The sequence below is a fragment of the Diadema antillarum genome, unplaced genomic scaffold (assembly GCF_040938485.1).
Source record: "Diadema antillarum isolate AM-2024a unplaced genomic scaffold, OU_Dant_1.0 seq00001076_RagTag, whole genome shotgun sequence".
NCBI lineage: Eukaryota > Metazoa > Echinodermata > Echinoidea > Diadematoida > Diadematidae > Diadema > Diadema antillarum.
The window spans coordinates 590,764-719,465 of record NW_027271899.1 but is presented as its reverse complement, the minus strand read 5'-3'; the positions used below and the strand labels follow the sequence as shown (position 1 = coordinate 719,465).

At 39.4% G+C, this 128,702-nt stretch overlaps 2 protein-coding genes across 2 annotated transcripts; one reads left to right on the top strand and one right to left on the bottom strand.

Annotated features, from left to right (window-relative positions):
• Positions 1-7,445: 7,445 nt before the first annotated feature.
• Positions 7,446-21,367, bottom strand: LOC139743372 (V-type proton ATPase 16 kDa proteolipid subunit c-like). Its single transcript, XM_071653855.1, has 3 exons — positions 21,138-21,367; positions 8,502-8,694; positions 7,446-7,913 (listed from the first exon to the last, which is right to left on the bottom strand). The coding sequence occupies exons 1-3, from the start codon at positions 21,202-21,204 to the stop codon at positions 7,709-7,711; spliced, it is 465 nt and encodes a 154-aa protein (XP_071509956.1). The 5' UTR covers positions 21,205-21,367; the 3' UTR covers positions 7,446-7,708.
• Positions 21,368-41,145: 19,778 nt separating this feature from the next.
• On the top strand, positions 41,146-127,851 carry LOC139743396 (periodic tryptophan protein 2 homolog). The gene is made up of 18 exons (XM_071653882.1): positions 41,146-41,273; positions 44,044-44,156; positions 46,037-46,131; positions 47,585-47,684; positions 50,525-50,671; positions 51,613-51,748; positions 52,716-52,948; positions 53,407-53,550; positions 54,295-54,502; positions 55,407-55,555; positions 58,528-58,675; positions 59,502-59,652; positions 60,550-60,730; positions 66,600-66,747; positions 81,346-81,457; positions 83,347-83,565; positions 92,927-93,158; positions 127,602-127,851. The coding sequence occupies exons 1-18, from the start codon at positions 41,256-41,258 to the stop codon at positions 127,849-127,851; spliced, it is 2,784 nt and encodes a 927-aa protein (XP_071509983.1). The 5' UTR covers positions 41,146-41,255.
• Positions 127,852-128,702: the final 851 nt, after the last annotated feature.

The following is a 128,702-nucleotide window of genomic DNA, read 5'->3' as shown; positions in this document are numbered from 1 at the left end:
TAGTCTCTGGTGAGTTGATGAGAGAAAGAGATAGATAGATAGAAAGATAGAAAGAAAGAAAGAAAGAAAAATGAAAGAAAGATAGATAGATACTATGTAGATAGATAGATAGATAGATAGATAGGTAGATAGGTAGATAGACAGATACATTAAGAATTTCTAAGAATAATGCAATCAATGGAAGACTGAAAGAATAAATAACGGCCCGGACAGACGTGCATCATGGAATGGTAAAATTCAACCTTCCTCTTAAAATTGTCCTGGACAATTCAAGTGTCTCTTCATAATTATGTCCCTTGTAAGAGAATTGAAGAAGAAGACATCTTTTCGGTCATTTTGTGATCGAGCAGTTGCGTTAATTTTGCTGATACTGTAAAATTGATAAATCACCCTTTTTTTTTTTGGTCTTTTGGACACAATTTAATGATTACATAAATTTGTATTCAAACGAAAGGAAAACGTGTTTGAAAGACGTCTGTAGCCTATAGATAAAATCACAGGGTCACCAAGTTGCCCTACTTTGGAATGTCTTAAAACTTGGCAATGTCTTAAAAAATGAAAATTCTTGAGAGTGCCAGTCCCACCATGCTTCGATATACCATGAAACTTAATTCCTTTATGGCACAATATGGTTGAAATTTTCGTTATCTGACTGGTCGGCTAACACAAAAATTGCATCCCAAATATCACAATGCTGTACGGATATTTACCAGCGTGATTTATGTCCATTTGTTATTGATGTTGTATGGTCTTATGGATCTGCCATGTTGATCATGGACCAAAGAATGGTTGCGTTTTCGCCTTAAAGTACGGAATCTGCTTGCTCCTTTGACAAGTCCGCGGAAATATTTCAAGTGGGGAGAGAGCTCTCCAGTCTCGGGGCATGCAATACACGATACCAATCCTTACCGAGACTCCGTGGTCTTGCGCAATCTAAAGAACATTCGCTTAGGGAAGTGGTTTCACAATTACCAATTCGAGACAGCTTCTAACGCACTTCTCGATTCGTGGTTGAGTTCATGTGGGGACGATACGATTTTAATTGGTTGGCATGCGTGTTTTGGGGTTTTCGTTTTTTGTTATTGAAAGGCTGTTGTAAAGTCTTCCTCAACAATTTGAAACCACAAGAAGACATCCAATCGCTCATCTTTTCTTTCTCGTGGTTAAGGAGTGTCATAGGTCAGTAATACACGTTATGATACGATTGGAAATGCAAAATTCTTGACTACTTTTCTCTGTCCTTTTTAGGCCAGTTTTATGCACAGATAGGAAATACTACTATTTGTTCTAAGACGATGCAGATGATCACTAGTAGGGGCAAGCATGGTGTCACCGGACACCATGGTATTACCGGACACGCACATTTTTGCGTACTAATGACATTCTGTACGCGCGAGACTTCGTAGATTAGCCTCACAGAACTTTGTGTGGACCGAAATCGCAAAAAACGCCACATAAAAATGTAAAAACACGAAAAAATTCACATTTTACCTCAAATTTATAGTTGAGTGACCCGCACCTCGCTTATAGTTAATATTTATGCATGTTTGAATCACATTTCGCGACTGAAATTCTATGAAATCCCACTCACATACAGGAAAAATGCTGAAGATTCTATTAGAACCAAAAGTTCACTGATCAATATCGGAAAAATTGTAGCTATCGTCCTCAAACGCGAACGATGCGGAATAGTTGTGCGCAAGGGGCACGCGCAACTCATCACCCGCGCGTGCAGCTCCCATAGACAAAGCACGTATACTCTAACCAGTTGTCGATTTCTCACAAGGTTTTATTGCGTGAACTGTTCGAAATGGTCAAGACAGAAATTTTACTGTAAAATACGAAATTTGAGCTTCATTTGCAGATTTTTTTTTGTGTGTCATCCGCTCGGTGAGAATGTGTACGGTGATTTGTGGGATGAATTGTGATTCTGGTGCAAGGATTAGGTGCGAAAGACCTCGATTATTCGATTACGAAAATAGCGTCCGGTAATACAATGCGATTTTGCACGGCGCAAAAAACCACTATTTTTAGAGGGGTATGTTTGAAGCATATTTTCTAAAAACTGGAACGAAGAAATGACGTAAGTTGGCTGAATTCGTAATTTCCATGAGTCTGTGAATAAGTGGTGTTGTTTTTAGCCGAAATTTCATTCTATGAGTACGGAATTCAAAGCCACAAAGAAAAGCGTCCGGTAATAGGATGTTCCACCCTATATGAATCACAGGAATGGAAGCAGAAAGCTCTTGTGATATAAGCCAAAGGCTTATATTATAAGATTTCGAGCCCGGTGCGAGAGGTACTTATTATGTTTAAGCTGTGTGACGAGGCGTTGTCGATTTCCCACTCGCATTTTTGGAACGTTTTGTTTCTAGCGGGGAAAAAAAAATCAGGTTGGGTTGTTATCAACTTACGCACAATAAGATACTCATTCGAACATGTAAAGTGAAATTCCACATCGTGTTGGGTCAGTGGACCTTAAATAAACTAAACAAGACAAATGCAATGGTAGGGACTTCCTGAAATTGGACTTGAAATAAGAATGTTACGTAATATGCAGGTTGCAAATGTTTTCATCCAAAATTGGTCACAACTACAAACGCAAAAGTTCAATAGGCGATGTTATCATCCCAAACTAAATTATCACGGAAATCATGATTTTGATGGATTATATTGACGACTGCAACCCCCCCCCCCCCCCCAATCCATGTCATTGTTGCAAGGCTTTTGTGCTATTGTAGAAATTTGATGAAAAAAAATATAGGTCTGATATTTATGAAATTTGCGTCTTAAAAGAAATTTAGAAAAGATAACTTGTTAGCAGTTTTATCTCAAGGAGCTTTCTCTCCCACGTATCGTCTGGAAGGCTCATCATGGGGTGCGTGAGCATCTACGCCATGCACCATTGCCGCCGACAACATGCAGGGAGACGGCGGTCCACCCCTCTGGTGTCGAGGAGCGCAGGGGCGCGCTATCAACAAATCTTTCTAGACACCTCTCTCAGTGACCCAATGAGGATTTTTGTTTGGTTTTGTTTCAATTGTAAGTACATATGTTTTACAACTTTGCAATTCTGCTATCAATTTCACTCTTTGATTTTATTTCAATGTCAATATGATTTTATGTCAACTCACACTGTCTGTCTTCGGACTTTTACATTGTATGATAAAAACCTGATTGATTGCTTGATTGCTTGATCGATTGATTGATTGGGTTTTGTCTTGTCTTGTTTTTCTCATTGGTTTCCTACATCCACACAGTGCCCCTACTATCTTCTTGGACATACTACTTGTAGTACGTGTATCGCCTTCCTCGGGAGAGAATATTCAATCACAGTGGTTGAGAATGAATCAACTCACAACTCGGTCGTCTAAGTCTCCGCCGATGGAGTTTCGCTTTCAAGCGGAAATCGTAACTTAAGCTCGACCAACTGCGTAGAGAAATGATGTAAGCAAAATGTTTTCCAAAGTACCGTATATCAACTGACTCAAAGTGGTTAAGTTGAACCACGTCAGATTACTGGAAGTGCCGACTTCGGCTTTGATATTCGGCGTCGTCGCTATTCTATGGTGTGACGGCTTAAAAATAAAAATAGGGCAATGTTCAGTCATTGTGACATTGAAAATTTTCATGTTTGCTTAGCAAGGTCACTTAAATATTGCCACTGAAGGAGAGTATGTGTATGGTATGGATAAACAGGGAGGGGGAGCACACTTACAGCCCCCCCCCCCAACACACACAAGCACAACTGCACATGAGCACACAAACACACACACACAAACACACACCCACACACACCCACATAGAGCATTTAAAAAAAACTATATAGAGTACATAGCAGGAGCTCCATCTCCAGATGTCAATAAGATTGCAGGTTATGGCTGAACATAACTAAAACCAACTGAATCAATAAATGAAATCTGTATACATGGAATCCGTATATCTGTGAGAATCAGTAACATCAACACAGTGATAACACATTTTTTTTAATCCCTTATATAGAAAAGGACAGATGATAGCTCGTATGATAACCTCTTCTACTCGTCTCGTTATTACCGTCTTTATTATCCCCCTTGTTGTCATTCATAACCATCAACAATCAACAAGTTTATGTGTGCCAAGATTTTACTCTGATTATCTAAGTGTAGCCCAATCATATCTTCTTTACTTGAATGGAATAAGCTAGATAATTCAATCAGATCAGCTTCTTCCATATATTCATTTAAAAGATTGTTTAAACAAAGTTTTATTTTTAAGTAACACATACAAATCTATCCTGTGATATTTAATCATTCCTGCACATAATGGCAATTTAGTTGATATTTCGGCATTTTGGTGAACTCATGTTGTGGCATATCAATGTATAATTTATGTTACTTTGCAATGTACAGTACTGTATATGAATTATATTTAATGTTTTCTTCTGTATACAGGTTTATCATTCAGGGACCCCATGGAAGACCACTACTTATTGATGAATGGGCTACCCTGACAAAAGATCAGAAATAAATAAATAAAATACAGTGTACATAAAATCATCCTTGTCATCACCACCATCTTGCTTAACTGCACATCAATATCATCATCACAACTACCGTCACTATCATCTTCAAAACCATGAACCCCGACTGACAAGTACACAAGGAAAAAAACAGAGGAAAAGCAAATGCATTTTCATGTATATATAACATTCATTAGTACATTCATTCCATAGTGATATATATAATTTTTTTATGTTTGCAACATACATCTTGAACTTTGACTTGGGGTCACAAAATGAGGGATTTCTTTTTGGTTGTTTTCTTTTTATGTTTGCCTATATGTCCTACTTAGGCAAATGCAACACTCAAGCTAGAAAACACTTTATCTAGATTCATTCTCAAATATCATCCTACATAGGTCTATGAGAAGTTAACAATATCTCCTCTACCAACTCAACTCTTTTGCACATTTCATACATAGTGGCTCACTTGTCCATACTTTGCACATGAATAAAAACCATAATACACATTATAACCATACAACATAAGAAAACTACATACACAATGGAATGATTTTTCTTTTCTAATCAACGTTCTGCATGTTGACATGATATTTCCATTACCCAAGAAATCATACCATACATTAGCCCACAAATTAAGGAAAATAATACAAGTTCATGTACCAAAGATTCAAACTATGCAATGCCAAAGCAAATCGTATACATTACTCATCTGATCATGCATGACGAAGGGAAAATGTTTCAAATGCCAGGCTCTATGAGACTCGCAGCAGTTCACTGATAGCCTACACAGACTCCAGTATGGCTAGGATTAAAAATGTTTGATATATGCCGAGGTTGTGCCACGTCCATAGAAAGCATTTGCCCCGTAACACCTGTGATCCCGGCCTTTATCTGCATTCTCTTTCAGAGGGTGCAAAGGGTACCTAAGAATCCACGTGTCTGTGTATTATTATGCTTTGGCAGTGTAATCACTATGCAATCTTACATGGTGTACATTTACATATGCAGAGTGTCCACGCAAGCAGATAATTTTCCCAGCTTAAATTAAAAAGTCGAGCAACTCTGCTTCCCCTAACGAAAAATTGCATGCCCCTTTTTCGTCAAACATCTATACCGGTGAAACTAATGTCTGATCAGTCCAGGTACCTGGCACAGTGCTGGACACCTCAGACATACTCTCTTTCAAGGTTGATGTTTTTTGTGTGTTCATGAATTAGATGGGTACTGAAAAGCTTACACTGCCACAGCGGAGGTGGCTAAGAATTAACAATATCAAGCAGAAATCAATGATTAATTATATGGGTGACTACTTGAAGTATTGGCATATTTGGGTCTCACACTAAAATAAGTTGCCATACATCATATAGGTTTCAATCGTTTTTATTTCTTTGTTATATTTCTAAAAATTGGGGACAGTTGTGAATAATTATGAAAAGATAATGAAGCGCACAAGTAGAGAACATGTGTATCATAATTCCAACTTCCTAACTACAAAAAAGAAGAAGAAGAAAGGATCGATAATACAAACTGATGTATAATACAAGCCATCCCAAGCTGGGGGCGGGAAGGGATGCATATGATAACGTATGATACAGAAATAATCAAGCTCCAAAATCTCTCATACTCATAATATACATGATGGACGCTGCGAACAACAGTCGAGAAGTAAGTGGATCAGGCATTTATCATTCAAGGAGTACTGTGAAACACACAGGATTTACACACAAATATATATATATATATATATATATATTTTTTTTTTTTTTTTTTTTTGGCAGGGGGTCGTACATGATTTTGTCATCATAGTAACACATCCTATGTAAACTACTAAAAATGCAAATGAAATGGGCTTTGTTCCCCTTCAATATTCTCTGATGAGTATATACATTCCATTTCTATAAATGAAAAGGAAAAATTGTGAAGCCTGTTTTTCCATCTTATTCATGCGGACACAAACATCTCCTGGAATTCCATTTTCACTTCTTTTTAGAGCAAACTGCTCTTCCCTTGCCATGCAGAGTTGGTTAAATGATAATACAGAGCGGCACACTACTACAGGAAATCACCCACGCAATCACAAATACCATCAGAGCGACTTTTTGCTACCCAATATACAGACAAACTTGAATTCAAAGATACATAGGAAATATATAGCCTTTGATGAGAACCAAACAATACAGGTGGTAGAAAATCCCCTTAATATGCATGCACACTCTAACTGAGGGTTGACTAATCAAGGGGGGGGGGGGGGGGGTGAGAATGCCCATTTGACGTTGTGGGAACCACGTTCATTGCGTGAGCCACACATTTAGCAACTAACAATTTAGTATTGACCATTTTTTTTTTCCTTCACTAACTGTGGAAAGCTAGGATGGGCGACAAATCAACAGAAGACAAAAGAATATGGGCTTGTCTTCAGTTGGGTAAAGTACAAGCTACAGGTACGAATCAAGCAGTTATTTATTGAAAGTGAGAGCACTTTTTGTCTGGCATGTACACCAACTTAATACCAACGCTGTCCAAGCTCTGCAGCACTATCCACCACCAAATACATTGCTCACAACTTTCGCCATGTAAAATATCGATCTATAAAAACAAAAACAAAACAAAAAACAAACTAACATAGGGATAACAGAACAACATTACATCCACAAATATAACTGGATTCAAAACCAATAGTACCTATGACTCACTACTCTTTTCGAAAAGAGCTTGCATTATACACTACAGATGCTCGGATCTGCTGTCAAGATATTAATCACCAAGCCAGACAGGAGAAATGTTAAATGATTTATTGTTGTTGTTGTTTTCTTGTGAGAGATAAAAGAGAGAGAGTAAGAGAGAAAGAGAAAGCCACTGACAAGAACTTGGTCATGTCCTACTCCAAACGATGGCACAAATTCTTTTCTCTCCTGTAAAATGAGGATCACTTGCTCCCGACACAGGTCGTGCCATCTCTCCAAGCTTGTGGAGGATCCATCAGGCACCCGCCCCCTAGAGCAGGGGTCAGGGGTCAGCCGGCATTCTAGTCTAGTACGTAGATCTGTGGTTGTTTGGCAGGAAGAAAAGTCTCAGGAGGGGTGGTACATAGGATCGTAATTTACTTCGCTAAGCTGTTGTTTTGCTCTTTCATTTCGAATTCTGACCTGGACAGACAAGATTTTTTTTATTCTTTTCCCATACATACTCTACACCCCTTAATGCCTACTTGGTTGACAACACCAGGGCCACGATGAGACCGTATAGACCTAGAACTTCTGCAAAGATAAGGATGACGATCATTCCCACGAAAAGCCTTGGTTGTTGCGCCATCCCTCTAACGCCCGCGTCTCCGACAATACCGATTGCAAACCCTGCCGCCATTCCACTCAGTCCGACACTGAGACCTGCACCCAAATGCATGAAGCTCCTGGGAGTAGGAAGAGAGGAGGGGGAGGTGTGAGAAAAGAGTGTATGGGGATGATTGGCTTACTGCTTTAATATACAGTGAAAACATCAACAGAATTACAGTGTGATCATACCAGACGGGTCTGGCACCATTATCAGTGTGGTTTATACATCCAATTGAATGACAAGTTATGTGCACTTAATGCTTACATCTAGGCACACAGCAAGTCACGTTCGGCAGAAATACAGCTTCTCCAAATTAATGATTCTTACCACTGAGTTGCTTTTATTGCAACTGATTTGACAAATTACCCTTCACTGATGTAAATTAACACTGATTATTGTACACACTCAGTTGGGGTTTGAACCCCAAACCTCCTGATTGCTAGACAGGCATCATATCCATTAGACTACTGAGCTTTCGCCCAATAGCCAGTGATAGTTCTGATCTCTAATAGCAGCGGGTACTGAGTGCTTTACGTCATTGAAAAGCAAATCATCAATCAGTTGCAATAAACATAAGATTTTGTTTTTAACAGCGTGATTGCAAGCACAAATGAAAGCATCAACAGCATTCTTTCACAGCACACAGCCATATTCGGTCACGTACTTGTATAGTGTGTACGTAGTGCCTTCCGTGGGGATTCCATTGGCGATAACAGCAGCAACGACCAGTCCGTAGATGCCGACGATACCAGCCATGACAACGGGGATGATGGACTTCATGATGAGTTCCGGCCTCATGATGCTCATGGCGGCCACACCCGTGCCACTCTTGGCGGTGCCATAGGCTGCACCCAGGGCTGGTGGAAGAGAAAGGGAAAAAAGTCAAAAGCACATGCAATGAACCACTATATACAGGTCTTTGTCCTCTAAATACCCTCAAGCCATCACAATTTCATGTAAAATTACTTACAATGAAAATTGGTTTGGCAGCAAATACCACACTCGTAAAAAAATAATAATAATGAAACAAGACATAAGATCAAAGCAGGGAAGAATGTTTAAAATGCTTTTGTGACATTTCTGACATAGACAGAGACATGACGAATGTCCATGTGTAGTAGGTCCATGCTGTACAATGTAACTCTCTATGACGTACATGTATGGCATATATTTGAGTAGTGATCATCAAAAGTTAAGAGCGACACATTTTTTTTCCCCTTCACATTTCGGTCTGAAGTTGGCAATCAATTCTATCCAGTCTCTTGATATTCTGTTATTCTTTCTGATATTGTTTTGTGAACAATTTTCCAAGCTTTTCATAGAATGTCAAGTTTTATAATGTGACAATTCTTTAAATTTCTGAAACAATATTTCATTGAATTATTATTTTTAAATAATACGTGTATAACATTTCTAAAGAGATATTCTGATCTGATTATGAATTTTTATTCCACAATTATACCACTGGCAAGCCCGGGCAAAGCGCAAGGCAGCTTTGAAAAATCTATTTGTAAACTAAAATGCGCAGAAGATAATAACTGTCTGAAATCAAGGAAAATGCATGTGCAGCTGTGGTATGTATTGGCATATCATTGTCTCAGTCTAAACAGGCGCATCAGCCAAATAAGACCAGAATTAGGGAGACAATTCTTTTGTCAGTGACGATGCATGATTATGCAATCATAATTTTCGAGACATCTGTATGTACTCATTGCTGCACAAAATCAGTTAGTGGCAGGTCTCATACTTAAAAGTTGTTGGTTTCATTGAGAGTCCATTTGTTAGTAGGTCTGTGGTTGCAGTACACTAGCATTTAAAATGAGGAAAGACATGTCCAACACTATATACAAGTAACATCTGCAGATTTACTTTTGTGATACACATGCCTGCCTATTAAAATTAACTATTAACTTACTATGAACCTAATCAAATAGAATTGTAATTAGTGATAAGCAATGCACAGCAGTGTTCAGAGTACACCAAACTGTACTTGTGAATTTCAAAGGTCGGGGTCGTGCCGTCAGGTGATGATGTATTAAAACGAACACGCATCAGGCATCACACACATACTGACATACAATGACACACAGCTGGTTGACTGCTGTAGTGCACTTTGAACCTGCAGTTTTCAACACCTGTATGTTGCTTACTAGTACTTTGAACCCTCACAAATGTGAATACAATGAGCATATTGTGAATTAAACAAAGATGCACCTGAATACCATTTTAGAGGATTGGATATGAACCAGTTTTAGTAATCACCCTTTTTTTTCTCTTTTTTTCTTTTTGGATTTGTTTGACAAAAACACACCTTGACACACAAATCAGAGTTGAATGGGGACTTGCTACTATTCAGTGTTGTCCAGATGACACTGCATATCAAAGGTTATTTTGTATTATTTAGCATACTGTATGAGCTGTTATTTTCTTGTGGGTTTAATTTGTGCAATTTTCATGAATCACTGTTGGACCAAAAATTGAGCAACAACCAAAAATGTCTTATACTGACAGGCATCAGTGCACTTTAGCGTTGGTGTCAAAATCGTTAAAGCAGCATCTTATAAAAATGTCCGCTAGTGGTCTCCTTATTTGCAAAAATATGTGGATGCAAAAATAACAGCTTTTTTAAACAGCACATCATATGCCCTACAGCATATTTGAAGTCTACAGAGTGAACATTGAATACTGTAGACAGTTCCACATCACTGTATCAAATATTCTGTCATATTTCTGTTAACAAGAAAACTTTGTTACAAGCTTTTCAGTACACCTATTTCTACAAAATACCAATCTAAAACATCAAAATCCAGTTTATTCTTTACCTGGTAGCTGTTAATATTTGGACAAGAAAACATTTGGCCATTAGGACACAGCTTTGTTTTAAAAGGAATATATTTGAATGTTCATTTGAAAAAAAAAATGCAGTGTTAGGCATCTCCATGGATCTATTTGTAGTACAAGTTCAGTACATGTACTGTGCAAAATGACATACACTGTAGTACATGTACATATACTGTGTACAGTGTATTCAGCCCCATTATATCTGCCTGGGTACAGTACATACACGTACCTTTAAAAGCTGTGCAGGAGACAGTTGTTTTATAATACTGCTGTATGTTAAACAATTTAAACTGGAATATATTTTTGAATTGTATCACCACAGAGCTATGTTTTTGTGATTTTTACCCCCCCCCCCCCCCCCCCCCCCCATCACTAAAATGTACAATGTCTAGCCCTAAGGTATTGTCTTTCATCAAACTGATACAAGTTGAACTGTAAGTTTGATTTCAGCTTTCCTTACAACATCTGTAGACAGTCACAGACTTACTACATGTATTACGTATGAACAGAATCCATTGTATGATCAATTTTAACTGTTGATGTAACAGGCCCCAACTCCAAGCTAGCCAGTGTATCTTTTTTTATACTCATCACTTACCCCCCCCCCCCCCAACCTGCATGTTTTAAAATTATTCAATGTGCTTGACATACAAATCCCATCTGCTTGCGGTATGTACAGAAGCTGCATTGTATGTGCAGGACAAGCCCATACCCACTATACACAATGTACCCATTCGCAAATATCCTAACCCTATTACACTGCCATATGTACATTTAGGTTTTGTACTGTCATGACTTACAATTGTCCATGTACTTTTGTGCCCACATAACCAGTAAAATTCACATCCATAGTGATAGCAAAGCATAATTTTTCATAAGCCTACATCTGTGACAGTAAGTACATTTAAACATTGCTACAAGTGTACATGTGTGTCTTGACATATGGGGGGGGGGGGGGGGGTAAAGTGATTATGATAATTCGCCGCTTCAGTCACTTCTTTACCAAGCTGGACGATCAATAGTAATCGGCCAGACCCCTGCCAGTGCAGCGACACACAGGGTTCTCCCTGCATTCTGTGCACACAGCATACAATGGTGCACACACAGCTTGGCAAAGCCTGCATATCTAATAGACCACGGCGCACCACACTACACTGAGCACGCGTACACTAACCACCCCAATGCACCTGTACAGTGCACAGTGATCCATGCAATATGCAGTGTACCCTACATTCAATCTACAAGCATGCATAGCTTTACCACCCATTTAATTGTCTCCATTTACTAAACCAAGACTCAGTTGGGTGAGAAGAGCTGAATACATATTCATGTACTAAAATTCACATGGCCTTCATTTTCATCCACCTAAGGTGTACGTACATCTTCTGATCTAGCGGTGTGCATATTTGTAAATGTATGCATTTGAACAGATCATCACCTCTGCTTTCCTACATCGTACATGTACGGAATGTGTGTGTGTGTGTGTGTGTGTGTGTGTGTGCATTGTTTTGTGCATGTCAATTCATTTTTATACATGTTTATGCTCTAATTGCACTAGTAACTTGTCCTTATCCTCAACTTAATATGAAAGGCAAGAGGATATTGAATGTAGAAACGAACAAGGTTCAAAGGCATACACATACATTGTACATATGATGTACAATGTATATGTATCAAATATAAAGATGATGATGATGATGATGATGATCCACAGCATATGTAGACACAGTATCTGTTTTAGAAAGCTCTTGATAAAGGTTTGGAAATCATCACTATGTGTAGACATCTTTGTAACAAGGGATCTCTTAAAACTATCAAAAAAAAAAAGGACACAGCATAAAACTTTTGGGTTGCTGAAGAGAGTGCAGAATTTTGGCTCGAGAACACATGGAAAGAGTATCAAAGCTCCTCTACACAACTCAACACTTTTTCACTCTAGTTTAATAGCAAAATGCATTTTGTGCCAGCTCTAGTATGATGTCACAATGGAGAAGATGTTAACCACAGTCAAATGCATAGCATCTGAACTTACTTAACAACTCTGGAACCTACTCTGTATACCTGTAGTCAGGAAATACCTCTAGGCTTTTTGAGAGCGTTCAAGATGATACAGCAGTTGATAATCTAACCACTGAATTTACATAATACTACAAGTACATGTACTTGTAAGTAGTGAACCAGGGTGACCCACTCACTGGCAGAGATAGTGACAATGACATGCAATCTCATTGAATTGACAAACTCTATTCAGGAACTGCTTTTCTTCTGGGAATATCATACAAAGGATCGCTTCAGAATTCAGAAAGAAAGAAAAAATCTGTGTTGTGCTTTCTCCTCCCTCTGTGAATGCCAGCTCTTTAAAAAAAATGTGTGCACACATGTAACCTCTGCAGTGAAATATTACTTGTTTCAAAGAACTTAAAATGAGATGCAAATCTATGAATCATATGAACCAAAATTACTTCTAGTTCTGTGATGGGAATAAGCTACATTGTAGTATAGAGGGTAAATGAAATGATTTAAATTTGGAGGAAGTCCTGCTGTGCATGAACTGTACAGCAGTATATCAAATCTCAGTCGCAAATCATTTATATGATCTCTGGTGTATCTATTACAACTTTAAGCAATGGCTAATTAACAAATGAGTCAAAAGATTCTAAATTTGGATGCTACATGCAGGTCCCCATGGCTTTGGAACTGGAACTACACACGTACGGCACATTTGTACATATGTACCTGGGCATGTGATACTGCACAGATGTATTATATGTCAATAGGCGAAAGGCCACAAAATTACCACACAAAAAAAAAGAGCAACTTCAATCTTAACAAATCAATTTCCATTCCTATAAAAAAATGGGGGGGGGGGGCAGGGGGTATTTGGTCAAAAACAGATAAAATTTTTCTGATTCTTTGACCACTGGTATTTGTAATTTCCTTTTTGATTACCGGTATATTCTGAGAGGAAACAGAAGGCTTGTTAATTATGGCTAGTGCTAGTAGACTACTTACAGTTACAAGACTGTTCTTTGCATCAGGAACAAATCTGAGTTTATTACAAATGTACAATATTGTTATACACTCATCTGTGAAAAAGGTCAACATGGGTACGAGGTTGCATCCCCATTCAGAAATGTGATGACCTAGCTTAAATTAGATGACCTTTAACATTTCCAGTTAAAACAATGCATTTGGTTCTGGGGGATGCAATGTGTGATTCCTGGAGTGCTTAGACTCGTCATCGTTTCCCTTGGACTGAATAACATTTCCTGCAACTGCTTCCATTCTGACTAGGCAGCAGGATACTGCTTGGGAAATGATTAAATCCTGCACTGATATAAAGTGGCCAGTCAGTAACTGCACAATGTGTGAGCGTATGCAATCACACTTTTAGCCTGCCGATCACACATTGACAAATTTCATTAAGCACTTCTTCTAACATGTGCTACTGCAAAGTGCAAATACTATTTGTAAATGGTACCAGGTACACCAGTAACTAATACATTATTTTCTGGCATCCATGCTGACAGAATGCCATCATAATCAGTCTCCCTGTTGTTCAACTACTGCTATTAGTTACAATGGTCCTTGTTATTGAGTCTAGGAAAGAGAAGGCAACAGACGTATACAATATTGTACTTTCACTTATACACATGTACATTAGTACAAGAGCATGGTGTACAATGTATGAGTACATGTAGGTAAATAGATACTATTGGCACTTAGTACAAGAGCATGGTGTACGAGTACATGTAGGTAAATAGATACTATTGGCACTTGTATCAGTAACATTCGTCTGTTGAGAATGAGAAGGGCTTTAAGTCTTCTCGAACACTATGGGTTTTGTGGTCACTTAACGCCCTTATCATTCTCAACCGACGTTATACTGTAGATGGTCAAATATTGCTAGCACTGTACTGCATCCTCATCTGGGCAAGTCCAAGATAACACGCGCGTTACGTATGGGACATTCAGAGACTTTTATGACCTGAAAAATAGTGTTAATGGCTTTTAATCATATTAAACTTTATCATGGTGATTGATATCTAGGAGAAGTATAATCATGCAAAAAATGGAGAAAAATGACCTTCACAATTATATTCTAGAAAAGAAAATATGTGCCGTTACGTATGGGACCAGAAAATTTTTGTTTTTTTGAACATTTTTTTCAACCTCAAAACTCTCTGAAAGTATTTCATTCTACAACTTGTAACTCACTGTGATGAAAGTCACAACATTCAAGATTATCACAGGTAAGTTTCGTGTCATTAGGCAAAAAGCTCTAATTACAGGTTCTAATTAAAGACAGACATGACGTGTTTCGTATGGGACAGTTACGTATGGGACAGTTTGTCCCCCATTCATTTAGTGTGTGAAGAACCATGTTTATGGGTATTTTGCATAATTATTGAAGTAAAATCAGTTGAAACTACTCAAATACTGATCCAGATTGTCAAGGAAACAATATTCCCCAAATATTCACCATCCTAATCATATTCAATCATATTTTTATATTTTTACGACCAACCTGAGTATGCATGCCCTTTGTCCCCCATTCATTTAGTGTGTGGAGAGACATGTTTATGGGTATTTTGCAAAATAATTTTGCAAAATACCCATAAACAAATTTTTGCATAATTATTGAAATGGAATCAGTTGAAACTACTCAAATACTGATCCAGATTGACAAGGGAACAATATTTCCCAAATATTTACCATCATAATCATATTTAATCATATTCTATATTTTTATGACCAACCTAAGTATGTATTCCCTATTTTTATCAGGATACAGTTACTACTGAAAAATTGAATAGTTTAAAGTGTTTACTTCCATTGATGAAGGGCAGTTTGCCATTTCGTTTCAATAAAAAACAACTTGACACAAGAAATATTAATTTTTATAAATTTATACCTGCTGCGTGGAACCCCAGTGATCAAGTAGATATATGATGTTTGTCTAGCAGTCAGGTCATTGATACGAGTCACACCTCGGGATGTATACCCATGAATTTTGTTGTGGCTATTATTGAAACCTGAATAAGGACAATTTGTGTATCCTTGCAATTAAAAAAAAAAATCACTTTACTTTATATTTACTTTAAATATCTATATCACAACCATTTCAAATTTGCTCTTCATCACTAAACTTTGAATTCCTCTAGTCTTAGGATTGTATGCTCTTTAGTAATTCATATAATTGGTTTCCAATCATCTCATTGAATGTTGAAAACTGAATCCCCATTTCTACAAAAAACTATACCATCCCTTTAATGCTGATTTTTCATTGTGTATTTTGCCATTTTCCCCTCCCTCTTTCTGAAAATTGTTCAGTCAAGTACATGTATTGTTTAAAGTGTCTATAACTCAAAAAATAGCTACAATGTTGGGATGCTTTCTTCAGGATGATTGACCATTTGTGTACTGAGAGACCTTCCCAGCTAGCTACATGCATTCACATGCATTATGTATGAGGATGTCCCATACGTAACGCATTTGTCCCATACGTAACATTATTTCAATGCCTAATGAAAAATATTCCTTTTACTGTTTTTTCTTTTTTCTATGTTATTTGATTTCTCTAAACAATAAATTAGAACTTTCCAAAAGGGCATTAATATAACCTTAGCAATTTCAGAAAAAACCTAAAAAAATGACCTCAATTTGTTACGTATGGGACATCTCATGATAGGACACGAGCTAATTTGAATAATCATTTGCATAATCCCTAAATTTTCATTACAAGTTAAACTATTTGATGAACTTCTTATGTCCACATATTAATCAAATATCATTTGCTTTCCTTTGAATTAATATGAATTTTTATAAATGTCCCATACGTAACGCTGTGTTTCACATTTATGCAAATGAAGCTCTTGAAAATTGCATAAATTTACGTAATATAATTTTTTCCTCCATGGAAATCAAAACTTCAACTCATAAGCTTCAAAATGATACCAAACATGTCAATATTGAGCAAAGATGAAATTTTGCCTTCTGAGGGGACCTTATCTTGGACTTGCCCATCTATGAAACTTTGACAGTCTCAAGCTGAGGGATAATTGATTTTGAATAATTTTTACTTCAAGCCTTCAAATGCAAGAAATAATACAAGTACATGCTAGCAATTGATACTGCAATTATGATAATGTTATCAAATCACTTGTCACAGAGCCTACAATGCATTGTATGCTTGACAGTAGCTGCGGTGAATAAGCTTCATCAAATTCTACCGGTATCTTGTTGACTACACATGAATAAACTTACAAGGGTTGCTGGTACTGGTAGACTGACAACAGTATAATTGGATGTGTGTGTACAGTACTGTACACATACACTGTAATACTGTTATCTACATGTATTGTACTGCAATCAACCTTTACTATCCTGTGTTGGCTTTGTTGTTGTAGTCACTGTTTTTCTGTCTTGAGAGAAGATAGAATTGCACAATGTAGGTTGTTGAGAGTACACATGCCTACCTATTTTCTTGATGAATCAGGTACAGTACATTGCAGGCTACAGTACCTTAGCCTTGTTTTAAACTGAACATGTACAATATACATGTACGTACATTGCACCTACAGTATGCATGTACATGTACACTGTATGAATTCCCACAAAAAAAACAAACAAACAAACAAACAAACAAACTTCTACTTTCATTCAGAAGTGTGATACATTAGATGAGAATAGCACATTGTCATAGAAATTGTAGTAGCAAGTGTTAAACAAGGCATGCGAACTTTCCTACTGACATACAATGTAACTACAATATGTCTGCTATACATGTAAGTATGCCACTATCTGTGAAGTCTCTCTGTATCCTAGGATTGTACATTGCACTACCCAATTGTAGAGTATAGTAAAACATGACTAAAGCGTATCATATTATTCATTCCTGAACCTTACTTTTGACAGTATGATTTATCAATGGAATGTGATGTATCATTCCTCATAAAAGTAGACTTTTGCTTCTTGATGGAATTGGTGGTACAGGTGGTCAAAGTACATGTACATGTTAATGGTCTCAAGACTCAAGGTCTTGGCAGTTCCACTCAAAGGGCTACATGAAATCTATCTCTCTGTCGTAAGCCTTTACACTATGAACAGTTGATAAAAAATGGCAAGGGTGCACAGTGGCTTTTGCCCTTTGGTTCTATTTCAGTAACTTGAAATTTACAGAGTCAATCATGAGATCATGGCATCACATTTAGTCACATGAGGCTGTCATAGATAAGCTGGTCAAATGAAGAAACATGAAATCCATGAAATAATGTACTCGAGGTAGAAGGAGAAGCAATATGCAGCTCCCAAAAACTCACAATGCAGATTACTACAGGAGCTACATGTGTACATAACAATTACTGAGTGTTTGGGGGCATGTATGCATCTTACACTGTCAATATTGTTTGGTACAATATTTTCCCTTACATTTTTTCCACTGCCCATAGAGTGTCAGATATGGATCTTAAGAGTGGTCACTGTGTTCTTTCTTCAACACTGTTGATGCAGTGCACATTTTTCTTTTTTCCCTACAAAAGAATGGCAAACACATTGTGCAGTATCACTGGAGAGAGTGATGGCTGCTTGTCTGAAAAAAAAAAACAATGTAAAAAAAAAAGCGCCATACATGACGATGCAGTTGTTTGCATTCTGTTCTTGAATTTGCCACCTATTTGCATCTTCAAGTCATGGGTAATTAGAAATTTGCTTGAAATGTGCAATTGGTAGAAAGACTACGTACATTTAAAGACAGTGTAGCAGACTTCCAGATGCAATTATGTACCTATGCATGTAGATGAGAGTACAGCTGTACAATGTAAGCTCCCTCTGTACAAATAGAAAATTGTAATGCCTTAATTTCTTTTATTACAAACACAGCATCTGCAGTAAATCATCAAAACTGACGCCTACTGTAGTTTAAATATTAATATTGATTTTTGAATGCAGCTACATTGTACATGTGATGACATAAATGGTATCTTGGGGTACCAAATAAAAATCAGCCATTTTGTTGAATTATTATTTTTTTTTTAAAGGTTGTACCCTGGGTTGCCAAAAAATGGAAAATATTTTGGTGCTGGAGCTAGCGCACGCTATATCCACTGCACTGCACTGCACTGAAGCAGATGCTATTGCTAGCACAGCGTACCATGGCCATGCATGCATACATTGTAGTATAACATGCAGTGCATGGGAATGACTTTGCACACGCACACACAATGCATGCATTTCTCTGCGGCTGTCCTCGAGTGGATGTGAGGTGGCGCTACACAACGTGGTACCCCGGGGTAACACGTGATGCATCATGTACATGTACCTACAATGAAATGTCTACACTGGTAATCATGGGTGGCTTTCTGTTTCACATTTCTACTTAAAGAAATTACATGTTGGACTGAGGAAAAATCTAGTCATAGCTTTGCAAGGTTACACTAACAGTAGATAAATTCTAGGCCACGCGGTGTGGCTCATCATACACAAACTGTGATAAAGAGCAAGTGTGAAAGCCGACTAGAATTCAACCACCTGCCAGAATCCATCCACTTATCATTAAACACAGGCCAGTATATCAAAAGCAAATTCAAAACCTCCATATCCATGCTGATGCAATGACTAAATGTACAGACTACAGGGGTTGAATGCAAGTGCCGACTTGCCAGAATTTGGCTACCAATGGGCATCGCAACATCCCTGATACATATGTACAAACTTGCAGCAACAGGGTACATTTGTATGCTGCGGCGCATTTTCAGCCGCCCTGTACACGCATTGAACATGCATATAGCGCTCGTTCGAATTCGGTCTGGGGCTGATGGATTCTGGTCAGTTTAATAGTAACGATATATTCTTGGATTTTCTGAAATTCTATGATGTATTTAAAAAAGACAACATTAATAAAAATAGTTTAATAGCTATATATGGAACCTATAGACCCTACAATACATTCAACATAAAAAACCTGCAACATTGTTAAGACCTCCCAAGCCAAAATCAACCATAAAGCACTGGTTTCTAGTTCTACATGCAGCTGGCGGTCGAATCTTGGACGGCGCTGGATGGTCGAATTACAATTGTATGGGCAGCTCGCTAAATACTGTATATGATTTTGGTAGGGGTCATAACCATTAAACTTTTGCCCTTAACTCCGGGATTGCCATGATTTTTATATGAATCATTTTAGAGATTTAAACTTTTCGTTGAATAACTATTGCAGAAAAGCTTTAAAGTGGCAAGATTCTGGTTAGCTTACTCTATTGGATTCAGCATATCCTAAACTACTCGCATGCCACACGCTGGCTCGAGTATCGAAGCAGACGCTGTCGCGCTGAGATACGAGGACATATGTGATTCTAACAATGTTTTCATCAACTTATCGTCGGAAATGTTTACCAGCGCTCTAATAGGAGATGGAGACCAACTTCTTCTTTCATATGATACCAAATTCATTAAGATTTGTTGGCGGCTTGCCATGGGGAAAAGACGATAAAGGCAAATTCCGGCTCAAAATCTCATGTCAAAATCGGCACTACGGTCTACGCGCATTTCCATTGCGCCCTATGGGAGTTGCGTGTTATGAGATAGGGCACACATTCGCGGTAAGGTTGGCAGCGCATGATCCGACACCCTACTCTAGCTCATGTTTACATACCAGTGGCGTATGAGGGGGGCGCACCGGTCACTGCACTGTGCCCTCTCTTTATTTTTCCTTAAAACAAACGAAAATAAAAAGTAAAAACAAGCACCCCCCTTTAATTTTGTAAAGGCGCCTCCCCTTTAGGGTAGAATTCCTAGATCCGCCCCTGCACCCTCAGCAATTTTTGATCATTTAGACAACTTGGGAATCTAATATCTGCCATTCTATTTCTGGATTGGGGATCTAGACTCTAGTAGATCAAATCCGCCATTCTATTCTAGATTCACACTGGGCGCCTTCACACGACCCTACTATGTACTAACACGTTAGACCTGCCTAAAGAGTAAGATTAATTCATACTCACTCAACCCATTCATTGCATTCAATAGACGATCCAGCTACTATCTAACGTTAGAAAAGGGACAAAAAATGATCCTCCAGTCCCATATTATGAGTCAAACGTAGTTTAGAATAGAACCATACTCTTGATCTTGCTTTGGTAATATCTGCAGAATTAGCATCATACACTCATGTCATAGCTCAAGTTTCAGTGACAGGTATGCCGTATACGTTACTAATTAGCTTTGCGTTAAACTCTTATATGCAACAAAATAAAATATTCTAATAGTAAAAATCACGACCATGCCGCTGCGCGCCATGCCAACTGCGCTGGGTGCATGGTAAAGCTGACTTAGCGTAGAGCGCAACGCTAGTAAAACACCGCCACAGCACAGTTGGTTAGTAGTAAGGCAGTGGTGAGCGCAGCGGTGCCAGGGCACCGTACCCGTGCACAATGCGAGCACTATGACGGCGAACACTTACCACTGAATATCATTGCTGATGAGGCGCCCATGACACCGAAGAAAGGCGTGTAAGCTGGATCAGTCATTGTTGGTTTATAAGTTACTACAAAATACACAAAAATACAAATGGAAACTCTATAAAATGCCAACAGGCGAACTAGATCCAGTTAAATCTCGGCGTAATGTGGACAATCGTCACTTCGTTGGGTGTCTTATAATCGCAATATGGCTCTAGCGCTGGAAAGGCCGCATAGGTTGAGTCACATTACCTCTATCATGTGACATAAGCTCGCAGGCGCAAGGAAAGGTTGCGAGCTCCGATTGGACAAAATCCAACGATTACTGCCAATACTGAAAATTAGGCCAATGAGAGACGCAGGTACTGACAAAGTCTTACCACGTACAGATCAGAGGGAGGAGGGTCAGCTTAGTTGTGATTTTACGTACAATTACATCATGGATGGGACAGCTCCATCTACTAGTATTAGTAATACGAAAACAACAAGGAAAAACAAGCAAGTCATAACAATAAATCATTGTGTAAAATTAAGTGCACTGAGACGAACAAACATATTGGACTAATGACTTGGCTTGTCCTCGATCATGTGTATAGGTAATAGGGGCATATCAACACCGATAGCTAGCTACTAAATAATCTCGTAACATCAAATAAAGTAATCAACAATTATGACGAGGTAGTAGAAACGTACACATCCACTTATTTTCACCATGACATTATTATAGACATTTGTACCAAAAGGAACTTAAAGGCATTTAAATTGAAAAAAAGAGAATATCACAGCGTGCACGATTAAGCGGTAATTAAGTTAACAGTATCCGACAGACATTATATTAAATTTGGAGTAAATTTTGACAGAAAGTTCGATTCTACCCGTCATTGACCGTCATGTGGACACTCAGGTGCTGTATCGTACTACAGCAATCCGTAAGATTGGCATTATTAATCGTAGGATTTATTCAACTGTTACAGTTTAGTAAGTAAATTTTAAGACCGACATTAGAATACTGTTCTCCTGTGTGGCATCCATATTGGGAGAAGAATGCTGTAAAAGTAGAAAAAGTGCAGCGTCGAGCTACCAGACTGACAAGAATCTTCAGCCTATTGAAGGAGGCAGACTTAACCAAACGAAGAAGAAGAAGAAGAAGAAGAAGAAAAAGAAGAAGAAGTAGAAGAAGACCGATACGTCCACTCCGACTTCTGAGTTGTCATACTCGGATAAAAGCACAATTGTCTTCACTTGTATGCCTATGTTTAATAAACGTATGGTCTTACACTTTTTGATGAAAATTGATAACTAGGTCCTATTCGAACTTTGGACTTTGGAGGAGGTATATGTTTGCCCCTCCCCCCAGTATTCTGGGGGGGGGGGGGGGGGGCAAATACTAGCTAGTGCCCACCACTATCGACGAACCTGCATTTTTAGAATTAAAATGAAAACCTTGGGGGGGGGGGGGGGGGTGGGCGGTGGAGGGAGTCTGAGGTTGCCCGGAGGAGAGAGAAGATCCGAAGAAACAGAAGGCAGTCTAGTGCGATATGATTATAACCAGTGCATATTATGAGAAAAGATATTGGAAAGAAGTTTCAGCAGTTATACCCTATGAACTTCAATACAGGGATATATTCTATATACCCATGGCACCGCGCCGGTCCCACGTCCAAACACTTCATCGTGGCTCATAAAGCTTTTAGAAACCTTATAGGGCCTACAGAACAGAGCCTTTACGTCAAATGGCGTCGCCGAATTTCATTTTTTTTTTGGGGGGGGGGGGGTTTAGACGCGGGTGCGTACAGCAGGTCTATCTGAGCGACTCTGAATGAAAAGGTTTCCTTTTCAGATTTGTTTGTTTGACGTTAGTGTTGTTGTTATTCTTCCCATCTCTCTCTCCATCTCTCTCTCTCTCTCTCTCTCTCCTCTCGCTTTTGTTTGTTTTGTTTTGTTCTTTAAAGAGATGTACAGTTTTGGTTATTAAAGATGGAGGTTTAGATAATTAGAAACCACTTATAAAACATTGCAGAGCATACAATTCTAAGAGGTATTCAAAGTTTATTTAATGAAAATCAAGCTTGAAGTGACTGAGATTTCCAAAAACAGAGTACAGGTGGGTTCCACCTTTTATTACAACTTTTTTTGTTTTTGTTTCTGGATATCTCAGCTACTTCAAAAACTAATTTTCATCAAATTATAAGCTGTGAATTCCTCTTTTTAATAGAATTATACGCTCTTTAATATTTCATAAGAGGCTTATCTCACAAAAAAAAAAAGTTGGAAACCTGTAGGACCCATCTCAACCAAAACTATACAATGTGCGGGGTTGGAGAGCGGCACTGGGTAAAAACGTAAATGATTGTGCCATCTCTGAAAAAACAACAGCCCCCAATCAAAACATGCACCTTAACATGCAGTTAAGGGGACTATCATCTACAGAGACATTCAAATCCAAACTTAAAACTTGTACGTATCTGTTCCTCTCACACTGAGGACTGTAATTGATGTATGTCATTAATGTTCGGAACAATATATTGTATTTTTAATTGGTATATGTCGTATTCTTTATTTGGTATATATTTGTTTTTTTATTTGCCATTTTCTTCTTTGTTGACATGTTTGAACATGTATATGCATGTATATCTTTTCATTTATTTTGTGAAGCGCCATGAGCACTGAAAAGTGGACCTGTGCGCTATACAAGTAGAGACTATTATTATTGTTATCATTATTAATATTATTATTATTATTATCATTATCATATTATTATTATTATTACTATTATTATTATTGATTACAATATGATGCTTTACAATTTCACAAACTTCACAAGTTCACATCAAAAATATACTGATGCAGGAACGAATCTATAAACTTTTTGCTAAGGATGCATGGGGGTTGACCCATATGACGATGGGTCAGGGGAAAAATAATGTCTTCACATTATTTTGCTGCCACTTCTCTCTAAAAATGGGGGGACAAGCAAAAAACAAACAAACAAACAAACAAACAAGGGGGGGTCAAACCTCTAAATCCCAAAGCAATGGGGAAAAGGAGTGAAGGGGGTATAGTTTAAGCCGCCTATCCTAGTACCCCCCCCCCCTCCCACACACACACAAATGCACCATATAGATCCGACGCTGTCATGTTTATTTTAAGCCTATATCAATACTATTATAATTTGGTTTAAAATTCATGCACCTGTTCGGTTTGAACTGACCATGGCTTGACCGTGCGAGCAGTAAGGAAAATGCAATAAAAAAAATCTAAGGATCTAAAGTCAATTTTCTGGCAGGGAAAAAAACCCACCAAAACAAAACAAAACAAAACAAAATATGAAGATAATTATTTTGGCAGCTCGCTAATCCAATACATTAAAAAAAAGTTGTTGCAAATATGGTGGAAGGTTTCAGTAAATACTTCTGATATCTTTTTTAGTCTATAATTATGAAGAAAATTATGAAAATTTCTTGTATGCTTAAGAATGGGATTGTTTAATTAGTAAATAAACCAAGATATCCAATATATTCGGTGACTCTATCCGCTGTATAATGTGATGTAGACATGTACAGTACACTATTCTCTGGCCACTTTTTTTTTCTCTCTTTTGTCATCATACTGGTCTTTAATGCTGGAATGCTGATATTACAACACTAGAACAGTTTGATAACAAAATGACTCACCTCAATTCTTTTTTGTTTTGTCTTGTTTGTTTTGTTTTTATTGAAACCAAAATCCTTCATATAAAAACATCAAGACTCTATTATACTGCTTATATAATACCAATACAATATAGTGTACTAAAAAGAAAAAGAATAATACTAATAAGTGTATCTCTCCATATCTTACCAAAATTACAGCAGTATTATGTACAAAACACACGAGTTTCCCTAACAGTTTAAAACTAAACACACCTCAGCTATCAATGTCCTATAAGCTAGACCATTTCTTGAAATACAGTGGGAGCTTATTGTACTTTTTCTGCAATCTTATACACTCAACTGACCTTTTGGAATTAACAAATGCAAGAAATGCTTGATAATTCAATTCTGTTTGCTGATTACATCTAATCACGTGACATTTGAAACACAAAAACAAAAGGTTTATGCGCACATAGTGTTCACTATCATTATTAATACCAAACTAAATAAAATCATCACAATGATGCTTTATTGGTAGTTCGTATATACATAGCACTGCATGAAGAGTTTTTCCCACAGGTGTGATAGCATTTCACAATCAAGGAACAAGAGTCATTTTTGCAAAAAGTACAAGATGATTCCCTTCTATCAATCTTTGTTATACAGAAAGGAGTTTAAACCAATTGCATTATGAAAAAGTTTAGTAGAATGATTTAATTTGCGTTTCTATAGTACCCTACATTTAAAGTTACGCTTTTGTATGGTTGACCCGACCAATATATCTCAATAATGTTTAAACTTAACCACTCTTCCCATTTGGTGTTAGTCCCGAGGGAATTTTCTTTTTTTATATACAGTTTGACTCTTGAATTTTGAACAATACAAACACAAATTATTTAGGTCTTTTGATTACTCAATTTGGAGATAATTTGTTGGAAAATATCAGCCGTTAATCTCTTGATTCTGGAGTGTTAGACTAATCTGAATAAATTACATTCATTAATTCTTCGCTTCCTCAATCTGAAAGAAATATAAAATTCTAACACTGTGTGATCCTGGGAATGAGATGGAAATTCCCCCCCCCCCATTTTTTCAATTACTTACCTTAAAGGGTTAGAACACATGCTTGCTTACACTTTGATAAGAGGCACCCCCTCCCAGATTACATAACCCCTCCCTATTAGAGAATGGAAGAGTCTAAGGAGTTTGGGTGAGGAGAGGCAGTGGCAGGAAGTGACAGCAGCCTTTGTGCCATTCCATGCATAGATGCTGCTACCACAACCAACGACTTGTTTCTCCTCATTCTTTCATCATTCTAGGTAAGTCTCTTCTCATTCTGATTTCATATATTTGTAATGTTATTGCAATAAGGAATGTTATTCATTTAACATTGAAATGTGTATTCTTGGGAATACACTGATATAATTACGTTCATTTCAAGGATAAGATTTACTTTGAGAGAACACTTCAGTCAGAAAGCATTGTATGGCATAGTAACTGTGTGAGTATATATATTATTGAGTTTGAGTGTTGCTACTATGCTAATTCTGATTTACCAGTGATGAATGAATATGTATCTGGTGGTGGTTTGTTGCACATGATGAGATATACATTCTGAGTGTGTAATTTGTATATGATTTGTACATGGTTTTTGAGGATGTCTAGTTTGTAGTTAATGTATATAGAGACCTAGAAGCAAGTTTTGGATGTGAATGTACATTGCACCCTGCAATACAGGTGTACACACATGGTTTATACCATGGGGCACTGGCTTGAGAACTGGTCCTTTGTTTCATGCCTAGATGCAGCATTTAGAGTACCAGTACATTTATCACTCTGCCCATGGATGGGGTCTAGGCTTTTGTTCTGTGAGAGAGGCTGAATGGATGCAGTCACTGACTAGGCAAGGATTAAGAGTTTTATGGTCAGTGGATGGGACTGCCAACCTGTGTAGCTAGTCTGAATTATTCAGACCCGCTACAAGTGAGGAAATATTTAACTACTATGCCTGTATGTAATTTGTATGTAATTTGTGTCTTTATCTGTAAGGATCTTCAGGCACGTTATGTAGATACAAGTGTATGTTATTGATGTTAATTCACAGAAGCATATAGGAGTAAGTTTTGTTAGTAGGGATACATTGATAGAAAGAAAGACTAGAGTGTATATATATATATAGCTGTGTGGTCTGTGTTATAGACTATCAAGGGGACAGGAAATGCTGTATGTTAGTACAGTCTCCAGCGAGATGTTGTCCCTCCAGCTCACAAAGAGCAAACTTACAGGTAGGAGGATAAGGGAAGTTTAATGTATACATGAAGGCAAGGGCCATGGTGCTCTTTGTTAAGAAAGGAGTTTATAGACTTCCTCCCTCAGTTTATGTTTGCTGACTCTGTTAGTGAGTGAGTTGTAGAAATTTATCTGAAGAAAGAGTATCAAGCAGAAAAGTTAGTTATTCCCAATGTTCCCTTTATGGGAAAAACGTTAGATGAAGTAGTTAGGAGAAATATTTGTTAATGGTTGTGGAATAAATATAATTGTTGAATCATAGTTTAGCTTTATACTTTAGTATGAAGACTCATACTAAAGGGTTAATGTTATTGGGAATTATTATATGAGAAGACTGTTTGATTAGGCAAACTCTACAATTAATATTTAGAATTATCTCACTCATGTAAGGAAAAGGCCAGATGGGTTCATACACTTCAAACTGATAAGAATTGACATTATTCGGAAGAAAGATTTGAACAGATGTGAGACTTGTATTGTAATGAGAATTCAGCACAGGCGGGAATCACTAGTTATTTGTATAAAGAAGATATTAGAATATGTTATGAATATATATCATTGATGAAAAGGGAAGGAGAATGAAATCAGATAATAGTTTGTTAGAATTACAGTTGTTGACATTCAGATATTATACTGATTATTGATTACGAGTATCAGTAAGCTCATGTATTAAGTGGAAACACTGTTTATGACAGATTTGGATACAGTTACATCGAGCTCGTGTGAATTTATGTGTTAAACTGAGAACTGATTATTATTGTTTTGTTACACATTGATTGCTCTGCAGTGTTTGTCAATACTTAATTGTCTGATTGTGACTTTTTATGAGAGCAATAAATGTGCCATTCCATGCATAGATGCTGCTACCACAACCAACGACTTGTTTCTCCTCATTCTTTCATCATTCTAGCCCCTATACCCTTTTAGGGGTGTTACATTTTCTGGAGGCACTGCCCGGATGATGCATCTACAGGTAATGTCTGCCGCTGAGCAGCTTTGCTAGCCAATGTGTCATCCAACCTAACGAACCGGACGACGACCTGGTTGCATCCACCACAAAGAGGCAGGAACCTTGCTACCACCCAGTCTACAGAGCATCGAGAAGGATGGCTGAGCAGATGGGGGAGCTGATGGCCGATGTGCTCGGAAGGCTTAAGGCGAGCACGGAGGAGGAGCTCATGGAAGTGGCCCGGGTTCTGCAGAGACCAGAGGCGGATGTGACCAGGGCGAAGGCCAAGGGACGTGCGGGGCTTCTCCGGCTACTCCAGCGCTACCTGAGCAGCGAGGAGGTGGAGGAGCAAGATGACGAAGGTAAGGCATTGTGGGATAGGGCAAAGGAGGTATTGGTTAGGAAGGTAGATAGGGAGGATACCAACCACAAATTGGAATCACCCCCAGCTAGCCAATCAGGGGAGACCATGGCACCTCAGCAGCCCAAAGTGGAGGACTCTCAACGCCCCCTTCAAGTTAGCAGCCTGTCCCTACGCCGGGATTTTCGCATCATGGGACAGATTGGTGAGCCCCAGCAGAAGGATCGTCTGTCATTCTCGAGCCTTGCTCGGCAAATTGACAGTGGGCTTAGAAAAGGATTTTCAGAGGAAGAGGTGACGGAGCAGGTGATCAGAGCAATATGTCCAGGGCTCAGGATTCGGAGCTACCTGGAAGGACGGTCGGGACTAGATCTGCCAACCTTGAGGAAAATCCTTCGTGCCCACTACCGTGAGAAAGACGCGACGGCTCTGTTCCAAGAGTTGTCTACTGCTGCTCAGAGTCCAAAGGAAGCGGAACATGATTTTATTCTCAGAGCCATGGACTTAAAACAAAAGATTTTGTTTGCGTGTAAGGAAGCAGGATCGGGAGTACGGTATGGGGAGGAGCAGGTCCAGCAGATGTTTCTCCATGCAGTCTCCACTGGCCTACAGAGTGATGTCATCCGTCAGGAGTTGAAGCCGTTCCTGATTAATAATGGCTCGGATGAGGGACTTCTGGAAGCCTTGACTGTGGCAGTAGGACATGAGACAGAGAGGCGGCAGAAACTGATGGCAGGGAAGCCCCATCGCACCAGCTCCATCCACGAGGTTTCAGCATCGCAAGAGAAACTTGACAAAAAAGAGAGTCATCAGCCCAAGGGAAAGCCTGAAAAACCAAACCTGCCTGACTGGGACCAGATGCAGGCAGCCATCCGTTCCATTGTTCAGAACGAGATCCAGACCTTTGCAACCCACCAGCCTCCTTCTAATAGGCGCAAAACTAGACGGGGTTGCAATATATGCCATGAAGCTGGCCGTGGAGATAGCTGCTCCCACTGTTTCAAATGTGGCAGCAGTGACCATTTTGCGAGGGGCTGCCGCAACCAGGGAAACGGCAGCAGGGCGCTCCAAAGGGACATGGAGCGCCCAAATCAGTCTCGTCCCGAACGTCAGTGAAGCCGCCACCAATTTCAGGAAACCGACAGAAAGTAGCCAGTTTGGTGGGGGAGAAATGCACCATATCGTGCCATATCAAAGGGGTGAAGACAGAGGTGTTGTGGGATACGGGAGCACAAGTCTCTGTTCTCCCAAAGAGATGGCTACAGAGGCACCATCCACAGGAGGGGATACGACAAATCTCTGAATTATTCCCTGACGGATCACTGCACTTGACGGCAGCCAACAACACAGCAATACCATACCTGGGATATGTGGAATTCCCCGTCTGTCTGGATAGAGCAGAGGAGACTGAAATTTTGGTCCCATTTTTAGTCACGAATTCGAGGGAAGACCATCTCATCCTAGGGTACAATGTGATTGCTGAAGTAGTTGCAGACTCGACTCAAGATGTTGGTATCTTCATGGCTGAAATCCTCCCTAATTATCCCAAGCCTACAATTACAGCTGTCATTGACTTGATAACCACGCCAGATGTCACTCCTGCCAGACCAGTCAAATCAGGAAGGAAAGTGCAATGCATACCTCCAGGCACATCAGTCATCACTTGCAGGATACATGCTGGGGGTTTGCAAGGTACCACCGCCCTGCTTGAACCAGCCCTTCCTCCATCGCTACTGGATGTCTTGGAAATCCAACCGGCCATCGTGGCAATTGGAAAAGGCAAGCACTGCAAAATGGAGGTTGTGGTGACGAATGAAACCTCATCAAAGATTTTTCTTCCCAAACAAACAGTGGTTGCTTCACTAGAACCCATTGGAGATATCCAGCGGATCCCTCAAGATGATCATGTGACCACTAGTGAAGTCAAGGCAACTGTCTCCACCAATGACTGGCTCTCCAGCTTCAAGCTCGATCATCTCCGTCCATCCCAAAGGTCAATGGTATTAGATATGCTCCGAGAAGAAAAGGCGGCATTTTCCATGGGAGATGAAGATATTGGCCAGATAGGAGACCTCCATATGAAGATAAATTTGTCTGATGATGTACCAGTGCAGAAGAATTACATGGCAATTCCACGTCCCCTCCTGCAAGAAGTGAAAGAGTACATCAACGATTTGCTGAGAAAGGACTGGATCCGAAAGTCTACCTCTCCCTACTCCTCTCCAGTCGTCTGTGTCAGGAAGCGTGATGGGTCACTACGTTTGTGCATCGATTATCGGGCACTTAATGCCAAAACGATTCCTGACAGACAGCCGATTCCAAGAATCCAAGATGTGCTAGACAGCCTTGGTGGAAACCAGTGGTTCTCGACACTAGACCAAGGGAAGGCTTACCACCAGGGTTTCGTCAGTGAAGACTGTAAGCACATGACAGCATTTGTGACACCATGGGGCCTGTATGAGTGGAACAGGATTCCATTTGGGCTCACGAATGCCCCAGCTGTGTTCCAACGCTGCATGGAGGATTGCTTGGAGGGTCTGAGTGGAGACATTTGCCATGTCTATCTCGATGATGTGCTGGTGTACAGTGAGACATTCGAAGACCATGTCCACCACCTAAAACAAGTACTGAAACGTGTCCAGGAAAAGGGGATCAAACTGAAACCCTCGAAATGCAGATTCTTTGAGAGAGAGGTCAAGTATCTTGGACGGATAGTTTCAGCAGACGGACACCGATCAGACCCGGCCGATGTGGAAGCAGTTGAGGCACTCCGAGAGAAAACACCCAAGACAGTTGGTGAGTTGAGACGGGTGCTTGGGCTTATAGGTTACTATCGAAAGTACATCCCAAATTTCTCAAAGAAAGCTGGGCCCCTCTACAGCCTACTATCACCAACTTCAGACTGCAAGACATCCCCAAAGCGAACCACAAAGAAAAATGAACACATCCTGCCTTCGAAACATCCCATTGAATGGAAACAGAACCACCAGGACATCTTGAACCATCTGATAGATAGTCTACTTGAGGCTCCTGTCATGGCGTTTCCTGATTTCAAGAAGCCATTTGTACTACACACCGATGCTTCAAATGATGGACTGGGTGCGGTACTCTACCAGAAGCAAGAGGGAAAGTTGAGAGTGATTGCTTATGCTTCAAGAACCCTCACCCCTGCCGAGAAACGATACCATCTCCACTCTGGTAAGCTAGAGTTTTTAGCTCTGAAATGGGCCATCTGTGACCGTTTTAGGGATTACCTGTACTACTCCCCTCCATTCACAGTCTTCACTGACAACAACCCCCTAACCTATGTCCTCACTTCAGCAAAGTTGAATGCCACAGGTCATCGCTGGGTTGGAGAGCTGGCAGATTTCTCATTCAACATCAAGTACAGACCAGGCCGAGCCAATGCAGATGCAGATACGCTGTCCAGGATGCCGCTAGAAGCTGGTGACATTGATGAGTTTACTGAAGAAATCTCCCCATCCACCATCAGTGCTGTGTGCCAAGCTGTAGAGGCAGACCAGTTCCAGGTTACCAGTTGGATAAATGCTGTGACGGCATCTGACAGTGATGACGGTATAGATACTGAGGTGTCCTCATCCTGCCAGTTGAGAAAGGAAGACATTAAGAGAGCACAGGAGGAGGAACCGTCCATCTCATATGTACTGAAGGTTGTCCGCGATGGAAAACTCCCTAACCGGCCGGAGAGACGACAGCTGTCGAGGAAAACATCGCAACTACTACGTGAATGGAAGAAGTTAGAGGTAGATGGGGAAGGAATCCTCCGACGCAAGACCAGCTCCTACTATCAAGTTGTGCTTCCTGCAAAGTATAGACAGCTGGTGTATAAGGAACTGCATGACAACATGGGACATCTCGGCCCAGAGAAAGTCCTTCATCTTGCGCGAGAGAGATTCTACTGGCCAAACATGGAGGGTGACTTGACCAAGTACATCACACAGCAATGCTCATGTCTGAAACAGAAGAAACCCCAGAGACAAATAAGAGCAACTCTTGTTCCCATTGAAACTACACAGCCTTTTGAACTGGTTTCAATCGACTTTGTCCATCTAGAACGTAGTAAAGGGGGATATGAGTACATATTGGTGGTGGTCGATCACTTCACCCGCTTTGCCCAAGCCTACCCGACAAGAAACAAAAGTGGAAAGACGGCAGCCGACATCATCTTCAATAACTACTGTCTCAAGTACGGATTTCCGAAAAGACTTCACCATGACCAGGGCAGGGAGTTCGAAAATCACCTGTTCCATCGTCTGCAAGAACTTTCTGGAATCTCTCATTCCCGCACTACACCCTACCACCCACAAGGTAATGGTCAAGTTGAGAGATTTAACCGTACACTGCTAGCAATGCTGCGTACTCTGGGAGAGGAACAGAAGAGTAGCTGGAGTGACTATGTTGGTAAGGTTGTGAATGCCTACAATTGTACGAGAAACGAGACGACAGGATTCTCCCCTTTCTACCTACTATTTGGCAGACACCCTCGCCTTCCTATTGACCTTGCTCTCGGACTAGACCACGGCCATCACACAGAGACCTCTAGCAGAAAGGAGTATGTGTCCCGATGGAAAGAGCAGATGGAGCAAGCTTATGACATTGCTGCCAGGAATGCAGGCAAGACCGCACATCAGAGGAAACTGCGGTATGACAAAAAGGCAAACTCCATTGTTTTGTCAGCTGGAGACCGTGTTCTTGTCAGAAACATGCAACGCTCTGAGGGCCCATCCAAACTGCGAGCTTACTGGGAAGACCAGGTCTATGTGGTAGTGAAACAAAGAGGTGACTTGCCGGTGTATGAACTCCAAGCAGAAAATGGTGGTGGAAAGACAAGAGTGCTGCATCGAAATCTCCTGCTGCCGTGTGACCTCCTCCCAAGACAGCCATTTCCGACTGAAACAGTGGGTAGTAGTAATAACCCCACGCAGATACAGACCCGACGTGAAAAGAAGAAGACAGAACGAAATGACAGAACGATGGGTGAACAAGTTGAAAATTTCGCTGAACAAGTTCAGGACAGTGATGAGAGTGACGAAGAGATGGACGCTATTTTTGAAATCCCTGAAAGCAACGTAAGTTCTCAGACAAATGATGCTGAAGACGCTGCTCAGGAAAATGACATAGCTCCAGAAACCACCATCGCTCCTGAACCAACAGATCTTCCCAACGACATGCCCATGACCGTTCCCCGAGAAGAAGATGAGAGGCCAGTGAACCCATCACCCGAAGGCACAGGAATTTCAAGGACCAACAGGACTGAGGTGACAAATGAAATGCCTTGCCCACGAACAAGACGTCCTCCATCTCGCCTCACATACGACCAACTTGGGAATCCATCCCTTGTGCCCCAGCATGGAAATGTGATGTCAGTCCACCACACCCCTGACATCAACAATCCTGCCCCATTTAATTTCTCACCTTTTCAATCCGTACCTCCAATGCCTTTCCCCATGCCTTTCCACCCTATCCCAGGGCCCGCTCCTTTAACCACTCCATCTCACATCCCGTTTCACTCTCACTACCAAGCGTTTCAGCCACCAGGTGATAATGCTGATGGACAGACTCAACCAGTGCATCCTTGGCCGTTCATGATGGGACCACCGTATCCAGTAGGACAACCCCTGTGGCCGCCGATCAACGATGGACGCTGGGCGTGGCCGCCGACCAGCACAGTGCAGCAGCAAGTCCCTCTGCAGAACTGATGTGAAGGTTTCATGAACTGTAAAGACTAAGTTAGTTTGAAAGTCTACAGTGACAATAATGGTATCTCACTGAGTTTAATTTCATTTAAGATCAACGATGAACATATTGGCATAGGTTTTGATTTTGGAGTGACTTGTCGAAAAAGAAATCACAGCGCTGTGTAAAAGGAAAGTGGGTGAAAAATAGAGAGTGCAGATACTCTACAAGAATGCAAAGATACTCGCAATTGAGTAAATGCATTATATGTTTTGCCGACATTCATTTGACGGACATCACTTATAAGAAATGCCAGTATATTATCCTTAACATCAACTGATGCTCACCGTCACAATTTAAAGTCAGTTGACTGCAGATGACAACATTAATGGAAAGTGCACACCGTTGATGTTCGTTTTCGTTCAAATTGTGGGAGCAATAATGGATAAAGCTGATCACATGAAATATAAACATGGGTAGTTGGTGTATGCCAAGATGGAACATTGTTCTCTGCACTGTTGTTTTGTAAATAGATTGCTTAAGTGATTGAATGTCGAGGACGACATTTTTTCTGGTGGGGAAGAGTGTGATCCTGGGAATGAGATGGAAATTCCCCCCCCCCCCATTTTTTCAATTACTTACCTTAAAGGGTTAGAACACATGCTTGCTTACACTTTGATAAGAGGCACCCCCTCCCAGATTACATAACCCCTCCCTATTAGAGAATGGAAGAGTCTAAGGAGTTTGGGTGAGGAGAGGCAGTGGCAGGAAGTGACAGCAGCCTTTGTGCCATTCCATGCATAGATGCTGCTACCACAACCAACGACTTGTTTCTCCTCATTCTTTCATCATTCTAGGTAAGTCTCTTCTCATTCTGATTTCATATATTTGTAATGTTATTGCAATAAGGAATGTTATTCATTTAACATTGAAATGTGTATTCTTGGGAATACACTGATATAATTACGTTCATTTCAAGGATAAGATTTACTTTGAGAGAACACTTCAGTCAGAAAGCATTGTATGGCATAGTAACTGTGTGAGTATATATATTATTGAGTTTGAGTGTTGCTACTATGCTAATTCTGATTTACCAGTGATGAATGAATATGTATCTGGTGGTGGTTTGTTGCACATGATGAGATATACATTCTGAGTGTGTAATTTGTATATGATTTGTACATGGTTTTTGAGGATGTCTAGTTTGTAGTTAATGTATATAGAGACCTAGAAGCAAGTTTTGGATGTGAATGTACATTGCACCCTGCAATACAGGTGTACACACATGGTTTATACCATGGGGCACTGGCTTGAGAACTGGTCCTTTGTTTCATGCCTAGATGCAGCATTTAGAGTACCAGTACATTTATCACTCTGCCCATGGATGGGGTCTAGGCTTTTGTTCTGTGAGAGAGGCTGAATGGATGCAGTCACTGACTAGGCAAGGATTAAGAGTTTTATGGTCAGTGGATGGGACTGCCAACCTGTGTAGCTAGTCTGAATTATTCAGACCCGCTACAAGTGAGGAAATATTTAACTACTATGCCTGTATGTAATTTGTATGTAATTTGTGTCTTTATCTGTAAGGATCTTCAGGCACGTTATGTAGATACAAGTGTATGTTATTGATGTTAATTCACAGAAGCATATAGGAGTAAGTTTTGTTAGTAGGGATACATTGATAGAAAGAAAGACTAGAGTGTATATATATATATAGCTGTGTGGTCTGTGTTATAGACTATCAAGGGGACAGGAAATGCTGTATGTTAGTACAGTCTCCAGCGAGATGTTGTCCCTCCAGCTCACAAAGAGCAAACTTACAGGTAGGAGGATAAGGGAAGTTTAATGTATACATGAAGGCAAGGGCCATGGTGCTCTTTGTTAAGAAAGGAGTTTATAGACTTCCTCCCTCAGTTTATGTTTGCTGACTCTGTTAGTGAGTGAGTTGTAGAAATTTATCTGAAGAAAGAGTATCAAGCAGAAAAGTTAGTTATTCCCAATGTTCCCTTTATGGGAAAAACGTTAGATGAAGTAGTTAGGAGAAATATTTGTTAATGGTTGTGGAATAAATATAATTGTTGAATCATAGTTTAGCTTTATACTTTAGTATGAAGACTCATACTAAAGGGTTAATGTTATTGGGAATTATTATATGAGAAGACTGTTTGATTAGGCAAACTCTACAATTAATATTTAGAATTATCTCACTCATGTAAGGAAAAGGCCAGATGGGTTCATACACTTCAAACTGATAAGAATTGACATTATTCGGAAGAAAGATTTGAACAGATGTGAGACTTGTATTGTAATGAGAATTCAGCACAGGCGGGAATCACTAGTTATTTGTATAAAGAAGATATTAGAATATGTTATGAATATATATCATTGATGAAAAGGGAAGGAGAATGAAATCAGATAATAGTTTGTTAGAATTACAGTTGTTGACATTCAGATATTATACTGATTATTGATTACGAGTATCAGTAAGCTCATGTATTAAGTGGAAACACTGTTTATGACAGATTTGGATACAGTTACATCGAGCTCGTGTGAATTTATGTGTTAAACTGAGAACTGATTATTATTGTTTTGTTACACATTGATTGCTCTGCAGTGTTTGTCAATACTTAATTGTCTGATTGTGACTTTTTATGAGAGCAATAAATGTGCCATTCCATGCATAGATGCTGCTACCACAACCAACGACTTGTTTCTCCTCATTCTTTCATCATTCTAGCCCCTATACCCTTTTAGGGGTGTTACAACTGTATCTCCAAATGTCTTCACATTAGGTCTATTCACATCTCTATAAAACTGAGAAATTAAAAAAAAAATCTTGCCAATAGAGTAGATAATGAAAGAATGGTCTGTGTTTTAACCTACTAGTTACTTTTTTTTAGTTCCAGTAGATATATATATTCTTTCAAATGATAATTTTCAGATTTCATATCCTTTAACACAGCATGATAGGCCTACGTGTATTCATACCAAACTTTGAAAGTGTTTCAATCAACTGGTGACAATTTTTCAGTTTGTTCAACACACATTGAGGTGCTTCTGATTTCCATAAAGCCAAATGATCTTCATTAAAAAAAAATCAGCACTTGTTCAAGAATAACATTCATTGAAAAAAAAAGTGTTTAACCAACACCATGGGCTTTTGAGTAGGAAATGGGTCAATCATTTTCAGACCACCTTTTTCATGAATATGATTACACTATAACACTTCTTTTGACTCGTTCATAACCATTATTCCAAATCAACTGTTCAAAGCAACAAGCTATTCAATACTCTTTTTAAAAAGTTTGTTTGTGTGTTGATATACATATATGTTTGAGAAGTCTTTGCGATGATAAGTCTTGAGCAAAGACTAACCTGCCAGCTGAAGCTGGATGTAACATGATATGCCCCATGTGCAAAGGACACACTGGAAGAACCAGTTGAATAAAGGCACTCACACAGTTCACATCAACTCTACAATGTCTCCTCATTACTAAGAATCCTCCTTCCCAATTAAAGGCATATAAATGCCAAGACATGGTGTCAGAGTGGTTCAACTGTCCAAGTCATGGTGTCAGTCAACTGTCTACATCATTCTGAAGTACAGAAGGGACTAGGACAAGGAATAATCCACGCAAGAAACAGGCTAGACCGTTTCATTTGAAAGAGTGGAGGATGCATGGAGCTATGTGTACATTAGCATGCAGTACAGTAGCCAAGCAGCAGTGTGTTGAGATGTACTAGCCCAGCATGTGTGTGTGTGTGTATGACATACTCGTACCTGAATGTGCATGACTGTATTGTGTGTCCAATGACCTGCATCAGCACTGTGGCAGCTAGGAACAGAAGTTCTAGAGACAGCGAGAAAGAACAACTTGAAACTCAACCGAGAAAAATGTGAGTTCCGTGTCAACAAGCTGACATTCATCGGAGATGTCATCAGTGATCAAGGAGTTCAGCCTGACCCCAAGAAAGTGGCAGCCATACAGAACATGGAAAGACCACAGTGCAAGCAGGATGTCCAGAGATTCCTCGGCATGATCAACTACCAAGGAAAGTTCATCGCTGACTTGTCAACCAAATCAGAGCCCCTCAGGAGCCTTTTAGAGAAAAGGAATGAGTGGGTGTGGACCGATGCACAGGAACATGCATGGCAAGAGCTGAAAAAAGCCTTGACAACAGAGCCAGTGCTGCATTTCTACGACTGTGCAAAACCAACCAAGCTGTCAGCTGATGCATCAAAGAATGGGCTCGGAGCAGTGTTGCTTCAGAAGCATGACCAAGATTGGGTCCCCATAGCGTATGCATCTAGAGCCATGACTGATGCAGAGACAAGATACGCGCAGATCGAGAAAGAACTGCTAGCTATCACGTACTCATGTGAAAGATTTCACCAGTACATATATGGACGACAGGTTGAGGTAGAGACGGATCACAAGCCGCTAATACCCCTGTTCGTCAAGCCCCTGTGTGACTGTCCCCTGCGCATCCAGCGACTCCTAATCAGAGTTCAAAGGTATGACTTGAAAGTGTCATACACACCAGGGAAGTACATGTACACAGCGGATACCCTCTCCAGAGCAGTCGACCCAGAGTCAAAACCAGATGTCATGAGAGAGGAAGACATCAAAGTCTATGTAGATGCTGTCGTGATGAACATGCCAGTCACGTCAAACAAACGAAGCCAGTTTGTAGATGAGACAAAGAAAGACACAGCACTACAAGAACTCTTAGCTGTCATCAGAGATGGATGGCCAGAGAGAAAACAACAGTGTCCAGTCTCAGTCAGAGAATACTGGAACATCAGAAGTGAACTGTCAGAGGCACAAGGCATCATCTTCAAAGGAAGTAAGATTGTTGTACCAGCTACAATGAGACGTGAGATGCTGCAAAAGATCCACGAAGGGCATTTGGGAATTGAAAAGTGCAAGAGACGTGCAAGAGATGTCCTGTACTGGCCCCGGATCAACCACGATGTAGCAGAAATGGTGCAAAACTGCAATGCCTGCCTCACGTACCAGCCAAAACAGCAGAAAGAGAGCCTTCAACCTCACATGGTACCCGATAGACCATGGCAAAAGGTGGCCGCAGATCTGCTTACGCTGGACAACAAGGAGTACCTGGTGATTGTGGATTATTTTTCACAGTACATAGAACTGTGTTCACTGTCGACCACAACAAGTAGAGCAGTGATCAACAGTATGAAAGCTGTATTCGCCCGCCACGGAACTCCGTGTGAACTCATCACAGACAATGGACCACAGTTCTCAAGTCGTGAGTTCCAACAATTCACAGCAGAATGGGACTTTCGCCATACGACCACAAGTCCATATCACCCGCAGTCGAACGGACAAGCAGAGAATGCCGTCAAGATTGTAAAAAACTTGATGCGGAAGTCCAAGCACAGCGGACAAGAAGTCCTTCGAGCTCTACAGGTCTACAGGAGCTCACCACTAGAATGTGGAAAATCGCCAGCAGAACTGCTCTTCAACAGGCGAATCAGAACAAATCTGCCTATAGCCGAAAAACTACTTGACCCCCAGCACATCAATGCTCGCTCGGTGAAGGAAAGGAAAGAAGGGCAGAAACAGAAGCAAAAGGAGCATTTCGACAAACATGCTCGTGACCTACCCCACCTGAAAGTAGGAGATCATGTCAAACTCCAAGACATGAATACTGGCAGATGGTCACAAGGTGGTGTCATCAAGAAAACACTACCACATCGGTCGTACCTGGTCCAGACAGAGACTGGCGAGATTCGTCGCAGAAATAGGCGTCATCTTCGACCTGATCCTAGACGAGGCCAAGACGAGCGACAACCAGCGCAGAGGTACGATGACGACGACGACAACGTCAACGCCCCGATGGTAGACGAGACTACACGAAACGCGACGTCTGTGAAATCTACCCGAAGTGGACGCATCGTGAAGCCTCCCATCCGCTTAGATTTGTAAATAGTGAAACTAGAGAGGAAGAACTTTTCGCGAATTATTAAGACCGCTCGAGAAGAACTTTTCGCAAATTTGTTAGAGTTAATAGTTGAAACATGATGGACTCTAATGATAATGTAAAGACAGGATTTAGTTAAAATACGCGAAAGATTAAATACGCGCACTAAGAAGCAGTGAAACCCGGTTGTCGCATATGAACTCTAAACATTGAACTCAAAGAACTCAGTTATGAAACTACAGCAAAGATTTTGGATGTTTGAAACGCACATGCATGAAAGTCAAAAGAGTTAAAGTAAACTCTGAGAGGTTGTCATGTGTATGTAAATAGTCGATAACAATGTTATCTCCTTTTAAAGAAAGGGAGATGTGTTGATATACATATATGTTTGAGAAGTCTTTGCGATGATAAGTCTTGAGCAAAGACTAACCTGCCAGCTGAAGCTGGATGTAACATGATATGCCCCATGTGCAAAGGACACACTGGAAGAACCAGTTGAATAAAGGCACTCACACAGTTCACATCAACTCTACAATGTCTCCTCATTACTAAGAATCCTCCTTCCCAATTAAAGGCATATAAATGCCAAGACAGTTTGTTTGGGTTTTTTTAAAAATATCAGTAGGTCTACACAAAGGTGTAAATAAGAACAAGTGCTTTGGTAACAATAACGCTTTGATAACAGCTATTTTCCCTATCAATGAAAGTCTTTTTCGTCTCAGAGTTTATTCAAAATTCGGAGTTTGTTCAATCTTTCAATTGGAGGGAAGTTCAATTCATATAGAACGGACTTACATGTAGGCAAAAGTTACCCCTAGTAGAATTTAAAAGTCTTATTTTCCAATTTACACCCTTAATTGTCTTTCAGTGGGGTCAAAGGGCTATTCTTAAATTGCCTATACTAATAGCCTCGATTTTGATAAAAATGATTTTACAACCAGCAGTATGCGAACTGCCGTCGCAAGCATGCTGCGCTTGTAGTACAGAATGTAGAAGTCTATAGCAATAATGTACTGGTAGAAGCCTAGCTACAGTACTAGTATATCACCTACACACACGTACACACAGTACACGTGAGGTTTATAAACACATAACACATGCTACCATGTGGTCTATGTCCCACCTGTACATCTGTGTGTATGACAAGTTTGCGAAACCCGAAGACCTTATCTATTCTCCTCGTCGATGAAAGTGGAACATCTGTCATACCTTGGGAGGGACAGAATATTAAAAGAATCACAATATGAAATTTTCGTATAAGGTGAGTAACGAACTAGGGGTTCCAGTGCTGTGGTATGTACACCAAACGGGACATTACATTCGTGTTTCACGGTAGCATTGTAGTCCCACGTGCTCATTATTTTGTTGTTTTTACAACGGTCCGTTATGCGATGTTAATTTTACTTGTTAAATCTTGTTAGTTGTTGCAATAATACCAATCGCAGCTCCTTGGAAGCTACATCTGATAAAAATTAAAGTTATTCGTGATAAACGTTAGTAAAATTATTACCAGTTTGTTACCATGGGTTTCTACAGGGCAACCGCATGGCCACAACCGGCTCTGTCTGACTCGACTGGGCAGTGACAGTGAGAGACTTGTGTTGACCATTGTGAGTTATAAAGCAAGGAGGTTCTAGAGAATGGAGTCACGACCGCGATTAATCATCTTATTTCCTTTGCTAGATGTTTGAAACTGCCGCTCAAAAATATTTGAAGCATGTGGCAAACTGGATCTGCCGCTCAGATAGGAAGACAATTGACTTTTGTCTCATTGCATAATCACCAGCCACTTTCAAAGGAAGATATGTCTTTGTGATGGTAATTACTTTTCGCTATCCCTTCTTACAAAAAGGTAGGTGGTACAGACACGATGATGTGCGAATAGAAATTGAGCAAAAAATGCTGAAATAAAGATGAAAATTACTCGACTGGGCATACCCGGGCAATAATCTGATATATCTATCAATAAAGAATTATACTTGAAGATTATTCCATATTAGTTTCATTTGTGGAAATTAAGCGGAAAAGTGATAAAAGCAGCTTTCCAGGATGGTACAGTTTTAAACATTTGCACATGATACAGCTCTGACTTACACTTCTGCGCAAATTTCTGGACGGAATTGACTTTTGTTTTACATGCTTTATCATTACGTTAAATTTAATTTCATTTAATAAATAAATAAGCAAAATATGGCCAACATTATGATAACGTTCAAAATGAATCTTCAGATTGCTCAGCAAGACGGCGGCTTGGAAGTTGGACTATCGATCATCAAAGGCACAAGTGCACCTGTGGAATCTTTTGTACATCAATAGAAATCTGACAACTGAATAATTGCAGCCAGTTGGAACTCCAATGTATTAAACCTCCTTGGTTTAAGTGTGTGGGCTTCACAATCAAGCATTTTTGTTTAGTCTAGAGAGTAGAGAGTCTCTGGACTATCGAAGACCACACTAGATATCTAGATCAATTCACCTGGAATGTAGACAGAGAGGCAACTTAACTATCACTATATTAGTATAGGCATGTGCACTGTGCAATATTCTTACATTTTCTCTATAAATGTTTAATATTGTTAATGTTAGTGTATCCCTGGTAAATGAGGGGATACCCTACCATCAGTTATTGACATTTGACCGAAAGATCGGTCTGTAAATTATCTTATTCTTGTCATCGGGGATATGTTCCTCGGAGACTACATGTAGGTCTCCTCCAGACAGACAGATTTTTCTGTCTACCCTATTCATCTAATGTTATGTAGTAATCTAGGTCATCTTGAAATACTTTTCCTTTTCATCACGCATCCATGTCATCCTGGTGATTTTAATTAGGAAAGTAAACCTACATTTGCATTGATGCCAAGTTTCTCAACTGGCTGGGAGTGAGAAACTGCAATTTAGCAAAACAACTGAAGGGAGGCAGTGTTGAAATGGATGCTCCCCCCCCCCCATTGAACTTTTTCATATTTCAGTTAGAAATATTAATGTGCAATTTGGTGCACACTACTGTATATTTGAAGAGACAAGTTTAGTGGCATAATTTTCTCTATTTTTTTATAGAAGATGGTCCTACAAGACATCATTTTGAGCATTTTTGTCTAAATTCTGGTCAAAGGTAAATGAGTCTAGAAATCTAAGTAAAATGTATCTATGACTGACATTGCTTAGTATAGTACAGATAGATGGCAAGTATAGTACAGATAGATGGCAGAATTTTTAGACCTCTTTCAGTTTTTGGATTATTCATTTAAAAAATAAAAACCTATTTGGATGTGTGGAAAGGAAGATCAACACTGTAGCTGTAAGATACAGCCATATAAAATCCTTCTCTAGCCAACAAAAAGAATGATGAAAAATATTACATGACTCAGTTAAGCATACAAGCAGGCTTATATCCAAGCGATGTTTATTGTTGATCTACCTGCCACTTTTTTTCCTTTTTTCTTCATCTTCCTGGGAGGTGTGAGGAAATGATGAGTATGAGATGGATAACTGGGGAGTGAGGCTCATGCCATAGGCGTGAGACTTGGTAGGTCTGCATTTGACATAATTGATGTTGAAAATGACAGTCTGATGCTGTATTCAAGTATCCTAGCACTGAGATATTGCAAACCACTGTTAAAATGATTCCTCCGTAGAGAAAAAGTACCACTAATGTTAAAGACCTTGTCTGTAGTGGCCACTTTTTATGTCTCCCTAGGATGGCTGCTATACACAGGTTTGTCTAATATGTATATATATTTAATTATAATGGTTTGATGCCTTATTGTCTATAACAACATATCAGTTACAGGGTTGGATCCAGGAATTCTGTAAAGGGGAGGCGCCTTTACAAAATTTAGGGGGGCGCATGTGCCCCCCCCCCATTTTTTTCTTTTTATTTCTTTTGTTTTAGCAAAAAATAAAGAGGGAGCGTGCGCCTGATGCGCCCCCCTCTGGATCCGCCACTGAGTTAACTAAAACTTGTGTAACCATATCCAGATTTATTGTTGAGTATACATTTGTCATTCCTTCACAAATGGAACTTGCAGTTTTCAAACCTGTTGGGGTCTGTCTACCGGCGAGGGAACCTGACTTTTACCAATGACGGAGACAGTGTCATCAGTCCTGTTGGCAACCGAGTGACAAGATTTGACCTGAAGAAGTAAGTGCGTTGAAAGGAAAACATCAAACTTGTGTAAACGCAACTGCAACAACTGTATAAGCCATCATTTTTGCATACAAAATTCCACGTATGTTGACAGGTGAGGGGGTCACAGACATTTTTATGAGATGTTGTTTTTCGTGAATTGGCACCTGCACAAGGCTATCTTAAGTGCACTATCACCCTTGTGCATGGCGACATTTCTGCGTGGTGTTAATTTCGCGGTCCAACAATGATTTGCGAAATTGTGAAATTTAAACTCTCGCGAAAATAACAGCTTATACAGTACTACATGGCCTACTTATTCTAGTCATGTGCATTATTAAAAATGCATTTCACTTGTGTGAACGCTGCTTTTGGTTATCATCATCTTTCTTTCTAAGCCATCTGGAGCAATGTTTATCTTTAAATTGACAAAGTAACAGTATCATATGATGCATGATCCAAATCACTGTTGAGTTTGATTTTGTACACCTGGTTCCAAGCATGTACTCATGGGAATTAATGGAGAAACAGTGGAAAGCAATGACTTACTATAAAAACTTGAAAATAAGCATGGTCTACTTAGTTTGTAGAGAGAGTGGAACTCACTCGTTAAGTAAGCGAGTTTTTGGGGTTTGGCCCTCCGGTTATAGTAGGATACTCTACAATGCTCATTCCTACTTCAACATTAGATTTTTATCTCCTGTCAATTGTTCAAACTTGTAATTTCCAAACAATAACAACAACAAAAACTAAGATAATGCTCATGTCTGGTGTGCTGTAAACTCGGTACATTTCATAGTTTTATTGTTGAAAATTTGCCAGTTGACTGATCAGATCCAGTTGACTGATCAGATATAATTGCAAAATTAACAACTTGCAAAAATATTGCCTGTCATGACACAAATTCCTTGTATATTGCTGTGCATCATATGTTTCACTTCCAGGATTGGAAAAGGACTGAATCTTCTTTCTCATTCCATCGGACCATGTATGAGGATTTTGATCATGAATTCAGCCACTCACAAAATTGTTTTACAGTCCCAATTCCCATACACAGGAAATTATGCAGTAGGCTTTAATTTGTTCAAACATACCTGATAGTAGACCATGTTTATTCATCTGTGTGACTTTTAAAGAGGGTTGTATTTTTGTAAAACAACTTGTACGTTTAGTTTCTATATCACTGTGTGATGTTAGTTGCTTATGTACATTTGTATGATAATTATACCTAGTGATAACAGTTGTTGTGATTAGAATAAGCAGTATTAAAAAGCTTGGACATCAGTTGAAAGTTTGGATTCAGGAAAAGTGTACAGTTTAGATTATAGCCATATGAAATGGCATCATCTGCATACTGCATATGTGTTGCAATGGTCATTGCAGTTCTTATACCATGGTATTACTCTTGCATTTGAGACCGTATTTGTTTTATTATGTGCAGAAGTTTCTCATATGTCACATTTTGTGAAGAAAAATGTAAGTGGCCGATAGATACTCAGCTTATGATAATAATGGTCATTCCATTTGTCAAGAGCTCTGAAGTGGACAGAGGTATTTCTTTCATAGAAATCAAACAATACTCTATGTTAGTCAGTTAGTGCACATAAGGAAGTGTGCATTTGAGGTAATGTGCACAAAGTAGTTTCATGCAATTACCCATCTTACAGTCAGTAAAGGAATAATGCAAATTCAGCTTCCCATTTAATCTAATCAGGTGATTTCAATAGATTCTTTACCATTTCTACAATTCTACTCAGATTTTGATGTTAATTCTAAATATGCATCACTTTTTAGAATTGTAGATACCTGTAACTTCATCAGGATGGAATTCTCTTTGAGTAACACTGGTTAATTTTTCTGAGGATTATTTTGTAATTTTGTTTTCTTCTGCTCAGCAACAAGTCCGAAACATTCGACATAGAGTTGAAGCGGAACATCGCCTGTGTGGCCCTCTCACCAGATGGACATACAGCTGTTCTTGTGGATACAGGTTTGTTCATCTTGATTATCTGCTGTATTGTTATTATTATTATTATCATCATTATTATTATTATTACTACTATTATTATTATTATTATCATTATTATTATTATTATTATTATCATTATTATTATTATTATTATTGTTATTATTGTCTCTGTTGTCACAAGATATCTCATTAATTATATAATAATAGTCAAATAACAATAATGATAACAATAATAATAATTATTATTATTATTATCATCATCATCATCATCATCATCATCATCGTCATTATTGTTTATTTATTTATTCATTTATTTGGCTTTCAATCTCAAATATTAAAATTACATAATACAAAGTCAGGACATACAATGAGGAGTTACGGATGTACAAGGTTAGGCAGCTCGGGTCTGGAAAGAGCCACCTAAATGACTTGGGCTCTCAGGCCATCTTCCCCAACCCATCTGGTGCACCCGAGACAGTACCGCTACATTAATATCACAGTTTACATAAAAGTCATTACCCAATATGGAAAAAAATACAAATTTCATTAAGAGGCACAATAAGAAATAAAAAAATCTAAACAACTGTTTCATTATAATTATCAAATCAACATAATTTTGTGAAACTTTCAATCTTTAGAAAGAAAAGTCTTTAGAAATGTTTTTTTTTATAGAAGTATAGGATTCCACGCTCTTGCTTCTATATATATATATATATATATATATATATATATATATATATATATATATTTATATATATTAATATTCAAGCCTATGTCCTCAATAGAGACATAAGTTTAGCTTAAAATGCAAGTTGATCATTCTTACTACAGAGTCCCACACATTTCACTTGTTTAGAAAGCTTAGAAAATGCAAAGAACATTTCAAAGTGATGGAAAAATTTGAAATTTTGTTCCAGTTTTACTGTAACTTCAAGGCTTTTGGTGTATTGTGATTACCGGTACAATATGTGTTTGTACTAACGCTGCCATACTATCTGTGTGCACTGAATATTGCTTCAATGACTGCACGTGATGTTTGACCCGTAAAGTCCCAGAAGCCACACTTGTGTGGTTTGGTGCTTTTTATTTTGATCTCTGCTACTCATTGTAAGCCTTTCTTCAGGGAGAGAGTGAAAGCTCCTCTTTTGTTCAAGGCCTTTTTAGCTCATGCGTGAGTGCTTGTTTCGGTGACAGAATTTCAAAAGCCATTTGCCATTAGACTTTGAATGATCCTTTCTTAGTTCAAAAGATTACTGTTCCTAATTCTCTTGCAAATGAGCTAATTTTTGTAAACCTTTTTTTTTTAATCATTTGCAGATTTTAATGTGTTTAGCCTGTTCCTTGTAATATTTCTCCAAATGAAGGTATCTTGTGAAATTTGCAGGTGATGGGATGACACTTTCTACAGCAGAATTCTCGCGTGATTCAGTGAATGAATGTCTATCCTTGATCATGTTCATATTTCATTTCACAGAAGGAGAAGCCCTCTTGTGTAGCCTTATTAGCAAGTCCGTCCTGCATCATTTCAACTTCAATGGACGAGTGGAGAGCGTCAAATACAGCCCCAATGGAAAGTGAGTCCCTTTTGAATGTAACCTTCGTGGGGGGGGGGGGGGCAGTTCCCTAAGGGGTTACCCTAAATACAAACATTACATATAAGACAGTTCATCCACTGTTTGAGTAATAATGCATTTCTGTAAGTTAGATTGCTTCAGTATTCACTTTTTTTGATGAAATTATTCTGCAATTTTCATGGGAGTTTGCATAGGTATGCTGGCATTTAGCATAATGTTTAGTGTGTATGTATGCGTGATGTATGTGTGTACAAAAATGGAAGTCAGTATTAGTTGTGCATCAAAAAGAACTGGAGAGGAACCTGTGGCAACTTTGATGGTACCAATACAAATCCACAGTAAAGTGAGCTGAGGTGTGTTAAACAAAGTTTTTGAGCTGTACTTCCTTTATGAAACCGGATTTCAGGTTCCGTGCAATTTAACTCTTTGCTTAAAAAACCTTAGACCACCAGATTGATTCTGCAGATGCTGAATACAAATTAGTTTGCAGTACAGGTAGCTTTGACCCTTTTTGTCTTGCTTTACCCTTGTAATTTTAATGTCAGTGGCCTTTTCTCTGTTTGTTTGTTTGTTTGTTTTCATGCAGACCCAACTTTCTAAGTCTAAAGTCACAATCTACCACGTATAGAAGTATTTAATATAAGATTCTGAAATTCAAAAGTTTCATCAGTGTTTAGATAGTTTGAATCTTTGCTACCTTAAAGGTATTTTTCTGATTTGGCCTTTATAGAGTGGCTAATCAGATTCACGAACATGTCAAACACACAGGTTAACACAGATCCTTGTCAAATATTCTTTGTGCTGTGGAAAGCAGGTATGAGTGCAAAGAAACAATAACTTACTCCAGCCTCAACCAGGTCTATAAAGGACCAAATCCTTGAATTCACTTTTAGTAAAAAAAAAGAAATAAAAAAAAATATCATGAAGCTCAAATTTATGTTGTTTGTTTGCTGTTGTTGTGTTTGTTTGTTGTTGTGGTGTTTGTTTTACTGTTTTTGTTTTTTGGGGGGGAGGGTGGGGGGGGGGGACAATATTCAAGTGCATCTGTATTTATACTATAGTTTACAATGCAGGGACACAAAAGTTGGTATTGTACTTGAATATGCACTAGAACTCGCACACAAAAAAGGTGTTCATGTCATATTGGCAAAAATACCTGCTGCCCAGCCTGTGCAAGGTGATTAGGCATTTGGTTCAGTTTCCACGATTACCAGTACCTCTCATACCACTACCATCGTCACTTGCAGTGTTACAAGCTGTAGTACAGCATTCCGTCATGCAGGAAACGTGATGAGAATCATGACAGGATGCATGGAGGGGTCAGCTCCGTTCCTCGCGCTTGCAAAGGCCGAGGGAGGAAGCGCTCTCTTCCTCCCGCACTGATTTCATTTTGTTGTGTGGTGTGTGTTTTTGTTTCCTTAACATAAAATTGATTACCGTACTTTAAGGGTGATGCACTGTTCAATGTTGTTCTTGTTGTTTGTGGCCCTGTATTGAATGTATATTTGTATGTGTTTGTGGCAAAGGGAAATGTGTGGTTAGGGTAACAGTGACAGCTCATTGAGTGGGAGGAATGCTATGACTGGAAATACAGATATGAATAGTGATATGTTGCCGCTTGTCTTCATGGAAGCAAAGTGAGGAAGCTGAGTCTATGTGACTCATGGATCAATGGAAGTTGAACAAGTTTATTGATGTACAGAAGTTCAAATGTAATATTTGGTGGGGGAATGCTTGCAGTTGATTGAGTGATCATTAGCGCTTGTAGCTAGTGCCCTTCTCTGTACTGTGTAAATGAGTTCAGCCTCTGGTGATACAGAACCTTGAATTACTGCCTAGCAAACCCTATCCAATAACCCATGGCAAATGAATATGTCTCATATTAGGAAGCAACATATGAAATTGATATACATATTGATCAATTAGTTGATCAACCCATCCTTACATATCTGCAATGCCAATGGTGAGATGTAATTACAAGATGATAGTGTTCTTTTGGTTTTGCTTTGTGTCAGAAAAGAGAAAGATCACTGATATAGGGTGACGGTTAGTAATCTCACTATCGGGCTCTTGTGCTAGTGTGACTTTGAGCAGCACACAAAGTCACATCGTCAGAACCTTTTACATACTGCTGTATATTATTTTGGTGATCTGTCAGACACAATGCAGTTATATGAACCAGAAATGGAGAAAAAGCATGTCCCAATCTTGTAGCAGTGAATGAAAGGAAATAAAAAGATGATATAATTTCTCTGAGTTGTATGTCAATTGTTTCAGTTGAAATACAGGGAGTAATCTGCCATGGAAAAAAAAACTCCTTCCTTTCTAGATTCTCTTTTTTTATTCCAGATTATTCACTTTTGCGAGATCGTGCTACAAAATCTGATAAGGATCACTCTTGCAAAAACTACTTCCCTTTCTTAAAATGTTGTTGGCTACTGTTTTTGTACATATGTGATATAAATGATTTTAGTACCCCCTCCCCGAAAAAAATTTGCTTCAATGTTTGTCTATTACGAAGCATCAGTATATGCAGGGTTCCACATTTGTGGTGGTCTGTTGGCCAGGGGCCACTAAAAAGTGATGTCGGGCCACCAAATTTCCAAAAAGGTCATCTTTTGGTGGCCTAATTGGGCAACCATTAAGATTCAGAATAGATTGTTATATTAATTCCTTTAAACTTGGGCCACCAAAATTTCAAATTGAAAGCATTTTAGTGGCCCAAACAGGCCACCACAGAAAAAACATTAGTGGTTAGTGTCAAACCCTGGTGTATGTATGCATTTCTCACTTAACCTTGAACTTTCAACAATAAGCATGATCTTGTCTTGTGTACGCAGGAGAATTGCCGCCACCAAGAAGGATGTGATCCTTGTCTACGATGCGCCATCTAGTGGCAGCAGAGAGTTTAACCCCCTGAGGCTCAACCGGACACTTAAAGGAGCATATGACAAGACCACCTGTATTGACTGGACATCAGATTCAGAGTAGGGTTTTGTTTTGTTTTTCTAATAGAATTTGATTTAGTTGAATGACGTGCTAACATATTGTCAAGCTGACACTAAGATTTAGATGAGTATGAATTCCTCAAAGCAGGATAAAGTGTTGATGTCACGAATAGTTTTATCATCTGATTGAAGAATTTTATGGACAGTGAATCTACTGTAAAGATAGTCACCTGATTTGGAAGTAGAACAACATGGAAGTAGTTGAGACTGTGTGGAACAAAATTGATGAATTAGAGCAGGAAATGAGTAAAAGATCTGTGTATAATCAGACCAAAATGTATTCAAGAAAAGTATGACCGTAATGAATATGAGTGTCATCGTCTGATATTTCATGCTAATAAGCCATTTCAATTACAGCAAATAGATGGGTTTCCTGAATAATAGCCCTCTTGCTTGAAGTCCACTTTAGGCTAAGAGTGACCAGAGCTGTAATTCTCATGACTGTGCATTTTTATATTGATTTCTCTCCTGGAAGGTGTGTAATGAAAATGTTGTTTGAATGTTTATGTGTCTCTATAAGGAGGCATGGGGGGGGGGGGGCATTTTCTGTTGAGAAAGAATGATACAAGTCACATGACAATTAAATGGCAGTTGACAGGTCTTAGTGTTCTCACTCTATGACCAATTTTGCTTGAACTTCTTTTCTTTCCAGTGTTTTTAAGTGCTCTCTCTTCAAACCGCAAGTCCGTCTTTAGTGTAGTTTGTTTCATTAGATTTTGTCAGTCTATGACAGGATGTGATGTGATATGAGAGCTAGGTGATGTACATCTTATGTGAGAGATACCTGTAGGGAGTAGTACTGAAATGCTCAAAAAGAAACAAACAAACAAAAAAATGTGCATGAGAGATTGTTGACCTAGGAGCAAAGACTGGCATGATTTTTGCATGCTTATGCTTCTTTTGTACCCATCCTACTTCAGAGTCCTTGCCGTGGGATCAAAGGATATGAGTACACGCGTTTATGCTGTGACGGACAAAGACCAGCTAGTCATCTACGGCCTGGGTGGCCATCAGGACAAGATTGTTGCGTGTTTCTTTGAGGAAAACTCACTGGATGTATCCTTTCAAGCCAATGACCACATTCAAAAATTGTCATATGGGAGACTGCAGCATTTGTCCTCCCCAGAGCATACTGTAAAAGTGGATATTTTCCAGCTACTAATTTTTCATGCTCGGCGGGGTAAGAAGAGTTTCACATGTTTTTGATCCTGCGGAATCAAGAAAAATACTACTGGAACATATGGCAAGCAAAAATATTCGCATGCTTTTATTTTCGTGCTAGTTTCTGGTTGCGCAAAATGCATGAAAATTTCAACACCGTTAAAATTTCCACTTTTACAGTACACATTTTTTTTTTATACAGGCTTGAGCTGTCTTCTTTTGGCGTGCAATGTACTCTGAGCCAAGAATGTGAACTCTTGAACAGCTTTTTGGTCGTTGTCTTCGATAATATGGTGTCCAACAGTTATCATACCACACTGTCTGCATACTGGGTAGAGCATGGACTACCATCAGATACACACAATTTAAGAGTTTAAAAGGCAGTAATTGTGTGATTGAAGCATCATGGTTTCTGTGGTTAAACAAATCTCAGTATTTTTATCAGACAAACGACTGTGATTCAAAACAAACACTGCCTTTCTTGTCACTCTGTGCAGGAATGTTAAGCAAAAAATTAGAAATGCATGACATAAAAGAAAAAAATCAGTCCACACAAGTTTTCAAAATTACTGTTTGTAACCTTTACAGGAGGAACTCCAGTATTATGTGTAAAGGTGTTGATGTCATGGCCAGCTTATGATCGATCTCTGTTTCCCTCAAAGAAAGATCCTTGTGTTACATCTTATTCTCTTACTTCTAAATGAGACTACACTGAGAAACTGTATTTGTGTCACTCTGCATGCATAAACTAAAATTTGATCTAAAGGCACAATGATCATATGCAAGAGCAGTGCAATTTACGAGACAGTAGTCTCTTATAAGAATAAATGCCATGACTTCTCCTTAACTTGCTGAACATCAGCTCTTCACGATGTGTCGGAAGGGCAGGCTGAATGTTTGGGAGAGCGATATCGACCTCGAAGACCTGCGGCCAGCGCAGGAGAAATATCGCCCCCATCATCCGAGAAAGAGAATGAGAGTGGAGAGGAAAGATGGAGAAGATGAGGAGGAAGAAGATGAAAATGAAGGACCAGAGAAGAAGGAGGAGGAGAAAGGAGGAAGGAAGAATAAGATGACATACACAAGAGTTGCAAAGTAAGAGAAAAGTTTTTTGTAATGATTCTGCAGTGGACTCCCATTATAACAAAGTCCTTGGGACCGGCAGCTTTCTTTCGTTATAACTGAACAAATAAACAATAAAAATACATATAGTGGATAACGTTACGGCCCAGATTTGTACTTTGTTATAACAGGAATTTCATTAGAACTGTGCTCGTTATAACGGGAGTGCACTGTATATATGTTTGTTTTGTCTTTGAAAAGTTTGATAATACTTACTTCACCAGGTTTGATATTAACTGTGTTGTCTGTTCATGTTTGGTACCAGTAGCCATCTGTTGAGACAATTTTGTGAAACCTGATAAAGTTTCTCAAGGAATTATTCCTGACACTTGAGTCTTGTTTGATTGGGTGGGTGCTTTGGAGGGAAGCCAATTATGGATGACAATGCTGTGTTTGTCGTCTGTAATCGTAGTCTTGTCTACGTATCGCAGGCATTTCTTCAACAAGGAGGGCCACTTCAACAACCTGACGTGCGCCGACTACCACAAGAAGAACCACATACTTGTCGTTGGGTTTGCGTCAGGTCTCTTCCACATCCACGAGATGCCAGACTTCAACCTCATCCACACACTCAGGTAAGCCGCACAGAGTTTTGTCTCTGTCGTAAGCCACCGCAAAAGTAGGATTGACTGTCAATAGTGCTCTGCTCTATCGTACATCCTTACCAGGGCACCTTTCTCAGCTGATTAAGTGGGAACAAGCAGTTCACAAATGTGACATCTTTACTGAAATGAATAGGTGTAAACATAAGCAACTAATTGCTGAGCTATTAGAAACTAATGAGTTAATCTAGAGTGTATTTTGGTTTGTGGATGCAACAACAAACCATTAACAAACAACTACAAAAACAAATCATTTTCAACAATCAGTTCACTAACCTTGAATACATTACTTTCCAACCCAAGTTAGGCCTTTATACCACTGCACTTCCCATGTGTAATTGAATTACTGAAACTGTGTTGAAATTCAGTTGGTAGCACAAAGTAAGTCAGCATTCCACAGCTTCCCACAAACTGTTCTGTACTGCATTCAAATTCCATGCATGCTTTTGTTCGCAAAAGATTGCCTTAACAACCACAATCTTGCTGGAGACTTGCCCCACCTAGCAACAACTGCTGAATGCTATTCAATTGAATTCCTGCAGAGAAACTTTCATTTGAGGGAACATGTGATGAAATAACAGGTTCGCTACGAGACTGTAGGAAAAGAAACACATGAATTTGAATGCATTACAGAAATGTTCTATCAAGTGTGATATGCTACATTTTGTTTTGATATGAAATTATATAAATTTTTTTGTAACCTCTACCATACCACAGCATTTCCAGCCAAAAGGTGGCGTCGGTAGTCTTCAACTCACCGGGGGACTGGATCGCCTTTGGCTGTACGGGCATCGGTCAGCTGTTGGTGTGGGAGTGGCAGAGTGAGAGCTACGTGCTGAAGCAGCAGGGACACTTCAACAACATGACCTGCCTGGACTACTCGCGGGACGGCATGCTCATCGTCACCGGGGGTGACGACGGGAAGGTACAGGAGGAGGAGGGAGAGGTGGTGGAGGAGGAGGAGGAGGAAAGTGAGAGGAAATGAGTTTAGAGAGGGAAAGAAAGAGTGAAGAAGAGAGAGAAATAAGGAAGAGACTGGAAGAAGAGAGAAAGAGATCAAGTGGAAGAGAGGAGAGAGAAAGAAAAGATAGAGACAGATTTTGTAAAAGAGAAAAGAGGATCGGAGTAATATTTCACAATACCTTAGGCATACCATAACCAACAGTGTTGTGCAGACTTGTGCCATGAATAGTAGAAGAGAACCGGATGTCTATGTGTGCTGCAAAGGAAAACTACTGTAAAGTAGTAGTGATTTTGATTATTGATATGTATAGTTATGATAGCTTTGCAATAGTCCAACCAACAGAATTTCACCTTATTAATTCAGCGATTAAAATCTCATGCTATGTAAAGTCACATGAGTTATTCAAAACGCTCTCTTTAAGTCAAAACTCCCTGAACCCAGTGGCCCAAATTCACGAAGGTGGTACAATTGAAACCATGGTTTAAACCATGGACAATTTGTATGGAGCGCCAAGTGTCGCATGGCCTATTTCGTTACAAAATCTGTCATTTCGTCAGTAAAATGACCATTTTGTTGACGAAATGTTCATTTTGTTGACGAAATGTTCATTTCGTTGACGAAATGACTGACTTCGTATCGAAATAGGCCATGCGACATTTGGCACTCCATACAAATTGTCCATGGTTTCAACCATGGTTTCAATTGTACCACCTTCGTGAATTCGGGCCATTGAGGACCGGCTGATTTTGCTACAACATGCATTTCCCATAGACACTTGCCCGAGTAAACTTGGGACTCATCCTCAACGGGTTAAGAGGAAATATTTCATGAAGTTGCACATTGATTTGTTTTTGTTGTGTCAAAGGTCAAACTATGGAACACATCCAGTGGCTTCTGCTTTGTGACCTTCAGCGAACACACGTCCGGGGTGACAGGCGTGACCTTCAACCAGGCGGGGAAAGTGGTCGTGTCCTCATCGCTGGATGGGACAGTCCGGGCATTTGACCTTCACAGGTATGGGGAAACTTTTTTCAATCAATCAATCAATCAATCATAGTTTATTTCCAATCATCGAAAATCAAAAAACATAGTACAAAGTATACATGTGATGAAATATTGTTCAAACGTTTGCATAAGATTCATGTAATATATATACGAGACATATTATAGAACAACATATAACATGTACAATATTTAGGAAAACACTGTATAAATACTTCGTGGGCGAGCGGAAAATAAATTCGATTATGGAAAATAGTGATCCACTAAAAAGCATAGCTTGTCGGACGTGGATCGCTAGACAAATAATGAGTAAATTATATTCTATTCTATAACAATATACATGTAATTATTTTGAGATACACCGGTTGGGAAAAAATATAGAATACCAATGCTAGTGCCCGGACACTGCTCACTGAACCACGTGTACCGGGAAAATATGACAAGGACAACACGTTCGTACACACATTCAATTACCCACACGTATACACTGTAAGACGCGAGACAGTACCGAGAGGAGAGAAGACGGTAACAATACAAGTCTACGAAGAACAAGAGACAGGAAAGAAAGAGGAGAGAAGAAAGAAGAGAAGTCTGCACACAGAACACGCCAAGTGCTGCGACATCAGGACAAGTGAAGGCTCAAGCATAAATCAAAACAATTTAAATTATCTAAGATTATAAGTAGAAAGTAAATATTTTCTGAGTTTGTATTTAAATGTAACAAATTTGGGGGAATCTTTTAAACTATTATCTAAATTATTCCAAAGTCTGGGTCCGGTATAAAGAAATGTATTTTGGGCATGTGCGGTTCTCATTAATGGAAGATGAAATTCGTCGGATCTTCGCGTGGGATAGTTATGAACATGACTATTTCGATGAAATGAATCATGGAATATTTTAGGTAAAAAGTTACTGTTGTAATTAAACATAAACTGGCCAAGTTGAAACACATACAAATCATTTACTTTTAATATTTTATGGTCAGAAAACAAAGCATCTGTATGTTCTCGGGTATGTAAATGAAAAACAATTCTAAGCGCTTTCTTTTGCAGTAAAAGAAGTTTATCAAGTAACATCTGACATGTATTACCCCAAGCAAGAATCCCGTAGTTTAAATAAGGTAGTATCAAACTAGAATAAAGAGTTAATAATGCAGATGAAGGAAGATAATATTTTAATCTATTCATTACACCAATGTTACGTGATATAATTTTACATATGTTATCAATATGATTCCTCCATGAAAGCTTGTTATCGACACAAACACCAAGAAATTTAAAGGAAGAAACTTCTTCTAAAGGAGTAATATCAAATGTTATATTGCCTGGGAGGCTATTTAAAGAATTACTAAAAAGCATAACTTTTGTTTTTTTAATATTTAATGACAATTTATTTGCGTATATCCATTGTATAACCTTTTTCAGTTCTTCATTGACTGTTCTTATTAAAATGTTTGGGTCAGGGTGAGAAAAAAAAAGGTTAGAGTCATCCGCGAATAATATGAATGATAGTTTCTCCGAGGATCTATGAAAATCATTAATATAAATAATGAATAACAATGGGCCTAATAAACTCCCTTGTGGAACACCAGATGCAATTGTTTTACTTTGAGAGTCAAAGCCGTTGACATGTACAAATTGGGATCTTTCTGATAGGTAACTCGTGAACCACTCCAAGGCCTTTCCACGTATTCCATAATGAGACAGTTTGGCGAGAAGTATTCCGTGGTTAATCGTGTCAAAGGCCTTGGAGAAGTCCAAGAAGATACCTATTGTGTGTGAAAGTGTGTCGAGTGCGTGTGTGACTTTGTCGATGAGGGCAAGTAGTGCGTGTGTTGTGCTGTGATTTTCCCTGAATCCAAATTGAAAGTTTGAGAATATGTCGCAGGTTTTAAGAAAACGTACTGTCCTGATATAAACTATTCTTTCAAGAATCTTAGAAATAGAAGATAATAGAGATATGGGTCTATAGTTATTGACATCATCCTTCTCCCCTTTCTTGTAAATAGGAATTACTTTCGCAATTTTCATGCTATTTGGCACATGGCCAGTTGTAAGCGATGAATTGATAATGTGTACTAAGGGATCCACTATTTGAGGAATTATGTTTTTTATCAAATAGTTGTCAATTCCGTCATGGCCAGGACTTTTTCCTTCTTTCAAATTAGCAACAATCTTTATTATTTCTTCTTTATATGTTGGGTCAAAAATATAGTTTTGGAGTTAGGTGTATCTAAAAAATCATTAAAAGATTTACTAGAAAGAGGAATATTTTGAGAAAAATTTTTCCCAATTGAAGAGAAAAAGTCATTGAAAATTTCCGCCATGCCAGCGGGAGTGTTGCTGGAGGCATTGCCCCACCGAATTTCAGAAATATTAGATGAATTGTTAGATGTATTCATTGCATTGACACCATTCGTAGATGAGTGTACTCCATATTCTATAGTGATATTATTTCCACAAAGTATTAATTGTTTCCTTTTTGGAACAAGAACAGGGTGGTTCCCATGTGTCTGTCACTCACTTTTCAGCATTTGAAATTGCAAATAGCTCCCAACTCATAAAATACACAAAAAAATAAAAATCCTGAAAAATGTATGAATTATACAGTATGCTGTTTGAAAAGTCAACAAGGCCATACTATGAAAGTCAGAAATGGATCAACTGCAATGCAGGCTGCAGCTATAGCACTCCTCTCTCATTGATATTCTTTTCACTCTCATTACAACCTTGAAGATGAGATTAACACAATCAACAGCACAGGCTTTTTTTCTCTTGACATTCAACGATAGTAAAGTCACAACACCACCAATCATCTAGGAGGAAACGACAAAATGCAACTTTATTCCCTCGAGTGCCATTTGTGCAATCTCTTCTTCTCTAGAAGCTTCTCACCAAGTAGGTTTCTTTAAATGAATCATGCATACATTAATTTACATATATACATATTCATGACATTCTCCTTTCAACTTGTTTCTCTGCCAGATACCGCAACTTTCGGACCTTCACCTCCCCCCAGCCAGTCCAGTTCTCTTGTGTGGCAGTGGATTCAAGCGGCGACATCGTGTGTGCCGCGGGGCAAGATGTCTTTGAGATATTCATGTGGTCCATGAAGACAGGCAGATTGCTTGAGGTGCGTGTCCAGAGGTGTTATACAAAAGCTTTTGCACAATTTTTTCCACCTGTAGAAATAATGTGTCTTTCACTGTTAGTTATTTGTGACTCAGTGCTTCTATAGAAGATATCCAGCACTGGGTGGAAACATGCTTTTATGTGTATGGTATGATGTGATTTATCAATGTCTACCATTCAAATCAATGCTTAAACCACTGTTTCAGTATGTGATGCGTATCCGTTATACAATGAGCATTTGATTTTACACTAGACACACACAGTGGTTTTAAACATTGCATATATCATAATTTTGTTTCCACACGTGGGGTTCGTTTCATGAAGTCATCACATAAAAGTCTTTACATAAATCTCAAAATGGCCAGAGTCACTGATATTTACACATGTAGCTATGAGAGACTTTCAAATCCATTTCATGAAGTCTCTCATAAGTGTTTTATGAGCGAAAAGTCTCTCATAAGACTTTCATGAAACTGACCTCTGGTATATTCTGAAACAAGAAATCTGTAGTCTGACTGGAGGGGGTTGGGACACATCAGCATTTGAGAAAACTGGCCATAATTGTTATCAAAATAGCAATAGAATACCAAAGTGTGATGTCTTCGCCATTCATCGCCATGGAAACTTGTTCTAAACAACCTCTCCTGGCCCGTGTGTACATGCGTGCACCTTGCTCCAACCCAAGCTATAACAAAAGACCGTGACATCATCACTTTGGTACTCTATAGAACACAGCTAAGAGGGGGTGGAGGAAAGGGAGACTTAGGTCTCTTTACAAACTATGAATTAATCCACCCCCACTTTTGCAAATCCTCTCTTCTGTCTAGATCCTGGCTGGTCACGAAGGGCCAGTCTCCGACCTCAGCTTCTCTCCCAGCGGCTCCCAGCTGGCCAGTGCATCATGGGACAAGACGGTCCGCCTGTGGGAGGTCTTTGAGGGCAAGGGGGCGAGAGAGACGCTGCGACTCACATCGGATGGTGAGGAATAAATCCATGACTAATGCCTTGTCATCAACATATTGTTGCAATTTGCTTTAACTTTCTGCTTTACCTAATCAAATTTGCATACTTTACCTCGATAGAAGTTCAGTAGAAAAATGTGCAGTGCATGTATAGATAAAAGCAACGTTTTACTGCAAGTGATTAAGATTGATTCAGTAATTAAAGCACTGTCTACTACGGGCGGGTAAAATGTGTTTACATACAGATGTAATTAGATTACATTTGCATCATGCTCTTACAAACAATTGCATTGTTTCATGGTGCATTACATCATCACTTCTATAGCGCAACTGCTATATATACATACACTCTATTTCTATTTGATTTCTCTTCAATTGCATATAACCAAAACAATTTCCGCTCTAAAACCAAATACACTTAATCAAAATTGATGCACCAATAAAAAAAAAACACATAGGCTGTACTAAAGAGACAAAGGAAACATGAACCCCTACCGGCTTCCGTACCACATTGCGGGGATACGTGACTGTGCTCCATCAACATGGGGAACTGCATGTATGAACAGTACTCCATGTCAATTATCGAATTGTAAAATTCATCTAGTGTGACACAAATGTGAGTTCAGAACTTTGCAAAAATGTTCTCTTGTACTACAGTCAAACCTGTCTATAGCGACCACCATCTATAGCAGCCACCTGCCATATATGCAACCGCTAAACATATTTCTTCCAAAGAGAAAAGCATGTTGACAACCCTGTCTATAGCGGCCACCTGTCTACAACGGCCACTTTATTCATCTCCCTTCGGTGGCTGCTACAGACAGGTTTGACTGTATTTCTAATTCCAAAAAGCTACTTTTGCTTTGACATTTCCACCACATCCCTCTTTTTTTTTTTTTTTATTCTCAATCAGCTCTGTGTGTGGCCTTCAGACCTGATGGTCAGCAGCTGGCAGTGGCCACACTGGACTTTCAGATCACCTTCTGGGATGTGGCCACAGCCACCCAGACCGGGTCTGTCGAGGGTCGGCACGACCTGGGCAGTGCAGGGGGCAAATCAGATCTTGTCACGGCAAAGACTGCCTCATCAACAAAGTAAGTTCTATCTTATCCATGCAAGACATTAAAAATAATACATTTTAATTGATACAATGTTCCAGTACTTAAAGAACTAAACCAAGTTTTCAGTCCAACAGGAAAAATCAACACTCTAAGTGGAAAATATTCCAGTACTTATGGATATAACCCAAATTTGTCGATCTCAGAATGAATGAATATCTAAAAGAATGCTAAGAATTTATATATGGATTTATTTGAAGTGCAAGGCTACCTATGTTTATGTTAACTGTAAGAAGATTAAGTTTCATTGTCAACAACCGTAGAATAAAAAAGGTTGGATTTGTTGGCTAAGGTAGTGATGTCATGGCTTTGTAATATCCCAATCATCTGCACAGTAATCGTCACTAAATTTACCTGCTTGAAGTATGAAGTGAAAAATTATAAATGATATGCAGTCCATTATGTGATTGTTGATAACTTGGTAGTGATGTTAATAACTTAGTAGTGATTACTTGTCAAATGTCACAGCTGATAGTGGTTGCTAAATTATTGACCAAAAACATGATGTTCATGACATATTTTGTGTGCAAACCAGTAGGACAGTGGCAAAGTAATATGGTCCCCATCACTGCATCTAGTTGCATGAGTGGTAGTCTAGTGATGAAGATTTTTGTTTTCTAAAAGCATGAAACTTTGAAATTATAAATGTAATTCTCATTTAGTGTCTGATTTTACTGAAACCTTCACCACTCTGTTTTTCAGATTTGACTTTTTTTACTGAAGTTAATGTGAACATGGATTTGCTCCTCACTTCAAACCATTCTTGAGAATGAGCATGGGTATTAATGCTACATTTTCTCCGTTTTGCATGCTCAATTCTCCTTAAATTGGCAATGTGTGACATCATAGCTGTACTTTAGTGGCAATAAGAAAGTCAACACTTCCCCAATGTGCTCAGAGACCCCCTGAAATTGCACTGTTCCCTTAAATAACCACTACATCAAAAGTTTGTTCAGGTTAGCAGGGGATAAATTTCAGACTTGAATTTGATTAGCAATTTCAGCTGATGAATAATACAGGTCAGGGCTGCACACTAACCCATTTTTTCTGCCGGTCCAACCTGTCTCTGTCGGACCGGTAAATGCCCCGTTTTACCATTTTTTGCCGGTCCGAACAGAAAATTTACCGGTCAACAACAACAACCTAAAAAAATATTAAATGACTTGAAAACTTATTTTCTTGTTTTTTATGGACGTACATTGTACCCCCCCCCCCATGTACATTTTACAGATTAATTTTTTTTTAAAACTTGCATTATTTATTGCACAAAAAAAATTTAAAAAAAAGATAGGAAAAAATAGAATGTTTGTTTGTGAATTACAGTGTAAAATGATAATGAACAAAATCAGATTGTATCAAATGCGTTTGTGACTTTTTCTAAACATCGGCACACAAACTTGCTGCTTGACCTGCTCTTGGTGGTCAGTTGGATTGCGACGATTTAATGAATTATTTTAGCTGTGATATTTTCTGATGCACGCGCTACAAGGGGTTCTTTATTTTTCTCCCGATAATCTATTTGCATTTGTACATGCGTTCTTGAAAGGTACACGACATGCAGGGCCGAATTCGCGATCCTTTTTGCGCCCATTTCCACCTCAAATATTAGCGAGATTGTGACGATTTCATAAATTACTTCGGCTGTAATATTTTCTGATGCAAGCGCCAAAAGAGGTTGAAAATGTGTCCTTTATTTTTTCCCGACAAACTCTTCGAATTTCGTAAGTGCGTTCTTAAAAAAGATGCACCACATGGCCGAATTCATGATACTTTTTTCGCCTATTTCTACCTCAAATATCAGCGGGATTGTGACGATTTCATAAATTACTTTGGCTGTAATCTTTTATGATGCACGCGCCAAAAGGGGTTGAAAATGTGTCCTTTATTTTTTCCCAATAAACTCTTCGAATTTCGTAAGTGCGTTCTTACAGATGTTCCACACAGCCGAATTCATGATACTTTTTGCGCCTATTTCTACCTCAAATATCAACGGAATTGTGGCGATTTCACGTATTACTTCGGATGTACCTTTAAAAAACTTCAAGAATGGTTGAAAATGCGTTCTTTATTTTTCTCCCCATAATCTCTTCGCATTCCGTACATGCGTTCTAAGACACGGCCGAATTCACGATCATTTTTGCGCCTATTTCTACTTCAAATATCAGCGGGATTGCGATGATTTCATGAATAACTTCGGCAGTAATCTTTTATGATAAACGCGCCAAAATGGGTTGAAAATGTGTCCTTTATTTTTCCCGGATAAACTCTTCGCATTTCGTAATGCGTTCTGAACAGATATACGACACGGCCAAAAATCATGATTCTTTTTGCGCCTATTGTTTCCTCAAACTTCAACGGGATTGCGATGATTTCATGAATTATTATTCGGGCGTAATCTTTATGATGCACGGGCCAAAAGGGGTTGAAAATGTGTCCTGTATTTTTCTCCCAATAATATCTTCGCATTTCGTACATGCGTATACGACACGGTCGAATTCACGATCCTTTTATCGTCTATTTCTACATTAAATATCAGACGAATTGTGACAATTTCATGAATTACTTCAGATATAATCTTTTGTGATGCACGCACCAGCTAGAATGGTTGAAAATGCGTTCTTTATTTTTCTCCCCATAATCTCTTCGCATTCCGTACATGCGTTCTTGCAATGAAAGGTATACGACATGGCCGAATTCACGATCCTTTTTGCGCTTATTTCTACCTCATATACATGTATAAGCGGGATTGCGATGAGTTCATGTATGACTTCGGATGCAGTCTTTTATGATACACGCGCCAAAAGGGGTTGAAAATGTGTCCTTTATTTTTCCCCGATAAACTCTTCGCATTTTGTAAATGCGTTCTTAAAAGATACACGACACGGCCAAAAATCATGATTCTTTTGCGCCTATCATTTCCTCACACTTCAATGGGATTGAGATGATTTTATGAATTATCACTCGGCTCTATAATCTTTATGATGCACGGGCCAAAAGGGGTTGAAAATGTGTGCTGCATTTTTCACCCAATAATCACTTCGCATTGCGTACATGCCTATACGTTATACTTTTAGCGCCTATTTCTACATCAAATATCAGCGGGATTGCGATATGTCATTAATTATTTCGGCCGTAATCTTTTGTGATACATTCACCAGAAGGGTTGAAAATGCGTTCTTTATTTTTCTCCCGATAATTTCTTCGTATTTGGCGTTTTCAAAATTATACATTGCATGCAGGGCCGAATTCGATATTCTTTTTGCGTCTATTATTGTTTACTCAAATTCCAACGGGATTGCGAAATTTTCATGAATTACTATTCGGCTGTAATTTATATGATGCAAGCGCCAAAAGTTGTGAAAATGTGTCCTTTATTTTTCTCCCGCTAATCTTTTCCCGTTTTGTACATGCGTTCTTATCTACAAGGTATACGACACGGCCGAATTTACGATCCTTTTTGCGCCTATTTCTGCCTCAAATATTAGCGGGATTGTGGTGATTTCATGAATTACTTCGGATGTAATCTTTTGTAATACAAGCACCAGAAGGGTAAAAATGTCTTTTTTTATTTTTCTCCCGATAATCTCGTCGCATTTGTGTATGCGTTTTTGATAACCAAGACGGCATGCAGGACTGAATTCAAGATCTTTTTTTTTTTTTTGCGCCTATTATTTCCTCAAATTTCAACGGGATTGCGTTGATTTCATGAATTGTTATTCGGCTGTAATCGTTTATGATGCACTCACCAAAATGTGTCCTTTATTTTTTTCTTTTTCTCCTCTATAATCGCTTCGCATTTCGTACATTATCTTTTGGAAGATACGACGCGGCCGGTCGAATTCATGATCCTTTTTGGGACGATTTCTACCTGAAATATGTAAGCGGGACTGCCATGATTTCATGATTTTTTTTCTCCCTAGTATTATCTCTTCACATTTTGTGCATGCGTTCTTAAAAAGTACACGGAAGGGCCGATTTCGTGATCCTTTTTGCGCCTATCTTTGTTATGAGAACATTCTGAGCGAATGAAAATATCAATTTGTGAAATGACTGTGCAAAATAAAAATAAACGCAATCAGATCCATTTACTGTATCGCTGAATATCGAATGTGTTTTTACTTTTTCTAAAAATCGACACAAGTAAATTAGTTCTAACATAACTGCCACGCTGCTGCGAAGCCGGGATCGGATCGATCTTGCGTTAAAAAATCACGAGTAAAATGACCCAGAAATGCGTGCGCTTCTTTCAATGCTTCATGTCTGGCATGACCGCCGATCGCAAGCAAACAAGAAGCAGTTACACTGTACATGCTTTGCATCATTTGCTTTGCATGTATTGCATTGCATGGCAGTGCGTGAGCAGCGCCAAATGCGCAAGCGAGCGCGAATGTAACTGGTCGACTGCTAGTGCTCAAAACTATGTTTACTGTACAAATTGCACCGGTAGACATAAACGAAAACTTGCGTAAAACTTGTTGAACAGTGCGATATCTTGCATTCTGTTTCTCCCTGATCGGGGCTGCTCTTTTCCTTTCTACTGACCCCACCAATGCTTTTTTTTTTTTTTACTGGTCATGTCGGACCGGTAACTTGTGGATTTCCTGAAAAGTTACCGGTCCGACAGTGACTTTTACCGGTCTTTGACCGTCGGACCGGCGCCAGTGTGCAGCCCTGAATAATATTTTAAAATGGTATCCTGTACTTTACTATGGTAGAGAATTGCAGCACAAGTTTATGTAATGGTTGGAAAAAAATGCACAGTGAATTGTGGTGCAGTACCAGGAAAATTATTCCCTGAGTTATAGAGGGCTGGATGGATAGAGAAATACTGTGATATTTCATGGAATGCAGGTACAGTGTTATAGTGTCATGTGATTTGGAAAATTCAACCTTCATTCTATCTTATCGTGCTGATAGGATGTCTGATTTCTTATCGTCAGATATAATCAGCCTTGGCAGCACTGTATTCTCAGTGTGTGGTGATAAGTGCAGCCTAGATTTCCTTTTTGCATTGATATCTTTCTGTGATGCCAGTAGATATGATATCAGAAATAACCACAGTAGATTTGACATCACATGTAAAATTACACATCAGTGGCATTGTAACTAGTACAACTGCAGCATAACATAATCACTTTATTTGGATTACTGCAATTGATTAGAGCAGTGCAGTATATGGAAGTGGTGTTTTAGGGGAGTAAATTGCAGTAGTAGGCCCTAGGGCATACATATTCCTCTATAATTCAGAACATGTACAGTAATGCAATTTCTAAGAGGCTCAGTTCCAGGAATGGCAGACCAAATCCTCCAAGACTGAATCTTACTCTCGGACTGGAGACTTTAAGAATTTGGTTTTGTGATGCAGAAGGAATGTTTGGTTTCTATGATGACAAATTAAATCCATAATGCACAACGCTTTGTCTTATATTTGCTAGAATGTTGCTCATCTTTGAAAAAGTAACAGTTGATGGGTGCAATCTGCATAAACCAAATATTTAAAGTAAAAGAAAAATGAAAGCTTGCACCAGGTGAATAGATTCTCAATTAAACTTTCAAACTTGAATCTATAATCGCGATAGCAGCTTGTCCATGAAGCTATTAAAACTGGGATGGTTGGGCAATGTGACACTAGGTGACATTGTTCAAAGCAGAGTATGTGACAGTGAAAAGCAGTTGTATATACAGTAAAAAGATGAGTGTGCAAGTAAACTCCAGGGCTAGTTTTTGAGTAGTCTTGAGCCTACATGGTTATCATCACAAAGTGTTGTAGGGGTTGATGTTGTGATTAAAAATAACAACAACAACAATTCATCCCATGGTCTCTGGCATCTCACAACCACCAAAGGTGCTTCCGGACACTGTGCTACTCGGCCGACGGGTCGTGTGTGCTGGCGGCGGGAAAGTCCAAACATGTCTGCATCTACCACGTGGCCGAGCAGCTCCTGGTCAAGAAGTTTGAGATTACGGCCAACATGTCACTGGACGGGATGAAGGTGAGTTTTACACTTTCTCTGTCTTGGGGACAGGTCCTGCATCTCTTTCTTTTATTATACCCCCGCCAAACGAAGTTTGAAGGGGGTATATAGGAATCAGCGGACGGTCGGTCGGGCGGTCGGGCGGTCGGTCGGGCGGTCGGTCGGGCGGTCGGGCGGTCGGTCGGGCGGTCGGTCCGTTGCAAATCTTGCGTCGCGAACTACTTCCTCAGTTGTCAACCGATTCCCATAAAACTTGGCACAGATGTGTGCCTTGGGTTGTAGATGTGCAAGACGTATTTTTTGACAGTACCCAAAAGTACGTTGCCATGGTAACGGCATATTATGGGCAAAAATGGGTACAAATCTTGCGTCGCGAACTCCTCCCACAGTTTTTGATCAATTTTTATGAAATTAGGTACAGATGTTCATCTGAATATGTTAATGTGCAAGACACATATTTCCGCAGTGGCAAAAAGTGCGTTGCCATGGTAACGGCATGTTATTGGTAAAATATAGGGCAAAATGCTTCATGGCAAAACTGCTTCATCAGTGTTCTTCCAATTCTCATGGAATTCATATTGAATGTTTGTCTTAGGATATAGGTCAGCATGACACATTTCTTGACAGTGACAAAAAGTATGTTGCCATGGTAACAGCTCACATATTATGAGCCAAAATGATGGAAAATTTTGTGTTGCAAACTACTTCCTCAGTTTTTGCCCAATTTCCATAAAACTTGGTACAGATGTATGCCTTTGGTTGTAGATGTGCAAGACGCATTTTTTGACAGTACCCGAAAGTACGTTGCCATGGTAACGGCATATTAATGGCAGAAGATCAAGGAAAGATCTTGCGGATTTAACTACTTCCTCAGTTTTTTGACCAAAGCTTATGAAATGTGGCACACACAATAGTCTTGGTGGGAAGATGTGCAAGACATATCTTTCGGACGTGTCGGAAGCTGCGTTGCCATGGTAACGGCATTTAAATGGCAGAAGATCAAGGAAAGATCATTCCTTGGGTAAGACTGTCGTCACGGGGCGGGGGAATTAATCACCTTAAGTGATATATCTAGTTTGATATGCCTTGTCCGCCAGTTGGACTACTTAGCATGACAATGTCAGAATTTCAGGGCTTGGACATTTGTTCCAAGTTCATTGTGTTACTGCCAGCAACCAGGGATAGCCTGGTTGTAGTGCGGCTGCCCATAAAGTACACATAGTAGATGACAGGTTCGATTCTTGCTGGTTCATTTTCCGACATGTTTGTCAAAAATGTAGATCAGCAGTTGTGATCTTACAAATTTCATTTGTACAGAGGGCAAACAAATTGAAAAAAACTGTGAATACCTCGGGTCCTGCCTAGTTTGTTCTCCCCAACAGTATTTCCCCACGTTCTTTTTTTTGTTGTTGATGTGTTTAGATAATTTCTTGCCTCTTGTCATTGTTATTACCTCCACCAAGGAGGTTTGTATTAGTTTGTTTGTCTGTCTGTCTGTCTGTTTCAGTCTGTTTGCAAAACAACTCTAAAAGTTATGAAAGGATTTGAACGAAATTTTCAGGAAAAGTTGATGATGACACAAGGAATAGATGATTACAGTTTGCTAGTGATTTGGATCACCGTCTGGATCCAGGATTTTTTTAAAAAGATTTTTTGAAGGATGCTTTATCATTGGAAAATGGGCCAACAAGTGAAGGAATACAAGGTGTGTGTATTTGAGGTGCGCATGCGAGCACTGAGCACATGCTCAAGGCGCTGCAAGAAAGTGAGGTAGAGACACTAGAATTATTGCAACACGCTAATAGGTAAACACCTCCACTTACGACATGAGCAAGAAATTAAGTAATGATATCACTTTCCAAGTACAATGCATCAATATTTTCTTCTGATGAATGTCATTATCATCATATTGTTCTTTCCATTATTCGTTTTTCCACCCTTGGGATATTGTTTCTTTGTATTGCTTGAATTGTTTGTGGAATTTGGGCTTAAGTGAAGATGCTTTGCCGAATGTGTGCAATGACATGCTTGTCACAGCAAAATCCACAGTCAGTGTTCTTGTAGCAACCACATGTCTAATGCAGCCTGTGTCCACCTTATTTTACTCCTGTGGTCAGTATTTCATATTATTAAAGTAGTGACCACAAACTTCAGGTTGAGCCCTATGTGCCAGTATGTGAGTTGCTTTTCATTCTGCCAGCAATTTGTACTTTTCTCTTTCTCTCTTTCATTCTTTTTGTCACACAAAAGATTAACCAGGTTTAAAGGGATCGTATAGTTTTGGTTGAGACCTAATTTCAGGTTTCTAACATTTTTTTAGTAAGATAATGAGAAACCTCTTATGAAATGTGAAAGAGCATGTAATTCCATGAGGAATTCAACATTTATTTGATGAAAATTGGTTTTGAAATGGCTGAGATATCCAAGACAGAGCGATTCTAATAAAGTGTGGGACCCACATTTTATTACGATCACTTTGTTTTACTTAGTTTTTGGATGTTTCAGTAATTCCAAACCCGATTTTCAACAAATAAACTTTGAATTCCCCTTAAAATGGTATGCTCTATATTATTTCATAAGTGTTTTCTTGGTATCTCGCAAAAAGTTACAAGCCCAATTTTCATCTCCACCAATACTGTACCATTCCTTTAAGACGGATAAATTGAAATGCACATTTATGCATTTTTTTTTCTGTGGGCAAAAAAATCGGTGATATGTTGAAACCTTTTGCACTCAGATATGTGTATAGATGCATTTATGTTTTTTATGACTAATACTGTGGGTTGAAGTCGAATGTGCTGCTAATTTAGTGTGTAAATGTACTCGCCGTAGGTTTGTGCAGAGTAGGAAAAAGAAATACTGCCTACAGTATCCACCTGCCCATGAAGGCCACTTTTGTTTCCATTGAGTGGTTGCTGTGTGCAGGTTGAACTGAATTTGAAATGCAATGTCATGTTTCAAGTATGTATTTCAAAAAAGATCTTTGATTTTGTATTATGTATTTGAGTTATGTGTAGAGATATGAAATCAGTCACATTTGATGAGGTAGTTGCTGGTAGTGGAAGTACCCCCTCTTTTGTTGTGACTGAGCAAGTCATCCCATGCCAGTGCTTTACTTGCAGAGTTTTTGAGGAATGCATGAGACCAGTAATTGCATAATCAAAGGCAGGTCATTTAAGACTTCCTTACCGATGAGATGATAGAATAGTTCTCTTTAGACCAGTTTTCTGACGTGTTCACATTCAATACTTAAATTTTTAAGACAACCAAACAACCAAACAAACAAACAAGAGTTCATGACAACCAAAAAGCTAACCTGAAGTGTATTAAACAGGAAGAGGTGAATTTAACCGCTTGTTTCACAAAATATCCATATACATGAATTCAAACGTAGTAAAATAGAACATTCCCCTTTCCCCCTGAGGACTTGTACATTCAGATAAAATCACCAGTACATTATTTACTGTGATTTTTATAGTGGTGCAACTTAGCAGGATAAAGTGGAGAAATACGATAGAACATTAATTTTTCACCCCCCCCCCCCAATTTGAAGGTCAAGAGCGATGTAATAATGCGAGAAAGCTGAGATTGTCCTCATCCTTTCTGCCAAGATTGGATTAAATCTTCTTGTCAATATCATTGGAGGGTATATTTGACCAGGGATAAAAAGCAATTTAGGACTTTATAATTGGATGTTTTTGTGGTTGTTGCCTTCTTCACCACAGCAAGTCACTTATATTGGAAAGTAGAAACTACAACTGTTTGTTTGAGCACTGTAGTTATTTTCTCTGACTCTCCCTGTCCCTTCTCCCCACCCCCCCCCCCCCTTTTGCTTGTAATGAAGTTTTCCTGGTACTGTCCCATTTAGCCAAATGAAGCTAGGAAATTTGAGGTAGGCAGTGGAGTCGAGGGGGAGGGGTTATTAATTTAATATCTGAAGAGTTCCCTTGGGCCACAGATCAATCAATATCTGAGGCAATAAATCACAATTTGGACTCCTACCAGTCTTACTGATGTTATTCAAGCAAATGTCTGTCCTTTTTTATGTTGCTGGCCTGGAATTCACATGAAAATATCTTTATGTTGATTTTGTGTTATGATCATAAAGCCAGTTAGTGAGGGCATTTGTCAATTACAAGACACTTGACATCTCTGGCCATGAGTTCATCTATTGGTATGTGTGTTTGTTCATGTGTGTGTGTGTGTGTGTGTGTGTGTGTGTGTGTGTGTGTATGTATGCATACTCAGTATATGATTTTGTGTGTGAGGAGAGATAGGTAATGCATATAGTCAGAGCAGGAACAGATGTATATCTGATTAGATTGTATTTTTATGCCTCCGCCACGAAGTGGTGCCGGAGGCATTATTTAAGACTTATGCACTGTTCGGCAAACTGATCATTGAACAGAGGCGCAGACATACATTGTAAGTGACCTAAAAATGACATCAGTTTTATCCCCATAGAAGATAGGAATGCTAGATATCATTCATTTCTGCTACTATTTTAAGGCAGATAGGTGGTAAAATTTTGAGGTAAATATGCATGGTAATGCAGTGTAAATTCATTTTGTGTTGGAAATGTCATTTGTAGAGATTATGCACTGCAGATTGTATGTCATGAAAATTGCCGATCAAGGACTGTTATTGCACTTGTTTCTGGAGCATAATATATGTGCTAATCATTCTTGTTTGTTTCTAGATTTGATATATTTATATGCTTGTCTAGATTCTTTATTAAATCCAGTTATCTATCATTAAAAGATTGTTTTATAATTCCTTAGAAGGGATATTAAGTAGGAATGGTATGATGTTGTTTTTGTTTCAGTTTAATATCCCACATGGTGGAAAGCAAAGCATGATCTTAGATATATACCCAACTCTGTAACATATACCACAATCTGTAATATATGCCATAATCTGTGATATATGCCACAGTCGATGATATATCCCACAAAATGAACTCTATGAGTGAAAACAGGTACACAAAACAAGCAAAACATGATATAATAGAGGAAGAATATGTGGTGTGATTGATATTGCCAGAACCTTCTGGTCTTCTCAAGTGAGAAGTTGCTTCTGAGGAAAATCTTTAAGGAATATTGTGGTATGTTAAAGGGATAGTACAGTATTGGTGGAGATGAGAATTGGGCATTTAACTTTTTGCAAGATACAAAGAAAACACTTATGAAATAGTACAGAGCATACCATTTTCAGAGGAATTCAAAGTTTATTTGATGAAAATGGGGTTTGGAATGACTGAAATATCCAAAAACAAAGTAAAACAAAGCGATCGTAATAAAGTGTGGGTGCCACACTTATTAGAATCGCTCTGTTTTGGATATCTCAGCCATTTAAAAACCAATTTTCATCAAATAAATGTTGAATTTACTCATGGAATTACATGTTCTTTCATATTTCATAAGAGGTTTCTCATTATCTCACCCAAAAATGTTAGAAACCTGAAATTAGGTCTCAACCAAAACTATACCATCCCTTTAAATATGAGAAGGGAAGAAAAAATGTACTTGTGAGATAGAGTGGCACATTCAACATGATAGTGGGTGAACGGGGAGGGGGGGGGGGAATCTGAAGCTGGATCGTGCTGGATAGATATAGATCAAAATGCTTATATGTAGTATTACTCTGCGATGATCAGAATGATGTCACTTGATGACATCATTAGTGTGTGCATCCTCCTGGGATCGCTTGTACATGTATCAGTTCCTCTCATGGTGCAGTAAACTGTGTATGACTCTCGTTGTTGGCCTCTGTTCAGGGATTGGCCAGTCTTTCGCCAGTTTTCCAGTATCCTTGTACTTTATTTAGGAGGATTAGTCTCTGCTCAAGAAGTCAAGATGTTGACAGAGAAGCATGAACAGTCATTCTGTTTATAAGGGAAGCCACTTTTAGCATTAGAAGTCATGCTGATTTAGGAGGATTAGTCTCAACTCAAGATGTGATGATGTTAAAAAAGGAGCATGAACGGTTACAGGGAGAATGTGTGGAAACAAATGGTATAGCTAGAAACTTCAAATTTATTAAAGGGGTGGTATAGTTTCGGTTGAGTTGGGCTTCAGGTTTCCAACATTTTTTTATGATGATTTTTTTAGATAATGAAAAACCCCTTGTGAAGTAGGAAAGAGCATATAATTCTTAGATAAATTTAAGTTTATTTAATGAAAATTTGTTTTGAAATGGCTGAGATATGCAAAACAATGCGATCCTCATTAAAGGTGGGACCCACCTTTTATTAGGATCACTTTGTTTTCGAGTACTTTGTTTTTGCACATCTCGGCTATTTCAAAACCCACTCTCATCAAACAAACTTTGAACTCCTCTTCGAATTGTATGCTCTTTAGCATTTGATAAAGCAGTTTTTAAGTATCTCGCTAAAAGTTAAAAAGCTATAGTTGTCATCTCAACCAACACTATACCAGCCCTTTATTCAGTGAGCTGTCATTAGCTGGGGGAAGCAGATTCAGCATAGGGTGCGTTTATAAGATTTTTCTTCTGGCCACAAACAGTGTTTTGAAACACTGTTTCTGGCCAAACAGTGATTCTAGCTCGAAAAAAATTCTTATAAACGCTCGCCGTGATTTGAAACAGTGTTTTGAAACACTGTTTGTAAACGCACAAAACAGTGCGTTTACAAACAGTGTTTCTGTAGAATCAGTGTTTCGAAAATCTTATAAACGCAACCGCGATCGCAAACACTGTTTATGTGACGTCACAATGCCTTGCGCGCACCCTGTTTGACCTTTTGCCGAGGAAAAACTGCGCAGAGTGAGTTGCGCAATGGCACAGTCTGAGCGAGAGCCCCAACACGCTCGGAGAAAAAAATCTTATAAACGCTCTCCTAACGAAACTGTGATTTGAAACAGTGTTTCAAAACAGTGATTCAAAACAGTGATTCTAGGCACGCAAAATCTTATAAACGCACCCATAGAAGCCTTGCTTATCTTGGAGGATAGTCTCAGCTCAAGATGCCGAGATAATAAAAGAGGAACATGAACAGTCATACTTGGTGGGATAATCACACTTAACACAGAAGCTGTGTTAGTGTTGTAGAAGGACTTGACACTAATTTTATTTTTCTCTTGTGGCCTGTTCGGGCCATTACAATTATTGAATTTGAAATGTTGATGGCTTAAAAAAGAAATGTAATTGTGCTAAGTAAAAGGAAACAAAGCAATTTATTTTAAATTGTAGTTGCCTGATTGGCCCACCAAAAGAATACATGCTTTTTTGAAAGTTTTAATGCGTGAAACCAAATTTTTGTGTCTAGTTACACCATTGTAGAGCTCAGGCTGTGCAGTTAGCCACAGAAGATGCATACTCAATGTATATATGGTGTGTGTGTGTGTGTGTGTGCATCTGTGTGTGTGTGAATCTCAAATGGAATGTTATATGTTATGACATGTGTTTGAATGGTATATGAATATAAATGAAGAGAAATTAATCAATGACTGCACCCCCCCCCCCCCCGAAGAAGGTTCCAGAGCCCCTGTGTTGTACTTGTAAGCATATTTGTTTTTGCTGTCAGTGCAAATGATCTCTCTTTTATACCTATAACAGAAATTAGAAATATTATTAGAAGGAACTGTATAGAGTTGTGTTTGTGAAGAGAATAAGCTTGCTCTACTAATATTGTAACTCTTCAGGGATATGTTATTGTTATATGGCTTGTCATGCTGTGTGCCTGTCATTTTGTTTCCAAGTAATCCATAATTCATTTTCCTTGATATAGCTTATCTAGCAAAATCTTACAACAGCAATATGGCAACAGAGCTGAATGATAATCAAATACTCCTTGGAAAAAAGAAAAGAAAAACAAAATGAAAAACAATAGTAACAATCAGCTTCCCCCAGAGCTAGCCTAAATTGTTATTGTATTCAAGATGATCTACTTAACTTACTCAATATTTTTAGAATAAATGAAGGGAGATGGAGAGTCTCAAATGCCATATACTTCTAATGACTTGAAAAATTGACGCTGATTTATAAATCAACATAGATTTTTAGATCATATCCCACATAGGAGGCAATTCTCATAGAGTATTGTTTGTAATAGTTCGGACTAACAAAGAAAAACATGAGAGAGGAAGGGGATGAGGAGAAGGGAACGTTTTCTGAGCCAATGAATTGATTGACTCGAATAGATGGGCAAATCCCATCAGATTGGATCTGAAATTACACAGAATGTTTGGGGCGAAATCAGATTGGGCAATCGCAAGTGAAAGAGCTCATTGTGAAAACAGACTGGAAAGTCGGGAAGAGAAGGGAGAGAGAGAAAAGAGGGGTACTCTAATCGATTTTTTTTCTCTTCCACACGGGTGGAGCGCAATGTTTATGTTAGTGGGAAATTCTAGTTGTTTAACCATCGCGATTTGCTCCATCATCCCCGCACCCGTCGCTGCACTGATCTGATCCTCTCCGCTGCAAAGTAGGCTAATTCATCCACCCTAGGCCGGGGCCCTTACCCAACCGACAGCCAGATTTCACCGCGTGCGATGAGATTTGTAGAAATGGGGTGAAGTGATTACGGGATTTGGGGAAAACACATTATAAGGTTCAAAGAGGCTATAAAAGATGAAATTTGGTTTAGATTTCAGCAAGTTTATAAGCTTTGAATGCTGTACAATTAAGTTTACTCGAGGAAATTAAAAAAAAAATGGGAACATAAAAAATTTATATGCAGATACCAAAAATCCTTGAACTCATTGAATATCAAAGGAAACTGTTGACTCAATTTCCTGCCAGAGTATAAAATTCTTCTTGTTGCCCTGATAAAGCCACAGATATTAAAACAGAAAACATTGCCAAATGAAGCAATATGGCTATAAAAAAAAATTAAACTTAGTTTTTATTATTTCACTGTTGATTGATAACCATGTCCTACTGTAGTAGCAGTGGAACCATTAACAGTTGGCATAAGTCATATGATATTATTTGATGTCAGTCTATTGGAAAAGCTGTAAAGTCATGACATCATCACCTCTTTCAGTTTGTTTGTATTTTATGAAAACTTGTAATACTAGAATTTTACAGCTTTTTTATACCCCCGCCAAACGAAGTTTGAAGGGGGTATATAGGAATCAGCGGACGGTCGGGCGGTCGGGCGGTCGGGCGGTCGGGCGGTCGGGCGGTCGGGCGGTCGGGCGGTCGGGCGGTCGGGCGGTCGGTCCGTTGCAAATCTTGCGTCGCGAACTACTTCCTCAGTTTTCAACCGATTCCCATAAAACTTGGCACAGATGTGTGCCTTGGGTTGTAGATGTGCAAGACGTATTTTTTGACAGTACCCAAAAGTATGTTGCCATGGTAACGGCATATTATGGGCAAAAATGGGTACAAATCTTGCGTCGCGAACTCCTCCCACAGTTTTTGATCAATTTTTATGAAATTAGGTACAGATGTTCATCTGAATATGTTAATGTGCAAGACACATATTTCCGCAGTGGCAAAAAGTGCGTTGCCATGGTAACGGCATGTTATTGGTAAAATATAGGGCAAAATGCTTCATGGCAAAACTGCTTCATCAGTGTTCTTCCAATTCTCATGGAATTCATATTGGATGTTTGTCTTAGGATATAGGTCAGCATGACACATTTCTTGACAGTGACAAAAAGTATGTTGCCATGGTAACAGCTCACATATTATGAGCCAAAATGATGGAAAATTTTGTGTTGCAAACTACTTCCTCAGTTTTTGCCCAATTTCCATGAAACTTGGTACAGATGTGTGCCTTTGGTTGTAGATGTGCAAGACGCATTTTTCGACAGTACCCGAAAGTACGTTGCCATGGTAACGGCATATTAATGGCAGAAGATCAAGGAAAGATCTTGCGGATTTAACTACTTCCTCAGTTTTTTGACCAAAGCTTATGAAATGTTGTTTTGACCAAAGCTTATGAAATGTTGATTGGCGGGGGTATAACCAGTCGCTGTAGCGACATTTCTAGTTATATGTTGTATTATGTGTAATTTTGATGAGACATTTATCATTATGTTCTCTGGTGTTTTGAAATTAGACTGAACATGGTTTTAAATTATTCGTAAATTGTCTTTCCTTTCCATGTACAATAAGCACCCCCCCTAAAAAAATAAATAAAATGTTGTCCCATGTCTGACTGTAAAGATACAGATCTGACAAATTGCGCATTCCTCATATTTTAAAGTGTTCTCTCATCACCTAGGGAAATGCATTCACACAATTCATGTAAAACGGGGAGAGAGAGAAAAAAAATTGCCAGGCCCAAAGAATGGGTAATTTTTTGTGACAGCTTTTTCTTTATTTTGACATTTCTTTTTCAAATTTCATTTTACCTTAAGAAGTTAAAGAAATGACTACCCTTTTGTGTGTTTAATTTCATGGAGTGGCATAGCACTTTAATAGAACACATCAAAAAGTACAAAAATCTCTGTAAAAAGTCCTCATGGCATTATATGCCAATTATGTTCTCTATCCTTTCAGCCGATGGGATGATGTGGCTGCAAGGTTTATTTTGGGGTAAAGTTATTTTATATAAAGGCAGTTTTATGTATGCTACCATGGCAGTAGTTACTCTTACCCCATTTATACTGCATGTGAGTTTCAGAGCCTCCTCGAGGAGGTTCGAAAGCCCGCTCAAAAAAGCGGTCTCTTGTGTGTTTTATACTGCTTGGGCTAGTTTCGCCCAAGCAGGCCTGTCTGGCTTCATTCCCATGGTAACCAAGTTCTCATCTGATACACGGCGCAGGCTTCTGAATTTCTTAGACATATAACTGCAAACGTGATTAAGCGCAGAAGTGTGCAAGTTGTGTGCCATTTATCAGGGGCAGTTGGTCACGATACCTGGTTTGTTTATACTGTAAGCTGGCAATGACCTTCAGTAATAACTTCCAGGTCGGCAAAAAAGCGGCTTATCAAACCCCCGTAGCATTTTTACTGCAATAAAGGCTTTTTGAGGATGTTATAGGAGGCTTCATAACCCCCTTTTTCTTTTAGTATAAATGGGGTACCATATCAGTAGCAGGAAGCACTTGACATAAAAGCAAATTTTCAAATTCAGAAGATTGGTGTGGGGGTCACCAAGATTAAAATTTTGTGAACTTCAGCGGGGAGACAGAATTTCATCAGCAGCCAGTATTTTGCAAGAAATTATGTGAACCGAGCACTCTTCAAATTTCATCGCATCCTCCACCGCCATTGATTTCCTTTTAACTGACCGGGAGCTGGATTGCATTTTCTTTAACCCGCTGAGGACGAGTCCCGAGTATACTTGAGCAAGTGTCTATGGGAAATGTGTATTGCAGCAAATTAAAGCAGGCAGTCGTCAACGGGTTAAAATAGAACAGCCAGCATAAAGACTTCTTGCTTTGGCATGCCAATGGGTCATACTGCAGATGACCCTTTGGCTTTGGCGGAATGAGCACCTTTCTGTTATTTATTTCAAGGGGCTGTTCTCATTATATCTCCCGCTGTTTCTAATGGCAGAAAACTTATGTGAATGTTTGATTCTAAAATCCAGCTTTCTTGACAGAAGAGAGGGATGTAATTCATGTTGCTTCACTATTAAAACAGAACTTCAACTCATCTGACATTGACATATTTGCTGTACGAGTAGACGACAGAGATTCCTGAAGTTGTTTTAAAATCAGCTAGAGTCATAAGAACATGCATGATGATACTGCATAGGGTAAAAATTCTATTCCTATAAACATGGCTCGACACTAACTTTTTTGTTTGGTGGCCCGATGGGGCCACCAAAATCCTAAATTTCAAATTTTTGGTGGCCCGAGAGAAAAATTTGATGTCCCGAAAAAAACCAATAAAAAACATTAGAAGCCCTTTTTGTCTCGCCCACCGGAGGTGAAGGCGAGACTAAGGGATCCAAATGGCGTCCGTCCGTCGTCCGTCCGTCGTCCGTCACAAATGTTAAAGTTTACCTGCAAGACTCTCTTATGATGCATAACTTGGCAACTGTTACAGCAATGGCAGCCACACTTGGGTGATAGAAGCACTAGGGGTATCTTCATGTTATGGTGTTGTCAGAGGTCATGTGATGAGGTCAAAGGTCATTTGAGGTCATATATTAAAGGGTATGTGCAAGACCCTCTTTTCTATGTTAAAGTTTACCTGCAAGACTCTCTTTTGACAAATAACTTCACATAAGTTGCTTGGATTACAACCTAACTTGGGTCATAGATGCACTGGGGGTACCTTCATGTTATGGTGCCGTTGGAGGTCACAGGATACGGTCAAAGGTCATTTGAGGTCATACGTTAAAGTTTACTTGCAAGACTCTCTTATCACTCGTAACTCGACACATGTTGCTACAATAGCAATCAAACTTGGGTGATGGATGCACTTGGGGTACCTTCATGTTATGGTGCCGTAAGAGGTCACATGATAAGGTCAAAGGTCATTTGAGGTCATACGTTAAAGTTTACTTGCAAGACTCTCTGATCACACATAACTCAGCACATGTTGCTACAATGGCAATCAAACTTGGGTGATGGTAGATGTCTCTTGGGAAGTTGAAGGTAACCACAAGGTCAAAGGTTACAGACAGGGGTCAACGAACTTTTAGGGCCGAATGTTAAGTTTTTAGGGTGCATTTCGTTTATGGCTCATAACTTTTGATCCCTTTGTCCATTTGTGACCAAACTTGGATGGAACATGTCCCTTGGGGAGGTGAAGGTCATCACAAGGTCAAAGGTCACAGACAGGGGTCAACAAACTTTCAGAGCCCAATGTTATGTTTTTATGGCGCGTTGTGATTGTGGCTCATTACTTTTGATCCCTTTGTCCGTTTGTGACCAAACTTGGATGGTAAATGTCCCTTAGGGTATTGAAGGTCACCACAAGGTCAAAGGTCATAAGCAGGTCAATTGACTTCTGGGAGTTATAAAAAATATTAATTCCTTGTACGCGAATGGGCGAGACACAATTTGGCGATTGCCTTGTTTTTTAATGAGTCAAATATCTAAGTTTTATGATAGTAAGAATTAGAAGTTGGACATATCTACTCATAAATAAACTTCAACAAACTTGCAACACTCACTCTCAGGCACTCATTCAGTTCTTTTCATCCATCCTTTAAACAAATTTAACTGCTAATTTCCGGCGCAAAAAGTTACGAATTCATTGACATACTTTTCAAAAAATTTTGGTGGCCCAAGGCGGGCCACCAAATTTGCCCTTTTTTGAAATTTGGTGGCCCGACTTTCATTTTTGGTGGCCCCCGGGCCACCGTTAGTGTCGAGCCCTGCTATAAATATGTACTTATTCCCACTGAAAATTAGAATATCATCATTCTTTCTAACAGTCACGTGCATTATCAGAATCATCCTGCGTGTTAATTCAGCTTGTCCACCATAAATGCAGATTTTGAATTGGGTCATTGGTATCGATATCATTTCTTGCAGGGAATGTTTTGGAAGTTTGATACGAGTATGTAGCCCTACCATACTAAATATGTGGTAGTCTGTCCTCTTTTTCTCTTCTTTTTTTGTGTGTCAATCACAATATATTCTGGTATTCGCCTGCTGCACATCAGAGGTTACCATTGTTATGTGGGTCATGCTACTTCCCCCAATTTTCCCTTTATGAGTTTTTGCCATTTTATTTTTCATCTTTTATTTTTATTTGCGTGGGCATCGGCTGTTAAAGTTTGCTTGTTTTGACATTTGAAATTGCTCCTGCCCTCAGGCTTTTTCATGTTTATTTTTATCTCTCCTGGGGGAAAAGCATGCCTGAGACGTGATAGCAATATCTTATTTTCTTGATGAATGTTTTTTTTTTTCCTTCCTTTGCGATTGACTTTACTTGGTGTAATAAGGCTTTGAAAGCTGGAGGAAGTAATCTCGTTTTAACTGTAAGAGATATGCAGCATTTGATTACGATGTTTTTGCGAGGAAATTGAGACCTGATTAGGTCTGTAAGCTGCTCATAATACTGAAGAGATTTGCATCAAATGTGCAGGCTGTGTTCAGGTTTCCCTCCATGAATAAATTTCTTGATGGAGATTGTTTCTATGTATTAAAGTGTTATGGATGTCCCTGAGTTGACCTACATGATATAGCTATGTTTTAACATAATGTAGAAATATATAAATGAACATTTAAGTGAATGTATTATGTACACATATATATGTATATGGAGTTTGATGGCAAAATTAATTTAGTGTGGCTAAGTTTTGCTCCACATGTTCAGCAAAACTGTTTTGTCTTTCAGAGAGGACCATCTCTATGCAGAACCACTGAAATATGCAAGAAACAGTTCAAATGTAACATACATACTGTAGACAGTAATGAGAGGTGCCGTGATTATCAGTGTGTATGTTTTGACTGTTGGTTAGAGAGTTGTGGGTTCAAATCCTATCAGACTCTCGTCATCTTGTTACCATTTGCCAAGTCAGTGCACCTGCTCAGTTGATCTCCACTATGGAATGTTAACTTGGTATGTCGTTAAAAATGAGTCATTAGCCAAAGAGCTATTGCAGCGAGGCAGCCGTGTTCACAGCATGAAGGCTGAGAATACTTTACTATCATGGATGTCTATTTTGCAAAAAGCTTGAAAGCTTGAAGTAGCATCAATTTTGATTTGTTGTCCGGCTCATTTATTTGCATCTCAAAGACGGGAGCGGGAATGGCGGGAGTAGCTGGCCCTGGGTCCACCAGGGTACATCGCAGCACCAGGCGACACCGGACGGAGGTAGACGTGTCCTGCGTGCGATTCTCTGCCACAGGTGAGCTTATCCTTTCCCTTTGCTGTTGTTGGCATAACTGTAGCCAGGGTATTACTTGTAGGCGGTTGGACCGGCCGTTACTGGTCCCCCACGCATTCGGGATGAGGTACAATAGATAGATGATTTTTCTTGTCACCAGAGTAGTAATGCAATGTAATGGAAGGGGATGCTCCTCACTGACATGACGATTGCATAGATTGTAAAGGCAAACAAATCATGCGTTTCAGCTTCCCTTAAAATTCTACTGGGGAAACATAGTGAGTGAAAGCATACATGTTAATCAATATAATCATAATGATCAGTATATTAGTATTCTCTAAAAAAGTACTGCATTCATTTCACATCAACATAAGGGAAGATTTCCTACAAATTTTGTACATGATATGATATATATGCAGATTATAGTTATTTTATTCAGCAAACGCATTCACGAAAATATTCCAAGTAGTCCAAAATATTCATTGCAGCATGTAAAATTGTGTGTTTATGTCTCCGACGATTGATTGAAATGGGAAACTTATCAGTAAGAGCTTGAGAATATATAGACAAGCCTCAAAAGAGATATGGTTTATTAGTGTGTGTGTTTGTGTGTGTGTGTATATTTTCACACTGCATGACCCTCACTCATGTGCCACTCCCTAGATTGGCAACAGTCTGCAATGTGTCTGCTTTCATTCAAAGTGCACAGACATTTGATCTGTTGTGCTTCACCTAATAATGTTGGTTTATTGTGAGATATTTATAACTTCTTCTTTTTTTCGGGGGGGGGGGGGGGGAGGGTCTATTCGTGAAAACTAATTGCACATGGCAAATGATATGTACATGTGATGAAATTACATCATTCATATGACATTAGACCAAGAGAACGATGGTAAGGCCCATGAAAAGTACAGTGCCCTTCAGTTGCTGCTCATTCGAGAGATTTCCCTATGAGGGAAAATATTGGGATAGGGCTCATATGGTGTACTTTAACAAATATTAAAGGACAAGTTCACCTTTATAAACATGTGGATTGCATGAATGCAGCAGTATAAGTAGAACACATCAGTGTGAGTTTGCAGATACTTAAAAAATGCATAACTTTTTAACGGATTGTCTGATTTTCCCCCAAATCTCACTGATATGTTCTACTTATACTGCTGCATTCACTCAATCCACATGCCTATGAAGGTGAACTTGTCCTTTAATAGGACCCCCTTCCCCTTTTCACATCTCTCCCCCTAAATATAATACATATGTATGAGTGATGATAAAAAGGAAGAGAGAACTTAAAACATTCACAATCTAGCCAGAAAGGTTTTTTTTTTTTTTTTTTTTTTTTAATTGGAATAGGATGATCTTAACCCTCAAATAAGAAAAATTGGTAACTGTCAGTGATAGGCCTTTGTTCCTCTTTGAATGTAGTAAGCTTTGGCTACCAGATATTTGACAGTTTTGTTTGGTAATGATTCCAGAGAAGAATTTTATCTCATACAGAAAAACTGAAAGAAAGAAAAAAGGAGAGGAAGAAGACAAAGAAAAAGAAGAAAGAGAAGAACAACAAGAACAAGAATATAATGAGAAGAAAACAAGAGAGAAAGAAAGAATATGAGATATGTTTTATTTGCAGTCCTTCAGAAATTAGATAGAATGAATGTGCTGTGCATATGAAATATTTTCTTCATTATTTAAGCTATCTAGATTTTACTTTTTGTAGTCTCACAATATGTTAGCGTTGATTTGTCATTGCCTCATTTATAGTCCATTATTCTGTTTTCGCATGCATTAGACATGGCAGCATTTCTATGATGCAATATCATCTACCGTGTACACTCAGGTGTGTATATATGGCAGATTATTCCCTTTCAAACTTTGTCGTAACATACCTGCACCTCCATGAATTTTCACAGGTCGACAGTGGGCGGCCACGACCACAGAGGGCCTCCTTGTTTATTCTCTGGACACCAACATGACCTTTGACCCTTACGACCTGACCCTCAGCCTGACCCCGGCCGTGGTCCGCAGCACCCTGGCCAAGGAGGAGTGGGCCCAGGCCCTGATGATGGCCTTCCGCATGAATGAGGATGCCCTCACGCAGGAAGTGGTGGAGACGATACCATGGCAACAAGGTGAGTTTCAAATTTTTTTTTCTCACAAGCCTGTCTCCTACTACCCCACTTCCCCCATCCCAATAGAGGTATTCTGAAACGAATTAGATATTTTGAGAATATTTGTGTCGAATGAATGGTCGTTTGAGTGTCCTTTATGGGACTATTTTTGAAATATAAAATTTCTTCGATAACATCATTGATAGCCCTATCTCTCAACCTATCTATCTACCTACTTCATGTATGTGTGTTTGCATACAATGTATACTTTTATATATGAATACATGTATGAGTGTGTATGTATGTATGAATGTATTTCATAAGGGTATTTTTTTTTTGGATGAATATGTGTATGAGAGTTTTTATGCTTGTGTGTATGTACTTGTATGCATATTAAATGTATTCAGTTTTATGTATTCATACTGTGCATTGTTCTTTGTTGCAAGCCCTTATCCACAAGAGTGAAGTTGGTTATCTTTGGTTTCACATTTAATTCATTCTGATCTTGACACACAAAAGTTGTGCAGGTCGTTTGTCACTTTTTTATGTGATACACTGTATGGTTCAAGCAGGGCATCCAGTGTTTAACCCATTCAGAAGTCTAGATCAAGACCGATGGGGAAGGCATAGCCACAATTCATACTGTCAGAAAGTTACATGACAGGAGGATTCAGCAAGTTGAATTCTTTGTGAATTTATATCGGAGCATTTGTCTTTCTTCATTTTATGGTTTTATGGCAAGTTAACAACTAATGAAGAAAGTATGAGCTAGCCATATTTCCAGAGGCATGAGTAGTCAGACTGAAGATTAGATTAACATGGGTGCATAGCCCTCCCTGGAGCAGACTCAGCAATTTTGTGCCGAGTATTCCGGGTACTTCTTGAATTGCAAACTGGATCTCATAAGACGATTTCAGGAATTATTGAATTTGTGTTCCAGAACTGCAGTGATGGCATGGGAAATAGATATCATCCCTTTTCAGGAAAACAGTTTTTATTTCCTTGGAAATGGCATACAGTGCATTTGTGTTGTACGAAGCAAACTTTTTATAAGCTGTTTATTTTGCTAGTATGCATCGACTGAAAAATTCATTGAATAATACAGTTAACCATTTATACAGTATACAGTGTACTTCTACAATGTATTTAGATGTGAATATTAAAAGAAAAAAAAAGTCTCTAATTTCAGACTGTGCTCATATGCTTTGCTAGTACTTAACAGTTTTATGACTAGATATGCAAATAAAACCATCCACATTCCGATGTAAAGGAAGTAGGAAATTTATGTGGTACAGATTACAATAGTGACTGAAAACATGCCATATAGCATGCACTTGGCAGTTTTGTAACTATTCAAAATTTGAAATAGAAATGATCAATTACAGTTTACAAAAAAAAAGAAAAATTCGACAGCCTATAATTCTTGTCTGTCCTTGTAACAACCACATGCAGGTACACCGTAAATGGGAGTTTAATGAATATAAGTAGGAATGAAAAAAAAAAAAACCTGCACATATTCCAGTAAGGAAGTTGGCATGCTAACAGCTGTTCATTGCTATATTTGGGACTTTGTTATTTTTTGGTCATGATCATGCCAGCTGAGGTCTCTTCACAAATGTGTATGAAGTGTGCCAATTATGCTTTATAATGAGAAAATTGAACGAATGTCGTGGCATACATTGTTCCCGTTTGACACTTTTTACTGGGGCAAATTTTGTCTCCCTGGAATCATCAGCCTCTGGACTCGCAATTCCGAAGAGAAGCTTTCTTTCCTTTTTTTTCCCCTGTCTTCTTGTGGCTTTGCAATTGCAAGTGCATGCATATGTAGATTGAATTGAACACAAATTACATGTATGTGGAGAGTTTCACCCATGATACCTCATGATTAGCAGTCCCTGGCACACATCCTGGAGACTTCTCATCAACTTGGCCATTGCATGTTTGAAACCCAAAGGCTTTGGATAGACTGGCTGTGTGCATTTGTAGACCGATTTTTTTTTCAGCAAATATAATAAACCGAGAGCCCTTCTTCCCAACTCCAGCCCCAAATCTCACATATACATTGTAGTTGAAAATTGAAAATTGAAAATAAAAAGTTTGAAAATACAGTGCAAAAAAAAAGGGAGGTGCAATGCTATACTGACACAACAGATAAGTGCAAGAAATAAGAATATACCAGACTTAAACTTTTTTCAAGCTGAGTAAGATGTTCAGTGCTCGCTAATATATCAAAGCAGAATTCGTATACTTCAATTTACAATTGAAACCTACAAACAGTTGAGAGCAGTAGTAAGTTATGAGTGTCCAAGACAAGTCATGAGCAGCACAGCACAGCACAGCAGTAATGGAAAAAGACAAGAATTGGGAGGAAGAAAGGAAGAATCACCTCCAGCCAGTAGTCAGACAAATGTCTCAGCTTGTGGCGATTGTTAGGGTTTTGACGTGAAACAGCCACTGCTATTTTTGAATTTGATGAGAGCAATCCCATCGCTGCAGAGTGAACACTCAGGAAATTTTAGGGGGCGATCTCGTTGCGCAGGTAATTTCCTCGGATGGGTAACCGAAGCCGTCCCCAGCTGATGATGGGGAGAAGAACCGCCGGAGATGGGAACGCCGGAATATCGAACGGCAGCAGGGCTCCTGAAGGGGCATGGTAGCACCGTCATGATTGATGATAAAATGTCTCTTGTCTTCTTCATTTGCCACATCTGCATCTCACATGTTGCCATGGCAACATATACTATCCCACAGGAGACAGATACCACTTGACGAAGGCCACGAATGGGACTGATCAGAGGCGGGGATATATGCTCTTTCCTATCCTTCTTTGTACAGCAAGCAGTCATGATTTTTTTTTTCCTTTGCTTTGCTTTGCTTTTATAATTCACACATTTTTTTTTCCAGAAATTGTAATGACTTGCACAGCACAATACATGGCACTCTATAATTTCAGGCTGTATGAAAATTTATTCGATAGATATTACAAAAGAATGGATTTGTGTATCTTTTGTTACCCACATAAAGAATTCCAATTTACCCTTGACATACATGTACTGTGTATGTTGGATATTGTATTACAAGTTTTATAGATGTACACATGTATCTCACTGTAATTGTGTGGTTTTTTTTTTATTTCATATATTTATTTATTCATTTATTTTTTTATTTTTTTATTTATTTATTCATTTGTTTGTTTATTCATTTATTTATTCATCTATCTATTTATTTTTCTGGAGGAGGGGGTGAAAAGTGAACAGAATCTGATAAAAGAAAAAAAGCATGCTACTTACATAGTGTACATTAAGGGAAAAACTGCCATGAGTGTATATGGAGGTACTATGTCATATCAAATGTAGGACACAGATGGAGGTCAATGCACTAGTGAGTAATGAAGATGCTTAAAAGCTATTTTGATTCTTTGTGTAGTGCTACCTTTGTGCTGTGTTAGCTTACCAGTAGTTTTACAGTCTTTCACAAAGCTTGTATGTACTAGCCACAAATTACAGGGAGAAAAAAAGGCATGGTTGGCAAGTTGACTGATGTAGTTTTCCTTCTGGAAGATACTTCTTTGGAATGCATGATATCTTGTAAAAAGGGAGTTTAAAAAAATAAAAACATGAAGTAAATGCAGTTGTGGACACCCAGCAAAAACAACACATGGAAGATATGACAGACACCTACTTCCATCATCATCTGTTGGTAATAGTAATAGTAATAGTAATGATAATGATAATAATATCAATGATAATGATAATAGTAATGATAATAATTGCATTTATATGGAGCTTTATTTGGGCATTTCTAAGTGCAGTTTATAGTAGTGTTCTTTGTATAGAGTTTCCTTATTAAAAAGTAAGTGCTTCTGTATTTTCTAGCACGTTTCCATCCATTTCTCAATGTCACTTAGGAACTTCAGCGTGCATGGTATACCCATCTTTCTCTCTCTCTCTTTTTCTTGATATATTTGTCTCTATATATCCATCTACCTCTCATTTTCTCTTTCTGTCTCTATATATCATCTACCTCTCTTTTTCTGCTCTGTCTCTGTCTCTGCCTCTAGGGAGCTACTTCTTTTTCTGTGTCTATTTCTGTTCATCTTCATCTTGTAGTTCTTAGTCCATCTGTTCTTCTGTCTCCATGTCTAGACTGTTTTCTGGTTGTTGTTGTTGTTTTTTTAATCTTTCCTCTTTCGTTCTCTCCATCTCCTTGGAGTTTATTGCTTTCCCTGTCATGTGTACGAAGTATCATATTTGCATCAGGTGAAATTAAAAATGAGAAAGCGGGATGCGTGGACCAGTGAAAAATATGGCAATATCCTGCGTGATGGGAGCAAGCAACCGATCAGCCGGCACCATTGTATGTGGGGGGGGGGGGGGGGGGGGGGGGGGGGGAGGGGGGGAGGCATCCCACCCCCACACTCACCAACCTGAAGTATTTAATCCAGGGTTTCCACAGGAGAGGGAGAAAAGTTATTGGTGGGGTTGGCTATGAAGCAATGCAGTCACTTAACTCCTCCTTATGCCCCCCCCCCTTCTACTTTAAGAAACTTCATCCAGCATACCCTATAGGGAAGGGAATAAACTAAGAAATGACATACAGTATATAGGCTGTGAAGCTAGATGTTCTTCGAATTGCCCCACCTCCACACATACACACACTCACACACACACACTTTCAAAAACTTTATCCAGCAATCCTTTGGGAGAGGGGCGAAGAAGATGAATGGGGTAGGATAGGTCATGTAGTATAGCTGCCACTTTATATTTCCCACATCCCCTCCTGTAGAACTTCATCATGCATTTTCATAGAGAGGAGGAAAAAAAAACTGGGAGTGGAATAGATAGCAAACAATGTCATAGAACCACCCTCACCCCCCCCGCCCCCCCCCCCACACACACTTTTATCCATCGTAACCAGCAAAGAGGAAAAAGCTGAAGAGGTTATGAAGCCTAAATATTAGTTGTTGGTTCCCCCCCCCCCCCATACCCTTCCATTGTAGGAAACTTCATCCAGCAATTCTCAGAGAGGGGAATAAGATTTGGAGGCATGGATGTTGCAATATTCTCCCTTTCTCCTACCCATCCCCCAATAAAAAACAAAAACAAAAACACAACAACAACCTTTATCCTGCCTTGCATTGCATAAGGAGAGGAGATGGAAATTAGTGGTGGTGGAGGGGGGGAGGGGGGGCAAGAGGATGAGGTGAGGATGTTACTCAATTTCTCACCTGGGCATTCACGGCTGGAAAACATCCGTGAGCTGATAGCATCCTCAAACCTCCAGATGAAGATGTCATACCGAGATAGGGGCAATCTATTTCAGCGAGTCTTAATCTTACACACCAGATAAATCTGTATTCCAGGCTTTGTTTGTTTGAGTGTGTTTGTGAGTATGTTTTGTTTTGTTTTGTTTTATTTGGTTTGTTTTGTTTTTGTTTTTGTTTTTCTCCTTGAGAGGAAATGACAGTAGTGATGGTTTTGCCACACCCAAATTCTGGTCTTCCACACATGTGGAATCTTTGAGTACGTAAGGTGTGTTTGGTACATCAGGATGGCGACAAAGAAATTAAACTGTGTATCCATGATGAGTGTTAGCGAAACCAGTCATTCTCTTTGATTAATGTTGTATCTCTTTCTTTGGCAGGAATTGGGGGGGGGGGGAATACTTTGATATCTTTCCCTGTCAGATTTGTTTTGTCAGAAATGAACAACTTTGTCTGACTTCAAGCTACTGCATAGGACTTGTGCAATTAAAATGAAGGATTCTAATTGGACAGTAATGCAGACCTCCCAACCATTCTGAATTTGAAGGAAAGAATCTGAATTTTTACCCATTCCCAGCCCTTGTTTCAATAGGAGTTTCCTATTTTTCTTGATAATTTTACGACACACTCATAGAGGAACTGCTCTTTCTTTCCTACTTTTGAACCAAACCATCCCTATTTTTCAGTCAGAAAGTTTGGGAGGTCTGGTAATGGCATGTAAAATGAAGCAAAATTAATGAATATCAATCCATTCATGAATGTACGTAAATTACACATCATATATTATCATTTTGCACTATTTCCATCATATCTGCTTGGAGCATGGAGCACTGGAATGGCCCAATATGACACTAGATGCATGTAGTGACTCAGGAATAGGAATTTGTATCATATAATGGCCCATTGATTATATCCTTCTTAGAACTTGGCATTTACTTTTCCTCATTTTTGTGGTGTTTTCATTGTATGGTTTTTTTTCATGAAATCAGAAAATAAAGAATAGTCATTGTTTCTGATACTCAATCAAAATTTTCTGTATGAATTGGATTAAGAATTGGTCATGAAGACTTTGTCATATATACAAGTATAATCACAGCCTGAATTACTATCAACTCACACTTCACATACTCTTTGTGCTTTCAACTAGAAGTGTATATAGTAGATTATTTCTCTTTTTTTTATAGAAATTGCACATAATGGTTTAAGGATTACATTCAACCAGATGATAATTACATGATGTCAGATGGAAAGGGGTCAACGTTTTCATGCATTTTGCAATGGACAATTTAAAAGACAGCCTTTCAGGGCTAAGTTTGACCCATTTCATTACTGTTCAGCTCAAGAAAACCGATTGTCGCACACTCAACAGCCTTCCCCTGTGAAAATGTTGCAGCATTCTAAAGAAGTTCCTGGCGTAAGTTGCAGAGACTCTCCTCCTCTATTGCCAGAGAAATTGCATTTAGGTGTTTCCCGGCGCCGAGCACTTTTCATTAAGGGGAAGGTACTGTATGTCAAGTCTGATGTGGCAGTTGGATACCTTCGTTATCTGATTTTGATGTGCCTTCAGAAGGAGCACAACCTCCTGCGCGCAACCTTGAATCTCAACTTGTCGGACCACCTTGGCGACGAGCCTAATTAGGAAATGAGGAGTGACAAATTGTGCGTAGCGTCTGCGCACTGTTTTCTCTGAGCTCTCCCTCTCTCTCTCGATCAGTCAATCATTGGCACGAACCGTGAGCAAAGCACCCGTAGTACAGTGAGGCAATGGTGGCGTGTAGACGACAAAAAGCAAAAGAAGATAGGGAAGCATGCGTGTGTATAAAAGGGCAAGGCTGTTACACTGATTTAGTATCATTAGACCATTAAATGTCTCAAGTTATTGCAGCCTAATTACTTCCACTGTTGGGGGGGGGGGGGTGAGGGAAATGGCAGTAGTTGATGTTAGGATGCCAAACTTCTTATGTTTTCCCTCTCCACAACAAAGTTTTTAGCCAGAGAATGTTTTCATCTGTGATGTCAAGCAGTGATAATTGGTCATGTGACAGGTTGCACATTTCGTGCCTTCTTTGTACCCACTTTCCTTTTTCGAATACTACAAGCCTCCCTGGCTAGACAAAGTAATCACATTTTTTGTATACAGAGCACATGTCAGCTTTGAGATTCATGACAGAAGAAGGTAATCTGTGAATGATGATCACAGAGAAAAAAAACACAAACAAATTTGTTATTTGTATAAGAAAAAAAAAGATAATAAATGAATTTTAAAAAAAAGAGTCACCCATGTTGATGCCGTAGTAGTGTGACCGAAACATCAAGACATCTAAAAGTCTCCAGGTTTGTAGATCTGCCATTGTTCTAAATGGCTACATCTTTCTCATAATTTGCCAGAATTTTAATCTATTTTTTTATAGCTTACCAATATGATAGACTTGTGAACACACACACACACACACACACACACACACACACACACACAAAATGTTCTGCTTGGTTTTGCTTTTATTCATAAGTCCTTTGAATAAATTGTTGCTCCCTCACTTTCCTTTCGCCAACTGACAACCAGAAACATTCCAAAGTTTGTTTTTTCTCACTTTACACCTTCTTAACACAGATAGGGTATTGCGTTTCGCCGGTTATTGATGTCGAGACAGGAAAAATGTTCATTGCGAATGCGGCAGATGACATATACAGAGAAATCTAGTAGATGTACGCCACATGTTTCTGCTGTGCTATGCATTTTTTCCTTGCGTCTTTTCTTTTTCTCTTTCTTTTCATTTTTTTTAAAAACTTTCCGCCCTAATTGATGTTAGCTGTGTAGCAGGCAACAATTCTCAACAGCAAAACCACCTGTTTCAATTAAAATGAGACCTCGATTACAGGCAGTATCACTCGAAGCTAGACTCCTCCAGCTACCGACTCAATTCGTGGAGGAGGAGGGATGTAGCTGAGATTACCTGGTAATAGAACAGGAGAGAGCAGAAGAGAGATAGAGAGATGCTTTGCTTCTTTTGTTTGTTTGTATGTTTGTTTGTTGGTATCCTCTCTGCAGGGCACAGCCCATTTTAGTGTAATTGAATGTAATTTCATGCTACAGTTAATTTTATTGCCTGCGCATTAAGCCAGGACAATATTGGCCGTATCTTGAAACCTCTGCCGATCCGGGTGATATGACTTCTGCAAGAGTTCGCGGGGCCAAGATGAAATTCGTTTGTGTGGTATCTTTCTTTTTTTTTTCCATGCCGGAGCAAGTTGATGCAGTAATTGTTTGTGCCTTGCAATGTTTCATTCTTGCTGCCCTCTGGAGTAAAGGGGTAGCTTCTTTGCAGACATTACCATATTCTTCAAAATGTGTGCAATGCTGCAATGATGTAGGAATACTATTCAAGAATGCTTTATCTATATTTAACTGCTATTTTCTTCCCTCTGGCATATTTTTCTCTTTTCTTGAGGGGGGGGGGGAGGAGGGGCTGTGCTGTTAATTGCCTTTCTTTAAGGATTTATTTTCTTCAGTATATGTTGATAAGTAATTAAAGCAAGATCATTGTATAATTTCTGTATAAAGTGATATTAATGTGAAATGGTCATTGTGGGCAAGTGGTAATTAAAAGATGGGTTCATTACCTTATTAAAGGCTTTCAAAGGAAAAAAAATTGTGTAGTCCTGATGGACATAGGTTTGCTGCGGGCAGGTTTGACTCTACAGTAAATGCAGCAGGCTGGGAAAAGAATGGTGAAACTTGTCTTCAGTGGTAACCCAAAGGAGATGTAAAAAGTGGTTGTTATAGGCAGGTGGCCGCTTTAGACAGGGTCTGTAACATAACTTTTCTTTCGGGGGAAATTTTTTTAGGGGTCGTACATGGCAGGTAGCTGCCAAATAAGGCAGGTTTGAGTGCACAAGTTTTGCAGGGAAATTAGAAGACCCCAATAATGACATCGCAACGAACTTTAATCTGTCTACGAAATTTGGAGCAATTCAGTTTTCTTTGTAGATATTGGTTTCTCCAGGTCACATGTCCAGAAATTAGTTTCGGTATTACATGTACCCCAAGAAGAATATGGTGTAGAATATTTTATTTATTAACTAAAGGTATATTGCTTTCCTGTGCTTCCCCCAATCCAGTTGACCTGGTCTGTGCTAGCCTGCCGGACACTTACGTGGAGAAGATGCTGAGCTATGTTGCCGGGAAACTGGCCGCCTCCCCCCACCTGGAGTACTACCTGAGGTGGGCCGAGCGACTACTGACCCTCCACGGGACGCGGCTGAAGCTGCGGCAGGGGTCGTCCAGCCATCAGGCCATGCTCACCGCCCTCCAGAAGTCACTGGTCACCAAAGTGCAGAGCCTCGGCAAAATGTAAGTGCTGCACGCTTTCCTCCAACCTCCCCCCCCCCCCCCCCCCCCTTCTCGATCAAGGCAGAATTGAAGGAGGCCTGAAGGCAATATTCATTAAATGAGCCATTTATCCACATGAACAGTTGGCTTAGGGCTATATCCCTGGGACACAGGCCAATATGAATACTTTGTACAGCATGTATTTTGCAGGGTTTTTATTTTCGTGAATTTTTACAAGTCTGGTGCTTTTTGTGAATATTACAACAAATTAGTATATTAACACTGATCCTGATGATTATTTACATAGCAGCACCAGTACAACACATGTATAGCACACAGACGTGATACTGGCACATGTTTAAATCATGTTTTTGCATGTATTAGTGAATACGGGTAGTAAAAGTGCTGTGAATGTCTGCTTCATTTGAATGATCTTGGAATGATTTTAGGACTACATTGCAGTGCCTGCAAATCTTGAGGTTTTTTGTTTTTTCATTAGTTTAGATATAGCATTCTTGTTTTCAATGCAAGATTGTTAATTTTGCATCAATGATACCGATTTCTCCATCCTTTGCTGTACTCCACGATCACAAATCTAACCACTCGCAAAATTGTTGGGAAGACCTGATATGCAAAAAATTTAAAGATAGACTTGCTAAATATGTTGCATACAATAGGTATGTGAAAAACTGTGTGTAACGTATCAGGGTGTGTTTTTTCAAGTACAACTTAAATGCTCTCTCCACTGCAGACGTGTGTTGTATGGTGATAGCTCAAAATGGAAGTAAAAACTGCAAAACTGTTTGATGCTGCCAACTTTTAGTGAAAAAGTTGTCATTTCACCATTCCTTGTCATATGTGATTTTTATCTGCTTGCTTAGATTTAGGAAATATATTGTTTTTTTCGTAGCAACATTCCATACTTTTGTATGATGGGTTTGCTATTCAGAGGGGAAAATCCCTTTCCCCCTCCAGAAAACTGAAGTGTAAATTACATGTGCTCAGAGGCTGAAGAAACTGACTCTTGTTGCTCTGTTTCTGACACTGCGAGTGCGTCTCCTAGAGAATGTCCCAGACAGCAATAAAACCAGGCGAAGGAACATGTGCTGTAGACCCCTGAAGCTCTCCCAGATGGGCTGCGATGTCGATCAAAAATGAAATAAAAAAGATTCATTTTTGATCTAACTATGGGCCTCAATATAATTTCTCGCAGCCAAAGTGGGCCTCGGGTTGAAAAAGGTTGAGAAGCGCAACTGTAGACCACCAGGCATGGATTTTGTCCCCTTCTATGTTTGTGTGTATGCTGCCCTCTTGTGACAGTATGCCACTTGTATACCTGCCTTGCTTCAGGTTTCATCCCCCACCCCCTCCCCCCCCCCCCCCCCCACCACCACCATGGAAGGAGTTCAGGGCAGAGATGAATTGACACAGAATTGGTAAGATTTGTCCGTGGTACATGGTGGTTGTTTCTTCTGCTGAGCTCCGCACACCTTGATGAAAAATTTTGACTTTGTTCATTTGCTGCCTCCTGCTGGATGATTTGTTGGTGTGTGATGAGCACCTGTCTTTTGTCTATATATGTGTGTGTGTGTGTGTGTGTGTGTGTGTGTGTGTGTGTTTGTGTGTGTGTGTGTGGTGTGTGTGTGTGTGTGTGTGTGTGTGTGACTGTATGTTTTGCATTATTTATTCTGTTAGAGATGTACAAGATCAGACAAACACATTTTTCTGTATTCATTTACTCTCATGTCTGGAGCGATATACATATATATGTGCATCTCTTTCTATCTGCACCTATTTCTTCATCAATCTTCATCTCTCTCTCTCTCTCTCTCTCTCTCTCTCTCTCTCTCTCCTTCTCTTTCTCTTCCTTTCTTCCCTTCTTCTCTCCTTCTTTCCAACCTGCTGCCAAGATATCTGTCTCTACCTTATGTTTTTTTTTTTCATTTGAAATCTTTCTATCCTTACTCTAAGTTTCTCTTGTGAAGTAGTCTCTTTGGTCAGCGTACTTCTCTGTCTGTTTCCCCTAAACTTTCCATGTGATGCTCTCATGCTGTATATGCCTCATTTCAGCAGGCGTGGTACTTCAGGAATCTGGACATGCAATACAATTGTGCAAGTATTTAAGTTCATTATTGAAAACCATCGCAACATCACGAGAAATACATATGATCCATTTCCAGGCAGCAAAGTAAGCCACTTCCTACTTAAGAGATGATATTCAATTCATTGGTGTCATGGAAGGCAGTATTTTGGCATATCGTTAACCCATTGAAGACCAGTCCTTGAAGTAAACTTGGCAGGTGTCTGGCAAAAATGTGTTAAAGCAAAATCAGCTTGTCCTCAGTGAAAATCAGTTGACTACCAAAGTGTCTATGCAGTATACAGTAGTTGCAGTAAGCACCCTAAAGTAGTGTATTGATTGTGGCGAGAGAAGGTATGTGTAGCGCCCCATCGGCAATGAATTCTACAGACCAGCAAACTCGTGACGCAAGACTAGCTGGTTTTGGAAACCACCAGTGAAGGAAGAAAAGAAGAAATGTCATTCTCCCAGTCCCATAGATAACTCTTTTGTGTTTGTTGATTTGAGCTGCTAGGATATGTGGCCTAATGGCCTTCAAAGGTGAAAGCAGAATCAGATGATACCATTGCAGAAGGAATGTGACGATGATTATTACACAAGTGAGGACCAAACCTAAAAAAACAGTCAAGTTAAGAGCAGCCTATGACCTTGAATTTGTTGTAAATCAGATAGAATGAATGGAATTTCTTTGTCTTACATTTCTGCGTGTAATGTTGTTTGCTTTTCTAGGTGAGAATGTTAGTAAAAGAGAAAAAGCTCTAAAAGTCTTTGCTTGTGTCTCTAGAAAGGGTGCTAAATTGAAGATAAAAGGTCGGTCTTTTTGTTCCTTTTCGCAATGGCCGATATTGATCCTGGAGTGTGTTAGTCACTTTTCCACCGACACCCCGTGGCCGTCCGTCGGAAGTAAATTAAGTGGGCTTGTGGAAACATTTTGAGGAGAGTCAATTAATTGAAGCTCCACTAACGGTGCAATCAACTTCCTGTCCGCAAGACATACTTCGCCTCGCACTCCTTTGGGGCCCCCGAGACGTACGGATTAAACAAAATTGCCATTTACGATGACAAGTGTTTGGGAGATCAATTACCGAATATTGAGATGGTTTGCGGAGAGAGAGAACAGGCTATTAGCAGAATTGTAATCTCAACTAAGGTTGTCTCTCTATTTTTACTTTATGAGGGGCAGGCGTTTTAAAGATTTCTCTTCATTAGTGAGTTGGCTTTTCTGACCACGCGTGAAGATTCCCTGTAATACCCTCTGCAGGGTATTTAAGTTATGAGACTTTCTCTCCTCTTTCTTTCTTCTCTCTTTTCTGTTTATTTTGGTGTGCTGTACAGACTCTTCGTCTCTTTCTCTTAATGCCTAATTAATTGATCTAGCATATGTTTGTTACAACTTCTATATTGGTACAGCCTATTTTTCTATTCCCCATCTATCAAACTATATATATTTACATGTCTTTATCTATTTGTATCGTTCTATGTTTCAATTGATCAAGATGCCTAGGACATCAATGTATTACTGTCCATGTCTCAGGTATCTGAAATTCTCCATGTCGTTTCCTTTTATGAGGGAGGGGTGGGAAAAAAAGAGGGGAAAGACCAAGAAAAGTGTGATAAGTCACAGATCTGCCCATTTTATTACAACATGTGTTATTGCTGTATTTGATATACCTGGTAGATTTCTGGCATAGCCTGATTCTCACAGAGATGTTTACCGGTAAGATTGTTGAAAATTTCAATAGCTACATTCACACTGGCAAAACTATTAAGTTCTTGGAATTGAAGTTCTTAAACTTTTGCCACTGTGACCACAAACTTCCCTATTACTGCCCACAAAACTTCCCACCAGTGGTATGACTAGGGAAATTTCCAAAACCCCCGCAAATCTTCTTGAAGTTTGAGCAGTCTGAACACATGCAGCTGAAACTGCGCAAAGTTAGTCATGTGACTGGTCTAATTCCTGTTTGCAGTGCCTTGCAGCTGTCAGACGGTGTATACTTTCTTCTTTGTTGCCTATGCGCACCCGTGACCCAAACTTTGAGAATTGAAACTTCGAGAAGTTTGGCCACCAGTGTGAATGAACAAGCAAACTTTGCTATCAAGTGTTCTCAAAGTTAAGCTTCTCATAGCTTTGCCAGTGTGACCTTGGCTAATGATAATCTATATTGCAATGACTGCTAAAGTACTGAATGGTTGTTTCCATGGAAACAGCAGCTGTTAATGTATGAATTTTGGATTAAATTTTCACTGAGAATTTAATTTTCTAATTCCCCTATTCCTCCTGAAGACTAGTATCTTTAGACCAGTTCAGTGATGTATTAAAATTTTATGCATATTTCCATGACAACGACTTTTCCTGCCAGTCAGAAAGCTTGCCTGAGGCTTGCACAACATAGCAACAACTAATAGTATACAAAATGCATCCCAAGTGTTTAAGTGTTTTTGAGTATGTACGGGTGGATGGGGTAGCGTGTTACTACGTTCTGAGCAGAAAAAGGTATCCTTTTAACTTAGATTTGAAAACATTAGAAAGTATCTTTTTTAAATCCAGTTTGCACGCTCAGTGGTTGCTATGCCATACAGGCTCAAAGGTGCCAGCTTTCTGCTGGTTAGGAACAGCATTCAAGGAATGAATGAAAATTGATTATATGTGTGAAGTGGAATATGTGTGTGTGTGTGTGTGTGTGTGTGTGTGTGTGTGTGTGTGTGTGTGTGTGTGTGAAGTGGTGTTTTGTTGTGAACTGCTTTGACAAAGCAGGACCCTGGGCTTTTGTCGTAACACCTGGCATCTTTCAATCAGTGACTGGAATGTTTGAAAGAATTCCCCCAGCATTGGTATTGTGTTAATTTCTTCTCGAGGCCAACACCTAGCACATAGAAATGTTCTTAGGAATGCTCCCAGCTGTTTATCATTAATCAATTGTGGCTAGGAATGGAGGGGTTGTAAAGGCTGTATGTATATTACTTTTGAATAGGCTGCTTCTGTAAGATATATTCGAATTCTATGCATACCTTGGTTCACAAAAGATTGACTTAACAACCACAAAGCTTGCCAGAGGCTTTCCCTGCAGAGTAACAATTGATGAATGCTATGTGAATTCCTGACTGATAAAACTTAATTGGAGGGAGCAGGTGAATGCTATGGTTTGATCATAGACTGTAGGAAAAGAAGCATCCATTTATTTTTGTTTATTACAGAAAAGGTTTACCTGTATTTACATCTTTTCCTGAGGAGTTTTAAAATTTTTTAATACAACTAGTCTGTTCTGTTTAGTCATGGAAAATATGTTTGGCATTGTTTGCTAGGTAAGGGAGTGATTTTGATTTGCTCCAAGCAGGGTTGCTGTTTTCCTCGAACTTTTGTTTTTGTTAAATATGTCTAGTGAAGGGATTGTTTCCTCAAGAGTTATTGTCATTTTTGCCAAGGTTTCAGTATGAAGGAAAACATGAACCTCTTGACACTAAAAATGTCTGTGATCACATTCGATATGAGGGTATGATAGTGAGGGCATAAGCTTTATCGATCTAATGAAGATATCAACACAGCATTGTAGCTTGCAGTATGGAGACAAATGAAAAGGTGTGAGTGTTTAACTACCTGATGAATTCATGTTCCTTGCTCCAACAGAGCATGTTTGAGCTGTCATTTTTGTATCAATCGCAAGATATCCAGACATCTGAATAAATTTTTACGTGTGTACATGTGTCTGTTTTGTTGATCTGTTTCTATAGTGGGCTTCCAGACCTTCTCTTTACTTCTAATTGATGTTTTTCGTCTGAGGGGCCCACATTCTACAAGACTTGTCATTTTAGTGGGTCCCTCCATTTTTCGAATTATCCACAATGGTTACTTACTTCAAATCACTTGAGTTTTATGATAATGTGTAATTATTGCAAGGTGCTACAATTATTGTATATTCTTTTCATCCTACATAGTTTTACGCACCTGATTTTTTGTTAACAAAAAAAGAAGTGATGTTTATATGTTCTTGTCGAAAAATGAAATAAAACATTGAATTGAATTGAATTGAATAATAAATGTACCCCCCCCCCCTTTCTCTGGCCCTATCCCGCTGTAAAGATGACATTCTATTATCGGGCAAGCACCCATCTAATCCAAAGTGGCATTTGAAAGGAGGCTTTTGCACAGAAACAGTGGCTGTTCAAGAGAGGATCCTAGAGCTAAGTGTCAAGAAGACAAAAAACAGTGAAACTTGAGAATACCTCGGGCAGATTTGATTAAATTGCGCACGGCATGTCTCTCTCTATCTATCTCTCTATCGTACGCAAGGCTCTACTGGGTTCATTGAATGTTTGCTACCATGCCGGCCATTTGCCCCTGTGCCACTCTCTCTCGGTATGCCCACAAATATTGGGAGTGAGACCCCGCCGTTGACCTCATTGTTATTAAGCGTCCACCTTCGACCGTGATCTGCGCTGCCTGCGACCAATTACACTGTTTACAAACGCCCTGGCTTGTCCCGTGCCGGGATCAGGGTGGGTGTTTAAATTGAGAATTAATGGCGGACCTTTGTAAACAGTGTGTTGACGAGAAAACAGGGGAAAGCGGTCATTTCGAACCCCCCCCCCCCCCCCCCCCCCCCGGCATCTGGGTTAGGCAATACCTCGCCAAGTTGTAACTGAAATGTGTGGAAGGTAATCAAGAGCTGAATGCAAAGGTGTGAAGCGAAAGAATACTTAATTATTTATTTGAAAAAATGGTTGACCTGAAAATTTGTAAGCAGAGCTGCCAAATCTTCATCGTTTTGCAGCCAGCTTCTAAAAATTTCAGAAATGTCTTCATGTTTAGATGAGAAAATGTAAGAATCTCCCCAATTCTGGAATTACTTTGGCCCATTGACATGCATGTAAGGGTCAAGTGTCTCCCAGACTGCTTGATGGAGCTTCACTGAGTTCAGTGAATGTTGGCAGCCTCGTATACAATGTAAGTTACATCACTGTTGCATTTGTATTTTTGAGGAATTGCAGTAAAGAGGAGATGGAACTGTCGAATCACAGATGAAGATTCAACAATACATATATATATATGTGTATATATATATATATATATATATATGTACATATTGTATTTCATGGCCATCTCTTTAAAAGGCAGGGACATTTTATAAGGCATCTTATAAGGCTGAAGATACTGTGTTAGCATTTTCAGACATAAGTAAAGTATAACTGTCTCATAGCTGACAGGTATAGATTGATACTAATCAGTAAGGCTAGAGTAAGGCCCATCGATTCAGCACTTTATCTATGAAAAAAAAAAGAGTAACATACGTTTAAAGATGTAGCATTCTAGCCTCTGCAACTTGTATATTCCATGTGAATGAGAAAAAGTGCTTGGACGATATTTTTTAATCATCTTCAAAAGCTTCCTGAACTTTTTAGTCACTGTGTGATGAAAATCTCTCTTTCATTAGGTAAAAGATCTTTATAATGTGTTTTTTTTTTTTCACCAGTGTCCTGAATTGTTACTCAAAGTTTCAGTGAGTTTACTTTCTACACCATATTTTATGGGCATAATTTCTAGTTAAAATGTTGTTTTGTTTTGGGGATCTGGAACTTGCAAGAGGATTTCATAAATTTTCCATAATTATTCCATAGCTTTCTGACTATGTGGTACCATTTTGTGTGTTGTGTGTAACTACTTGCATGACATCACGTGTAGGGGATGATACTTGTGCATGTTGTATCCTTTGTATCTTTTGAAAGTCGCATGTAACCGCCGTGAAATGTAATGAATATTGGTATTTGGTGAATAAAGGATTTTGGTTCTAGAGGATTCCAACATGCCCTCCCACCCCTCCCCCCCCCCCTTGCAAATGAGGGATACTGCCTTTAAAACTGTAAAACTAGGACTGTTATTTCTCCGCATTCCCAAGCGGGATGAAAGGATGAATCAGCGGTGTACTTGTGCGACATTGCACAGGCGCCTCCGATCAAGTGTCATGTGACAGAGATCGAGTGTCACCTGACAAATTGAAGTGTGGCCGAACATGACGGCGGGGCTCCAGCCTGCTATCCAAAACTCCATACTGCTATGCTTTCGTGAACATCGCCGGGACTTGAAAGTGCAAGCTTAATGTCACTTTTGAACCATCACAATTCTTTTTTTTTTATTATTCTTTTTTTTTTCATGAAATGACACACATCCCAACAAATCTTCTTTCCTCATGTTTCCTGTCCTCCTTTGTCTCATCTTGTCTGTTTCAGTCTTCAATATTCACTCTGTCTTATCCTCTAATTTTTGCTTTTTATTATGCCTCCGCCCAAAGGGCGCCGGAGGCATTATTTTCTCTTCTTTCATCTTGGTTTATTATCATTCATTGTGATAAAAATGATGTAAGTTTCCTCTCACTCATGGCGATAGATTCTATGCTTCTTTCTGCACAGAGCTGGCAATTAGTATGCTATTACAATATTCAACTTTTTTTTCTTTGGCCAAAGTGATATATATACATTTGACTTTGAGATGAAAAATAGGAGTTGATCTGAAGTCTGATTTAGCATGCAAAATAAGTTGAATTGCTCCATTTCTAACGTAATGTGTAGATTCTACCTTCAGAGTACAATGTGTTATACCATGCGTCAGCATATTTTTATATCTCCAGAGTTTGACAACTGGATTACCGTACAGTGACATGATGCCCCCCCCCCCCGCCCTGCTTGCTTTTTATTAAGTACCATAGAAAGTTCTTATGAGTTGCTAAGTGTAGTATGCATGGTTCTCTGACATTTAGCAGGAAAGATAGCTGACTGTATAAATAGAGCACTTGCAGCAGAAATAAAATGAATAGTCAATACTTTATACGATATTTCTTCACAGGGTTTTTAATTTTTGTGAATTTCACGAGTTGGGTGCTGTTTGCAAATTTAACAATGTAGGAAAATATTGAATCTGATCCTGACATGAATGCGACATGCACACATACATTTCTATATCCATTGCTGTATTCCACAATCTTGAAATTTAACCACTCATGAAACAGTCGGGAAGTCCTGATTCGCAAAAGATAAGACTAGCTAGAGATATGTGGCATATACAGCAGCTTGTTTTAACAAAGATGGACAACCAGTTGTAAGTGCCTTTTCAAGTCATTATAGGGTGAAATTTAACTGAGTCCATATTCTCGCGGTGAGGTATATCATAGATATATCTGGTAGAATGGTGAATGAGCAAACATGCAAGAAATGATGGAAATACAGCAAGCTGCAATGACTGATTTTCTCTAGCTTTCCTTTTCTAAAGGACAGGAAAAAAAGTACCAAAATTCTTTTTGGTGTAAAAAAAAAATCACCCATATAAAGGCACGCGGTGATGACTGAAAGAGCATCATACAGAATCATTTCCAAAGTGGCTAGTATGAGAAATAGGCAGATTCTTGCTCCGTGGTGGAAGCAACCTTGACTTTTCTCCCTAGAGAGCCCGGCTCTTTCATTCACTTATTCATTCATTCATTTATTCATTCATTCCTTCGTTCATTTGCTCTTTTGTTCGCCCATTCATTAGGAATGGGCCCCAGCGGTGTCGTTGAACTTTGAAAATGCTCTCATTTTCCGGCGGGGCGTGTTTTGCAGCCGCGCATGCGACGTCAAATGTGTTGGATGGCTGCAAGCTATTGTATGTCCCCAATCGCCCCGTTTCACAAGTGTTTGTGCGCTGAGACCCTCGTTTTCTCCTCAGCCGACGAGAGGAGAATGAGAGAGAGATATATACAGAGAGATAGAGGCAACTTGACTGTGTGCTCCACCATTCCTTATGGCAAGGAGTTGCCATCTTTTATGCTGCATGCTTGGGGGGGGGGGTGTGGGGGGGGTGAGGTGATCACTTATCAATGTTAAACATTGAACAGTAAGCAACACCACTGGAAGTAACTCGTGAAGGCTTGCACAAGCATATACAAACACGGCGATGCGCAAATATCGCAAAACTCCCTCTACTGTTCCTTGTGCAGTTCAGTGGAGTTTATGGAGAACCTAGTGTTGTCTGTACTGGCAGTGGGAAAAAGTCCAGGCATGAAAAATGGGGCAGAGAATGAGTTTTTGAGGTGTAGTATGCAAAGGACAATAAACGCCCATCAATTTTGCTGCTGAAATCTCATCCTACGCCTGCCTTTTCGAATCTACCGTTTAACTTGAATTCCATGTTTCAACGTCGCTGTGGTTGTTATTTTGTAACATATTAGCATTACCTACTCCATTGCATATCCAGGCTACTGCACCCACATTTCTTCACCATTCCAGTGCACATTCCAGTAAAATTCTAGTTTCCTGGCATTTTTGATGGATAATTTTTCCACAAACTCTATCCATGACAACCTAAAACATTGACAGCAACTTTGCTTTGGGGTCACCTAGCTGCACCAAAAGCGGTCAACTCAAATTTCAGATGCAGAAAATGAAAGAGGCAGGTGAAAGAGTGAGCTCATCTCAAGGCATTTGGCCCAGAAACATCCACGGATTTGAAAACACCACGAAATACTGGCCCATTATCCCAGAGGATGATGGGATAGGTTTCGCTACTCCTTGCACCGATCTGCAGTAAGCCGGGAAGAAGAAATTTTGTGCCCTCCAGATGCCATGGCTGCTAGACGGTGTAATGTGGAATGATGTTGAGCTTCCATTGGAACAAAAAGTCTTGCAGGCATGCAGATGTTCTGATATTTCTTGAAATTGTGCTTTCTGTCAGAATGATTTATAATAGTTTAGAGAGAGAGAGAGTTTTTGAAAGAAGCAAGAGGCACTTTGTGCTACATTGTCAGTAGGAAGAATGCATAAAATCTTTGCTTCAGAGTGTGATCATTCAGAACACAATTTTTATGTGAGTAAAAAATTGTGTCTTGTTTTGAGAGGAATGGATTACAAAATTTTTAGGTAAAGAGAGGCAGTGAATATTAAGCTATCAGACATTATGAAAGTCTTTGTCAAATCATTCAAGGTATGATTGCATACTTTCATTGACCTACAACCTCTTGATGGTCCACAACTATCTGGGTCAATGGAATGCAAGTTCAAGGTCAAGTTCAAATTCATTTCTTTCTTTTTTTTAGACAAGAGCAAGAATGAGGAAATAAGGGCATAATAGCCATAACTGTCTATGCAACGAAATACAATTAATGTCTGATGTGTTCCTTCTGTAAGGGTCAGAGCACTAATACAAAATCACTAAAATGTAGCATTTATAAACACCATTCAGAAAAATAGATTAAAACATTTTGACCAAGCTTCAGTCCATCCATGGACATCACACAGTATGCCCATGCAGGCATTTTTAATATGCGTATATTTGTATAACTAAACATACATGTACCTGTTGTATATATACACACATCCCTGTGGAGAGCTGGAGATTTGATTGAAACAAATATGTTTTCAGAGCTTTTTTCAAAGGAGCTTGTGGAAACAGACTGCCTAATGATCAAGGGGAGATTATTCCACAGCTTTGATGCTGTAACTAAAGGTCCTAGCTTTGGCTTGATTTCGAGTTATTGAGTAGCTGGGTAGAAGGTTATGATTTGAGGATCTGAGATTTCTGCCAGGGATGTATTCAGTTAAGTGTCAGGGAATGGTTGGATAGTTTGAAATTTTTCCAGTTTTTTAATGTCATTACAAAAGTCCCTTTCCCAAGTCAGAAAAAGTTTGTCATCCCTGCAGCATTATTTTGCCAGCATGGCAAAAAAACAAATCCCCTTCAAGTTTTGCCTATTAGTTTTGGGATGATCACATTCGGTAGAGCTACATTCTGTCATGAAGTCGACAACTTTGCCTGAAGCTTGACAGAAAATTAGTTTCTTGCATCTTGAAGTAAAATCATTATTATTGAGTGCAGGAAACTTTGGAATGATTAAATGGGACCTTTCTGAGAAGGAGATATTGTATCACTTTTGTTATATAGAGGAGGCCGCGACTAATATGCAAACATGCATTTGAGACTTTTGCTTTTTCCACAAAGCAATCCTGAAATTGACAGAGGAGACAAATATCTTGCCAGCTTCCATTATCCATTTAGTTTTAGGGGCAAAGCTTTCACCTTGAAATAAAGAAACTAGTGCAAAAGAAAATAAGCGAGAAAGAGAAAGAGAGTTAGAAAATCTATTGCAAGGTTACATTTGTTACAGGAAAGCCCTCCTGTACAGCTCATGTGAATATATTGCAGGCGGATCTCTGAGGGCAGTGCATTCGCCGTAGATTTCCGGTGATGAGATTAGGCATTCCATGTGACAATTTGGCGAGCTTCCCTTTTGCCCCCCTTTAGTGGGGAGAGCGAATATCCCTCTTAAATCTCGTCGGGGGAGAGCAGAGGCCAATCGGCTGGCGAGGGCCACAGGCGTGAGGGACCTGCCGTATCCCCTCTTTGATGCAATTGAGATCCAATTGTTACGGCGACTTGCGCGCCGTCGTTGATATTTGATGCTTCTGTTTAGAGCGGCTTACCCCGAGACCCTGGAAGGTCAAACCACCCCCTCCCCCCTGCCCTTGCGGGCATGCGTGGCATGAAATAATTCGTCCTGAGAGTCGAGAGTTTCTGAAAACTTTATTGTGAGTAGGCTGCAGAAGGGAGGTGAAGGGGCACAACCTTTCATCACCTTTAAAGGGACATTCTAGATGATTTATGTAGTTAGTGTACATCTTGTAGTACATAAATCGATAGTGCACCGCCCTGGTACATAACATAGCTACCTACACTTAGCTCTAAATTGCACCAATGCAAGAGGAATTGGCTGACTGCTTTTACTGTATTACCTTTACAGGTTCTGCTCTCTTTGAATGAAAATTATTTGATAAGTGCTCTTGATCCATCTGATTCGATGCATGATGAATATTTTCTTGAAGTTCACAGGAATCTACATATATGTACAAGACAGCCTTGATACCAGACTAGTGTTTATCTACTCAAGGTTGCTGTTGCTTTTTGCTTGAGGATGTGATTAAATGTGTGTGTTCTATAAAATGGTGTGTTTATTCACTATGTGCACATACAATAACAACTTCACATCTTACCAAGATCTTCACTATAAGTAGCCTTAGTACATAATTTTGTATTTATACGTATGGATAAAAAAAGGATGAAAGTCTTGCTGTCGGTATATTTTTATTGTTATGAGATGTATTACGATGAAGACCTTTCACACAGTCTAGGATTTAAATGTCAGCCCATGGCTTAGCAATCAAATTGTAAAACAAAACATAATTTAACTAATGGTGGCTGTAGGGAACGAGATGAAACAAACAGCCACACAGACCAGATGAATGAAGGCTACATCCATATACAGGACAAAACACTATTCAGAACAGGTTGAACTGTTTATTTGGAGATCATCATTCATGGTGTATTCATGATAGGAAGTATGCCCATGGGGTAATGAAATGGCTTCTTGTATTAACGTAATCACACGTATACCAAAACATCAGTGATGAAAAATGAAGACTCCTCTTATTCCTAAAGAGTAATAGTCTTTGTAACTGGGGAATTTTTAATTGAGCTATTTAGAGATGGGTGAAGTGACATGATGCATTAAATATCAAACTCTTTGGAAAACAACATTTCAAGTAATTCGTCTATATTATAATACTATGGCTCAAGTTCCTTTTCTGTCATGGCACCCACCCTATGGAACACCTTACCCAACTCTGTTCGCACCGCACCAACACAAGAGACTTTCAAAACTAAACTAAAGACGTATTTGTTTAGTCAATACTTTGGTCATTCTTCGTAATTTCTTTATTGTTGTTGTAGTCAGTTGTATTGTATTACATATGTATTTTCTAATTGTATTGTTATTATAGAAATTTTTGTAAAGCGCATAGAGACTTCAGTGTAACATGCGCTATATAAGCAGAATGTATTATTATTATTATTATTATTATATATTTAGTCAGTTGGCAACAAAAGATAATGGAGCAGTCAATGAAAACAGCAGGAAAAGTGGACACATTTGAGTTTTAACCCACGGAGCTTAAGGATGTGTGCTAGGAAAAGCTAAATCTATGAAATTTACTGAATTTTAGGCATGTGGGGCCTGTTGCATAAGATTTTTAATCTGAGAAAACTCAGGGTATTTCTAACACAATTTTTTTCCTGTGTCAAAGTCAATGACAGAATCATGCTAACCTGAGTTTCATTTCGTACCAGAGTGTTGTTTTTGGGGTGTTTTTTTTTTTTTAGGTAAAAGGTTTTATGCAATAGGACCCTGGTATTCTTGTTTGGGCCTTCCCTTCATTTGTAAACTTTTTTTTTTCTTAGTTGGGGGCAGGAGGGTTAGTATTCAAACAGTGAATATAAAAACTTAACAGACTTGGGGAAGTTCTTGTAAATGAACCAATAGTTTTAGTTCATATGTAAGATTGAGGACTTGTTGCTTGAGATGGAAAAGTGAGCTTTAAAAAGATCAGCCATGTTAATTAAAAATAATTAAGATTTAATCAGCTACGGGATGGCTTTCTGAAATGCAACAGGAATTGTGGGAAAAAGCCAAGTCTATAGCAACACCCCACCTCTGTCATTACAGCTCTGGACTGTATGGAAAAAAGTGGACTCATTTTCAGGCCATGTCGTGGTTAATGTTTCCTTAGCAACAGGATTGAGGCTCCACTTGAGGTATCTTTTGCAGGGGTCTGAAACACTCAAGGCGATCTGAAGGAATGCAGCCCTATTTGTTCTGGTTTTTTGTTTGTCTGGGTTTCTTTTTTTTTTCCTACCACAGGAAATTGAACCTGGCAGATATAATAGAAAGGCAATTTAGCTGCTCTTGTGTTTCAGATTAGGAAAATAACATTAAATGGATTATCGAAGAGATGGTTATAACAAGACGTAGTTTAAGAATGGGGGAGAGACATAGAAGGAGACATAGGGGAGACATATAGGGAGAGAGAGAGAGGGGTGAGACAGAAGGGAAAGACATAAGGTAGAGAGAGATGGGAGAGGGGGGCTGGTGGGGGTGGTAGAGTTATAGAGGAGAGAGACAGGGGAGTGACATGGGAGAGAGAAACATGGGGGAGAGACATATAGGGGAGATATAAAGGGAGAGAAACAGGGGAGGGACATAAAAGGAAAGATATGTGGGGGAGATGTATAAGAGAATGGCCTAGGGGAGGGGGAGACATATAGGGAAGGAACAAGAAGAGACATATGGGAGACAGATATATAAGGGGAGAGACAGGGAGAGATATATAGAGATATATAAGGGAGAGGCATGGGGAGATATCTGCGAAAGAGACATGGGGGAGAGATATTTTAGGGGGAGAGATATTTCAGGGGGAGAGATATTACACCGAGAAAGACAGGAGAGAGACATATTAGAGAAAGGCACATAAAGGTAGAGACATATAAGGGGAGGTATACAGGGGAAAAGGTGGTTGCAACTTGAGACTTTTGGTTTGGTGGGGGTGAACATATAGAGGGAGAGACATGCAGGGAGAGGGATATATGGGGAGAGATAAAGAGGCATAGAAATATAAAGGAGGAGAGATGGAGTAAGAAGAGTGAATGGACAAAAACAGAGATGGAGGGCAACGTAGGGAGAAGGATGGGTGAGTTTACTTTGCTGACATTCGGTATTTCTAGAGGAGTGGATTCTGGCCTTGAATTGTTTGGGCTGCCACTGTTGGCATGAAATTAGAGAGGATAAATGATGAATCGTTGTGGGTAAAGCATGGGCCAATTATCGCCAAGGATTCTCCCCCTTCCCCTACCCACCAGCTCTTGGCCTATTTTCTTCGTACTCATTTCTTTTTCCATTCTCCTGTCCCTGTGTAAAGTATGCATGCCCTAGAGAGTAATTGATGATTTTCCTCAACACAACCTTGCAGTCTCGGCAATAAATCACCGAGTTACCTTGAAGTATGGAGGGATGGATTCACTTCCTGTGGTGTAGAAACCCTGTGGAGTAATCTTCATTGTCATCATCTCACTTTTTGACCGCGGTTTACCTTTAAGAAAAAATGCTCAATGCAAAGCAGGCTTCAAGTAAGACTGCCAGAACATGATATTCACGGTCTCTATCTTCAGTAGGTGTCATGTGTGGTGGACAAATTTGGGATTGGCAAGACAGACTATTACTTTACGTTGTTTTGTTTTTTTCTAGCGTGATGTATGCAGGAACCAAGTGCCTCAAGAGACACAAGCCTTTCTGAACGTCGATTACCTCTTCCATGCAAGAGGGTTCCATCCTGTCAGCAAATACTCACATTCCACTCAGTCTCTGTCAAATAAAAACACTGGCGATTCACTCTCCGAACATTATTGTGTTAGAGTGACTTTTTTTCTGCCAGTTTTTTGCTTGTTTTTTTTTTTCAAGGCTTCCCCTTCACTCATTTGAAACATTGTCATTTTGTCACTTTCTCTGGAATTCTCCTTTACGTCTATGGATTCACAGTCTGTCAAATGATGTCATTTGGAGCTTGTGTATGGTTCCGGCTTCGGGGGAATTCCCAGAAATACATTCAAAATATATATATATTGCAATGATTTCCCCTTCTACCTCGCTAAAGCTATTCACAAGATGTTCCTGCAAAAATTAAGATTTACATTACAAATTACTGGTATAGTGATTAGCAAGCACTAAGAGAACAATATTTTGATAAGCTTAGTTAACTGCATATTGATCCCATTTACTTGATGGACTAGTGCTTGCTATATTTTTTGTGAGCACTTGGTCTTGATTGGGTCTTTATTATTTTTGATAAAAACTTGTTTGTGTGATATTCTTACTCATCGACAGTATGAGAGAATTTTTTTTTTTTTGGTAATGTACAAGGAGTCTTTTAGGACAACTCTAAGACAGTATCTCCCCCCAAATAAACCATTTCACTGCAAATTTCACTTTGACAAAGCGGCTCTTGATCTTCCAACCAAATTTCTCTGAGAGTATTTGGTTGTCACAATGATATTAGCTCGAAATCAGTGAAAAAGAAGCAATTTGTTAATCATATCTCTGAGCCTTAATGTATGCACCATTTTCTTTTTCACATCAAATTGTAAAGATCATTTGATATACCTGACACCATGGTCACATACTGTATACGCCATATATTTCGCGAGTCTAAATTTTTGCGAATTGGGAATTCCCGACGATTTCGCGAGTGGTTAAATTCGCGATCGTTGAGTCCTGCACTGAACGGAGAAATGTACACGCGTTTGTCACATCCACATCGGGATCAGAGTCAATATTTTCGTGTGTATTTAATTTCGCGAGTAGCACCCGACTCGCAAAATTCGCGAAAATAAAAACCTTGCGAAATATTCGGCGTATACAGTACTTTTGATCACCTTGGGACCACCAAAGTGTCATCAATTCTTGTTGATGATAGTAATAGATGAAATGAAATGAACCACCTAGTGGTATGTTTTTCATCTATTTTTTTGTTTGATTAATATTTTTGTTTTATTGTTTAAAGTTTTCATAGCAAATGTATCACAATTCGACATGTGTGTTGAAATACATCCATATCATCTCTATCTCTCACAACGTGACTCGGGTCTTTAAAGTGTACCAATACCTTGGAAATCAAATATTTGTACAGCTAGAATACACACAAAAAAAACAACAACTATAATTCACCTGTGATACTCCCTGAAAGTATACATATTTTGATAACTCAGATCATACATGGTGTATCTCTATAACAGTTTGACACTTGTGCTCAACATGTTTCAGTTCTGGTCCGTAAGTCCCTGTTCTGATGTGTGTGTGTTCTAGCTATACGCATAAGCTTTTGCAAATAATATCGAGATTCCATGTCGATTAGTTAGCTGATCATGCGCACGCATGGCATATCACTATCATTGAAGACATATATTTGGAAAAAAGTAATGATAGCGCGATTGTTCTGATTTAAAGAATTGGGTGATCGACTAGTCTATTTCAAGTCATTTTTGTTTTTGTTTACTCTTTAAATGTGACCGTGCACCTCAAAACGAACATAAAGTCGCACACACTGATTTTGCGTGAGGACTGAAAATAAGTGAAATGGGTCAACCTAGCCGAACTTGACTTTTTCATATCTTCTGAAAGAGCGGGTCTTCTTCTACATTATGCTAAAATTTGGTATCATAAAACGGGCAGAAAAGTGTGTTTTTTTAGCAGTTTATCTCGAACATTTTTGGTAGAATAGTGTGATTAGGTGTGTCTTTAGAATCCCTTTTTCATTTCTGAAAAACCTTGTCCACACTCTTCACTCTCAACTCTAATAACTTTTGAAAGGATAGTGCTACTGCTTGGAAATTTGGCATTAATTATGGACAGAATGTGTTAATGAGGCATGCTTAATTTCAGTTTAATCTGATAATCCCTTCATTGTTGTTACTCTGGTGGTTTACTTCCTGTTTTTTGTCCCATTCATCGCACAGCCAGCACGGTTTGGTAAAGATTAAGCGCTTGAATAGACACTGTACTTCAGAGCCTCTTTTCTCAGTTCACACTTTTCCTGAGTTTGTGCTTTCTTTCCAATATTTAGATAGGTTAGGAGAGTCCATTTGATTTGAGTTATACATCATTTTAAAGCTTAAAGTCTGCTCTTTCAGAATATGGTCTTAACTAAAAATTCATGTCTGGCGACTTTTTGTTTGTTTTGAGGTGCAGGGTCACAAATGATACATTTAAACGCCAATAAATAAGAATTGGAGTGACAAAAAAATTATGATAATTTGGGGAGGGCATGTTTTCAAATATATTCTACAAATATAGCAAACATAATACTCAGGGTATTAGTACACTTTAACATGAGCAGCAGTAGTTATGTTATCCACACATCTGCCTCATCAGTTTAACACAAGGAAACAGTAGGCATGAAACAAAACACACACAAAGAAAGTGGAGGGAAGAAACTGTTCCATGTGGCTGCAGAAGGGTTAAATACCAATAAATGTGCTTGTGATGCGCATTCCAGTCTGAGGCACCGTAATGTGAGACTAATTCTTGGGGACTGATTCTCAGAACTGCAATTAGCCGGGGGCGATATAATGGCTTTGTTGTGACGGAAACTTAAATGGCTCTCAGACCCCGTTTACAGTGCGGGGCTGGGCCGAGCCCAGCCTCAATTGCGAGGCCGGGCCCCGCAATTTTGTCCGTTTACACTGCCGGGCTCGGCCGCGCTTTTGATTCAAACCTTTCAATATTTTGTCGTAGTGGCGCTCTGCTTGTAAACAAATGCAATTTGGTATTGTTTGGTTTTCAGACCCTTTGCCAAATGAATTCCATGGCGACGAAGTCGCCGTTCAGGCAAAGGCCTTTGCCGAAGGAAAGAATCCTTTGCAGGACAAAACCACCTTAAACTATACTAGTTTTCGACGTTGAGGGGGTTAATATCCTGAAAAGCGAAAGATACAGGCAGAGGGTTTGGAAGCCAGACTAAAATTGGCCGCGCAATTGGCCGCGCATTTGGCCCAGTTTGTGTTTACACCAAGAAAAGGCCGGGCTTGGCCACAGCTCAGCCGCGGCCGAGACCACCTCCAGAGCAAGGCCAAATGCGAGGCCAATTTTGGCCTCGCATTTGGCCTTTTGCGCATTTACACTGAAGCGGGGCTGGGCACGGCCGCGGCTCGGCCGAGCCTTGCACTGTAAACGGGGTCATAGTCTCCCGTTACAGGACACACTGGGTTCATTAAGAAAAGTAAGAAAACTTAAACTTCCTTCAAGCTGTCTGGTCAGCATCTCAGTGAATTTGATAGAGATGTGCATGAAGCATTCAGAGCATCACCTAAGTGATGCGTTGTTTTTGTCCAGTGACAATCCTTTTAAATCTCAGCACCTGATGAAAGGATAAACACCCTTTTAGTATCACTGCAGGAGCTGTAAAAGCAGGAATATAACAACAGCAACGACCAAGCTGTGGCTGTGTATATAGCCTGTCTCACATGCATGAAGAAGCTACCCCCACCCCCACCCCCACCCCACCCCACCCCCACCACCACCACCCACATGACTGGACTGACTGGGAAGTTGTCATCTCAGAAGCAAAAGGATGTTAAAGCTGTAGATTACTGATTATGCCCTTTCTGCTTCTAAGCTGACAAATTTGTGGATATCTGTTGATAACTTTGTTTGCTTGAATTAAAGGTCCTCTTGACATAACAGTGTGATCAAGATATTAAGAGATATTTTGATTGTAAACCAATTTCCCTATTTTGAGGTTTAATAGTCTAATCACTCGGATTGGTAGAGAAATTCGAATGGTTTTATGCTCATTTCACCTTAGTTTGTAGATTAAAAGGAGAGAACAGAAATTTGATATATTTTTGAGTAGGTAGTATCCTTAATAATGATATGAGGATAGTATTACCATATGTGTGAACCCATCATGCTGTTCCAGATCTAATTAATATTAAAGTGAAAGCAAAATGTCTTTTCCTTTAATATGATTGTTTTCTTTGTTCACTTTTTTTTTGCACTGTGTCCCCAACAGTTATGTAATTGATTTTTTCTTCCATTTATATGACAAGCCAGCATTACACCCACAAGTGATATAATTGCATTAAAGCATATGTTCAAGCAATCAATGTGAAATAAAATCACAACTCGCTTGTTGCACATTGTAGTGTCATTGTTTGTTGTTGCTTATCAAATCATAGATCAGAGTTTTCAACACTTCCAGCGTAGTTATCTTCAGTGCCCCTGTGTGGTGTGGTTTGGGAAAAGTCTCCTTTATATGTGGCAGTCATTGTGTAGGAAGCATTGTATTTGTTATATACATTGTGATACCTCAGACATTTCAAAACCAATTTTCATCACATACAAACTTTGAATTCCCCTTGGAATTGTATGCCCTTTGTTATTTCATAAGAGGTTTCACATTATCTCACAAAAAACATTAGAAACCTGAGGCCCCATCTCAACCAAAACTATACCATCCCTCTAAATTATTATTGGTATATGTGAACAGTATTTAAATTTCAGGACATAATTTTTAATCACTTCATTCTTTAATACTCACTATTATTTTACTACAAGTGCCTGTGAAAATTTGACCCAGAAACTCTGGATTTTTTTTTTCAGAGCAATTGCCCCTTGTGAAGCCTGCCATTATTGATTGGTGGCTCAAGTCCAGATCAGCTACAATTTGAAGCAAGTGATAATTGAGTCAAGTTCTTTAACTCCAACCACACAAGCCACCATTGAAAATCTGAAACAATGCTGAACCTCTCCAATAATTTTCTTGAGAATGGGAAATTGATTGTTGGCATCCAGTGGTGTGATTGATTACTTCTCGAAAGATGGCAAGAATTGAGATGGAACGAAACCAGGCAGGCACGAAATTGCCCAAAGTGGTACGTAGTAATGGGGCAGAGGCTAATAGGCTAGTCAGTAAGTATAGCCAGAGGGCGTTAGATTTGATTTTTGTTTGTTCCTCTCTTCTTCTTTTTTTTTTTTTTTTTTTTTGGGGGGGGGGGGAGGAGAGGGAGGGTCAACTACATTTTTTTTTCTGCCCTGGCTTGTCTAGTTTTGTGTTGCTCATCCATTAGCTCCAGAAAGCTCTATCCATTATCTTGCCATCCCCTCATCTCACCTCCTCCTTCACTATCAGAGAGCTTTCAGCACTTCATCCATGCACTCTTTAGGGGGCCTCTGCCCCCCCCCCCTTTTTCCATCCTCATCCCCCCCCCCCACATATATACACACACACATACCAGAAGCGATTAGCATACAGGCCAAAGTGCATCCAATTTACTGACCCCTCCGCTACCTTCTCTTCATTGACGTCGAGCGACACAGGATCAATTTCTCGAGGACCATTTGCCCTACTCGCCAGAAATTTGGCGACGTTTTAAACGCCACTCGATTTTCAGTGCCCTTGATTGGCGAATTGACCCTGTTTCTTTGAAACTTGATTGCCCCTTTCTTGTTTTGCAGGAAATTCAATGAGTTTCAAATTGTTTGGTGTGAATGACAATGTTGCCAAGGAATGCAACTTGCAAGTGTTTTAATGTCTTTTCTTTGAAGTACTGACAAAAGAAAACAAAAAAATATTTGTGAAAATTTGAGAGCATGTGACCAGTGACCACAGATTTGTGACTTTTGAATGTCAAATCATCTATTGTGACAGTGAAATATTTCACAGCAAAGAAATACAATATATTAGAGAGGTTTTGTGGTCCACTGCACAAGTGCGAAAACGATTAGGTGCATATATTTTGGGGACACATTCATATGGATGTTCAAAGATATACTCATCTAGAAAAATTACATCATGGTGAATTCAATGTTTGCATGAGAGTTCCACTCTAATAGTAATGCAACTTTCAGCATGTGCTTCACATATGCTTTCTTGCTCATGTTGTCATCTGTTGCTGGGGTAACATCCAAATTTCCATTATCAACAAACTGGACAAAGTAAGAGACAAGGACTCGTCATCATTGAATCAATTTGTTCAAAAAGGATGGCATACTATTGCTGAGGTATCTGGAGTGGAATCACAATTACTTTTTTTTTTAGATTAATACTTAGAACCAGAGGAATTTGCAGTGATTACATGGAGTAATCATATAAAGACATATCTTACTCAAACTTCTATCGGTTTTGATACCTTTACTTTATTCCTTCAAGTACACTTCCCCACCATGGACTGTGATGATTAGAGTAGAATCAAAGAAACAGGATTGTAGTCATTCCATGAGAATCAGACATCAGTATATGAAGAGATGAAATGTCAAATGGATGGAACAGTGATTTTGGTTGCAGCCATCTATGCAAATTAGATGGATATTGATGTCCCATTCTCACAAGCCCCTCACTGTTTTGTGTTTTCCTTAAATAATAAAATAATTCCTCTATTACTAGTATGTTACTCTTCATTAGCAATCCCCTCAGACCTACAAATACTGTGAATTCCTTTTAGAGCACTTTTAACTCTCCTCCTCGGCAAGAGATTGCTGTTGTAAATAAAGTTGGTTATAATTGATGAAAAAAAACCTTCTAGAACAGTTGATGTGTTGTTTGTTAAGTACAAATAGACTTTTTTGAGCTGTCAGCATGCTGGCCTGATGGTCCCCTGAGAAAACCGTCACTATTATGTATTAAAGTGATAGTGACATAAGCAACTTGAAATTGCACGTTCTAGATCAGCTTAAAACCGTTGTTTAGTTTTTCATGTCTTTTGTAACTTTTAGTTTTAAATGGACTCGCCTGTCGAGTTTGAGTAAATAACTTTTCAATGAAAACTCACAGAGCACACTCCAGGGCCCTGTTGCATAAAACCCTTACCGCTGGACTTACCGCTCCTTTCTAGCGGTAAGTCTTCAAATTAGCGGTAAATCTTATAATCCTTGATGCTGATTGGCTGTGACGCCTAATTTTGACGGTAGTTACCATTGAAATTCAACGGTAAGTTTTATGCAATGGGCCCCAGGCATATGCTTGTGTGAGACTGTGGAACTGTGAGCTTTGCTATGCAATGAATTGCCATTCTCTGTCTCATACTACTACCAGTCTCCTCTTCTTCTGTTTTTCATTCTTCATCTTTGCATTCTGCACCTTCCCTCGATCCGTCTATTCTGCAACCTTCTCTCCATCCATGGTTTCGGTATAGCCACAGTTTCCCGCTTGCCGGGATCATGTGATTATTAGCAAAGTCATTGAGGCCTTTGCGTGGTCATATTTGGGGGGGGGGGGGGGGGGGGCTGCAGTTTTGCAGCGATGCGTGTTTCTAGGGTAATTGTTGGGAGGCAATACGCTCCGACCCAGATCTCGCGCGCTCGATCCGTCACGTTATAGCGTCTCGGTGCACGGGCGGCAATTCCCCACCGGGCTTCCCTCTTTTTCTATTAGCTAGACTGGCACACTCTGGTAAGCTAGGGTTACAGAACAATTCTTACTGTTGTTGAATTGTTATTTGTGAATGTATATGTAGAGATAGGCAAAAAGAATGAGAGGAAGAAAGAGAGATAGAGAGGGAAGGAGAGAGAAACAGGGCACTACGATAAGCAAATTTAGCTAGAGTTCGAGCAATTTCATCTTTGTAAAGCATCCTTAATAATTGAGTGAAACGGATGCTCATGTACTGGTATCTTAGCTAGAGTTTGAGCAATTTCATCTTTGTAAAGCATCCTTAACAATTGAGTGAAACGGATGCTCATGTACTGGCAGCTTTGATTCTACCTTGTGCAATTTCTAAATCAAGCAACAACTAAGCCTGGTGAGCTTAGCTGTTCTATAGCATCTGTCATCTGTCCATCGTAGATTGGGTGTCCCACTTCCAGAATGCCTGCTATTCATAACTTTGCTGATTTTCAAATTGTTTCACTTGAAGAGCTTGGGTAGGGATGGGGGAGGTGTAGTTGGTGCTGAAGGTTCAGATTATCTGCACAAAATCATTGAGTTTGCGGTAATTTATGCACGTTCATTTTAACAGGTTCTCATGGTCAGGTTCACATCACTTCTGGTAGCTAGAGTGAAAACACACGGCTCGCCTGTACATGAGCACAGCTAGAGTGAGAATTAAGTTTATGAATGTACGTGGTGACACAGGCCACATAATACAGTGTTCACAAACTTAGAATGTCGGCATTCAGGATCTTCAATCTACCAGTCTTTTCCTTAATTTGTCAATACAATTTGTTGTGGCTATGGGAAATGTGAAGATGGACCATATCTGATGGTTTCCTTGAATTTTAAAGCCAATTGCGCAAGAAAAGTAGACAATGTTGTCTCTAAAGTATGACGATTGATCAACTGTATGGGTTTGTTTTTTACTCCAGCCGCCGCTCTCCCTGACCCCATGTCATATAGATACCCGGATGTCTGACCATAAGAAAAAGAATTTCCCAGTCTTAGAGTAAAGTCAGTTGTTGATGACCTTGTTCTGTATGATTCCGTAAGATTATTTTCTTGATATCTTACATTGGATGAGGATGATGATAGATACCATGCTGTATTTGATGCATCACGCGTTACCCCGGGGTACCGTTGTACCCTGGGGTACCACGTTGAGTAGCGCCACCTCACGTCCACTCGAGGACAGCCGCAGAGAAATGCATGCACTGTGTGTGCGTGTACATAGTCATTCCCATGCCACTGCATGTTAAACTATGGATGCATGGTACGCTGTGCTAGCAATAGCGTGTGCTTCAGTGCAGTGCAGTGCAGTGAAAGTGCAGTGGCTAGCGCGTGCTAGCTCCAGCACCGAAATAATTTCCACTTTTTGTCAACCCAGGGTACAACCTTTTAAAAAAATAATAATTCAACAAAATGGCTGATTTTATTTGGTACCCCGGGATACCATTTATGTCATCATTTAGAGAAGTGAAACAGAGGAAGACACCTTTAGTGCAAGGGGTCTCGCTATCTGTTTACTTCTTTGCAATGACCAGACTGCAAGCATCTAGTGTTCACATGAGTGAAAAGGAGCCAGACGTAATTAGTTGAATGCACATTCCAAGTGGAAGTAATAGGCCAGTTTGTGAGTATATTTAAATCTATGGATGCATTTCTTCTATTCAGGACCCAGTGACTAGCCATTCCACCCACCTGTATACTTACTGATCGTCAGGACAAGTCTTTGTTTTAAAAGGTGTGCATGCAATTTGAGAATGTTGATAGCAAACTGGTCTATTTTTGGGTTTGTGTGTCCACACTTTGCATTATCATTGTAAAACAGCTTGGCCATTTTCTGGTCCTCCACTTCACCCCCTCCCCCACTCTGTCACACACACACACACACACACACACTTTTCTGACTCTGGCCCGCCTCGAGCAACCTGTCGAAAAGGTAGGCCAGCCGGCTGGCCCTTCATCTTTGCTAGAGAGCTGTCTTCTCCATCTTGAAAGCTTAAGAAGCTGTCTAGGGTGCAGTACTAATCGATGAAACGCAATCTCCTTGTGCCATTGTTGGCAAACAGATGCATCTCTAAGAGCAGCTCCTCTTGTAACTCCTCCTCCTCCTCCTGCTCCTCCTGCTCCTCCTTCTCCTCCTCCTCCTCCTCCTCCTCTTCCTCTACCTACACCTCCTCCTCCTCCTCTTCCTTCTCTACCTACTCCTCCTCCTCTTCTTCCTCTTTCTCCTCTTCTCTTTTTTCTCGTCCTGCTCCTCTTCTTCTCCTCCTCCTGCACATACCTTCCCTCTCCTCATTCTCCTCCTTCTCCTCCTCCTCATCATCATCATCATATTTCTATTCCTCCTCCTACACCTTATTTTCCTTCTTGTCTGCATTGTCATCTTCCTCCTCCCTTCCTCTTCCTCTTCCTTCATCTCTTCCTCCTCCTGCACCTGCCTTTCTTGTAAACTTTCTCCTCCTTATCATATCATCAGTACCATTCCTCTTCCTCCTCTTTCTAACCTACTCCTCTCCTCCTCCTCCTTTTCCTCCTCCTTTTCTTCTTTCTGCTTCTTCTTCTTTTCCTCCTCCTCCTCTTCCTCCTCATCATCATCACCATCACCATCATCATCATCTTCATCATATTCCACCTCTTTCTCCTCTTCCTATACCTACTTTTCCTCTCATCATCATCATCATCATCATCATCATCTTTCTTTTCCTTCTCCTCCTTTTACATCTATTTCTCCTTTCTTTGTCATAATCTTTCTCTTCCTCTTATACCAAATTCTTCTCTCTTTGTGACTATCTCCTCTTCTTCCTTCTTTTTTCCTTCATCCTGCTCTAATCAATTCCACCCCATCTTCTTCTTCCTCTCTTCTTTCTCATCCACATCTTCCATTTCATCCTCTTTATCATTCCAGGTAGAGATGATGATTCCTTAATGTTGTCACAGTGAGTTAAACGAAGTAGAGGTATGAGCAGATGGCTAAAGGTGTTTTAAGAGTTACAGGATCAAGATGATGAAAATATGTATATTTTCTGCTTTGATTTATATTCTGTTCCCACTCTTTGGTGACAAAGGACTTGGTTTTGAATGTTACCATGCATTCATTCACAAGTGTACTGTTTTGTAATTCATACTATTACTTGAGAATTACCTTCTTCACTGTAATAAGATTTGAAGTCATGAAAAGCAGATTTGGTAAAAAGTAAAAAATGTCACATTTCAAGCACTCATTTTTAAAGCACCTAATGACAATTACATTTTGTGAAAAGGGAGTCATGGTAAGGTATATAGCCTGCTTGATTCATATTGTAGATATGAGATATAGGTCACAAAATCAGGTCAAATTACCAGATTTTAGCATTTTCCTGCACAAAGGAAAAAGAGTGATGATAATCAGTGTTTATCTGTTTATCTTTTTTGTGCTTGTTTGCAAAAGTCTGTGCACTCTTGTGCCTGACATTTTCTTTTTTAACATCTGCAATTTCATCAACAACTTGTTTGTTTCTCTTTCCTCCTATCCTCCCACTTCATCTCTTTCTCCTCTTCAATACTATCTATCTCTCTTAGTTGCCATCTTCTTTTCTGACCTTCAGAGGCAATTGCAATGTCTTGAAGTTAAATGTTGCAGTAATTCTTTCAGTAGTTTCGCATCATGCTAGGATTGCAAGATTAGCTGGATGCTAACTATGAATTGTTTCCCAAAGGAGATAAAAATGCCATTAAAAACCGTATTAAAACCATCTTAAAGAGAATAGACCCATTTTTTGCCTCTGCTTGAACCTGTTGCTTCTCTTCATTACATTCTTGTTCCACTTTATCCCCTCCCTCCTCATCTCTTTTTAGGGAGTGGACCTTTGTTGAACGAGGAAATAGATCCTCATCCTAGCCCTGTCTATTGTCTTTATTCATTTATACCACCTGTCGTTTCAAGGGACATCCTTGTAAAACGCTTTGAACCTTTTCAGATTGATGACAGCGCCTGTATGTAAACGAGTTTAGAAACGTGTTTTGTGTTAGTCTCGTTCCTTCCTCAGAGATGCTTCTCAAATCGAACTTGACCTGTCTTGATCTGAAGGTGTTTGCCGATTAATGTTTGCTTGATTGTTAGAGCATGTTTGTTACTAGTATCTGAATGGTTTGGCCTTTAAAGGAAACCACAACCCAAACGTAAGTTTGGATTTACTGAAGGCAGCAGTATTAGTAGAACACATCACTGAAAGTTTGAGGCAAATTGGAGAGTCCATTTAAAAGTTATGATTTTTTTTTTTACATTGAAGTGTTTTTCTGCTGGATAAGGAGGTTACCACACTTCATGACGTCATTCTGGACAACATATGAAAAAAATACAAGGAGAATTTCTAAAAATTTCTTCATGAAAAGTACACATTCCATCAACTTGTCACTGACATATCGCTGTAGATTTTGATTCCTCCAGGTAGTATGCTAAAAGCATGCAAATTAAATCTGTTCAACTGGACTTACTTGTGAAAATCACAGAGAAAACAGACAGAGCTGAAGAAGTGACTCGGACGAGTCACGAAAGAAACCGTTCTCTCCGTGATTTTCACAAGTAAGTCCAGTCAAACAGATTTAATTTGCACGCTTTTGTCACTGACATGTTAAGGGTAATATCATTTCCCTTGCTTTCTGTAAGAGGTAAGTCAGGTGCTCTTGTATTATGCTCTTCTATCATAACTTTTGAAATGATTGTCCAATTTTCCTCAAACTTTCACTGATGTGTTCTACTAATTTTGCTGCTTTCACTTAAGCCACATTATATTTGGGCTTTGGTTTCCTCTAAAATACATCTGAGGAATTGGTTTAGATTAGCTTAATCTTCACTTGCTTCCGCTGATAAACTGCATGTTCTTCAGGTAGATGTGTATAGAGTGTGTGTATGTACACCTGTGCTCTTGCGAGCATGTTTTCCTGGAGTTGTGCAATCGATCGATGACAGGGCATGGAGTTTGATGAACAGCTTGTATATGGAACATCCTTGGCAGTCTGCTGTAGGCAGGGAGCCTCAATGTTGTGTCTGCACACAGCGTAACTTCAACATGTGCGACGTTGCAGCAACGTGATTAAAAACAAGTTTTGAATTCAATGTGAAACTGCTCTTGTTCAAACATACCACCTTTCATTTCAAGGTGCATCCCTGCCTCGAATCCTTTTTCCCCATGGGACCATCCACAAGTGTGTCTGAATCCTCTCCCAGGCTTTCCCCACTCGGCGAGCACTCGTGGCTCGAGAGCTCGGCTTTAACTGCCTGGGAATTTAGCCGGGACCGGGAAAGTTTTCATTTCATCAGCTTCTTCTCTGCAAATGCCAGGCTTGCGTCGACAAGATTTGATTTCATCCAGCTTTTCTTTCTTTTTCTTTTTCTGTTTTTTCTCCGCGGGAGCAGAGCGGGGGTTAGAGACTGCGATAGATCTCAGCCGGTGGGAATTAATGTAGTGGCATGTTTTGTTTTGTGGTTGCTGTTATTTCTCTTAAAGGGAAGCGGAGATGAGGATGCATCTCGAGTGTACCGGTGGGTTTCGGCTCGAAGAGGAGTCTAGGAGCACATTTGGCAGGTGGAGGGAGACGAAGACATCTTGATGCATCGCTGTGCTTGATATGGTGTAATGAGTCACTTTGGTTGGGGTGAGGGTTTGGGTAGGGGTGAGGGATAGGACGGAGGTCGGAGCAACGGGTGTTTGGAGCAACGGGTGTTTGGGGGATTCAAGATGTCTCTGTTTCGTGTGCAATGAATTTGAACCATGATGGATTCATGCACAATACATCATTGGCATCAAGTGATTGCTGTAGTCTTTCGCAATAAGCGACTCTGGAAAAAATATAAGGGTTCTGCTGATTCACAGACACTGAAAATCAATCAGGATTGCATTAAGGACCATCTTATTGCAGGACATGACCTTTGACTTGAAAAAGTAAAGTTTGTTTCCGTGACTGTCTCTCTATTATCTTTGTACTGTTTGATGCTTGTACTTGAAACTACACGTGCGCCTCTTGCGTGTATTTGAAGAAATTTTGCATAATTGTGACTTTCATTGGTTTGGATGTGAGTCAGTGTGTATGAGTTTATATGCGTAGGAGGGGAAAAGGCGTTCAAGTGCTTCCACATCTTCACACTCGTGCATCATCCAAAGATGTGAGACATATTGCTCCCAGCTAGAAAGGATATCATGCAAAGGCTTTTAAGTTGTATGGTTCATACAACATTGGTAGTCTAGATGTGTAATGATTGCTAGTGGTTCTTTTCTTGTTGTTTTTTCCAACATCATTTTTAAGTGTGAATCTGCAGACATAAAAAAAGTAGGTTAGCTGTATGAACTTTGTGCCTGCCAGAATTTTCTTGAGTTGCCATGGTTACAGGTTATACACACTAGCACATACATGTACATGTACGCACATAATTCTTCTCCTCCTGTATGCGAGTGTGGGCAGTCCACATAAATGTCAGACTCATGGTAAGGTCATGAATACAGGGAGACATGTGTAATCAAATCTTAACCCTAATCCGTCATTAAATGAGACGAAATAAACCCCTATTTGGTCCATCAAATCAAATGAAGCCCACACTCCACTCAACCTTTTTTTTTTTTTTAGTTCTGTTGTTGGAATTCTGCAGAGTTTTATGCCCACCAAAAAGTGCAACAAGAAAGGCAGCTTCATCCTTACATAGTAGCATTTAGAACCATACAATAAAGGTTTTTCTTTCTTTCTTTTTTTCTTCTTTTTTTTTCTAAATTGCAGCATACTGAAAAGTGCCTTTAATTTGTCAGACCAGAATATAGTTGGGCATTATTTCACGTGAACATTTTGATAAGAAACAGGTGTAGCAATGATTCAAAGATTGTGTTCTTTTCTGGTGTGTGTGTGTGTGTGTGTGTGTGTTTGTGTGTGTTGGAATGAGATACATGCATGTCACAATGCAGTCAATTGTTTGTAATTATCTTCCTGGAAGGTAAACTAGCCTGAATGTTGAGCCTTGTGAAGGAGAATGCAAAGGTTTTCCAGGAATTGTGCCGGAGTTTTAATCACCGCCACTCATGAATCACTTGCTGTTGGTAACTTGAAGGCCAAACAGCCTCAGAGGAGTCCAGAGTGTAGGTTCCAGAGTTTGATCTACTTTGACACAGTGCTCCAACATTCATTTAAAGTTATATCAATCATCTTTATGACTATTTGCCCTTTCTGATTACCAGTGAGGATTCACATAAGATAAGTCCTTTTATCAGGAAAAAGAGAGTCCAAGGTTGATGCTGTCAGCTGTGGTATGTGCAGAATGCAGCCTCCCTAAAAAAAAAAAAAAAAGCAACATAAGAGTGCCGTTACTGATGACATTCCCATTACTGTTTCCAAATGATCAGGTTGTGTTTTCATGCCGTCGTTGTTGCATAACAACATCAGGTGCCGCTGTTTGTCATCTAGATTTTAATCTCACCTGTCACGGCCTCTTTGCGCCGCTAATCTGTCTCCATTAATTCCTCGTTAGTGCGCTGCCTCGGTTCGCGGGCCCTCACATTGGATTACGCTGCGACGGAGGGGATGGAGACCCCGCGGACTTTCTCCGTCGCAACAGTGATTAGAAAACGCCCCAGTGCCAAAGGGTCATTGGCGGATTGAAGTGTGGGAGTAATCGAGGCTGAGACTTTCATAGCAGATCCTGCACTTGGTTCTCAATTTGATTAAGTGAAAGGGAAGATTTTTTTTAATTCCCTTTTCCGGATTTTGAGAGGCTGTGGATGTTGGGATGGGCTCTATGTCTCACTTTGACAAAAGTATTCAGAGGATTGAGTGATGGATAGAAAGAAAGAGGTAGATTAAGAAAAAAAAAACTTTTGAGTGTCAAGAGAATGAACAAATTTTGTGAGTCTTATGGTGGCATGGTGTGCACGGTGCTGGAGACAGTCTAGATTGATTAATTTCCTCTCTAGGGGACATACTGGGATGGAGTCCATGATTTGAGCAAAGATGCGATACATTGCAAGCAAGGAATTGTGACGGGAAGTGATGTCTTCTATTCGAATAAGATTCCGATATTTTGATACATTCTGATACGGTTTGGATACGTTCCAAACAGCAGGATGATTTCACATCTAACCTAGATCTTACCACAAGAAAGAGAGACAGACAGACACACAGACAGACAGATATATGTGACCGTGCATCTAAGGGTAGATTCTGAAACAGCAGACTCTAAGCTTTAAAATGATGTATAACTCAATTGAAATTACTCCCCCGATCTACCTAAATACTGGAAAGAAAGCACACACTCTGGAAAAGTGTGTGAACTGAGAAAAGAAGCTCTGAAGAACAGGGTCTGTTCAAGTGCTTAATCTTTACCAAGCTGTGGTAGCTGTGCAATGAATGATACAAAAATCAGGATGTAAACCAAAGTAGCAACAACAATGAAGGGATTATCAGATTAAGCGGAAATTGAGCATACATTATTAACACAGTTTTTTCCCATGATTAGTTCCAACTTTCAAAGCAGTAGCATTATCCTTTCAAAAGTTATTAGAGTTGAAAGGGAAGAGTGTGCAAAGGATTTTCAAGAAATGAAAAGGGGTCTCTAAGACATATCTGATTGCATAAATCTACAAAAAAAAGGTTGTAGAAAACTGCTGAAAACACACTTTCCCATTCATTTTATGATCCCAAACTTAAAGCATAATGTAGATTAAGACTAGTTCAGGAAATATGAAAAACTTAAGATTGACTTGGTTGACCCATTTCACCCTTTTTGAGTCCTCGCGTAAAATCAAAGGGTGCGACTTTTGTGACTTTTTTTGTCATGCACAGTCACATGTAGACTGATAGACTGATTAGCAAATGTGAGAGGCTTAAAGAAAGGAGTGTAGAAGAAGAATTTGTAAAGGGGTTCAATTTTGCTGTCATGCTGTTTTGGTTATAAATCATTCAAAATGCCCAATTTGTACATTGAACCTTGGAGCAATACAGCACTCATGTGCCACTGGAGTGACGAAACCTTGTATCTCAAATTCTGGTGAACTTTACTTTTTTTGGCTTAATTGTCAGATAATCAGTTAAGTGATGTCCTGTCCAAATCCTTGCTGTCCTACCCCCAAAATGATGCCACCACGGCATGTCAAAGGAAAGGTGATCCAATTTGTTATATTACCACTACCATGTTTTTCACTGTCCTGAACATTTGACATTATTGAGTTACGGGGTTTTATCGCCCCAACAGAGAATAGCCTCATGTAGGACTGCATTTGGAGTACACTTTTTTTTTTTCTTTTTTCACACTGTAAGGAACATTACTTGCCAAAATATACAAAGTTTCATAGCATGATATGACAAGTACTGTGGCTGATTTTTCTCCTTTTTTTGTCAGGAAGGGAGGAGTGAAAGAGGGACCAAGAGTATCTCTGCATCCCCCTGTCACCAGTACGACATTAATCCCATGAAAAATAAATTGCTCCGCTGATGCACTTGATGTTGAATGGTTCAATTCGTCTTCATCCAGCCACAGAGTATGGTGCCTCAGGGAAAATTTTTACTCTTCCCTACTCCTCCACTGCCCCTCCCCCATGCACACACACACATGCAAACACACACACACACACACACACACACACACACACACACACACACACACACATACACACACAACACATTGGAATAGTTAGCGTTTGTATGCATTTGTCCCTTTCAAAGGAGGTCGAACAGTTTATTTGCCCTTTTCTCCCGCAATCAAACACTGCCAGCGCTTGGCGCAGACAGGCATGATTTATGCGACCCCATTTCTCCGTATCCACCCTGACATGCCCACATTCGTGGAAGTGGCCGGTACGCAGCGCAGGACAAATTGCCATCAGTGGCAATTTGCGATTCTTCTCAGAGACTTGTCAAGGTGTACATATGTGGACAGGGCCTGTGTGAAAAGATTCAGTCTTACTCTGCACCTGATCAGTGTTGGCAAAGTCCTTGTCTTTCTTTCCTTTTTTTCTTTTTTAGCATTGATTCCCATGATGGTAGTCTGAAGTCTAATGTGTAAGCCTGTCACGTTGTGGCTCTGACGTGAGCTCACTCTGCTATTTTGTTGCTTGTATCACATCATTACCCTTTAATCACTCCTACATCTGTAGATTACTCCTGAATTTATGCAGTTTCATGGCATTTTAAGGAGTCCAAGATGCAAGATGGATGTGACAGCAAGTTGTGAGCAAGGAGGATCAATTCCTCTTCGATGCCACGACCGTAAAATGTTCAGGCAAATCTCCTTGCCATAGAGAAAAAAAAAAGTGAAGAGAAGACGTGATTCTGTGACTCTTTTCAGGACACAGTCATACATGTTGAATGACTTCGAGAACTCAGTATGGGATTTTTATGTTCACAGTGGGGATTTTTGTTTGTTTGTTTGTCATGTAGGAAGCAGTAGGCTGATTGGTTGCTGTGAACATCAAACTGCATCTCTTTTTGCAGCCATAGAAGAAGAGTTATGGGTTTTGAGTAATCACCGGTAGTATGAGCTGATACTCAATTCTGTACTCTGCAGATGTGTGAAATGCTGATATTGGCTTTCTCAGAAAAAGTTGCAGGTTTCATCTGACATGTTTATTTTCCTGTTTTTTGTTTGTTTACAGATGTGACAACAACAAGTATACCCTCCGGTATCTCCAAACGCTCGCCAGGATCAAGTCGAGGAAACGAAAACTGCAACCCCTGGGCATGAGGGCAGACGAGGTAGAAGATGGGGATGAGGAAGGCGATGGTCAGCCTCGGGATGTGGGAGAGGATGAAGGGGATGATGGAGACGAGATGGTCCTCCTGAGGGATTCGGCAGCTCTCGTCGACAGCGATGACTCCGAGACGGAGATCGCGCCCCTTTTATGATGTCAACCCTCTCTGTCTCACCTGATATAATGAGATGTTTGTCAAGGGCTGAGAACTCTGCGCTGGCTACGGATGATGCAACCCCCATATCATCTGTTGATCCATAACATATTCTTCCAAACTCCACGTGGACACGTGCAGATTGGTGTGGCCTGATTTCTCCGAAGCACCATCAATCTCTGCCACCCTCTCGTTCACTGCGCAGCATCCTCTTCTAAAGCTCCTGTGGAACAAGATGCAGAGAAATGGAGTCATCAGATTAATTGGATGTTGGTTGCTCAGATGGAGAAATCTCGGACGGATACCCTAGTGCCTTGGAGATGCGAGATCATCAATGTTTGTTACCCTATATCCCCCAATCTGCCTGCGGCTGCCCCTCGCAAAAATCACTGAAAACCTGCCCGCAGCCACCCCTCATGAAAATCACCGAACCCCCAACGGTTGCCCTTCTACTTGTTTGTATGTATGTATGTGTGTGAGGTGCAGAGGTGTGAAATGTGTGTTTTTCCTGGTATGGTTCGTATCATCCCTGTATCATCTTACCCTGCAAGTTAATCAATATAAATACACAACTGACTCGTCCAAACCCAGGCCAAGGTGTGAATGCTGCTGCATCCTTCAGTTGATATACGTTGACATTGAAAAAAAACCTTGTGATGCTGATGACTTGCATATAGTCTGCTTGTCTGCAGGATATCTCCCGTCTCTTTCCTCCCCATTTCTCTCTTCCTCGTTGCCTCTCTACCTTATCCTTATCTTTCTCTCTTGGTATTTCATTTGTCTCATCTTACACTTGGAAAACATGCTAACTTGAAGACAAAGATTACATGTTGTTCGTGGAATAATAAATC

What these genes read in the sequence shown, in the direction of transcription:
- LOC139743372 (XM_071653855.1), bottom strand. Translation starts at nt 21,204, where the DNA reads ATGACTGATCCAGCTTACACGCCTTTCTTCGGTGTCATGGGCGCCTCA. An exon ending in ATCAGCAATGATATTCAGTG is followed by an intron (nt 8,695 to 21,137) that starts GTAAGTGTTCGC and finishes CTCTTCCACCAG; the next exon opens with CCCTGGGTGCAGCCTATGGC. An exon ending in ACTACGTACACACTATACAA is followed by an intron (nt 7,914 to 8,501) that starts GTACGTGACCGA and finishes TCCTACTCCCAG; the next exon opens with GAGCTTCATGCATTTGGGTG.
- LOC139743396 (XM_071653882.1), top strand. An exon ending in GACGATACCATGGCAACAAG is followed by an intron (nt 83,566 to 92,926) that starts GTGAGTTTCAAA and finishes CCCCCAATCCAG; the next exon opens with TTGACCTGGTCTGTGCTAGC. An exon ending in GTGCAGAGCCTCGGCAAAAT is followed by an intron (nt 93,159 to 127,601) that starts GTAAGTGCTGCA and finishes GTTTGTTTACAG; the next exon opens with ATGTGACAACAACAAGTATA.